The 144,179-nt window shown below is 41.3% G+C and overlaps 1 protein-coding gene across 1 annotated transcript; it reads left to right on the forward strand.

The window, feature by feature from the left end:
- Nucleotides 1-17,010: 17,010 nt before the first annotated feature.
- Nucleotides 17,011-110,149, forward strand: tmem9 (transmembrane protein 9). The gene is made up of 5 exons (XM_060845589.1): nt 17,011-17,133; nt 25,677-25,768; nt 67,551-67,659; nt 69,512-69,643; nt 105,244-110,149. The coding sequence occupies exons 1-5, from the start codon at nt 17,065-17,067 to the stop codon at nt 105,385-105,387; spliced, it is 546 nt and encodes a 181-aa protein (XP_060701572.1). The 5' UTR covers nt 17,011-17,064; the 3' UTR covers nt 105,388-110,149.
- The last annotated feature ends 34,030 nt before the right edge of the window (nt 110,150-144,179 follow it).

Here is a 144,179-nt window from a genome sequence, read left to right on the forward strand (position 1 = left end):
TAAGTCACCCCACCATGGCACCTATAATGACAGGAGTCATGATAAAATCACAAATTACAAAATTAGTTAAAATTAAGTAAATATAAGACAAAGTTCAACAAAGTCCACTTAAAGGCTCCTGGTCTCGAAAAAAGCAGGTCCACGATGAGAACGAAATGACAGGACACAAACTGAAACTCTGGGACGCCACATCACTGGGTCGAAAGCCTCCGAAGAAATACTACCGCCAAGAACGCAAGTCAAAAAAAACCACTGGGCCATCAGGTCGCTGGGCCACCACCCATGGACAAAACAATGAATGCGGATGCTGGAAACCAGAGTCTAGATTAGAGTGGAAAAGCACAGCAGTTCAGGCAGCATCCGAGGAGCAGTAAAATCGACGTTTCGGGCAAAATCCCTTCATCAGGAATACAGGCAGAGAGCCTGAAGGGTGGAGAGATAAATGAGAGGAGGGTGGGGGTGGGGGAAAAGTAGCAAAGGGTACAATAGGTGAATGGGGGTGGGGATGAAGGTGATAGGTCAGGGATGAGGGTGGAGTGAATAGGTGGAAAAGAAAATAGGCAGGTAGGACAAGTCATGGGGACAGTGCTGAGCTGAAAGTTTGGAACTGGGGTGAGATGGGGGGAAGGGAAAATGAGGAAACTGTTGAAGTCCACATTGATGCCCTGGGGTTGAAGTGTTCCGAGGTGGAAGATGAGATGTTCTTCCTCCAGGCGTCTGGACAAAACGAAATGGTGAGACATCAGAAATCCAAGCCAGAAGCACTCAGTGAAGATCTAGATTCAAGCTGGACGGCCACCAACATCACAAACTGGGACAACCACTCCAACAGAGACCTCACCACAGGCTGAGACCAATACGTCGAGAAAGACCACCAGAAGCAACAGCCACTCGGGAGAAACTCACGGCCGAAGCCTTCAAAATGAAGGCAAGTGAATTTGAAATTATCTATAGTATAGTATATATACTAACTGAAATACCTTAAAAACGGGAAATAAAGGGAAAGGAAATAGTAGATAAGCAATGTGCTCCTGAGCTGAGAAGCCCACACTATATGCTGCTACTCTGCTGCTGCCATTTTAGGTAGGTGTAGCAGCTGTGGCAGGCCATCCCATGGAGGGGTTCCTTCTCTCATGCTGTGGTCAAGCTGAGAAACCCATTTTTCTTGTGAGTGTTTAAAGGAATTGGAGCAAGTGCCTCTGCTTTGGAGTCCCCAGTCTTTCTCACTTCCTGGCTGCTGACCCCTTTAAGTTGGAAGACCTCTGACCAGCTGCCCAACTTCACAAGCTCACTGGTCTTCTTCAATGGAATGGTAGCTCCAACCTCTGGCTGTTATGGGAAATGACAATGAGTGAATGAGAACCAGGTCTGTGATTCAGGTTATTCAAGGATTTGAGTGTGGAGTCATAGAGATCCACAGCACAGAGAAAAGCTTTTCGGTCATCACATTGGTGCTAGTCAAAACCAACCACCTAATTATTCCAATCCCATTTTGCAGCATTTGACACCTTGACACTGCAAGTGCATATTATTCATTATTTGTTACCTCTCAGTTAAGGTTGAACTGGAATGTTCGGGTGAGTATTAGGACTGGCCTGTTGTACTGTGACACATTCCTTTTCAATCTATGATAATGGCCATTTAACACCAGTGTGTATTTCTATTTCATGACATCTAAGAAGAAATACATCCCCAAAGCCACAGGATAGTACAGAACAGGCAGCACATTTAGTCGAGAGCTTACAGCACATACACAAAAGTTCCAAGAATTAATGTTTAGCCAAATACCCTCAGCACTGGAGCACAATGTTTGAAATCTATATGGGAAAGGATTGATCTGCAGCTGCTGAGCATCACCAGCTCAGGAATTGTAGTTACTGCTGAAATTTAAGACAAATGAAACAAGGTTTCGAGCATATGCTATTTGTTAGCCCTGTGTTTTTTCATCTGTAATCAATCGTAGCTTATGAACTTGCTGTGATTATTTTCTATAAATTGAACAGAGATCTAGGTTATGTCTTCCATTGTCTGACAGAATTAGATAATACAGGTCATTTACTAAATTGAGCTGTTTCCATGAACCGCATGGTGTATGTCACAAGTACAAATCCATCAAAGGAGAGCCATTGAGAAACAGTAATCTTACAGCTGAAGGATTCTCCTGTCTTGAGAAAGGGCTGTTTTCCAAACACATAACTTCACCATTCCCCTGTGCTGTTTTACAAAGTAACAGCAATATCTTTCATTGCTCATACATCCTACATCTTTTCACTGGGGTCTTTGGGGGTGCATTTCATAAACATTCAACCAGATCCCAGAATTAAAGTGGAAAATGTTCCACAATCAATCACAGTGGAGTTCAGAACATGCCACAAAGCATGGAATACAGATATTTGGAAGCATCTATACTTCAGCAAGCATCAGAATCTCTCTGACTCAATCACCGTACACACATCAGAAACAAAGTTTGCCCAACGTGAAGTAAAACAGTGAGGATCTGGACCCTAAAGAGTAAAGCAGTGAATTGCAGGATCCTAAAGAGTTAAGCATCTGTTGCATTGGTGAACAATAGGAGAAATGGTGCATCTCCTTAACAAAGTGAAACTATTACAGTGAAAATGGTCAAAGAAGGCTGAATGAATTCAATGTCCAATCAGTTACAGAAAGAGAAATAAATAGAGGGAAGAAAATTAGGAGAAATAAGAGATATAAGTGGATTATCAGTGAACCAAACTAATGTGAGTATCACTGACTAAGCCATCCCTAAGTGTCCATCCCTAATTATCCTACAGAAGGTGATAGTGAGCTGCCTTCTTGAACCACTACTATTCAAGTGATGAATGTACATCCATAGTGCCGTACTGAAGACAATTCAGAACTTGAAGTACTGAGACTCAACACTCATAATAAAAACAGAACATACTGGAATACTCAGCAGATCAGGCAGCATCTGTGGATTGGGATCAACGGGCTGAAATATTAGCTTTATTTGTCTCTCCACAAATACTGCCAGACCACGTCGAGTATCTCCAGAAATTTCTAATTTTATTTCAAGTTCCAATGTCTCAATAATTTGCTTTTCCATGTAATCATTCATTTTCTTGGCAAGTGAAGTCAAATTCCAGTCACCACAAGCATCAGCACATTGTTAAAAGAGTACAGAACTTATTAATTATTAGACTCAAATCTTCGTGGTGAGTTTAATGAGCAATTGATGTGAAAATGCAACAACCTCTCTCTAAATCACAAATGACACTAGTTTTTGAGGCCAATGGAACAACACAAATCATCCAGCAACATATAGCAATTTAGTGTTCCTGGGCTATCCCCTTTACACTGCAGATTGCTGACCAACTTACACATTTATAACAGTGTGCATTGTACAGACAGTATTATTTATTCAGAAGAATCTAGCATGAAGCAGTAACGCACCAAAATTCCAGCAAACATTTCATATCGGGTTCTCTGTTGGCCTTTGAGGAACACAACTTGTGATCCTCCAGCTGTACATTAATATTATCACAGTAACAATGGGTTGATTTTAATTCTGAATTAATAGATGGGTTTATAAAATCTTAAGTCGAATCAGACAGAATCAGTTTCATAAAAGGGAAATTGTCGCTGACTAATTTATTAGGGTTTTTTGAGGAAGTTTCAAACAGAGTGATAAAGGGGAACTAGATGTATTGTAGTCTGGCTTCCAGGATGTGTTTGACAAGGCAGCTCACAATGGTTAAGTCACAGTGTTAAGTCAGCATAGTGTTGAAGGTAGTGAATTGGTATTGACAGAGAATTGGCTCATGGGCAAGAAACAGTGAGTGGAGATAAGGGTTTTGTTTTCAGGTTGGTGATCTGTGATTATTGGGTCCACAGGTGTCAGTACTGGGACTGCAACTATTCACAATGTATATTAATGACTTAGAGGGAGAAAGCAAATATACTGCACTGCTGATGATTGCAGACAAGATATAAATAGGTGGAAAATGTTGCGAGAAGAATACAAACAGGTTATAGAGAGATAATAGGTAAGTAAGTGGGCATAAAGTTTGTAAATGGAGTAAAATGAGAAAATGTGAGATTGTCCATTTTAGAAGGAAGAACAAAAGAACACAGTATTATTTAAGTGGAAAAAAACTGCAGAAAGCTACAACACAAAGGGACATGAAACACAGAAAGCTAGCACACAGGAGCAGCATGTGTGGCCCTATTGAAATGTTGGGGTAAAAAATGAGGTCTGCAGATGCTGGAGATCAGAGCTGAAAATGTGTTGCTGGTTAAAGCACAGCAGGTTAGGCAGCATCCAAGGAATAGGAAATTCGGCGTTTCCTGATGAAGGGCTTATGCCCGAAATGCCGAATTTCCTATTCCTTGGATGCTGCCTAACCTGCTGTGCTTTAACCAGCAACACATTTTCAACTATTGAAATGTTGGCCCTTAATTTCTAAAGGACTGGAATATAAACATACGCAATTCTTACTGCAACCATACAGGGTGCTGGTGAGTCCACATATGAAGTACAGTGAGCAGTTTTGGTTCCCTTATTTAATGGAAGATATTATTTCACTGGAGGCAGTTCAGAGAGTTTTTCCTCAGATGATCCTCAATACGGTGGGATTGTCTTATGAGTAAAGGGTAAACAGTTTAGGATTCTACTCACTGGAGTTTAAAAGAATGAGAGGTGATCTCATTGAAACATATTAGTTTCTAAAGGGGTTTCACAGGATAAATGCTGAGAAAGTGGTTCTACTTGGGAAGAATATAGGACCAGAGGCAATAGTCTTAGAATGAAGGGGTGTCAATTTAAAACTGAGATGAGGAGAATTTTTTTCTCTCAGTGGGTTGTAAGTCTTTGGAACTCCTTACCACAGGCAGTCATAGGGGCAGAGTCATTGTGTATATTTAAGGCTGAAATAAGTATATTCTTGATCAGCAGGGAAAAGGCTATAGGGAAAATGCAAGCAAGTGGACGTGGGGAACGTAGAATCAGCCATGATTCTATGGAATGGTGAAGCAGGCCCAAGGGGCTGAATGGCCTACTCCTGTTCTAATTTCTTCTGGTCTTATGGATCTGGAAGCACTACTGACAAAAAGGAAGTTAAAATATGAGGTGCACATAAGGCAGACAGTGAGTAAAGGAAGAGCTGGAGGGAGAAGGTTGTCAGCACGTTGAGTAAGAATGTGACAACTTGTTGGTGATTAATTAGGCTGGGAGAGTTGTTTGGTAAAGTTGGTTATTTTGGTTTATTTGTCACCATGAAGATCATAACACCCAACTCCTCATCACCTATTTGGGCTGTGAATGCAGTATTCGGCCACTAATAGGTTTCTCCCTGTAAATTGCAGAGGATGTCCGGCACAGACACAGATGAGGTCAGTCCCTGGAAATAAACATTACAAGTCTGACAGTGAGATGAACATCCGGCCCACCATCTCAAAAGAGCTCCAGTAGCTGCATGGTATGTGGGGATATCCTGAAATAATGAACAGTGATATGATGATGCTGTGGAGAAGTGATAAGTTCTTTGCCTGCTTTAGTAGAATGCTGTCATTACAACATAGTAGGTGGCCATTCAGTCCATCAAATCCCTGCTGGCTCATTGCAAGGCAACTGGCAATCAGTCCCATATCGTTCCCTGCTAACATAATTCACAATTCTAATATGCTTTGGGTTAACAACAAAATTCCAGCCTCCCTTCTTACTGCCAAATCTGTAATTTTAATGTTTTACCATAATGAACAATTTTCCCGGAACAATTCTGTTGAATGAGTCACGCTGAAGTCTGCTTTATCCAACAGAAAATGAAGCATGGCACATCAAAAAAATCTCTCTAAGCTTTCTTATTGATTTTAATTCATGTAACTCATTTCCAGTTTAGTCAATTGCTACTTTAACCTCCAAAGGACAATCATTCAATTCCCATGTGGTTTCTTATTCCTATCCTGTAATAAAGTGGTTAGCACTGCTGCCTCACAGCGCCAGGGACCTGGGTTCAATTCCCGCCTCAGGCGACTGACTGTGTGGAGTTTGCACATTCTCCCCGTGTCTGCGTGGGTTTCCTCCGGGTGCTCCAGTTTCCTCCCACAGTCCAAAGATGTGCGGGTCAGGTGAATTGACCATGCTAAATTGCCTGTAGTGTTAGGTAAGGGGTATATGTAGGGGTATGGGTGGGTTGCACTTCAGCGGGTCGGTGTGGACTTGTTGGGCCGAAGGGCCTGTTTCCACACTGTAAGTAATCTAATCTAAAAAAAAGTTAAGGAGACCCATTCTCAGCAACGTGAAGACAATAAAATGGAATTTTGGGAGTTGACCATTATCCATGTTGTGATCTTCGTTTAACACACTAATGTAGAGAGCTATCCCCTTCCACAAGGTCTTATTTCATGTTGCTTGTCAGAGAAATGCTAAACCTACTCCTAATTTATAATAACAATATCTTGCATTTGTAGGTAAACACACAAGGGCACTTCCTGAGAGTATCATCGGTGGTAAAAGTTGACACCTAATCAAAGGAGGAGATAACAGGACTGGGGACTAAATGCTTGGTCAGAAAGGTAGGTTTAAATGAGTCTCATAAGAGGACGAGACTCCAGGCTTTGTGACTTGACAACTCAAATACATTCCTGGCTTGCATTCCATGTTTGACTTTCCATAAACTTGAGGTCATGCAAAATGTGACTACCCACATCCTTATTCTTACTATGTCCCATTCACCCTTACTCACTCATCCATACCATCTCCCAGCCAAATGATGCTTTAGTTTTAAACTTCTGAAACTTGTTTTGAAATCCCTCCATGTCTCACTCCTCCCTATTTCATCCAGCCCCCACTATCCTCTGTGATATCTGCATTCATTGCAATTCTGGCCACTTGAGCATCCCTGTCTATAATCACTTCCCTATCAGTGACTGTGTCACTGCTATTCTGAGCTTTGGAATATCCTCCCTGCCTCACATTCCTATTTAAGGCATTCTTTAAAATTCTATTTCTTTGACCAAGGTTTTAACCATAAATCCAATTGCACTTCATTTGATGACCTTTGTCAAAGTTCTGATGAAAGTACATAATTCTGAAAGTTAACTTTATTTCTTTCTCCACAGTTGCTGCCAAACTATTGCTTATATCCAAGAATTATCTGTTTTTATCTTTGTTCATAGAATGGGTCCATAATGATCCCTATTATGGTCTCCTTAAGACAAGAAATTCACAGTATCCAAAGATACCACCAGATGGTAGAAACTTATTTACTGTGAGTTAAAGCAACTTCATATACATAGGAACAGGAGTAGGCCATTCAGCCCCTCAAGCCTGTTCCACCATTCAATAAGATCAGGGCTGATCTGTAGCCTAACGCCATATTTACAGAGAATAACTCAGGGGCTGCAAACATGATGAGGCCTTCCTTCAGGCTGAAACATCTACAGATTCCCTTTCTCCAATTTTGTGCTTCAGATAACATTGATGGCCTTTCTAAACTCCTTCAACAAACTTGATGGCAAGAGTACACCAATTAACATTGATATAACCATATTTGGTCCTTGCACTGATTAATTGGAATGTTTTAAACTAAAATTTATAAATCTTAGGGTAGCTTTTTCCACTAGAAACTCATTGGTATAGTCAGTTTCTAAGGATATTAGCAATAGATTTGCAACTATTGTTGAGAATCATATTTGTGAGTTACTCTTCATAAAGAATTAAGTTTAAAGCATTTTCCAAAAGATTTGCTTGGTTTAATTTGTGGTCAGCCACATTTGGAACATCTTTGCTAATAACAGTATTCCTTCAGTGTATTGTCTGAAAAGAAACTCTGATTTTGAATGTAATACAGAAAAGCTGCAGCTGCATGAATTCACTGGACCTCCAAGAAATCTCGCACATGAATTCTCATCCCTCATTGTCAAACCTGATGAAGCTAAATACCATTAATGTCCCTTCAGGTACACAATAAACTTGCCATACTTACCACTCCCTATGCACTACCAAAACAATTCGCAGGATTAGAATTCACCTGACAAAGGAGCAATGCTTCAAAAGCCTGGGACATCTGACAATCAAAGTGACAGTCTCAATTAGTACATACATTTTCAAATGTTACATAGTGTAACTAGGAGTGTTGTGGCATAGTGGTAGTGTTCCTATCTCTAGGCTAGAATTTCAGGTTCAAGTCCCACCTCCTTGAAAATGTGTCATAATTTTTCTGAACAGCCTGACTAACATAACTAAATTGTTCTTTCCAATTTTCTCTCTGGGGTCAATCTCATAGGGTGAAACCTCAAATGAGCCTAGTCAGACATTTGATTTCTGAGCTCCTTAAAACTGAATTAAAATTCTAAAAAAAGTCTAATTGCATGTGGGCTGTGAATTCACATTTTGTTACATTATGGAGTTCAAAACTAAGGAGCATATTTTTAAGGTGAGAAGAGAAAGATTTAAAAAGGACATGAGAGGCAACTTTTTACAGAGGATGGCATATGTGTGGAATGAAACATCAGAGGAAGTGATGGATGCAGGTACAGTTATATCATTTAAAAAGCATTTGAATAAACACCATGAAAAGGAAAAGTTTGGAGGAATTTCGTCAAATGCAGGCAGGTGGGACTAGTTTAGTTTGGGAACATAGTTGGCATGGACTAGTTGGACTTGAACGGTCTGTTTCCATGCTGTATGGCTCTATTTGTCCAGGCCTCTGGAGCCAATGAAAATAATTGCTAAACTGCAATGAGAGATAATAACGTGCTGTTGCTGCCAGATCAGCAGAGGTAAGCTGTTCCTAAGCCAGAAATTTTCTTTAATCCAGCTGGGAATGAATTTATGAAAGAATTCTATTGGCCGTTATCCCAGGCTATGCTGCTTCTGGGAATCTGAGACTACCAGGAAGTTATGACATCAGCTCCAACCACAGTGAAGGCCTTTCAGGTGCAGGAATGGCATTCTCACTGCAGTTCCATAGGGCCCCGATGGTGAAATGGGGAAGCAAGACCAAATAAACATTGAACATCAGCAAGAACTGGCGCCTGCTGCAAATATGACGGTATGTCTATTGAAAGCTGCCATTAAGTTGACACGGCCAACAACTTGAACAGTAATAGAGAGACAAATCAGCAGCGACAGGCAAAACGACAGGGTTTAATTCTCACAGAACACTGGTTTAATTTGATTTATTTATTATTGTCCCATGTACCTAGGTATAGTGAAATGTTGTGTTTTGCATGTAGTACAGGTAGATTATACCATACAAAGTGCATTAGGGTCATAGAACAGAGTGTGAAATGCAATGGCTGTAGAGAAGGTACACAAAGTGTGAGATCAACATGAAATTTGAAAGGTGCATTCATATGTCTAATGACAGCAGTGAAGAAGCTGTTCCTGAATCTGTTGGTCTGTGTGTTTAAGCTTTTGTATCTTCTGTCTGACAGAAGAGGTTGGAAGAAATTATAACCAGGGTGGGAGGAGTGTTTAATTATGTTGGCTGCCATCCTGAAGCAACAGGAAGTGTAGATGGAGTAAATGGTGGAAGGTTGGTTTGCATGATGGACTTGGCTGTGTTCACAACTCTCTGGTGTTTCTTATGGTCCTGTGCAGAGAGGTTACCATACCAAGCCATGATGCATTCAGATAGAATGCTTTCTATGATGCATCTATAAAAATTTGGTCAGAGTCTTTACAGAGCTGGGTAACCAACTCTTCATGAAATAAAACAAAGGGCACATGATCAGAGGAAGGAGTGAGGTGGGTGGGTGGGGAGGGCCAATGGGCATGAGCTTTGAGGGAGGTGGTTGTGGTGTTGGAGGCAGGAGTGGTGAGGTGAGATCGTAATTCCTCCTAGTGGTCAGGCTTAACTCCCTTCAGTTGCTTCATCAATACCCTCTCCCCCATCAAACAGTCAGAATGAAGGATGTTGACATTGTTCAGTATTCAGCAAATATCAAATCTCTCTCTGTTCATGTGCAGCAAGATTCAGGCAACCTTTGAGCTTGGACTAATAAGACGCAAGTGACTCAAGCCCCAGGCAATGACCATTCCCAGCAAGAGAAAATCTAATTATTTGCCCATGACATTTAATGGCATTACCATCACTTAATCCCCCACCAACAGTACCATGAGGGTTACCATTGATCAGAAACTGTACCAGGTATATATGAATCTATTAACATACAAAATAGGTGCAGGAGAAGGCCACACATCCCTTGTATCTGCCTGACTATTCAATAAGATAATGACTTGAGGTGAATGGATTCCACTTTCAGAACCCCCTGTTGCCACTCATGGAACTCGGAGGTCAATGTAACAACACAAACATTACAGGGAATGTTGGTCAGGATTGTGATGGAATCCTGTCCATTTGCCTGGATGAGTACAACTCTAACAACACTCAAGAAACTCAACACCATCCAGGACAAAGCAGTCGGCTTGTTTGACACCCCATCCGCATCATCACTGTCTGTGATTTTTGTGCGATTGCATCCAGGACTAGAAATGAAACAGGCTAAAAGGGACTTGATTGTCAGTAAACATTACTTTTTATTAAATGTTTTCTTCTATTATGGGACAGGACCTTACATGTGGCTTCTAAATAGACCTGTCTCCCAGTAGTTATGGTGAACACATGTAGTCATGAGTTCTTACATCAGTGATGGTGCAGCCTATCTTATTTTCATATTAACATTAACCTATTAAGCTGCACCATCCAATATCTTCAACATTCACTCTCTCCATCACTGACACACAGTGTGTGCCAGCTACAAGATGCACTGCAGAAACTCTCTAAGGCTTCTTCAACAGCACTTTCCAAACCTCAAGCCATTATTACCTAACAGGACAAGGGCAAAGCTTCATCTGAAAGTTCCCCTTTAAGCCACTCATCATCCTGACTTGGAAAGTTCCCCTTTAAGCCACTCATCATCCTGACTTGGAAATATATTGCTGTTCAGCTGGTGTCATTGGGTCAAAATCATAGAACTTCCTCCCTAACAGTATTGTGGGTGCATCTGGACTGGACCAGTTCAGAAGAGAGGTGAGCACCACCTTCTCAGGGGCCATGAGGGAAGTGGAATAACTGCTGGTCCAGCCAGGAGGCCTACATGCCTTGAATCTTTTTTTTTTAAATTTCTAAATGAGGAACAATTCCTTTAAAAACTGGGGCAGTTGGTCACTCTGTTACTGCACGTACTCCATTTCTCAGCAGACAGTGCCTTCAATGGAAGAAAATCCATTTGCCAGTGAAGAGGAAAGCTCACAGTAGAACTTCCTAATTACCTCTCCAAAAGCATGGCAAACCTATTCAGTGTGTTTGACATGTTGCCAGGGTTGGAGGGTTTGAGTAAAATGATAGAGGTGGATTAGGCTGAGGTTATTTCCTCTGAATTGTCAGGACTGAGGATTGACTTTCTAGAGGTTTATAAAATCATGAGGGGCATGGTTAGGATGAATGGCCAAGGTCTTTTTCGCAAGATAGGGAATCCAAAACTAAAGGGCATGGGTTTAAGGTGAGAGGGGAAAGATAAAAAAAAGGGACTGAAGAGGCAACTCTTTCATGCAGACAGTGGTACATGTATGGAATGAGTTGCCGGAGGAAGTGGTGGAGTCCGGTAAAATAACAACATTTAAAAGGCATTTGGATGGGTACATGAATAAGAAGGGTTTATAGGGACATGCTGACAAATGGGATTAGGATAATTTAGGATATCTGGTCAGCATGAATGAGTTGGTGATGGTCTGATTCTATGAATATAGTGATAGGAAAAATAAATATTAACTTAACAGAGGTGAGGGATGATCTACAGAAGAAAGTGGTTTTTGATATTGTCCAGTTTTGCTCATTTCTTGAAGAAACACATTTACTGTGTTTTGCACAGTAGCTCTGAGTTCAGAAACGGATCAGTTGCTGCGTCCAAAACTGCAGCATGACTGTGTGTGAAAGCACTGTCCTTATACTCACATGCCATCTACTGTTCAACAGCAGTCTGACACACAAACCTCACTGCATGGTTAGGAAGATTGATTTCCCAGTGCCAACACGGAGCTCTATTGACTGGTAATATCTACAAAGGCTCCCTTTTTATGTAAAACTCTTTTTCATATTCATCAAGGCAAAGGACCTTGAGCTGGAAAATTTCATTCAGCCATGGAGGTGGCCACAATAATAACCTGCATTTTTACGCAATAACCAAACCAAGAAAAGGATGTTCATCAAAACTGGTTCTGGTTCTGAGTAATGGTAACTGGACCTGAAAAGTTAACCCTGATTTCTCTTCACAGATGCTGCTAGACCTCCTGAGCTTTTACAGCAATTCCTGTTTTTGTTTCTGATTTCCAGCATCTGCATTTCTTTCAGTTCCTAATTGCTTCTTGAGTCCTGGAACTATTTCCAGACATAAAAGACCACGAGCGTCACATACAGGCCAGACCAGATAAGGTAAGGGATCTAGCAAACCAGATAACTGATAATATTCCTTAGTCACCATTGGACAAGTTTTTCTATTAATTGCATATTTTAGTGAACTCCAATTTCACTATACCCCTTGGTGGGATTCCAGCCCAGACCTAAGCCTAATGGTATGGATTATTAGCCTAATGATATTACTATTATTTTATCACCTTCCCAGCATGACCTTGCCACTCTCAGTGCTTCCTCCATGTGTTGCTGAACATGGAGGAATACTGCTTCATCCTCTGAGGGGAAGGGGGTGATGGTATTGACAGTGAGTTGCAATCAGCAGAATTGTGTAATGTGATACCATGAGGTTTCATGGGCAGCAGAGTGAATGTCCATGACTTCCAGGCAATTGCTTCCTGATTCTATACCACTATTCTGCTAACGCTGCGGGGTCTGTACTGTCAGTGGAACAGTCCGTACACAGGAATTGTGATGGTGGTGATTGGGACTTTGTCTGTAAGATATTATTCCATAAGTATGACTTTAGCGGGGGATAGGGGGGAGGGAGGGGATGGTATTGCTTGACTAGTTTGTCAGACAGCTGTCCCAATTTTGGCTTGCCCCTCCAGATGTTAACTAAGAGGACTTTGCAGGATTGACAGGCTGTTTCTGTCATTTTTTTTCTGATTCGATCACCCGCAGTTCTTTTGGTTTTTGTTTTCTGTTTCTGCTGTTGTCTTTTCTGTCAATGAGACGATGACAGCCATGTGGGCGGCACGATGGCACAGTGGTTAGCACTGCTGCCTCACAGCGCCAGAGACCCGGGTTCAATTCCAGCCTCAGGTGACTGACTGTGTGGAGTTTGCACGTTCTCCCCGTGTCTGCGTGGGTTTCCTCCGGGTGCTCCGGTTTCCTCCCAGAGTCCAAACATGTGCGGGTCAGGTGAATTGGCCATGCTAAATTGCCCGTACTGTTAGGTAAGGGGTAAATGTAGGGGTATAGGTGGGTTGCGCTTCGGCGGGTCGGTGTGGACTTGTTGGGCCGAAGGGCCTGTTTCCACACTATAAGTAATCTAATCTAATCTAATATGCCAGGTTGAACAATTAGAGTAAGAGAGAGCAGACTAACATCAGGGGAATGGATGATGCATGGGGGGGGGGGGGGGGAAGTAGAGAGGGTTCAGGATGGAATTGTACACAGCATGGGATAGCACTCACTGAAGATACCAGTTATTAATAGTTACCAGTTAGCTTACTTCTGTAAGATGCCGGTAGGATAGGACGCTCCAGCTGGAGCCCAGCCACTCCAACCATTTTTTTTCTTTTCCTCTCCCTCTTTTGTGGTTTTACTTCTCCTCTTCTGCCTTCTCTGACACTTGACCTGGGACACCTGGCCCTGACCTCCAACCCATGGCCTCCGAAGTAGGTTCAGCGGCCCAGAGGAGGGACGCCAATGACCAGTGGCCTGAAGCGGGGCAGCCAGCAACCAGCGACCTGATGCAGAGGGATAATGGCCTAGTGAGGAGCGTGGTGACATCCAATGGTCAGAACACGTGGAGGCCCCCTGCACTGGTCTGCTGTGGAGACCCCTTCTTGAGAGACTGCAATGTTTGTCTTTTTGACTTTGTTTCTTGTCTTTCTGACCTATAGGTATACTGTGTATAGCTTTAATGTAACTTGCTTTTTCACTTTTCTATTCTGTAACTAAGGACTGTATCTAAGTACCTTTGTACTTAAGATGACACCCTGTGTTGGTGTCATTGTTAAACTGTAACTAGCCTTGTAACTGAAGAATCTGTACCTCATTACCATTGTACCTAAGATGGCACTGTAAGTGGCAACTTATAAACTTTTCACTGTACTCAGTTGAGTACATGTGAACAATAATGCAAATTCAATTCAATTCAGTTATCTGCAATAAAATCATGACAAACAGGCAGCCAAAAGCTGTGCAGGTGGAGTGTGACAATCCAGTTGTAAGTGACATTGTGAAAGTTTACTTCACGTGTGGATGGAAGTGGGTAGTGAGTGGTGAGAAGATGGCTTTGTGTGGATCGTGGAATAGAGGGGCCATGTGAGATGGAAAACACCAGTGGAATTGCTGTGAACTGGTTAATATGACAGTGGGGGAAGGATAGAAGGTCACTTCAAGCAACTAAGAGAGGTAAGTTGAATTGAAATAGAGATGAAATCACCATGATTAGATGCGGAATCAGTCAGATCAAAAATACAAGAATGGGAACAATTCTATTATGGCAATTCACCATTATACCAATGTGGCAAATGGGCCATACCTCAGTATAATTCTCAGCATCCAGTCTCAAACAGTGTTGAAATCTGTGTGGGGGATATAGGTAAAGCAGTGTTACTTCTACAATCATAATTGCTTATGCAAGGTAAATGAACTCACACTAGTGTTTAATTGTTTCAGCCAAGAGCTGAGTTAACAAGAATGAAAACTATGTGAAGGAAATATATAATTGTTTTTGTATTAGCTAAAATGTGCATACAAGAATTAAATGTGCCTGCAAACAATGGTAGATGTTACAGACAAATAGATAAAGTGCTATAAGGGGAGGGGGTGTAGGTTAAGCTAGGTATGTTTGTACAAACAGTAGTTATAAACATCTGTTTCCCACTTCTGCAAAGACAAAAAAGACCATAATCAAGAGGTCATAAGGCTCAGTATGGGCAAAGAATGGAAGGAAATATTGCTTTAGCAAGCAAGGAAGCAGCTGGCAGTGGAGGAAGATATATAACAATGGACTACAGCAGGATGTGGTGAAATGGCCAAGTGGGACATACGTTTTGTTATGCACAAGGCCGGATGAGGCCAGAGATAAACAGCCAGACTTAGAGTAGTGGGAGATGTAAACAGGGGAGGAGCAAGGGGAGGAGGGAAAGAGAAATGAATTGTATATAAGATACGTACTTGCTAAACGCTGTATGTCTATTTTAGACACCACGCTTGCAAGCGTAAGATAAATGATACTGCTGCTTCAGATCTTGTCTCGGACTGAAATTATTGAAGTGAGTGGGTTCTATTTCTCACATGTGACACTTGGTCTTGGATTGCGGTTTCTTCTGGAAATATCACACTTAAAAGGGCACTTCTTACTAAACTGGTATTTCATCAATAAATATTTTCTACCTCAGTTATTGCTAAAATTCAGAAACATTGGCAACATATACAACAGTCCATATTCTCACAATAGTTCCTCTGATGTGTTAGCAGCACCAAGATAATGGGAAGTGTGAAAATTCTGAATATAAACATACTTTTCAAATGAAACAAGGATTGTTTGATTAAATCAAGCTGAGAATTTGTCCTCCTAGATGAAGGTTGGGGGTCAGCTCTGCAATTGGGCAGTTTCATGCACGTGTCGGTGTTGGACTGTGGTGGACACATTTTTTAAAAATCAGGTTACAGTCCAACAGGTTTATTTGGAAGCACTAGCATCCAGAGCGCTGCTTGTACATTAGGTGGTTGTGGAGTAAGATCATAAGACACAAAGACACAGAATTTATAGTAAAAGTTCATAGTATCATGCAACTGAAATGACATATTAAATAGACAGAGATCGCTGTTAAGTCTTTCATCTTTTAGAATGGGTTAAGAGTTTCAGTTCATTAATATGTGAATTCCAAAACTTCTTTCAAGTCACATTCTCAGATAACTTAAGGTTTTATTAAAAAAAGTGACATCTCAGCTCAGACAATGTATTAAAGGTGTGAGGCTAGAGTCTGTAACCCAATCTTCAGCCAGACTGGTTGATGATTCTACTCCGCAGCTACCTTATGAAGGAAAGCTAGTGCTTCCAAATCGATCTGTTGTACTATAACGTGGTGTTATGTGATTTTTAAGTTTCATTGGTAGACGGGGGCAGCATGATGGCTCAGTGGTTAGCACTGCTGCCTCGCAGCACTAGGGACTTGGGTTTGATTAGATTTCCTACAGTGCGGAAACAGGCCCTTCGGCCAAACAAGTCCACACTGACCCTCCGAAGAGTAACCCACCCAGACCCATTTCCCTCTGACTAATGCACCTAGCACTATGGGCAATTTAGCATGGCCAATTCACCTGACCTGCACATCTTTGGACTGTGGGAGGAAACCGGAGCACCCGGAGGAAACCCACACAGACACAGGGAGAATGGTTTGATTCCAGCCTTGAGCAACTGCCTGTGGGGCGTTTGCATATTCTGTGTCTGTGTGAGTTCCCTCTGGGTGCTCTAGTTTCCCCCCACAATGCAAAGATGTGCAGGTTAGGTGAATCAGCCATGCTAAGATGCCCATAGCGTTCAGGGTAAATATAGGGTAGGAGAATGCAACTAGGTGGGTTACTCTTCAGAGGGTCGGTGTGAATTTGTAGGGCTGAAGGGCCTGTTTCCATACTGTAGGGAATCTTGTCTAAGCTGAGTGTACCCAGATTGCACTCTGGGCGTTGTAGTTGTTTCCCTGTTGACTACAGCGCAGGCACAGAACTACAACTCCCATAAAGCATGGCGACAAGCCCGCCGAATGATCGATATTGCTGGAGGCCAATCAACGTGCGCAATTGCGAGGGGCGTGGTATGGTTCCACCAATGGAAAGAGGCTAAGGGCGGGCTTTGATGCTCGCTGCTGCGCCTGAGGCTGTTGGTTTCTCGAGTCCAGGGTTTGTCGTCGTCGATACCCGTCAGGAGATCATGAAGGGGAGTAACCTCCTCCTGTTAGTGTGTCTGCTGGTGCTCTTGGTGTTGTCTGAATCCTCCAAGGTAAGACCCTGATGCAGTCCAGGTTGTAGTCTCCATCTCCTTGAAGGTGGTGGTCAGAGAGAGAGAGGGCCTCCATTCCACAGGCTCAGGTACAATATACTTATTGTACATTATATACAATACACTAGGGCCGAGGGCAGCTATCCTACACTGTATCAGTACTGGGCCAGTATAGGCTTTCAGATTCTACCTGTACATTTACATTGTCAATACCTGTGTATGTGTTATATCTCCTCTGTGTGAGTGAGGTATCTAACTACAAGGCTCAGCTGAACATCAGAATCTGCATCACAGGCTACATCAGAGTTTGAAATCAAGACCATCTGAAAGCTGTTCTCAAATGCATGGCAAAATACAACCTTGGGCAGACCCAAATGGGCAATTCTCTGTCATCAACCAATTTGATAACAGCGTTAAATACTTTCAGGACAGGTGCATGTGGCACAAAGCCAATGCCAGCATCTTATTTATAGCTGAGTTGCACAACATGGAAACTGGCCCTTCAGTCCAACTTGTCCGTGCTGACCAGATATCCTAAATTAATCTAATCCCATTTGTCAGCACTTGGCCCATATCCCTGTAAACCCTTACTATTCACATACCCATCCAGATGCCTTTCAGATGTACCAGCCTGCTTCCTCTGGCAGCTCATTCCATACAAGCACCACTCTATGCATGAAAAAATTGCCCCTTAGATCCCTTTTATATCTTTTCTCTCTCAGGGGTCTAGGGTGTAGGTTTGATATCCAGACGTTTTATTACCTGGCTAGGTAACATCATCAGTGGTGACCTCCAAGTGAAGAAAGCTGTTGTCTCCTGCTTTCCATGTATATGTTTGTCCTGGATGGGGTTCCTGGGGTTTGGGGGTGATGTCATTTCCTGTTTGTTTTCTGAGGGGTTGATAAATGGTATGTAGATCTCTGTGTTTGTTTATGGCGTTGTGGTTGGAGTGCCAGGCCTCTAGGAATTCTCTGACATGTCTTTGCTTAGCCTGTCCCAGGATAGATGTGTTGTCCCAGTCGAAATGGTGGTTTTTTTCATCCGTGTGTAGGGCTACGAGGGAGAGAGGGTCGTGTCTTTTTTTATATATCTTTCCTCTCTCACTTTAAACCTATGCCTTCTAGTTTTGGAGTCCCTATCCTGGGGAAAATAACTCACCTTGGCTATTCACCCTATCATGTCTCTCATGATTTTATAAATCCCTATAAAATCAGCCCTCAGCGTCTCATGCTCCCAAAAAAAAGCAACCACAGCTCCCACTATGCTCAAAGCCGTTAACCCTGGCAGCATCCTTGTAAACCTTTTCTCAATTTTCTTCTCAAGTTTAACATCATCTTTCCTATGGGAGACCAGAATTCAATGTAGTATTCCAAAAGCAGCTTAACCAATGCCCTGTACAGCTGCAACCTGACATTACAATTCCTACAGAATCGAAGAGTGTGGTGCTGGAAAAGCACAGCCAGTCAGGCAGCATCCAAGGAGCAGAACACTCAACATTTTGAGCAACAGCCCTTCATCAGGAATGAGGCTTATGGCCCAAGGGGAAAGGTAAATGGGAGAGGGGTGGGCTATAGGGAAGATAGCTGGGAATACAACAGGTAGGTGATGGCAGATCGGTGGGAAGGAAGATGGACAGGTAGTACAGTTCAAGGGGGCGGTGCTGAGTTGGAAGGTTGGATTTGAGATAAAGTGGGGAGAGGGGAAACAAGGAAACTGGTGAAATCCACATTGATTCCATGTAGATGCAGGGTCTCACAGCAGAAGATGAGGTGTTCTTCCTCCAGGCATCTCGGGTGATTAAGGGTTGACCGTGGAGGAGGCCCAGGTCTTGCATGTCCTTGGTGGAGTGGGAGGGAGGGAGGGGTAGATAGTGTTCTGCCACCAGGTGGTGGGTTGTTTAGTGCATTCCAGATCCAGCCTTCCAATTCGGCACTGCCCTCTTGAACTGTTCTACCTGTCCATCTTCCTTTCCACCTATCTGGCCCCACTCTCCTCTCTGATCTATCTCCTTCACCCCCACCTTCATCTACCTATCTCATTCCCAACTCCCTTTCCTCCAGCCCCACCCTCACTCCCATTTACCTCTCGGTTCCTTTGGTCCACAAGCCTCATTCCTGATGAAGAGCTTCTGCTCGAAATGTCGACTCTCGTGCTCCTCGGATGCTTACTGACCTGCCGTGCTTTTCCAGCGTCGCACTCTTTGATTTTGGTCTCTAGCATCTACCATCCTCACTTTCTCCATCAAATTCCTATATTCAATACTCTGGCCAATGAAGGCAAGCATGCCAAATGCTGCCTTCGCAACCTTGTCTATTTGTGACTCCACCTTCAAGGACCTGTGAACCAGCACCCCCAAGGTCTCTTTGTTTGGCAACATTTCCTATGACTCTACCATTAAATGTATAAGTCATGCCTTAAAATTGCTTTATCAAAATACAATACCTAACATTTATCTAAATTAAGCTCCATCTGCCACTCCTCAGTCCATTGACCCATCTGAGTAAGGACCTGTTGTATTCTGAGGTGACCTCCTGTGCACTGTCCACTGCACTGTCACTCCCTCTACATCATCAATTTTGGTGTCTTCTCCAAACTTACTAATTATACCATTTATCGAAACGGCAAAAGCATTGGCTCCATACAAAGGATTTCCAAGCAGCACAGTGACTCAGAGTATATGATAGGAGGTACGCTGGCTCAGTGGTTAACACTGCTGCTTCACCACACCAAAAACCCATGTTTGATTCCACGTTCGGGTGACTGTAGCGTTTGCACATTCTCCCCATGTCTGCGTGGAAATGCTGCAGGTGCTCCAGTTTCCTCCCACAGTTCAAAGATATGCCAGTCAGATGAAGTGGCCATGCTAAACTGCCCATTGACCATAGGAAATGCAGGGTTACAGAGATGGAGTAGTGAGGTGGGTCTGGATGGGATGCTCTTCGGAAAATTGGTGTGGATTTGTTGGGCTGAATGGCCTGTTTCCACATTTAGTGATTCTATGATTTGCAGTCAGTTATGTAAATCAATACTGGGCTGAATGTCTCATGCACTGTCATAAAACTACACGTTTTTTTTCTTTTATTTGCTAAACTGTCATCCATAAATGTGGTGGGAGAATTTTTTTAAAAACTTGTAAATGTAATCTTGGTTCAATTTCATAACATTGTTGCCTTGGACTCCCAAGTTCCTTTCTCAGCCTTAAGTACAAAAATCAAGGCTGACATTCTGGTGCAGGACTGAGGGAATGCTGAGCTATTAGAGGTGCCTTATGTTAAACCAATTCCATTGCCTATTCAGTTGAATATAAAATATCCCATAGTACTGTTTTGTGGAAGAGCAGGAGAGTTAACCTTGGTGTCTTGGCCAATATTTGTTCCTGAATTAGCATCACAGAAACAGATTGTCTGACTGTTGTCATATTGATTTTGTTTTGAGTTTGTGTGTTGGACAGATCGTAAATTAGCTGTTAAGTTACCGACATTACAACATTTCAAAAGTTGCTTATAAGATGTTTAGGTATCCAGTGTTCATTGTGCATCTTATTCTATAAGACCATAAGACATAGGAGTGGAAGTAAGGCCATTGGGCCCATCGAGTCCAATCCACCATTCAATCATGGCTGATGGGCATTTCAACTCCACTTACCAGCATTCTCCCCGTAGCCCTTAATTCCTTGTGACACCAAGAATTTATCAATTTCGGTCTTGAAGACATTTAGCATCCCGGCCTCCACTGCACTCTGCGGCAATGAATTCCATAGGTCCACCACTCTCTGGCTGAAGAAATGTCTCTGCATTTCTGTTATGAATTGACCCCCTCTAATTCTAAGGCTGTGCCCACGGGTCCTAGTCTCCTCGCCTAACGGAAGCAATTTCTTAGCGTCCACCCTTGCCAAGCCATGTATTACTCGTAAGTTTCTATTAGATCTCCCCTTAACCTTCTAAACTCCAATGAATACAATCCCAGGATCCTCAGCTGTACCTTGTATGTTAGACCTGCCATTCCAGGGATCATCCGTGTGAATCTCCGCTGGACACGCTCCAGTGCCAATATGTCCCTCCTGAGGTGTGGGGTCCAAAACTGAACACAATACTCCAAATGGGGCCTAACCAGAGCTTTATAAAGGCCCAGTGACACATTGCTGCTTTTACATTCCAACCCTCTTGGGATAAATTGTGTATTGTATCATATGCCAGTTTGTGCACGTATATAAAGCAAGGTGTTTATGGCTCAGATTTTTAAGTTACTGGCAAAGTGATGGTACTAAGATACCATCAAAGGAAGGTGCCCAGAAAATCTACCAGGCTCTCCACCACAGACTTACACTTTTCTGGCATTGGTTACATTTTGGCACCAGCCACAGATAATCTCTATATTCCACTGGATTGATACCATCTAGCAGCCCAATTTCAGAAAGTAAACCAGGAAGTAACAATAAATTCTGCAGAATCTTTACCATGGGCAAGTGACTCTTCACAATCATTAAAATTAGTTTTTCAGGGCCAGTGAGGTTGTTTTAGATGTAATTACTGTTTTAATATTACACGTCTGTCAAAAAACAATTTTTTTCAAGCTTTCTACAATGGGATTGATAGCATAATATAAAGAAGTTCAAGCCAGGTCAATCATTTCTTACTGAGATCAAGTTGCAAGGGCTTAAACGGTGCACCATGCAAAGAATCACTGACAGCAGCTTCTGGATTTGTGTATTTACTTGTGCATGCATAGACAGCATAAATTACTCTGTGTTTCACAGGGTAAGTCTAGGTGTGTGCATGAACATAGGGGACCTTGAAATGAAATTAACACAAAATGCTAACAACACGTAGCTGATCCATCAACATCTTCTGAAAAATATAGTTTTAATAATTTTAGTGGGCAGCCTGTACATCTCATCACTGGACCTCTGGTTGCCCTGATTGTACTTCTGATATCAATTTTCTCATTCACATCCTCACCTCCAGCAGATAATGTTGATACCTTAAAACCAACACAATTCTCTCCTATGCTGGTCAATTTCCCACTCTCTCGCCTTATTCCTGGTAAATCCTCTCTTTCCTAGGTGATTGACCCCTTTATCATGAGATTGTCACCTCCCATTCTCGACCATGCTGCCAAGAGAAACACGTTTCTGAGCATTTACTTTCAAATCCTCCTAAGACTTTTCTGAATGTCAGTGTATTGGAACTGCAATAGCTAAGTCTCATTCTATTCAGTCTTTTCTCATCAAGTCAGTCCTGAAATGACAGATAGCAATCAAGTGAATCTTTGGCCCCTCTCTGACAAATAAATCTTTTCTTAGGCAAAAAAAACTCTACAGTGTTTCAGGTATGGTCTCACTGAAATTCTATATAAATGTACCAACACATCCTTACTCTTAACACATCAACTTATTTGCATTAAAGGCTAACTCATTATTTCCTTGTCTAAATGCTTTATCACATGATGTGCAAGAAAACCCAAATAATCATAAATACCAACAGTTATTTATGATTGCAGAAACCCATTTTGTATTAAATCTGCTTTTCTGTTCTTCCTATCAAGGCAGACAACTACATAATGTATAATTTCAATCCCTTTGTGTGGATAATCTTAAAAGAAAGTTGAACACCATCAATGGAATTCTAATATTTTCATATTTATACCCTAGTTGAATGGTAGTGGAATTCTCATCTGACCATTATCTCTCTGTAAGACTTTTATTGTGTTTAAATTTTGTGCGTCAGGCACAGTTCTAACACAGGAAAATATGTTTGAAAATACTTCATTGTCTGTTACATATGCTGGTGTACCCAAAGTGAAATGTTCCATACAAATGCAGTTGATTTTCCAGTATTCCTCCCTCTCTGATGTGTCATTCGTTTTAATTTTAGCCCCTAAAATACAGAGGGATAATAGACAGATTCATGTGCACAGCAGACAGGATTTTTTTTTCTCTCTGCATTCTCAAACTGATTGAATGAAATTAGCACAGAAGGCAGTGCAGACTATTGTGCCTCTGGTCCTCTGAAGGACCATTTCTCCTACTGTCTCTTTCCTGACTTCTCCCCATAGATCTGCAGTTTATTACTTTTCAGTGAATACCCTCTTGAAAGCTTTGATTGAATCTGCCTCCACCATGCAACCAGTTAATAAATTCCAGGTGTTGAGTACTTGCTCTGTAAAAAAAAATTTCTTTTTATCTCTGTCTCTTTTGCAGTTATATTCTAATAATGACCTCTAGTTCTCGATCCTTCAAGTCAATGAAAATAGCTTCTCCTTGTACCCTTTGTGCAGACCCCTCTATTTTAAACATCTCCTTTCAACCTTTGCTTCGAATTGAAAGGTCATATCTCTACAGGCTCCAGGGATGAGGAAATTTTGATTTTATTTTTGCACCTTCTCTCATACCTTTACATTCTTCCTGAAGTGTGGGGCCCCTATCTGATCAAATCCAGGATACCGTATGCTTTACTAACCACACACTCCTGGCACCTTCAGTGATTTATGTACATGCTTAGCTATGTCAGTCTGCTCTGGTTCACTCTTTAGATTAGTATGCCTCATTTAGTATTGATTTTGGTCATATCAAACTAGAAACACAATCATTTCACACTTGCATTTGGATGTGAAAATAGAAGACATGGTTAGTAAGTTTGCAGATACCACCAAAATTGGAGGTATAATTTTGTACATCAGTGTACAATGGGATCTTGATCAGATGGGCCGAAGGGCCAAGAAGTGGGAGATAGTTCTTAGTTTAGATAAATGTGAGGTGCTGCATTTTGGAAAGTCGAATCAGGGCAGGATGGAGGCTCAGCGATTAGTATTGTGGCCTGACAGCACCAGGGACTCGGGTTCGCTTCCAGCCTTGGACGATGTCTGTGTGAAATTTGCACATTTTCCCCTTATCTCCGTGGGTTTTTTCTGGGAGCTCTGTTTTCTTCCCACAGTCTAAAGATGTTCAGGGTACATGAATTGGCTGTGCTAAATTGCCCATAGTGTTCAGAGATGTGTAGGTTAGATGCATTAATCAGGGGTAAATTTAGGGTAGGAGCATTGGTCTACGTGGCTTACTCTTTGGAGGTTAGGTGTGGACTTGTTGAGCTGAAAGGCCTGTTTCCACACTGTAGGGATTCTAAATTCTAAATTGTTCCAGGACTTTTAATGGTAAGGTCCTGAGGAGTGTTGCTGAAGTTAGAGACCTTGGAGTGCAAGTTCATCCTGCCTCGAAAGTGGAATTGCAGGTAGCTACAATAGTGAAGGTGTATAGTGTGCTTGCCTTTACTGGTCGGTGCGTTGATTATAGGAGTTGGAAGGTCGTATTACAGCTGTACAGGTCATTAGTTACGCCACTTTTGAAATATTGCATGCACTTCCGGTCTCCTTGCTATAGCAATGCTGTTGTGAAACTTGAAAGGGTTCAGAAGAGATTCACAAGGGTGTTACCAGGATTGGAGGATTTGAGCGAGAGGGAGAAGCTGAATAGGTTGGGGCTAGTTTCCCTGGAGTGTCGGAGGCTGTGCGGTGACCTTCTAGAGGTTTATAAAATCATGAGGGACATGCTCAGGATGAACAGGCAATGTCTTTTCTCCAGGGTAGGCAAGCCCAAAACTAAAAGGCAGTGTTTAACGTAAGAGGGCAAGAATTTAAATGGGCAACTTTTTCACACAGAAGGTGGTGCAAGTGTGCAATGAGCTGCCAGAGGGAGTGGTGGAGGTGGGTACAATAATAACATTTTAAAATGCATCTAGATGGTATATGAATATGCAAGTTTAGAGGGAGAGGGGCCAAATGCTGGCAAATTGGACTAGATTAATATAGATATCTGGTCAGCTTGGGTGAGTTGGACAGAAGGGTCATCTGTTTTCATGTTGTACAACTCTGACTCTTATGACTGCATCAGTAATTTCCACTTCAACTCCGCTAAGAATTATGTGAATGAACCAAATTGCACCCATTCATACTATGTCAAAAATTTGACTGTTATTATGTTTGTCTTAATCATGACTTGAGTTATCCTCAACATATCTGATTTATAAGACTGATTTGACTGTTATTTATAAGGAGTAAGTGGTTAAGGAAGCAAGTAACTCACTAAAAAGAAAAAAAATGGGTTATTGGTTCTAAATTCTTCATCAGAACCATGTCCAATTTCAAAACACTTACTTTATTTATGTTTGAGTCCTCATCAAAAGTACTTATTTGTGTTAACCTCCATGCTGATGTTTCTCCCTATTTATGTATTTCAACATCTTGCCTTATTCTCTTTCTCTCTCTTCCCCTGTCACTCTGTAATGATGCACATTCTATTTTAAATATGCAACAAATTCTATTTATAATATCCAAATTTTGGACCTACGTGATTTTCTTTAAACTTCGGTTTTGGTCTTTGTGCTGCTTAGTTGCTTTGTCATCTTGCTTTAGAGTCAATAAGGGCGGGTTTACTCAAAGCACGTAATCCTTCGGACTTACTTTGTAGTATCAGAGAATGTAACCGTGTATCTTTAAACTCTATTGATAGAAAGAGGGGATTCTTAACTAATTTCTGACTGTTTCTCTAGAGCTCTGCAGATGTGCGATGCAAGTGCATCTGTCCACCATACAGAAACTTGACAGGCCACATTTACAACCAAAATGTCTCCCAGAAAGACTGGTAAGCTGTGATCCTAATATGTCAGTAGTTTTGTATTTCTAAGAGGAATAAGCTTTTTTTTTAAGTACAGCAACTTGCTGCAATGATGTTGGGTTATATTTTGCTTTGATTTCAAGGGATTTAGGGATTTTCACTGTTACTATGTGGGTTTGTTTCAATCCGTAAGAACTGAAAATTAGTTCTAAGCTGTTTATCAAAAATGCCCAGTAATACATGAGAGTTTTCATTAAGGTGTTCCTTTGAACAATGTAATCAGGAAATTGAAATTAACAACTGTTTAGTCCTCTTCTCTGATGGTCCAGATTGCTTTACCTGAAGTTCCAATCAATGCATAAGCTAGTCTGTTGGTCTCCCACCTGGACCTACTGATCAGACATTGCTGCAGACATCAAGTATGACTTCAGTGGCTAAAAATAGCCTCTAAAGTTGACTTCCATCCAATGAAAACTAAAATTGCTCCCACCTGCAAATGGAGACTGTGATCTGAACCGGGGGAGGAAGCAAGCAGGTGAAAGCTTTAAAGCTTCTGATAGGTTTGGAAAAGCATCAGTATAAAAACAAAATACTGCCTCTGCTGGAAATCTGAAACAAGAACTCCAAATTCGAGATACTCAGCAGGTCAAACATTGGGCCTCCGCCTGAAACACAAAAACAGATTCTGCCAGAACTTCCAAGTGTTTTTTCCCTTTTATTTGGGATGATATTTGATGAAGTGGAGCAAGACGTAGAATGAAAGGTTTAAACAAAAGCAGATTAAATAGAGAAGTCGAACAGGAGGGCCCATTCAATCAGTATTTTTGTTTCAAATTGAGTTTTGAGTGTTTATTCCCATTCAATGTATAGTACAGTACATGAAATTCTGCACTCTGGGAACCGTCCTTTTACAGCTGGGAAGACGATCCACTTATCAGTGTAAATAAACTTGTTGACTTCAGAATATCATTACAACCAGGTTCATGGTACAGGCTGAAACTTCAGATAATGTCATGGTATTAGTCTATTACTGAAGTAGCTTTTAAATGAATTATTGCAAAACAACTCATTAGATAAGGCATTGCAAAAGTATAGAAACTAATTTTATTGGTTCACTTTTATTTAAAACCCATCTTTCAAATATTTCCGATGAGTATTCCTGTCTGACCCAGTCTGGCTGTTTTTGTTTCTTCGGCCATACCTCTCCAAGATGCTGCTAGAACACAGTGGGGTTGTGGGTTTAGGCATCAATCTAAAACCAAAACTAATGTTATGGTTTGGAAAGCTTCAGGGACCTGCAGGGCTCATGAGACCATAAGACATAGGACCAGAAATTTAGCCATTCACCCCATTGAGTCTGCTCTGCCATTCAGTCAAGGCTGGTAAGTTTTTCAACCTTGTTCTCCTGCTTTCTCCCTGTAACCCTCGATCCCCTTGATACTCTTGAGTGTGTACCTACCTATCTATCTCCATCTTAAATATACTCAATGAGCTGGCCTCCACAACCTTCTGTGGCAATGAATTCTATAGATTCACCACTCTCTGGCTGAAGAAGTTTCTCCTTATCTCTGTTATAGAATCAGAGTTATAGAGATATACAGCATGAAAACAGACCCTTCGGTCCAATCCATCCATGCCAACCAGATATCCCAATCCATTCTAGTCCCACCTGCCAGCACCCGGCCCATATCCCTCTAAACCCTTCCTATTCATATACCCATCCAAATGCCTCTTAAATGTTGCAATTGTACCAGCCTCCACCACATCCTCTGGCAGCTCATTCCATACACGTACCACCCTCTGTGTGAATAAGTTGCCCCGTAGGTCTCTTTTATATCTTTCCCCTCTCGCCCTAAACCTATGCTCTCTAGTTCTGGTCGCCACCACCCCAGAGTAAAGACTTTGCCTATTTACCCTATCCATGCCCCTCATATCTTAAAAAATCTTCCCTTTACTCTAAAGCTGTGCCCTCGAGGCCTAGTCTCTTTTACAATGAATACATCTGACCAACATCTTCCCTGTCCAGGCCATTCAGAGCTGTTTCAGTTTGATCCCTCTTCACCCTTCTAATCGCCATCAAGTATAGACCCAAAGTCCTCAAATGTACCTATAAATTAACCTTTTCATTCCTGGGACCATTCTCATGAACCACCTCTGAACACCCTCCAGGTGCATCCTTCCTGAGATATGGGGACCAAAACTACACATGATACTCCAAATGTGATCTGACCAGAGCCTTATTGAGCCTCAGAAATACATCCCTGCTTTTATATTCAAGTCCTCTCAAAATAAATGCTATTATTGTATTTGCCTTCCTAACTAAGGACTCAACTTGCAAGTTTACCTTGAGGGAATCCTGGACTACAACTCCCAAGTCTCTTTGCAGTTTAGACTTCGAAATTCTCTCTACATTTAGAAAATAATCCATGCCTCAGTTCTTCTAACCAAAGTTCATGACCTTGCACTTTCCCATGTTGTTCTCCATCTCCCACTTCTTTGCCCACTCTCCTAACCTGTCCAAAGCCATCTGCATTCTCCCCACCTCTTGATACTATCCATCCCTCTACCTATCTTTGTATTGTCTGCAAACCTAGCCAGAATGACCTTAGTTTCTTCATCAAGATTGTTAATGTATAAAGTGAAAGATTGTGTCCCAACACTAATCACCAGCTGTCATCCTGAGATAGACCCTTGTATCTCCACTCTGTTTTCTGCCAGATAGCCAAGTTTCTACCCATGCTAGAACCTTGCTTTTAACACCATAGGCCCTTATCTTACTCAGTAGCCTCCTGTGCTGCACCTTGTCAAAGGCCTTCTTGAAGTCCAGGTAGATAAACGAACATTGGCTGTCCTTGGTCTAACCTGATCATTACTTCCTCAAAGAACTCTGGCAGATTTGTCAGGCATGACCTTCCCTTGATGAAACCATGCTGTCTTTGCCCTGTTTTACCATACAGTGCTTGTATTCAGAAATCTCCACTTTCACAATGGATTCCAGGATTTTACTCACAACCAAAGTTAGGCGAATTGGTCTGTAATTTTCCATCTTTTGCCTTACTCCCATTTTAAGCAGGGGTATCACGTTAGTGATTTTCCAGTCCTCTGGGACCCTCCCTGACTCTAGTGATTCCTCAAAGATCGCCACTTACACTTCCACTATCTCTTCAGCTATCTCACTTAGAATTCTGGTGTGTAGCCCATCTGGTCCAGGTGATTTATCCACCTTCCGGTCATTCAGTTTTTCTTACACCTTCTCCTTAGTGATGGCCACCATATTAACTCTGCCTCCTCAATCTCTTGAATTTTTGGGACATTACTCATGTCTTCCACCATGAAGACTGACGCAAAGTAATTATTCAGTCCCTCAGCCATTTCCTTTTTCCCGCTACTATCTTTCCAGCAGCCCAGTGTCCGCTTTTGCCTCTCTTATGTGCTTTATATATCTAAAGAAACTCTTACAGTCTTTCTTTATATTACTGGTTAGCTTCCCCTCCTGTTTAATTTCCTCCCACCTTATTTCTTTTTCTGTTGCCCTCTGTCAATCTTTGTAAGCTTCCCAATCCTCTGGTTTCTCACTGCCCTTTGCCACATTATATGCTTTCCATTTTGCTTTTATGATATCCCTGACTTCCCTACTCAGCCTTGGCTACCTCATCCTCCCTGTACCATGTTTCTTTTTCCTCAAGATGAATCTCTGCTGTCTCCCGAATTACTCCCAGAAACTTCTGTCATTGTTGTTCCACTGTCTTTCCTGCTAGGCTGTTCTCACAGTCAATTCTATCCAGTTCCTCCCTCATGCCTCTGTAGTTGCCTTTATTCAGCTGTAACACCGTTGCATCTGATTCCACTTTCTCCCCCTCAAATTGCAGAGTAAATTCAATTATATTATGATCACTGCCTCCTCAGGATTCCTTCACCTTAAGCTCCCTGACCAAGTCTGCCTCATTACACCACACTAAATCCAGTATTGCCTGTTTCCTAGTGGGCTTCACCACAAGCCGCTCCAAAAAGCCATCTTTCAAATATTCTTGCAGTCCACTACCAACCTGATTTTCCCAGTCCACCTGCATACTGAAATCCCCCATGATCACTGTAACTTTGCCTTTCCTGCACATCTTTTCTATTTCCTGATGTATCTTGTGACCCAGCTCTGACGACTGTTTGGAATCTTGTATGCAATTACAACTATGGTTTTGTTTTTACTTCTGCAGTTCCTCAATTCTACCCACACAGAATTCTACACCATTTGACCCTACTTTGTTTCTTACTAATGATTCAATTTCATTTCTTACTAATAGGGCAACCTCACCTCCTCTGCCCACCTGCCTTTCTTTTCAATAGGATGGATATCCTTGAATATTCAGCTCCCAATCCTGGTCCCCTTACAGCTACATCTCTGTGATGCCCACCACGTCATACCTGCCAATTTTAACCTGTACCACAAGCATTAGATATAACATCTTCAGTCCTGTACTAACCGTCCCTCTTCTCTTTGTCCAGTGTGCTTGAAGTTTGATTGCTAACCCTTTCCATACACTGCGCTATTTATGTACTGATGTAGGGCTTATGCCCGAAACATCGATTCTCCTGCTCCTTAGATACTGCCTGACCTGCTGTGCTTTTCCAGCACCACACTCTCGACTCTGATCTCCAGCATCTGCAGTCCTCACTTTTACCTATTTTAATAACCTTCCTGGGTCCTGCACTCTTATATCCTCCTTTTTTTAATTCAGGTTTTCTAATTTCTCCTAGAACTGAACCCCCTCCCTCCATAAGTTTAAAGCCCAGTTGACAGCCCTAGCTCTGTGATTCGCCAAGAATATGCTCCCAGAACAGTTCAGATGAAGACCATCCCATTGGAACAGGTCCCTTCTTCCCCAGTACTGGTGCCAGTGTTCCATAAATTCAAACCCCTTTCTCCCACACCAGTCTTTAAGTCACGCATGTACCTGCTAATGACTCTTTGCCAATTAGCCCATGGCTCAGGTAGTAATCCAGAGATTGTTACCTTGTTGGTTCTGCTTTTTAATTTAGCTCCTAGCTGTTCATACCCCTTAGCAGAACCTCTGCCCTCATTTTATCTATGTCATTGGTACCTACGTGGACAATGACCACTGGATCTTTTACCCGCCTAATTTCTCTGCAGCCCAGATATCCCAAACCTGAGCACCAGGAAGGCAACACAACCTTGGGAACTCTCAATCCTGATCCTGTGCCTCTAACTATACTATCCCAAATTAGTGATTTAAGTTGTTGTTGCTTGTTACATGATCAGAATAGTTAGAAACAGACAAACTTTATTGCGCAATAAAATTCAACAGCCTTGTTCTTCCAGGAAAGCATTTTATGTAGCTAATCAAAAAATAATGCACAGTTAAACAATGTAACACCATCAAGCTCATTGTATAAGCTGAAATGTCAAGGCGGTTGTGATGGGCAATATTTTAAGCCAGCTTAAAGAATCATATAGTGTGGAAGTAGACCCCTCAATCCAACCAGTCCATGCTGACATGTACCCAAACTAAAGTAGTCCCACCTGCCTACCTTTGGCTCAGATCCCTCCAAGCCTTTCCTATTCATATTCTTATCCAAACGTCTTTTAAACATTTATAATTATACCTACAGCCACCACTTTTGTTGGCAGTTCATTCCACATACTTTTATTTTACACTGATTTGTATCCTTCATGTCCCTTTTAAATCTCTCACCATTCACTTTAAAAATATTCCTGCTAGTTTTGAATCCCCCCCCCCCCCATCCTGGAGAAAAGACCCTTGTCATTCACCTTATCTATGCTCTTTGTGATTTCATAAGCCTCAATAAGGTTGTCCCTCCACCTCCTGTGCTCCAGTGAATAAATTCTCAGTCTTTCCAGTCTAATTTTGTATCTCAAACCCTTGCTCAGTGGGAATGAACAGGTTGGGCTGAATGTTCCTCTTTACACCCAGCACCTGATTTTTGTGCTGTTTTGCAGTTACTGGGCCTTAATACCAGAAAGAGTTTGAACCTATTATCTGACTTAGTTCCTGCTAGACAGGTCAGATTAGAATTACCCCCTAGTATACATTTGTGGTTACTACCTTCTAATCTCTTAAGAACTGTTCAGCATTCTGAGAATACCTTCAATTCTCAAGTTGAAAAAATCTGGTTCACCATCAAAGAATGGCCAGGAAGTGGAATGGAATCAGAACCAGGAAACATTTTTACATGGGTAGAATTAGAAGACAATTCCAAATATTTAATTGGCGAAGATTTTATTAGAGTTTGGACACTTGGTAAATCAGAGACAGTGGGCTCAGTGGTGAGGTTAGGCATCAAGATGTTGTTGAGGTATATATGGAATCTGTTGTCACTGAATATAAATGAGAATTATGAGGCAACCAAGGATCAATCTCAAGGAGAAATCCAGAGGTAACTGTAAATGAGACGAGAAGCCACTGCAAATTGATTTTTTAGGCTGTGACTGGATGGAAAGCAATATAGTCAATCAGGGCTGTCCCACCCAGTTCCGTGACTAATAGCAGGCATTGGGATTGTGTGGTAAGTCCTGTCAGGGGCTGCAGACAGGCTAAGATAGAAAATGAGGAATTGTCACCTGTCATTGTAAAACCGAATGTCATTTGTCATGACAAGGGTTGTTTCACTGATGTGGCAGACACAGGGAGTTAATAGGAGCTCAATGGTATTTGCCTAAACTGACTTGTTTATTTAGGAATGGAAACTGATGCATTCAGAATAATAAAGTACATTATTTTGTCATAAAAACATGAAGGAGACAGCATAGATACTTATACTTAACCCACAGCAGAGATGTTACCAGTGACATCATCCACAGAAGAGGCAGTAACTTTTAAATAAGGTTCACTTTAATTTTGGCAAAACATGAAATATCCTCAATTTGAAAATTTTGTTCACAAATCATTAAAGTAAACAGATTTCTAATATCAAATGTATATTTTGGTTCATTTAAAACAAAAATAAAATGTTAACTGGCAACATTTTAAAGAAACTTATTTCTCTATACAGAAATGGGAACTTCACGTCTTTATTGTTTTATTTTCCTATTATACTAATTCTTTGCCAAACCACAGTTCTTCCTTGTGGGAACTTGCAGTGAATGCAATAAGCCTGTTTTGGACAGGAATTGATTAATTTTGTAATTGAGTTCTGGATTTGACACTTGAGTTATTATTGCTTTAATGTAGAATAAGTAAAGAAGTGAATTCCAGTTTATTTGCCCCAGGACATAGCAATTCATTACAGCTGTGAACATTAACACATTTAAGCAATTTACAGAAAAGCAGGAAGCTATCTATTATATATTAAGGTTAGTGATTAGATCACCAAAGTTTAGGTGTACTTTTGAAAGATGACATGCAAAAGTTTCAACTATCTGCAATATTACATCCACGGTTATGTGCCTTAGTGACAAAACCTTTCCTGTACCAGAAAGACTGACTGCAAGTCTATGGGCTATGACTAGAGTGTATAATTAATGATGGGGTAACTGAACAACTGGAAAATGTTCACTGATTAGAGAGAGCAAGCTTGGATTTGTAAAGGATAGGCAAAGCCTAGAGAAAAAATTGAACCAAATAAAGTAATGAACCAAAATCACAAACAAGAAGATGTCTGAGTTTTGTTTCTGTGGACTCTGGCAAGCATTTAGTAAAGTCCCTCAGTGGAGACTGCTAACTGACTTTCTTACTAATTCCCTTTTTCATTTCTTAATTTTCACTATTCCTTTAATTTCAAATGTTGGAGACTTCTCATCTCTTCCTCATTGGAACAAAGCTACAATAATTATTTTGATTTTCTATTCTCTACTGAAACTTCTCCATTCATCGTAATCAAACTATTTTTTAGATACCCATAAAAACATTTTCAGAAATTTTTTTTGCTGTTTACAGTCCTATTCTAGTCTCCCTTTGTTTATCAATTTCTTGATCATTTTTTGCCTTATTGTAAAATCCTCCAACCCATGGATTTGTGACTATTCTTTGCAACTTTATAATCTTGTACATATTTTTGGATGTTAGTGTTTGAATATAATATATAACTATTCTAACCCAAGTATTAATTCTTTTAAAGACTATACAGCTTATGTTCCATAATCCCTTTTTAAAGTTTTCTTTTCCCTCCAGCCACCTCAGTGAATTTTCCCCTTATACCTTCATAAAATCCTTTGTTCAAACTGAACACCATGTCTTCAGTTTCAACTTCCTCATTTTTAGTATGTCTTATTTAACGCTGTTGACTGGATGGCTGGTTTGCATGCAGAGTGATAGCAACAGCACAGGGTCAATTTCTGCACCAACTGAGGTTACTTTGAAGGACTCTGCTTCTCAAACTATCCCCTCACCTGGGGTGTAGTGACCCTCCAATAAAACTACCATCAGTTATCTCTCTCTAAGTGCCATGGTGGCTCAGTGATTAACACTGTTGTGTCACAGGGCCAGGGACCCAGGGTTGAATCTTGCCTCAGGCGACTGTCTGGGTGGAGTTTGCGCATTCTCCCCATATCTGTGTGGGTTTCCTCCGGGTGCTCTAGTTTCCTCCCATTGTCCAAAGATGTGCAGGTCAGGTGAATTGGTCATGCTAAATTGCCCATAGTGTTCGGTGCATTAGTCAGAGGTAAATGGGTCTGGGTGGGTTACTCTTCAGAGGGTCAGTGTGGACTTGTTGGGCCAAATGGCCTGTTTCCACACTGTAGGTAATCTAATCTAATGGGTCCTATTGTCTGGTAACACTATAGCGACTTTACTTCCTGCTATTCTGTGCAAACAAACATTCCCCAAGCATATTAAAAAAGAAATGTATCTGAGTGCATTTGATGTTTTAAACCTGGCCTAGAAAATGCAGATAAAATAAGTCATTTTTTAAAAAAAATCATTGGTTGTCCAGATATTTGGTTCTCAGGTGGAGAAGTAATTTTCCATAGTAATAGTGAGTGAATTCTGTTTTCTCCCGGAGGTAGTGTTGCTGAGTTGCAATCTTCCTTTAAACTAATCTGTTTGCAGTGAGCAGGTTTTCTGGCTGGTGTTTTAACCTATAAACAGGGCTCAAAGTTTGAGAGAAGGGCAGGGGGTGTCTGGCTGGGGTTGGTGTGCTGGGGGGCTGTTGAGTGGTTGGCACCACTGTCCTCCATCCATCTGTTCGTATAAGATTGTTGGAGTTCAAATCATCAAAGAGCCGGGTCACATGATGTTCCTCCATACTCGGTGCCTACTCTTAAAAGCAAAAGCTAACCAGTTCCGCAACCGTTGTAATATTCATGGTGACTCATTTTAATATTCCAACCATTAACTCCTTGAATAACCAGTCCTGTATGATGAGATAGGAAGGAGTTATTTTTCATTGCCAGGAGGGTCATTGTATTTGTAGAAGTGTCTGACTTCATCTTGGACCTAACTTCCTAATAGCCCCATCTACTTGGCCACTGTTCTTGAGTACCTGGTCACTGATCTCCAGGTGTGACACAGGACAGCGAAGATGACTTGCAAGACCCCCACCTGCAGTTTAACCATCTGCAAAGACTAGTAACTCAACAGGCTGCTCTTAAGAGTTGCCATAGCCCAATACATGGTTCTGTCCAACGTCAAGAATGTGCTATTAGCTTCACCCAAGGAAGCCAGGTGTCCCAGCATTTTTGACACCTAAAAGAGCAGGATAAAAGAACTAAAAACATGTTATGAATAAAATATGCTAAAGAAAAGCCATACCATCCAATCTGTGACTCGGAACTACAATCCTGTGGTTCACCCCACCCTCTGTTCCCCACCAAATCCGCTTCACGTCGTGCTTGCAGTCCAGGCCAAGAGTAGTCTCATTAGACTTGCAGGTGACCTATCAAGTGGGGGCGATCTCTCACCCCTACATGATTGCTCAATTCCATCCCCAGCCTTGTTGACTTCCCTCCTGCTTCACCTTTGCACTGGCCACCAACATTGTTCCTATGTTAATCTAAATCAGAACTCTCTGTTAGTAATTTTTTTGCTTCTGCCTTCATTGCATCTAAATAGAGCTGGACTTGGGAGAAAACCAGTGTGGGAAAGGAGGATGGAAGAGTGTGAGAGTATAGAATGAGTTGGCAGTGGCTAGAGCATTGGTGGGGGGTGACATATAAGTAGAGGAGGGGAGAGGTGGGGTTCCCAATGGGTGGGTGAGAGACAGAACAGAATGGGAGGGGAAAATGAGTTATTGGGTTGGGAGAGGGAATAGAGTAAGGGAGTGATGTAGTACTGAGAGAAGAGAGGGGTAGTGAATCAGATGAAAGATTATAATCAAAACATAATTCCTATGCCAATTTATGTATTTCTAATTACAACAACCAACATTATTGCCAATAGCAATATAGTGATTTGTCTATGTTAAACAATCACACTTGTACTGTGACTTGGAGCAGAACCTTATCAATCTGAGCAATATCGGCTAACCCACAGTGAGTGATAGAATCAAAGTGAGACCGTCTCACTGTATCTTGTATGCTTTCCTCAGAAAGCATGGCGAGATTCTCGCTAAGTAATGGCAACTTCCCAATTGACACCTGTTGTTATTTGTTAAATGGCCTGTTAACTTTACAACTTGCCATCAGTTGCAATTTTATCAAGTTCTCCAAACAATCCAACCAACTGAAAAATTCAACCACTTGTTTCAGCTTGCTTTTCTTTTAACAATTTCCAACAATTTTAGTTGATCGCTGCCAAGCACTCCAAAAGAAAACGGATTGTTTGCAATTGATGTGTTTGGCGTACTTTCAGGGTCATTGAGTTCAACAGATCAATATTGTCAAAGCAATGGAACACAGAATGCTTTGGGTGGAGATCATCACAAATGTGTTGTTCAAATGCTGTTTAACATAGAAGGATGTCACTTTTTTTCTGGTAACAAATCTCTCAGCATTTACCATATCAAGTACTATCAGCATATTCTATGTTTCATATGATCACCACACAGTCTTCTAAATTCTGCAGAGATCAACCTTGCTTACTTAAACACTGTACCCTTCTGTCAGGAATCAATCTAGTGAACTTCCGTTGTATTGACTCAAGGCAAACATATCCATACATGCTTAACTAGTCCAAAACTGCACAGAATATTCCAGGTCTTTCTCCTCGATGTCTGTGCTATTGCAGTAAGGCATTTTGTGTTCCAATCCCTTTGTTATATTTTCCTAATTTATCATTCCTACTTGTCTGCAATACCTGCATATTAACGTGTTGTGGTTAGTGTATCATGATTATGTAATTTTATGGGAAGGTGGTGGTAGTGTGGTAATGTCACCACATTCGCACTCCAGAGGCCCGAGCTGAAGCCCTGGGATCATGGGTTCAAATCCCGTCATGCTGTCTGATAGAACATCAACTAATCTCAGTAATATTGACCGTAATATCCTTTCGGGAAAGAAATCTGTTGTCCTGACCTTGTCTGGCAAAATGTGACTCCAGGATTAGAGTGGTGCTGGAAAAGCACAGCAGATCACTCAGCATCCAAGAAGAAGGAAAATCAACATTTTCCTGCCCCTTGGATGCTGCCTGACCTGCTGTGTATTTCCAGCACCACTCTAATCCCCAGTATGTGAAGTTTGCACTTTCGCCAAAATGTGACTCCAAATCCAATATAGATGGCTCTAATCTTCCCTCTGCAATGTCCCAACTAGCTACTCAGTCAATTTTTAAAAAATTTAAAAAACCTTTAGAATATCAACATTTTCTCAATTTCTGTGATCCTTGATCCAGTGATTCAATCTCTCACTATTTAAAAAAACACTATTATGCATTAGCAGAGAAGGGGGGAATGATTCTCCATTTAATGGAAACGTAGGGGATGACTCTTGCTCCAACTAACTATGCTTGTGTGCATGCGTTAGACATTTTCATGGAAATGCTTACTCCTTCTTAAGTGTTGTACAGGTTGCTAGTTGATCTGCTGTGCATTGCCAGAACTTCCTGTTTTTGTTTTAGATTTCAAATATTTGCATTAGTTTTACCTCTACCGTACTCCAAAAGTAAATGTGTTACAGAATCATTAACACATCTAGCTTCAGCTTGTCATTATTATTTTCTGCTGTTTGGGTATGCATTGTCACCTAGAGATACTCCTTAAAAGGAACTCCTGTTGTGTTAAAGTCTGGGGATCGAGCAAATGTTAGCACATAACCCATCTTGAAACATTCTGGAAGATTTGCCCTACCAAAGTTGGGAGGAGAAATTATTAAAGAGGGCCTTCCACTGTGTAGACTCTTCAGGAATTCTTCAAAAACTGAAGGAATTGCCCTTCAGTGGTCAGTCAGCATTAAGATTTGGCAAAACAGGGAAACACAAACAGACTGGAAGATGGAAGTTACTGTAACCCATTTCCTACAAAGATCATCATACTGTGATGATCTTGCTGTAATACATATGCATAGCGAGTAGAATTATTGGGCATGTTAGAGCATCATTAAAGTTAATCTTTTCTGTAGTTTAGAGATCCGTTGCCCACTAAGTAATGTTTAGCCAGTGTTTTTCATTCATTTATTACAATAAAAATCTCAAAATTAGCAATCTTATGTAATTTTACAGTTTTTGAGACGATTTGTAGTTCAGGTTGAGGTTCAAGTTGTAAGTTTGCTCACTGTGCTGGCAGGTTTGTTTTCAGATATTTCGCCACCATGCTAGGTAACATCATCAGTGAGCCTCCGCTGAAGTGCTGGTGTACAGTGCCAATTTGTTTTCATGTCTCTTGGTCTCTTAATGTGAGTGATATCATTTCCAGTTCTTTTTCTCAGACGTTGGTAAATGGGGTCCAAATTGATGTGTTTATTGATGGAGTTCTGGTTTGAATGCCAGACCTCTAGGAATTCCCATGTGAGTCTCTTTAACCTGTCCCAGGATGGATGTGTTGCCCCAACTGAAGTGGTGTCCTTATTCGTCTGTATGTAAGGATGCTAGTGATAGTGGGTCGTGTCTTTTGGTGGCTAGTTGATGTTTGTGAATCCTGATGGCTAGTTTTCTGCCTGTCTGTCCGATGTAGTGTTTGTTACAGTCTTTGCATGGTATTTTGTAAATGACATACGTTTTGCTGGTTGTTGGTACAGGGTTCCTTAAGTTCATCAGTAGATGTTCGAGTGTGTTAGTAGGTTTGTAGGTTACCATGATGCCAAGGGGTCGCTGTAGTCTGGTAGTCATCTCCAAGATGTCTTTGTACGGTAGTGTGGCGAGAGTTTTCTGGGCATGTTATGTCTACTTATTTAGGTTTGATGTGTCAGAATCGGCCGACTGTGTTTATCGAGTATCTGTTCTTGTTGAATACGCCGTGCAGGTATTTTTCTTTTGCAGCTTGTAGTTCCTGGGTGCTGCAGTGTGTTGGGATGGTTGCTTCTGTAGTATCTGGTCTGTATATGTTGCTTTCCTGTAGATCCTGGTCTGCAGTTCTCCATTAACTGTTCATTCCACAGTGACATCTAGGAAGGGGAGCCTGTTATTGTTCTTCTCTTTTGTGAAATTTATGCCAGTGAGGAGGATGACCACAATGTTATACGTTTCCTCTAATTTGTTTCGTTTTGTGATGACACGTTGTCCACGTAGCAGACCCAAAGTTGGGCTGGATCCAACCAAAACTCTGGGTCTGCTACGTGTATGGGATAAGCAACGTTGGTCAGAGTGTTGAGTACAGGAGTTGAGAGGTCATGTTGTGGCTGTACAGGACATTGGTTAGGCCACTATAGGAATATTGCATGCAATTCTGGTCTCCTTCCTATCGGAAAGATGTTGTGAAACTTGAAAGGGTTCAGAAAAGATTTACAAGGATGTTGCCAGGGTTGGAGGATTTGAGCTATAGGGAGAGGCTGAACAAGCTGGGGCTATTTTCCCTGGAGCATCGGAGGCTGAGGGGTGACATTCTAGGGGTTTATAAAATTGAGGGGCCTGGATAGAGTAAATAGGCAAAGTCTTTTCCCTGGGGTCGGGGAGTCCAGAACTAGAGGACATAGGTCTAGGGTGAGAGGGGAAAGATATAAAAGGGACTTAAGGGACAACTCTTTCACGCAGAGGGTGGTACGTGTATGGAATGAGCTGCCAGAGGATGTGGTGGAGGCTGGTACAATTGCAACATTTATGAGGCATTTGAATGGGTATGTGAATAGGAAGGGTTTGGAGGGATATGGGTCGGGTGCTGGCAGGTGGGACTAGATTGGGTTGGAACATCTGGTCGGCATGGATGGGTTGGACCGAAGGGTCTGTTTCCATGCTGTACAGCTCTGTGACTCTATGACTGTAAGTCTGTAGTGTCATGACTGAAGCTGGGGGTCCCCTATACAATGGATTTCAAGATGCCCTCAATGTTGCCAGAGAGGTTCCCACACAGTCCTGTTACCTGATATGATGGGACAAAGAACAAAGAAAATTACAGCACAGGAACAGGCCCTTCAGCCCTCCAAGCCTGTGCCAATTCAGATGCTGTATCTAAACCAGTCGCCTTTCTCCAAGGATCTGTATCCCTCTGCACCCTGCCCATTCATGTATCTATCCAGATACATCTTAAATGACGCTATCATGCTCGCCTCGATCACCTCCACTGGTAACATGTTCCTGGCACCCACCACCCTCCGCATAAAGAGCTTCCTAGACATATCTCCCTTAAACTTTTCCCCTCTCATCTTGAACTCATGATCCCTAGTAATTGAGTTCCCCACTCTGGGGGGGGAAAAAGCTTCTTGCGATCCATCCTGTTTTGTACCTCTCCTGATTTTGTCGACCTCTATCAGGTCCCCCCTCAACCTCTGTCTTTCTAATGAAAATAATCCTAATTAACTTAACCTTTCTTCATAGCTAGCAACCTCCATACCAGGAGGTCCACATCCTGGTGAACCTCCACTGTGCCCTTTCCAGAACATCCACATCCTTCTGGTAATGTGACACCCAGAACTGTACGCAGTACCGAAATGGCTGAACCAAATTCCATACAATTGTAACATGACCTGCCAACTCTTGTACTTAGCACCCCATCTGATGAAGGAAAGCATGATGTATGTTTTTTCGACCACTCTATCGACCTGCAGTGCCATCTCTGGGAGCAATGGACTTGAACACCCAATTTTCCCCAGGTCTTTTCCATTTACCATATAGTTTGCTCTAGAATTGAATCTTCCAAATGCATCAGCCTGCATTTGCCCGGATTGAACTCCATCTGCTATTTCTCTGCCTAACTCTCCAATGTGTAGATACTCTGCCGCATTCTCTGACAGTCCTCTTCACTATCTGCTACTCCACCAACAAGTGATCCCAGCACGAATCCCTGTGGAACATCACTGGTCACAGTTCTCCATTTTGAGAAACTCCCTTCTACTACTCTCTGTCTGCTACTGCCCAGCCAGCTCTCTATCCATCTAGCTAGTACACCCTGGACCCAATGCGACTTCACTTTCTCTATCAGCCTACTATGGGGAATCTGATCAAATGCCTTACTGAAATCCATGTATATGACATGTACAGCCCTTCCCTCATCCAATCAATTTTGTCACTTACTCAAAGAGTTCTATTAAGTTGGTAAGACATGATCTTCCCTGCACAAAACCATGCTGCCTATCACTGATAAGCCCATTTTCTTCCAAATGTAAGTAGATCCTATCCCTCAGTATCTTCTCCAGCAGCTTCCCTACCACTGATGTTAGGCTCATTGGTCTATAATTACCTGGATTATCCTTGCTCCTCTCCTTTAACAAGGGGACAACATTAGCAAATCTCCAGTCCTCCGGGACCTTACTCATGTTCAAGCATGCTGCAAAGATAGCTGTTAAGGCCCCAGCTATTTCCTCTCTCACGTTTCTTAGTAACCTGGGATAGATCCCATCCGGACCTGGGGACTTGTTCACCTTAACGCCTTTAGAGTACCCAACACTTCCTCTCTCCTTGTGTCATCTCGAACTAGAGTAATCAAATATCTCTCCTGATCTGTTGGTTTTATGTATCCCCTACATGAGAAATATGTAAGTTGAGAGTGTGTAGGGTACTCTGAAGGACTGGATCAAAAGTCTCGATCAATGCTTAGTTCACAGATGTATTCTTTGGTCGGTAGTTGCCTGTAGTGTCACTGCTTGTTCAGTTGTCGGTCCACTTTCTCGCAATAATCTCTTCTATCCTGAACAACGATGGCTCTTCCTTTGTCCACTAGTTTGATGACAATGTTGCAATTAGTCTTGAGAGCATGGATAGCGTTGCATTGTGATCGGGTAATGTTTTGTTCTACCTTGTGGGTACGGCTGATGAAGCTGGCATTTACATGTTTCCTGACAGTTTGAGCGTACATGTCAAGCCCAGGGCAGCAGCCCTCCTGGCGAGATCCAAATCGACAACTCCTTTCATTGCTCCACCATGGGTCTCTCTGACGATTGTTCCAGATCATCAGTTGTCCCATTGGTCTCAGTGTTGGCATCTTGGAGGAATTCCCAGAGTCTCATTCATCTGATGAATTTCTCCGTGTCTGCAAGACCAATGGTGATGGGACTGAAATTGAGCCCCTGGCTGAGAACTTCAGTCTGTTCAGGTTGAAGGGTGTGGTCCATAAAGTTGACGATCGATTTCCCCATGGTGGTACCATTGTTGAATCAAAGAGAGAACCCTGAAACATAATTATCTGGAATATCCTAACATTCATAAGTATTTTGAAGATGGATTGCCTACCTAGACATACAATAAAATAAAAACTGAAATTGCTGAAAAGTCACCAGACTCAAACATTAACTCTGCTTTCTTCTCACAGATGACCCCAGACCTGCTGAGTTTCTCCAGCAATTTCTATTTTTGTTTCAAATCTCTGGCATTTGCAGTTCTTTGTTTTATGAAATATCTGGACTCTGAATGCAGCAAGTGGAATGAACAACAAAAGCTGTCTTCTGGTTGGCACTGTGAAATGTACAAATGTATACCTAAACACATTCATTTCCATCAAGTGAGTGATTAGTATACCATGTAGTTTCCTTTTAACTACACCCAGCAGAAACCAATCTATGTATTATCAATTTAAGAGCAATCTTAAACATTCAGATGCAGCAGGCAGTGAGAAAGGCAAACAATATTTGGCCTTTGTAGCAAGAGGATCTGAGCACGACAAAGGGTTTTGCTGCAGTTGTTGCAGGGTCTTGGTGAGACCACACCTGAATTATTTTGTGCAGTTTTGCTCGCCTTATCTGATGAAGGATATTTTGGCTATAGAGGGAGTGCAAAGGTTTACCATATTGGTTCCTGGGTGACAGGACTGATGCCTGAAGAGAGACTGAACTAATTAAGAATATAGTCGCTGGGGTTTAGATGAAAGAGGGGATGATCTCCGAAATATGTAAGATTCTAACAGAAGTAGACAAGATAGACGCAAGTGGAGGGGATGTTTCTGATGACCGGGGAGTGCATAGCTTGGGGGTCAGAGCCTAAGACCATTCAGGACTGAGATAAGGGGAAATCTCTTCACCCAGAGTGTTGGCCCTCTGGAATATTCTGCCACAGAAGGTAGTTGAGGTCGAAACATTGAACATCTTCAGAAAAAGGAGATAAATCTAGTTTTTGGGGCTAAAGACACCAAAGGGTATTGGGTGAAAATGGGAACGGGGTACTGAGTTTGGGTGATCAGCCATAACCATATTGCACAGCGGAGCAGGTTTGAAGGCCAAATAGTGTACTCCTTTTTCTCTATTTACTCTCCAAGCTGATCTATTCAATTGTATTTGCAAAGCAAGTGTTAGGAATTAAAAATGTCTCTGTATTTAAATTTGAGTGTTACTTCCATCTGCCTATTTTGTTTCTAATTTTATAAGTATTCAAACCCAAATCAAGGGCTCTAACTCCAGTGAAGTAACTGAGCTATCCAAACCAGAAAGACTTCAGATCTGACGCCTGGTCCATGCAAGCATGGTCTCTGCACACAATTGCTGACCACCATCTCTCGCTGAAATGACTTAGTCCAGAGTGTTAGCTACAAGACCAAGCTGATCTACAATGATGTAGATCATTGATGTACAAATCGCATGATCTTAAATCTCCTGGTTCGAACAATTTAATATGATTACATGCAACATTTACAGTATTTAATGGAAGTGGGTATTATATTTCTTTCCCTTTGGACAGAAAATCTAGACATAAAGAAGCTTACACTGTATATTCATTAAAGCAGTAGAAGATATGCCGCAAAAATGGTTGTAACTCGATCCTCTTTGATTGAAGTGCTTCAGACAGCAGCTGAAGTAAATCACACAAAGTTAATGATGATATTTTATCAGACATGTAAAAGCCTTTGAAAAAAAATAAAAGGGTCTCCTTATTTACAGTTTTGTATTTGTTTGCATTTAATTGATGTTTTCAAGTTTTAGTTTATTGCGTGTGGTCCAACAAGTGGTGGGGGAGCAGTGTACACACAAGTGTAAAAAGCATCTGGCCCCTGCTTCTTCCTGCCCTGCTCTCCATGTCTTCGAGGGAGACCGATTTTATTTTTATGAAATACAGTTCAGCAATCAACCCACAATTTCTCTTACATTCTTCCCTCTTTTCCCCCCCCCCCCCCCCCCCCCCCCCCCCCCCCCCCCCCCCCCCCCCCCCCCCCCGCCAAATGCCACTAGTGATGTGATCCTGGATTAATAGATCCTTGGTCCCTGGCTTCCAGCAGTTTATGTTCATATCTATTTGCCATGTTAGGCAAGTCGGAGCAAAGATGTGCTGGTTTATGTTCATTGCTTCGCCCAGCTAAAGTCACTTTTAATGGCTATGTTGCATTGATCAGGAAAGGAGTGAACCTGATCATGGATTTACTTATCGGCCAGCTCTTTGCACAATACTAACTTAGAGGGACCTAAAATTGCTGGAAATCTCAGCAGGTCAGGCAGCATCAGAACTGATGATTGAATTACCTAGACTCAAAATGTTGGTTCACTCTTTCTCCAAGGATGCTGCCTGATATGCAGTGATTTCCAGCTTTTTTTTCAGTACAGATTCCAGCATCTGCAGGAATTTGCTCCTGCTAATTTTATAGGATTTGGCATTTTTGAAATGCAGCAAGGAGGAAGTATGGGAGAAAGAAAATTTGTTGTACCTGAAATGTTCAAATCAGGCACATTAATAGGATTTGATTCCGAGCTTGCCTGTTGTCATAAAGCTCTGTTATACAAAGAGCCTGTTTTTCTCCAGCAGTATGTCTTAGCAAGATAGATGCAATAAATCACATGAGCATGCCATGAAATAATATTGAGTTTCACAGCTCATTTAAGCAGAGGACCTGCAATTCACTTTTAAGTGGAATTAGTTTTGCCATTTTGACAGGAAATTTCCGTTCTTATTTGTGTTTTTAAGAAGTAATAAGCAATGGCTACGCTGTAGATTTTAACTAATAGAAGTAGCAACATGTACATGGCAATATGACTGCCATCTCTGCTAAGGTACAAACCAGACAGGGTGTGGAAGACAAGGGTGTGTTTATGGCATGAGTTCTGAAGTTACTTTGCTTCTCCTGAAAAGTCATTGGATATCTTAATGAGGTAAATAATTAATACATCTGTATCAAGATGCAAGCGTAGAAAAATGCACTTTTGTTTTTTAAACATTTTTGTGTCTCATTCATATGCCAGATGTTCTTTTGGGAGCCTTCTGAAATGTGAATGACCTGGCTGGTTTTGAACAGATGAGACCCCCCTCTCTAACTCATACTCTTCAAGGCAGTTGTCTGCATCCATATGTGATTCCACGGTCCTCCTGATTCAACATTTGATGTGTACCCTACAATACAGTACCGCCTGTATATTGTGTAGCTTATACGCAGTATATCATTGTAGAAATTAGAAGCAGGAGTTGGCACTTATCACCTAAAGCCTGTTCTGCCATCCAATAAGAACATGACCGATCTGATTACTCCACTTTCCTACCTAACCATGATCATCTTTCACCCCTTTTATTATTAAGAATCTATCCACCTCTGCCATAAAATGATTCCAAAGCCTCTGTTTCCTTTGAAAAGATGATAAACTTCCAAGGACTCAGGACCCTCTGTGAGACAATGTTTTTCTGCATCACTGTTTCACATGGCACTTTTGTTTTGAACAACGATCCTGAGTTTTATATTCTCCCACAAGAGGAAGCGTCCTTTTCACATCTACCCTTATTAAGATGGATTTTCTCCATTTCAATCAAGTCACCTCGACTCTTCTAAACTTCAGTAGATACAAGCCTAGCCTGTTGATCTTTCCTCAAATGCCCAACTTACCCACTTACAGCTATTAGTCTGAATAACCTTCTCAGCGCAATTTCCAATGTATTTACATCATTCCTTAACTGAAGTAGGCTTTTTGGAGCAACTTTCACCTACGGCCCCTGTCTGTGCCCCAGGTGCCCTACATAAATTCTCCAGGACCTTTCAAAATTGTTCTGCCTTCCATGCGTTCTGTTGCTCCTTGATTGAACGGGCAAAACAATTTAAAACAGTAGAATAAAAACCAGCTCAAATTGTGTGAAATATGTGGATGAATAATATTTTAGATTGCACTCCCAACTCATCCAGAGAATGTGTAATTAGCAGTTGGAACTGGATAATTATTCAATATCCGCACATCCAGGTGTGTAAATTGCACACAACATGGGTAGGTGTGATTTATGAGAACACACTGTACATATTCAGGTTTTACTTCAGGAAAGACAGCTGTAACCTGTATTTATACTTCAATAATTGAGACACATTTGTTGATTTTTTTACAAGAAACAGGTAATATTGTAATTAAAAATCAGGAAATAGCGCATTTGCTAAATAATTACCTTGTGTGGCCTTCGCATTGAGACCGAGGGTGAACTACAATGTTAAATTGTGGAATGGTTACAGCACAGAAGGAGGCCATTGGCCCTGTGATAGCCCCGACATTCCTCATTGAGAATCACTAATTAATCTCCTCATTGAGGTGGTGGTCTGAGTTCACTTGGTAACAGGCAATGGCCTGCGCAGCTGGAACTCATCACTTGAGCCCTGCCCTTGTAGCACAGTGATAGTGTCCCTTCCTCTGAACCCAAAGGCCCAGGTTCAAGACCCAGAGGTGTGTAATAACATCTCTGAACAGGTTGATGAGAATACATCATAAAGCAGATCTGCCCCACAAACTCCAATTTGATTTAGCCCTTTCCCACTCTCCCTACCACTCTCTCCCACTTTAATCGTTTGCATTGCCTGTGATGGGATTAGTGTGTAAATGTCTAATTGGCTACACGGGTGGTTTACTGGTGCCAGTTAACCATTAAAAACAAACAACAAAAAAGCAGACTCGGGGAACAGTTCTTGCCGACTGGCACTAACCTATGTGTGGCAGAAGCATGGGCTCTGTTTTGGTTTTAAGCAAAAGACAGACAAAACAGACCCAGTCCCTCAGCAATAGGCTCTGCATGCAAATATTAATTTGGTTTTGGAGGTGTTTTACAAATGATGGCTAATAGTTTTTTAAAAACTATTTTTTTTAATAAAAAAGTTATGGTGATTTGCTGGTGGATTAAGAAAAAAAAACACTTCTAGATTTTAAGAAAGGCAGACCCAGAAGGCCTTTGCACTGTAGTGGCAGTAGTCCCTATGTCTGAACCAGGAGGTTCGTGTTCAAGTCCCACCTGTTCCAAACATGTATCATAGCTTCCATAGAGAGTTAATAGATGTGCAACAGGCTAAATTGTCCTCCCCTGTGCATGCGCTTCTATGGTGCTGTCAGTGTTTCTGAGCACGCACATGCTTATCAAGTGCATTTCTCCAGAAACCGTTCCCTATACAAGGATTGGTTCAGAGAGTGTAAATTATGATATGTTTACAGTTAATGTTCATTGTTTTTTTTTAAAAAAGGCATTTGTAGTGTGGTGTTGTGTCCCTACCTCTGAGCTAGGAGATCCAGGTTCAAGCCCCACCTGGTCCAAAGCTATGTCATAACAAGTCAGGATAGTTTGATTAGAAAATTTAAAGCAGACCTAGTGTTGCGTCTGTGGGCTGGGACTAGCCTCTGTACACTGAGTAATGGCTCTGTTGTGGTGTTCAACAATGCATGATATTCCTTTCCAAATGGGCTTTCGGACTCATAATGTCAGTGCTGGCTTAACTAAAAGAGCCACTTACCCAATTCCACTCCCTACCATTTTCTCTTTGGCCTTTCTTTTTTGCCAAAGCCTTGTTTGAACCTCTCTCCATCAAACTTCCAGCAAATGCTTTCCAGAACCAACTACTCATCACAAGAACAACTTCGCCTCCTGGCTTCATTGCTGCTTTTGCCCACTAGCTTTAAAGCTATGCCCTTGTGTTTTCCATCTTACCTTATTGAGATCAGTTTCTCATGATCTACCCTGTCCAGACTCCTTATGACGATGTCTATAAAATCTACTCAATCTTGCACCAAGGAAGACAGGCCCAACTACTCCAATTTTTCTGTAAAGCTGAAGTTCCTCCGCCTGGAACTATATTTTAAAATATTTTTGTATTTTCTCTGTAATGCCTTCACAGAACTTCTAAACTGTGGCACCAAGAACTGGACACAGTACTCAAGTTCACCTGAGTCAGTATTTTGTACAAGTTCAACATGACCTCCTTGCCCCTGTGTCCTGTGCCTCTAGTAATAAAGCATACCACGTCTTAGGCTTTTTCAGTCATTCTGTCAACTTGCCCTGCCGCCTTCATTCATTAATGCACCCACACATCCAGAACCCTTTGCTCCCTAACCATCTTTAGAAATGTAGTCTTTATTTTGTGGTTGTGACTTGTTAAATGCCACATTTGGCTTTTGCGAAGAGGAAGCTAATGTCATTCAGAAGTGATATAAATTTTTGTAATGCCTGTGGCCTGAGGAGAACAGTATCTTGAAGCTAAAGGGGTGAGCCTAGAGCTAAAAGGAAACAAAATTGACAGTATTTGGGACCAACCAGTGCTGCTCCCACCTCTTCACCCCCCCCCCACTTCACAGCTTGGATTGGCGTGAGCGGCCAGGAGGTCTAATTACCTTGAAATTAAGATGGTGTTGTCTGTTTATTCATTGGTGCTGTTGTCACTGCACACAGAATATGATGATGCAATATTATTAAATAGGAAAGGGTGCAGAAAAGATTTACAAGGATGTTACTCGGACTGAAGGTATTGAGTTATAAGGAGAGGCTAGGGCATTTTTCCTCGAGTGTAGAAGGTTGAGAGGTGACCTTGTGGAGGTTTGGAAAATCATAATGGGCAGAGAAAAAATGAATAGCAAAGGTCTTTTCCCTAGGCTAGGGGAGTTCTAAACTAGAGGACATAATTTTAAGGTGGGAGGGCAAAGATTTAAAAGGGACCCGAGGGGTAACTTTTTCACACAGAGGTTGTTTCTTATGTGGAACGTACTGCCTGAGGAGGTGGCAGAGGCAGGTGCAGTTACAGCGTTCAAAAGACATTTGGACAGGTACATGAATAGTAAAAGTTTGAGGGATTTGGGCCAAATACAGACAAATGGGACTGTTTAGTTTGGGAAATCTGGTGGGCACGGACAAATTGGACTGAAGGGTCTGTTTCTGTACTGTCTGACTCTTCCACTAGCCTTGTCTGCACATATGTAGGGGTAGTTTTATTGTCCATTTTGTGTTTGGAGTAATGACCCCATTACCTTATGTTGTTTTTACATGAATGTAGCAAAGTATATTACTTCACACTTCTCTATCCATTCCGCCAACCTGTATTTATCTTTTTGAACTTCTACACAGTTCTCCTCACAGTTTGCAATTCTTCAGAGTTTTGTGAGCTGCAAAATTGTGCTCTGTGCACAAAAAAGTCCAGGTAATTAAAATATATCAAGTGTAGCATTGGTGTAAACACCAATCTCTGGTGAACTCCATTACAAACCTTCCTGCAGTTTTAAAACAAAATCCATTAACCAATACTCTGTTTCTCAAATCCACATTACCACTGTCCTTTTTATTCCATGAAGTCTAATTATGCTCACTGTCTAGTATGTGGCACTGTATCAAAAAAATGCCTTCTGAAGTTCCTCATTCACTCTATCGACAGTATCAATGCTCTTTTCTAATCCATCAGAAAGCTTAGTTTAGTTCAGCACGACTTGCCTTTTGCCCATGCTGGCTCTTGTTAATTGACCCACTTTGGCTCAATGACATGGGGGAGCAAAGAAGCAAAATACACAGAGGAAGTTAATAGATTTTGTAGTGATTGCCATGAAGACAGTAAGATGGACCTCAGAGAACGAGATTCCTGATTGGACAAGATTGGGTCTGTTAATCGGGATCCTTGGCTGACAGATATAAACAGAAGTGCCATCAGGAGAAGGCGTTTGACAGGGTCGATCACGAGTACCTGCTCAGGACTCTGCGGGCATTCGGGTTAGGGACGCAGTTCGTTGCCCGGATCCGACTTCTGTACGCCGTCGCAGTGTGTCTGGTTAAAGTTAATGGGTCGCTGACGGCGCCCCTTCGCTTCGGGAGAGGAGTACGTCAAAGCTGCCCCCTGTCTGGCCAGCTGTATTCCCTGTGCGTGGAGCCTTTCCTGCGCCTCTTGCGGAGGAGGTTGTCGGGGCTGGTTCTGTGCAGCGCGGGCATGGGGGTGATCCTCCCAGCCTACGCCAACGACGTGCTCCTCACTTTCACCGACCCGGCTGACCTGGGGAGGATGCGCGAGTGCCAGGTCGTGTACTAGGCAGCGTCTTCCATCAGGATCAACTAGGCCAAATGTTCCGGGCTACTGGTGGGTCCGTGGCGGGTGGACTCCCTGCCGGAGGAGTTACGGGTGTTCACCTGGAGTACCACCCATCTCCTCTACCTGGGGGTCTACCTCAGCCGGCTGAGGAATCCTGACCGGCCAACTGGCAGGAGCTGGAATCCAAAGTCTCGGCTCGCCTAGGCCGCTGGACAGGACTGCTCCGAGTGCTATCTTACAGGAGTCGAGTGCTGGTCATAAATCAGCTGCTGGCCGCCATGCTGTGGTACCAGCTGGTCACTTTGGGCCCTCCTGGTTTTGTCGCTGACATCCAGAGAACGTTGGTCGACTTCTTCTGGGACAAAAAGATGCACTGGCTCGCTGTGCAGGTTCTGAATCTCCCTATTGAGGAGGGCAGTCAGTCGCTGGTGTGCGTCCACACCCAGGTCGCGACGTTCTGCCTTCAGACCTTGCAGGGATACCTTTATGTCAAGCCTTCTCCTACGTGGTGCACCCTGGCGACGTATTTTTTTCCGCCAGGTGCATAACCTCAACTACGACACGCAGCTCCTATTCATTGACCATGACGGTTTGGAGGTCGCCCTCAAGACGCTGCCTGTCTTTTACCAGGACCTGATCACTGTCTGCAACGTGGTTGAATCGCGCCGCGCCTACCCTCCAGTAGGAGTAGCGGCTGTCATCAGGGAGCCATTGCTCAGGAATCCGCACCTCCATACTCGCGGGTTCGAGTGGCTGTCGAAGGGGAGGGCCGTGGTGGCGAGGATGACCAGGGTTGGAGATGTGCTGGGTGCCGGGGGCCTGGGCTGGACACTGCCGCAGGACATAGCGAGCGGGGCAGCGGTAGACGTCTGGTATGTGGCCACTGCCATCCGATGCCTTAAAACGGCAGTGCTCAGAGTTGATGGAGTGCACCAGTTGGAGGACGCTCAGGTGTGTGGTAGGATCCCGTCTGCGCTCACCCCTGTCCGGACAGAATTTCACATTGGCCCCAAGATCCCGTACTTCCCGCGGGAACCTGAGCCGTCTCCAGATCTTTAATTTCGTCCCTTTTAAGGTGGGCCCTGTACAGACTGCTGCTGCACACCGTCCACCTCTTCTCCATCATCCACCGTCCAGACACGCCCTGGCGTGCCCATTTGCCACCGGGTGGTGGGGGATCCCCAGTGGAGGGCTCTCTACGCGGGAGTCCTCCCCCTTTCTCTCTGGGATCTGGGGTGGAGGGTGCTGCACGCAGCAGTCCCCTGCAACCGCAGATTGCGGTGGTTCACCAACTCCCAGCCCAACTGCTTGTTCTGTGGTGCTGTGGAGTCCGTGGACCATGTGTATATTGGGTGTGGGCGTTTGCACTCCCTTTTTGATTTTCTTAAAAACCTCCTCCTCTGCTTTTGGTTGCACTTCAACCCCACGCTCCTGACCTTCGGGCACCCGGTACGGAGGAGGGAACGTCTGAAGACCTCCTCGTGGGTCTGCTCCTGGACCTGGCCAAACTGGCCATAAACAGGTTCAGGCAATGGGCTGTGGAGGGAGTCATTAGGGCCAACTGCCTGCCCCTCTTCCTTAGTTATGTTAGAGCCCGGGTGTCTCTGGAAAAGGAGCACGCGGTGTCCACCAACACCCTGGAGTTGTTCAGGGAGAGGTGGGCTCTGCACGGAGTAGAGTGCATTATTTCCTCCTCTAACTCTAACTCTATTTTGATTTAATCAGGAAGGCCAGTCTTTACAGGTAACTCCAATTCAGGCCTTTTACATATTAATGGTTTTCTTCACTCCGTCATTGCAACTGCAGCAAACTGAGGAAGGCCAATAGAATGTTAACCCTATTGGGTTAACTAGGCCCTTAATTCTGGAAAACCTTCATGGATCTTTACTTCTGTCTCCCCTCCATTCAGCTTTTAAGATGGTCCTTGCAACCTATGTCTTTCTTAAAGTCTTTGGTCACCTCTCCCAGTGTCTCTTCACATGGCCAGTTGTAAACCTTTTGTTTAATAATTGTTGCTTTGATGGAGCTTGGGATATTTTACTTTGCCAAAAACACTATGCAAATGTAAGTTGTTATTGTTGATGTTATCTGGCAGTGGTACTGAATGATACTTGCATTATTGCTAAGGTAGGCAATTAGTATGGGCTTAAGCTGTAGTGTGAAGTTTTTCCATTCATATTTCAGAAAGTCGCTAAATTAAAACTGAGAGGCCTGTGTCAAAGGTTGACCCAACTAGTGAACATAGGGACAGGAGCGATCCATTCAGACTGTCCAGCCTGGTTGCCGTTCAGTATGATCATGGCTAATTGAATGATTTACTCACCCTATCCCCATACATCACCGGGAATCAGAAACTTGTTCATCTCCATCTTCAATTTGCTCTCCAATGGGCCTTCACATTCTTCAGTAGTAGAGAATTCCAAACATTCATACCTTCCAAGTAAAGGAACTTCACCTCCTCTTGAACCTAAGTGGCATCTCCTTTATACTTAAATTTTGTCCTTTGGTTCTAGACTCCCCATCCATGGGCAGCAACATATTTTGGAAATTTCAGTTAGATACCTCTCATTCTTTGAAAATCGAGAGAGTACAGGCCCAGATGCCTAATCTCTCTTGACAGGACAATCTCACTATGCCAAAGAATAAACTTTGTAAACCTTGCTTCACTCCCTCTATGACAATAAAACTTGCCTGAATTAAGGACACCAAAACCCCAACACTGCAATTAACCCAAGCTCCTATGCAATTGAAGCAAGAGTTCTCTTCTCTTACACTGAATTCTTCTGGCAATAAAGCTTAACATTCCATTGGCCTTCCTCATAGTTTGCTGCAACTGCATGTTAGCCTTCACTGACTTATCAACAAGGACTCTTAGGTCCATTTGTACACCTACACTTTTCACTTATTGAAAAATGCTGTGTGCATCTGTTGCTCCAACAAATGGATAATCTCACATATTTAATCTGCCATGTTCTGGCTTATTCACAAAATTTGTCAGTTATCCTCCTGAAGCCACTTTACCTCCTCAGAACACACATTCCCATTTAGTTTTGGATCATGCTAAGATTTGGAATCATTCCCTACCTACAAAACAAGTGACTGGGGTGATCATGAAGGAGCACTTTGGGGCAGGTGATCATAATTCTATTAGTTTTAGAACAGTTATGGAGAAGGCTAGAACTGATCAAAAAGTTAAAGGTCTTAATTGGAGTACCGCCCATTTTGATATTGGATAGGCACTTTCAAAGGTTGATTGGGGGAGGCTCTTCGCAGGTAAAGGCACTGTTGGAAGTGGGAGGCTTTTAAAAATTCGACGACGAGAGTTCAGAGATAGTATATTCGTGTTAGTGTGAAGATCATGGCTGGTAGATGTAAGGAGTCCTGGATAACTAGGGAAATTCAAATTCTGATCATTAATTGAGCTAGCCAGAGGTAGGAGACAGGGTGGTGGTGGAGGGATGTTTTTCAGAGTGGAGACCACAAGGATCACTTTTGCCTTTCATACAAATGATTTGGATGTGAATATAGGAGGTATGGTTAGTAGGTTTGCAGATGACACCAAAATAGATGGTAAAGTGAACAGTGAAGATGATGATCTCAGAGTCCAACAGGGTCTTAATCAGTTGGGTCAGTAGGCTGAGGATTAGCAGATTGAGTTTAATTCAGTTAAATGTGAGGTGTTGCATTTTGGTATGGCAAGCCAGAGTAGCACTTGTACAGTTAATGGTAGGGCCCTGGGTGTGGGTGCATATTTCCTTGGAGGTGAAGTTGCAGGTAGACATTGGTCATGACATTGAGTGTAGGAGTTGGGATGTGGAAAGTGAGGAAAGAGTTGAGTGTGTGGTGCTGGAAAAGCACAGCAGGTCAGGCAGCATCCGAAGAGCAGGAGAATCGACATTTCAGGCATAAGCCCTTCATCAGGGATGAGGCTTGTGGGCTGGGGGGCTGAGAGAGAAATGGGAGGAGAAGGTAGCTGAGAATGCAATAGGTAGGTGAAGATGAGGGAGAAGGTGATAGGTCGGAGGGAAGGCTGGAGTAGATAGATGGGAAAGGTGATGGACAGATCAGGGGGCAGTGCCGAGTTGGAGGCTTGGGACTGGGATAATGTGGGGGGAGGGTTAATAAGGAAACTGTTGACATCCATATTGATCCCGTGTGGTTGCAAGGTCCCAAGACAGACTGAGGCCTCTTTCCTCCAGGTTTCGGGTGGTAAGGGTTTGGCAATGGAGGCGGCCCAGGACCTGCATGTCCTTGATGGAGTGGGAAGGGGATTTGAAGTATTCAGCTACAGGGCGGTGGGTTGGTGGGTGTGGGTGTCCCAGAGATGTTCTCTGAAACGATCTGCAAGTCGGTGTCCTGTCTCCCCGATGTAAAGGAGACCACACCGGGTGCAGCGGATACAGTAGATGACATTGGTGGAGGTACAGGTAAATTCCTGTTAAATGTGGAAGGATTCTTTGGGGCCTTGAACGGAGTTAAAGGGAAAAATGTGGGCACAAGTTTTGCACTTTCTGCGGTGGCAGGAGTAGGTGCTGGGAATGAGGTATGGGCTGTTGGGGGGTCGTAGACTTGATGTGGGAGTTGCTGGTCTCTCCAGAACACTTATAGGGGTGGAGAGGGAAATATATCTCTGGTGGTGGGGTCCGTTTGTAGATGGCAGAAGTGGCAGAGGATGATGCGATGTATGCGGAGGTTGGTGGGGTAGAAGGTGAGAACCAGGGGAGTTCTGTCCTTGTTGCGTTGGAAGAAATGAGATTCAAGGGCGGTGGTGCAGGAAGTGTGGGAGATGTGCTGGAGGGTATTGTCGACCACGTAGGAAGGGAAATTGTGATCTTGGAAGAAGGAGGCCATCTAAGATTTTCTAAGGTGGAACTGGTCATCCTGGGAATGGATGTGGCCAAAGTGGAGGATTTGGGAATAAGGGATGGCATTTTTACATCAGTTGGATGGGAGAAGGTGTAGTCTAGATAGCTGTAGGAGTTGGTGAGCTTGTAATAGATGTTTGTGATTAGTTGGTTGCTGGAGATAGAGATGGAGAGGCCCAGGAAGGGGAGGGAGGTGTCTGAGGTGAATTTGAGGTCTGGGTGAAAGGTGTTGATGAAGTTCATGTACTACTCAACCTCCTCACGGGAGCACGAGGTTGCGCAGATACAGTCATCAATCTGGGATGGTGCCGGTGTAACAGCGGAAAATGAACTGTTCCACATATCCGGCAAAGAAGCAGGCATAGCTGGGGCCCATATGTGTGCCCATGGCTACCACTTTGGATTGGAGGAACTGGGAGGATTGGAAGGAGAAGTTAAGGGTGAGGACCAGTTCCGCCAGGCGGATGAGAGTGTCGGTGGAAGGGTACCAGTTGAGATGGTGTGACAGGAAGAAACTAAGGGCTTTGGAACCCTTCGTCGTGTATGATTGAGGTGTATAGGGACTGGATGAAGATGAGCTGTTGGGAGCCAGGGAAATGAAAATCTTGGAGGAGGTGAAGGGCATGGATGGTGTCCTGAACATAGGTGGGCAGTTCCTGGACTAAGGGGGACAGGATGGTGTCAAGGTATGAAAATGGATTGCTGGAAAAGGGCAGCAGGTCAGGCAGCATCCAAGGAGCAGGAGAATCTACGTTTCGGGCATGAGCCCTTCTTCAGGCTCGAGCCCTTCTTCACGCTCATGCCCGAAACGTCGACTCTCCTGCTCCTTGGATGCTGCCTGACCTGTTGAGCTTTTCCAGCAACACATTTTCAGCTCTGATCTCCAGCATCTGCAGTCCTCACTTTCCCCTGGTGTCAAGGTATACAGTGATGAGTTCTGTGGGACAGGAGCAGGCTGAGACATGGGTCGACTGGGGAAGTCAGGTTTGTGAATCTTTGGTAGGAGATAGAAACGGGCAGTGCAGGGTTCACGGACAGTGCGGTTGGAGGCTGTGGGTAGGAGGTCCCCAGAGGTGATGAGGTTGTGGATGGTCTGGGAGATGATGATGGTTTGGTGATGGCAGGTGAGGTCTTGGTCGAGGTTGCAGTAGGAGGAGGTGGCTGCGAGTTGGCGCCTGGCTTCAGCGGTGTAGAGGTCGGTGCAACACACTACTACTGCAACCCCCTTGTCTGAGGGTTTGATGGTGAGGTTGGGGTTGGAGCAGAGGACTGCAGGTTGTGAGGGTGAGAGATAAATGGAAGGAGGTGGGGTTGGGGGGTAGGTAGTTGTGAATGTGATAGGATGATGGTGAGGAAAAAGGTGATAGGTCAGAGAGGCGGGTGGAGCGGATAGATGGGAAAAGTGATAGGAGGGCAGGATCAATGTGGATTTCAAGCATTTCCTCATTTTCCCCTCCCCCACATTATCCCGGTCTCAAGTCTCCAACTCGACACCCCCTCCTGACTTGTCCATCACCTTTTCCATCTATCTGCTCACCCTCCCCTCTAACCTAGCACTTTCTTCCTCACCTTCACTTACCTATCGCTTTCTCTGCTCCCTCCCCCCTCCAACCCTACCACCTCCCATTTATCTCTCACCGCCAACCCCCCCCAGCCCACAAGCCTCATTCCTAATGAAGGGCTTATCTGAAACGTTGATTCTCCTGCTCCTCAGAAGCTGCCTGACCTGCTGTGCTTTTCCAGCACCACACTCTTGACTCTGTAGGAGTTGGGATGTCATGTTGTGCTTGACAAAGTCTTTGGTTAGGCTACCTTTGGAATACTGCATACAGTTCTGGTCGCTCTTCTCGAGGAAGGACAGTGTTAAACATGAGAGGGTGCATAAAAGAATTACAAGGACTTTGACAGGATTGGAGGGTTTGAGCTATGAGGTGAGGCTGAATAGGCTGGAGTGTCAAACGCTGAGGGGTGACTTACAGAAGTTTATAATATCATGAAGGACATGGATAGGGTGAATAGCCAAGGCCCTTTTCCTAGAGTAGGGGAGTCCAAACCTAGGGGAAAAAGGTATAAAGTGAGAGAAAAGACTTTAAAAAGGGCCTGAGAGTTAACGTCTTCACGCACAGGGTGGTGCATGTATGGAACAACAGAGGTGGAAATTACAACATTTAAAAGATACCAGGGTAGATACATGAAAAGAAAGGATTTAGAGGGATATGGGCCAAATGCTGGCAAATGGGTCTCAGTCAGATTGAGATGTCTTATTGATGCGTGCGAGTTGGTCCTTGGGTGTGTTTCATTTCTGTATGGCTCTGATTGTCCCTTGTCTGCCACGTTTGAGGCAAATCGAAAACCTGTGCAAGGCAGCTCCAAGAATGACAGAGTTTGTCCAGGTGCACAATGGCCTTTTAAAGATGGTGTCTACACCAGGGGTTTCTGGTCCATTCTGGGATATCCAGAGTTGTTCCAAGTACAGCAAATGATTAGAATAGTCTAGAATCAGACTCGTGGTGCAGCATAGGGCCGGATAGGTAATTAACAAGGCAAGTCTAGCAAGTTGCAGTGAGAAAACGTGCTAGGTCCCATGGAGGGAGAAAATCCATGATACTCGATGAAACCGGCACGACCACAAAACATCAGATTCAACTCTGTGTCTGTCCTTCTGTCTCCTACTTTTAAAGCCCTTCTTAAAACTGATTCCCTTGGCCAAGGTTTTAATCACATCCCTTAATGTCCCCTTCTGTTTCTCTTTTTGCTAAATCACTGCGTTGTTGGGACAGCCATCCAGAGCAGGTTTACATTTAATGGCCTCGAATAGATTCAAGCCCCTCTCCAGCACAAAAATCAGAACTGGAATCTTGTGCAGTAATGAGGAAGAGCTGTACTGTTGGAAATCAGATCCCATGGCACAACAGTGCTTAGAAGGACAGGGAAGTTCTCATTAGTGTCCCGGTCAATATTTATCCCCACAGTCAAAATTACAAAGGCTGATTGGTTGCTATCACAGTTTTTGTTGTGTTAAATTGGCAACCACATCTACATTATGACAATAACAGCACATCAAAACTGCTACAAAACACTTTAGAACATCTTTTGATCATGAAAGGTAAGGTGGAAATGTGGGTTACTCCCAAAGATGTTCCAAAGTGTTTTGTAGCAGTTTTGATGTGCTTTTATTGTCATAATGTAGATGTGGTTGCCAATTTAACACAACAAAAACTGTGATAGCAACCAATCAGCCTTTATAATTTTGACTGTGGGGATAAATATTGACCTCCTGATGCTGCCTGGCTCGCTGTGTTCTTCCAGCCTCCTGCCTGTCAGCCTAAGATAGAAATGCAAGCTGTATTTTAGTGTGTGTGTGTATGTATGTATGTATCTTTAAACAGTAGACTAATGTTTGTTTTCCAGGTAATCTTGATTCATCAGTTTGAAACTCTCCTATTGCCAGTGTCAGACCCTTGTGAAATGAGTTTGGAGGTGGGGGCAGTTAAGTTCACCTGACTACATTGGTCTGTTACTTCTCCTGACTGGGATTGGACAGACACCACTGATCCAGACTGAATGTGTGTCTAGTACTCAGGCTAGATGACTGGAACAAGGTTTTAGTCAGGGAATCTTTGGCATTACAGATTAAACTAGAGAATGTTGAAGCCTCCTGTGAGGGCACTAGTGGAAGATCTGCCAGGACCCCATGGCTTGTGTCTGAATAAAATGGAGAAGATTTATTCACATGGAGAGACTTTATTGTGAACAAGCAGATGTGATGTTGAAATCCCTGAAAGGAACATGCAAACCTCCAAACAACTTGTTTACGCTTGCTTCACCACGGTCTTACCGGACAATAGGGCTGCGCTCGCATTAGAGAGAGGCATTTAACCTGAAGGACGCCTTCAAGCAAGGGGAAAGGTTGAGAAGGAGAGTGCTTCACCATAACCTCAACCGGTGATGAGAATTGAATGTACACTGTTGGCATCTCACCATTTCACAAACCAACCATCCAGCCAATTGAGCTAGACTGACTACCTGATGGGTGGTGCTTAATCATTGTAGATCACACATCTGAGCCATTTGGGAACCCATTGAACTAGAGTGAAAGCAAGTGGTTCTCTATCTTAAAGGGTTCTCTAAGGGGAGTTTCTGTGGGAAACATTGTACCAAAACACATTAAAGTTTAGATTATCATTTAAAGAGAAGCAGGCAGCATACTGTAAAATGCCCAGTCAGTGTATTTTAATTTTATACAAACTAATCATGAGAAAGTTGATTGCAACTTATTTGCGACTGATTATTAATAATGCTGTTTGTCTTGGGGTCCACATCAACAAGTAGGGCTACACACCAATTTCAGATGTGTCCTTACCCGGTCTGGCATGCATGTGATTCTAGACCCACAGCAATGTGATTCATTCTTAAATACCCAATTAAGTGCATTTGTATCTGATTGATTGTTCTGAAGTCTAAGAAAAACGATTGTTAATTGAGAGAATTGCCATTGGTTCTTGCATTATTTTTCTTATGTTGTAACTGGCTCCAGTAAACGCTGTTAGCAACCACTAGGTGATGTGCAAGAGTAGTTTGTGACTTGTTGAATATGCCTGGCCTTAGACTGATGTGTCTGAGAAGAGCTCAACTTGAGAACCTTCATCTTTCAATTATGTCATGATGTGTTAAATTCCATTCTGATTGTCTAAATGTTTGGTTCTAAAAAAGACTTGTGTTGTGCAGATCTGTTTTGATCTTGAACAGTGTGCAAAGGTATCGGGCAACATTTGAGACCTCTTGGGCCACTGTAATCTGTCAATCTATCATCACGTTTCTGTATTTCCCAGGGTTTTCTTGGTTGATTTCCTGGCACTGTTGCTGGGTGTACACACTTGTAGCAATTTTAATGTTAGTACTTATTTTTGGGTTGCCTGCATTGTCAGGACCTGAGCCTGTCATATTTGTCCTGAGATTTTGATGCAGAAAATTATTGCCTTTCTACTTTTCCTTTTAGTCCTATTTCCTTTAAAAATAAAGATTTTCAGGGTGCTCACCTGTAACTAGTGGTGTGCCACAGGGTTCAGTGCTGGGCCACAATTATTAATGTATACAATAATGACTTGGATGAGAAGAAGGTAATGAATCTGTGGAATTCCTTACTACAGAGGGTTATCGAGGCTGGGACTTTATTTTTTCAAGACTGAGATAGACAAATGTTTAATAAGGGTCTTGAGGGTTATATGGAAAAATATAGGCAAGTGGAGTTGAGGATTATCATGTTAGCCATGATCTTGTTGAATGGTGGAATAGACTTAATTGGCTGAAAGGTCACCTTTTGCTCCTGCATGTTTTTGGGTGCATGGCGAAAGTGTCAACAAGAATATTATGTTAGTATGTTAAAACAGCATGGGGGAATGGTCAGGAGAGGACTGGATTCAGTGTGGTAAGGAAAATGTCTGACCAATTCAAGAATGTATCAGAAATTGAGCGTTCAAACATTGATCCTCCAGTCATCAGATTAAATAATAAAGTTGCTTAGAAAGTTAGATGTGATATTATGCTATTTCCCAGATGTTATGAAGTTGAAGACATGTACTGTGTCTTTGAGAGAGTGAAAGCTGGCAAGCATCTGGCATATGACTAACTAGCAGTCACAGAGAGTGCTGGAATATTGAAAGATGTAACATTTGGCTGTAAACTAGATACTTGAGTTTTTTTTTCACAGCAGTTCAAATTTAACCAATCAGTTTAAATTATGCCCCAAGATCCTGAAGTCCAATTGAATTTAATTTTTATTGTTTTAACAACATTGCGCCAATGAGTCATTCCAATGTTTGGGGTATATAAAAAAAAAAGTAGGCATTTTGGACAGTTAGCCAGAAAGCATACCGAATGTCATTGAAAGACTGCTCTTCATCACGCTTTCTGTCAAAGGTACCTTTTTCATGGGAAACATCTTTGCAGCAGAAGACAGAAGACAACCCAGGGAGATCGACACCGGAGACGACAGCCACTCTCTGCTTTTGAAAATTGAGTTGCTGTAAATTTAATATGGGCTTTATTGGATCAGTATATTATTATAGAGGTGGGAAGTAGACAACAAACTTTTAAAAGTAAGGAGGCTTAGATTTATAAATAGTTATGTTTAATGTTCATTTTAGAGTTAAAGAATAAAATTGTTTTTTTTCTTTAAATAGTGGAATTTAAGTAGTTCTCTGTCACTCATACTTTAACAGATTACAAGGCAAGATGAGCTTTTCTGTGTGTTTGGGTTAATTAGCAGAAGGGTTTACCACCGTGTCGTAACAGTCTGGGGGCTCGGGTCCATGACTTCGACAGGCTTAGACAGATCCAATTTGAGATTTAGACAGATCTATACAGATTTTGGTACGAAGGATCCCAACAGATTTAAACACTTGCCTATTAATGTCGTAGATCTTTAGATAAGGCAATTTAATTTTGATTACTTGTGGTTGGTTAAATTAAAAGTGAGAGAAACGGCTCTGAAGATTGCTAAAGAGGTTCTGCGGTTTGAAAATGATTCCCAAATTTGCCAAAAAAGTTTTAGAAAGAAAAGACCATACTTTTAGAAAAAGCAAAGAGGTCAGAATTGGGTTTAACCAAGGACAAAAATAAAGCCAAAGTTGCAAAGGAGTTACTCAAATGCTTAGTTATGTCAGAGAAATGGACAAGTGCAGTAGTGTTAGAAAAACTTCAATGACAATTGAGGAAAATGGAGTTAGAAGATAAAGGGAGAGAGAAAGCGAAAGAGAGACCGAACAAAGACATGAAGAAAGGGAGAGCGAAAGAGAAAGAGAGGAAAAACAAAAAAGAGAGAAAAGGTTCTTAGCTGAGCAAAGAGAGCGAGAAGAAAGGGAGAGAGAAAAAGTGAGAAAAGAAAGAGAAATGGAGAGAGTGTTTGAATTTTAGAAGTTGTGACTTAGTCAGCTAAGTCAACAGGATGGAGATGAAGAGAGAAGGTAGTGGTGTATACTGTTGAAATACTGCCACACTTTGAGGAGAAAGATGTCGAAGCCTTTTTTATTTCATTTGAAAAATGGCTGGTCAGATGGAGTGCTCCAAGCACTCGTGGGTAATGCTAGTTCAGACTAACCTGGTAGCCGGAGCTAGTGAGGTATTTGCCACACTGTCAGATGAGGGGTCAAGAGATTTTGAAGAGGTCAAACAGGCTATTTTGAGAGCTTATGAATTGGTACCAGAAGTATATAGATAGCAGCAGTTCAGAACCATAAAGAAGGAACCAGGTCAGACTTATGTTGAGTTTGAAAGAATTAAACATAGTCATTTTGATAGAAGAGTGTGATCCTTAAAGATAGATAAGACCCATGAGGCTCTGAGAGAGATTATTCTGCTGGAAGAGTTTAAAACTCACTTCCGGCGATGATAAGAATCCATGTGGATGAACAGAAAGTTCAAGAAGTGAGAAGAGCAGCAGAGATGGAGATGAACGTGCATGGGTGCATAAGGCAAAGTTTAGCTTCCATCATCCTGTGAGGGATAGAAATTTGGAGAAGGGGAGATCCTATACTACGAAACAAAGAAGAGAACAGTGGTAATTGTTTAGCACAGGTTAAAAAGGAATTCCAAGAGGGTGGAAAGGAGGTGAAAGGCCTCTGGAGTTTCCACTGTGTTAAAGTGGGATGAGTAAAGTCATAGTGCTGGTTGTTAAAGAAAGGCATTGTACGAAAAGATGTGGTAAAAGAAGCTAAGCCAGTGGCATTAGTGAAAATAATAAAGGAAACCCCAAGGAGCTGCAGGGGAGTGCACAGCCTAGGCACGGGCTGAGTATGGAGTTAGTGCCTGATCTCTATAAAGAATTTGCCTCTGTGAGTAAAGTTTATTGGAAAGAACAGGGGGAGAAAGGAAAGAAGTTATAATTTTGAGAGATACAGGATCTGACCAATCTGTAATACTAAGAGATAAACATATTTGCCCTCTTTCTGATCTGTTAACCGAGAGTGTGGTAATTTGAGATAGATGGACAGAAATTTAGAATTCCCCTGTATAAGATCAGGTTGGAGTGCCAACTCAAGGCTGGGGAAGTAACAGTAGGCATGATTGACAGAGTGTCAGTTCCAGGAATACAATTTGTTCTTGGGAACGATTTAGCAGGATTTAAGGTGGGAGTGCGACCCATTGTTGTGGAGAAGCCCATGGAAAACCAGGAACTGAGGAGTTAAAAGAAAAATACTCTGGAATTTTCCCCATCTCTGTAGTAACAAGATCCCACTGTCATCAGTCACAGCACGAAGCAAAAACTAAAGAGAAAAATTAAGGAGTTGAGGACACCCTGTTTGACGTAATGGTGCAGGGAAAACCTGAACACGCAGAGGGTCGGGCAGAAGTGTTTAGTCCTGAAAGGATAAAGGACTTAGAACAGAAAGAAGAAGCAATAAAGATACATATGTTGATTCATACGCAGAAAAGGAGGCAGAGAGTATTCCTGAGGGTTATTATCTTAAAGCTAGAATCCTAAAACGAAAATGGAGGCCACAGCAGGTTAGTGCAGAGGAGAAATGGGCAGAGTGCACCACATTGTGTTGCCAGTAGCATAAAGACAGGAAGTGTTATAGATAGCACACGAACTACCTGTAGGAGGTCAGCTACGTGTACAGAAGACTCAGACTAGGGCACAAAAGCTTTTCTATTGACCTGGAATGCTCAAGGATGTAGTTAACTTTTTCCATACATGTCATCATGCCAAATGGTAGGTAAGCCACAGGCAGTAATAAAACCAACACCTTTGTTGCCAATCTCTGCATTCGAAGAACCTTTCATGTGCATTTTGATTGATTTGGAACCAGTATTTACTAACTATAATAGATTTGTCTACCAGATTTCCGGAGGCAACTCCATTCCAGAGTATTAAAGGCAAAAAGGGTGGTAGAGGAGTTGGTAGCTTTCTTCACATGGTATGGGCTACGCAGAGAGATTCAATCAGACCAAGGGTCTAATTTTCCTGCTAGGCTGTTTTAAGCAAGTTATGGATAGCTTAGGCATACAGCACTTTAAATCCAGTGCGTATCATCCTGAATCCCATGGCACTTGACAAACACTCTGAAGACCATGTTATGAACATATTGTCAGAATTACCCAAATGATTGTGTTGTTTACCATTAGAGATGCTCCAAATAAATCTACTCCGTTTATTGCCTTTGGGTTAATATTCAGACATAGAGGCCCTTTGAAATTAATTGAAAAGAATTACGGGCGGCACGGTGGCACAGTGGTTAGCACTGCTGCCTCACAGCGCCAGGGACCTGGGTTCAATTCCCGCCTCAGGCAACTGACTGTGTGGAGTTTGCACGTTCTCCCCGTGTCTGCGTGGGTTTCCTCCGGGTGCTCTGGTTTCCTCCCACAGTCCAAAGATGTGCGGGTCAGGTGAATTGGCCATGCTAAATTGCCCATAGTGTTAGGTTAGGGGTATGGGTGGGTTGCGCTTCGGAGGGTCGGTGTGGACTTGTTGGGCCGAAGGGCCTGTTTCCACACTGTAAGTAATCTAAGTAATCTAATCTAATCTAATCTAAAGAAATCGACAGGGACCAAATTTGGTGATCTCACACTTGGATTATATATCGGAGTTGAAGGAGAGATTAAATTGGGTAGGTGAGTTAGCTAAACAGCACCTGAAGAGAGCACAGCATAGAATAAAGCAGGTGGCAGATTAGAAACTGAAATTCAGACATTTTCCCGTGGGAATGACTCATTAGTATTGTTACCAATTCCAGGAGATCAAAGCTAGGTTTAGTCCCTATCAAATTGAGAAAAAGTTGAGTCAAGTGAACTATCTAGTAAAGATGCCAGATAGGGAAAAAAACTGTATCGTGTATGTCATGTGAATATGTTAAAACCTTGTTATAATAGAGAGAAGGAACTGAAGAATCAGGTGGTAGTTACTGCCCTGCAGAGTGAGGAATCAAATCCAGATGTTGTGAAGTTTGATATGTCTCAAATACATCAAACAGTGAGGAAATCCTTGAGGAGTGGGATAGGTTAGTGAACTATCTGTGTCAGGAGCAAAGAACACCGTTGAAAGGTTCGTTGCAGCAGTATGAGGACATATGCAGGAATAAGATTGGGGTGGGGGGGGGTAACTAATAGTATTGTCCATGAGGTAGACGTCAGGAATGCTTTTCGATAAACAACACCCCGACAGGCTAAACCCTTTCAAAGCCACACAGGTCCAGAAGGAAGTGGGTGCGATGCTCAATGACGATATCATCGAGCAGAGTCCGAATGAGTGGAGTTCACTGTTCCTGTTAGTTCCCAAACCTGACGGGAGTCAACGATTTTGTGTGGACTATTGGAAGGTCAAGGCCATAACAAAATCAGACTCCTTTCCAATACTGAGATCGGAGGACAGTATAGAGAAAGTTGGACAAGCCAGTTACATCACAAAATAGGTCTTGCTGTGTGGTTATTGTCAGGTACCTATTTTGGAGAAAGCGAAAGAAATTTCTGGATTTGTAACCCCAACTGGGCTATATCAATTCAAACTGTGATACCCTTTGGAATAAGAATGCACCAGCTACATTCCAAAGACTCATGAACAGAGTTGTGGCTGGGTTAACAAACTGTGTCGGGGGCTTTTGCCCGAAGCGACAATTCTCCTGTTTCTTGGATGCAGCCTGACCTGCTGTGCCTTTCGAGCACCACACTCTCAATTCTAATCTCCACCCTCTGCAGTCCTCACTTTCATCATCAGACATGGAAGGTTGACCCCAAGGAATGCAAAAAGAAGGCCATGGAGGAATTTCCATGACCAACCTCTAAGAAAAAGATGCTTCGATTTTTGGGACTAGGTGGATTCTACCGGAGGTTTGTCCTGAAACGTCAGCAGCACAGTGGCACCGCTAATAGATTTGCTGAAGAAGAACACAAACTTTCAAGTGGACCGAACAATGCCAGGAGGCATTTGACAATTTAGAAACGGTGTTCACCACTGCACCAGTTTTAGCTACACCAAACCTTTTGAAACCCTTCAAAGTTGCAATCGATGCTCGCGACATAGGCTTTGGAACTGTACTGCTACAGGAAGATGATGGTGGAATTAAACTACCAGTTGGTTACCTTTCAAAGTAACTTTTCAAAGAGAAAATACTGTACAGTCGAAAAGGAATTATTGATTTTGGTACTGGCCTTACAACATTTTAATGTTTATGTCATGAACGATGTGTCTGAGACAGTTGTGTACACGGATCACAATCCTCTTACATTCTTGGAACGATTTAAAGACGTGAATGAGATTTTGTTGGAGTCTTATGTTAAAGAACTTACAAATCGCACATGTTGTGAGCCATCAGAATGTGATAGCAGATGTGTTATTGTGGATTTAATGGATAAAGTATAGATAAAATTGAACAGATACTGTGTGAGAGTGTGAGCGCACGCAGAAGTTAATATGAACTTGGATCACTGTCCTATGTACTACATAGTAATAGGGTTAAGAATTAGAAAAAAAGCCATCTTTTCATTATAATGGTTCATTTTTTCATTGGGGGAGGCTGTTATGAAGTTGAAGGCGTGTACTGTTTCTTTGAGAGAGTGAAGCTAGCAAGGACCTGTAATGTGACTGATTTAGCTGTCATAGTGTGCTGGAAAATTGGAAGATGTAACATTTGGCAGTAACCTGGATACCCAAGTTGTTTTCACAGCAGTTCGGATTTAACCAAAGGTACTAAAACCTAATCAACTTTGAATTTTTCTGTTTGGCAATGAGTCGATCTGATGTTTGGGATGTAAAAAATGCAGGTATTTTGGACAGTTGGCCAGAAAGAGTACTGTCTGCTATTGAAAGACTGCTCTTAACCACACTGTCCGTCAAAGGTACCTTTTTCATATGAAACATCTTTATAGCAGAAGACCAAAGACGACCCAGGGAGATCTACAATCAGAGGAAAACCGACATCGGAGACGACAGCCACTGTCTGCTTTTGAAAAATCCAGAGTTTTTCTTTTTATTCATCTGTTTATTACATGTCTCATTTGCATCTAGATATGTTTTGAACGATAGTGATGGATACATTGTAATTTTATTCCTTTACTCTACCCCAATCCCAAAACTCCTGCAACTCCTGGTAGCAGAAGTGTACACTCATGATTTATACATTTCTGAAAAGTTCGTAAACATTTCAAAGTGCCAGTTATGTTTAGGTTGTGTCACAGTCAGAAATATTTCCACTTGAGAAAAGAACTGCTGCTGCAGTTAAAAGAAAGGTTGCAAAAACGAAATATGTGTTAAAAGTTGTACATTTTTTTTGAAAGTCCTGTTCATTCAGTAAGGGGCTGTTTTGCATTTTCAGTAATTGCCTACATGTTGTGGAGCCTATGCCAGTGCCGGGCAGGGATGTGGAGGCTTACTGTTTGCTGTGTGAGTGTAAATATGAAGAAAGAAGCACCACTACGATCAAGGTACCAATAAACCTTCTTCATTACCTCTGATTAATTCAGCTTACCCAACTTGAAGCCCCATGATGAAGTGCTATTACCAAGATTATTCATCTAAATGACCCATTTTGTGTTGAGCTGCAGTTGATTTGTAAACACTGCTTTGGATTTATTTCATATTCCTATTTCATGCTTAGAATTGTACATCATAGAGAGAGGGAATTTGGCCTATTCTATCCATGCTACCAATTAATGGGCTGAGGACTGGCAGATGGAGTTCAGTTTAGATAAATGTGAGTTGCTGCATTTTGGAAAAGCAAATCCGAACAGAGCTTATATACTTAATGGTAAGGTCCTAGGGAGTGTTGCTGAACAAAGAGACCTTGGGAGTGAAGGTTCATAGTTCCTTGAAAGTGGAGTCACAGGTAGATAGGATAGTGAAGGAGGAGTTTAGTATGCTTTCCTTTATTGTTCTGAGTATTGAGTTTCAGAGTTGGGAGGTCATGTTGTGGCTGTACAGGACATTGGTTAGGCCACTTTGGAAATTGCATGCAACTCTGGTCTCCTTCCCATCGGAAGGATGTTGTGAAACTTGAAAGGGTTCAGAAAAGATTTTCGAGGATGTCGCCAGGGTTGGAGGATTTGAGCTATAGGATTTGAAGCGTGAGAGACTGAGGGCTGACTTTATAGAGGTTTACAAAATTATGAGGGCATAGATAGGATAAATAGACAAGGTCTTTTACCTGGGTGGGGGGGTCCAGAACTAACGGGCATAGGTTTAGGATGAGAACAGAACGATATAAAAGGGACCAAGGGGCAACTTTTTCATGCAGAGGGTGGTGCATGCATGGAATGAGCTGACAGAGGAAGTGGTGAAGGCTGGTACAATTGCAACATTTAAAAGGCATCTGGATGGGTATATGAATAGGAAGGGTTTAGAGGGATATGGGCCAAGTGCTGGCAAATAGTTGCATAGGTTAAGACGAAGGTCGGCATGAACGAGTTGGACAGAAGGGTCTATTTCCATGCTGTATATCTATATGACTCTACTACTCTGAATTGAAAAATACAATTTAACACTTTTGGGCAACATGTTTCAGCTCATCATAACTTGCTGCATAAAAACAAAAACAATTCCTGATTCTCCTTACAGTTTATTTTGGCAGTTCTTAGTTTGAAAGATAATAGTCTCCAAATTCTGTAGCAGTCCTTCATAGAATCATCATAGAGTCCCTACTGTCTGATAGCAAGCCATTCGGCCCAACAAGTCCGCACCAACCATCCGAAGAGCATCCACTCCCACCCAACTCCCCATCCTATCCTAGTCCTGTTACCCTGCATTTCCCATGGCTAATCCACCCAACTTGGACATCTTTGGACTGTCTAAGAAACCAGAGTACCCGGAGGAAACCCACGCAGTCACAAGGGTTTTGTGCACACTCCATACAGACAGTCACCCGAAGCGGAGTACCTGGTGCTGTGAAGCAACAATGCTAACCACTGTGCCACCCCTGGTTTTGGTTTGGTTAGTGAAAATGGGAAGAAAGAATTTAAGCTAACTCGGCCACTGCAGCCTGGTCACACCCAGTTCATTCGTATTGGGAATCATATGTACAGTCAACCATATCTGATACAGACGAATAGTACTCCAAAACACTACTACCTTCATTCTGAAGATTTGTTTTTGTTTATGAAAGGTCCAGAGTGGTCACAGGGCCAACAAAATGGAAACTAATGCTGAAAATATTATGCAATATTTGTTATGTTACAAATTGATTTCTTTAAATAAGATGTAATGGAAACAAAAGCAAATATGGAATTGTTGATTATGAAAAACTGAAGATACATTTATTCTTTGTAAATCTTGATTTGACAGGTAACAATCATCATTTACCTTACTGTTGTTGGAGCTCTACTGGTGTATATGGCATTCCTGATGATAGTGGATCCACTTATCCGAAAACCAGATTCATATATTCAACCTCTGCATAATGAGGAAGACACTGAGGTATGGAAAGTGAATTATAATTCCAGGTGGATTTTTACAATAAGTGGGAAGTACCTACAAGTCTGTGAATCGTTCACCTTTACGTGATTGATCAGTTCCAAATGTGAGAACTTTTTATATGGAGTTTAATTTGTGAACACAGGTTAATTTTATACTCTGCATTTAATACCAGTTAACGAACTTTTTAACATAGAATGAGATTTTTTTCTTTTAGTTCTCTCTTTCATGTTGTTCTTCATTGTTTCCCACTGGTTTTGAAACTGTTACAAATGATGACACTGCTTATGATCATGTTTATAATTCAATGTTCCTTCAATAAATAGGAATTCTACTTAAGAAGGTGTGCAAAAATTCATATCAAACATGGACTTGGCTTAAAGTACCAAACCAAAAGCTGGCTGCTCATGAGAGGTATATTCTAACAATGTGGGATGGATGAGCTCTGTCCAGAGCTATCAGCATTTTGGAAACTTTTGTTCCTAAATTTTATTGATCATCACTTAATAGATCAACAATCCACTTGTCTGGCCATGTAGCAAAAAAAATGCATTGTAGTAGCCAAGTACTTGTGCATTATAATTAAAAGTGAAAGGAATTGAATAGGAGAAGAGATACTTGGAAAGGGATTTGAGAGTGTCGAGACATCACACTGAGAATACAGCTAGAACCATGCAGTACCAATCTCCAGATATTACACTCCGGCTATGAATGTGCACACATTGGCTTTGCAATGTACTATTATTATTAATTGCTGTCTCACTGTCTGTTGAAATGTCATCATTAATTGCTCAATACATCACTCTCCAATGTAATGGTCGTTACTCAGTATTGTTCTCTGCAATGTAATGTTATGCTTCACTATCTCGGGCAACTTCTGAGGTTCGAAGTCAAAGGAAGAGAATATATTACGATATCTTACAAAAGTCTTGATGTACTGCTGTGGGCTTTAGGTTTGGCTTGTTGATTTGGAAATCTGTATACGACTTGATTAGCTTCGTGAGTAATGTACTGTAGAATCTAAATAGGCCTCATGTTTGATTCATGGCTTGTACTCAATTGACTAGGTAAACAGTTACAGAATTGTTAATAGTCACAGTGCCTCCAGGCTGAAAGTAACAAATGAGACATTTTTACACTCCTTGTCTGGTAGGTCCTACTAGAAAGTACAGATTTGCTTTTGATAGAATTTGAGATTACTTTACCAAGTCCCTGAGCATGATCACAGTAGATAAGTATTTTGCAGGGCTAATCACTTCCCAGTCGTCAGAATCCATAAGAAAATAAGGGAAAGACGTGATATTATGTTATTTGCAGTACAACTGGCAGAAGCATGGATTACTCGATGGAAAAGATTAGGTCACGTTATTGACTTTCCACTAGAAATGTTGCCCAAAAACATCCAATAGTAATAAGGAAAGAAAAAGAATCCCACTCACCTGCCATTAAGAAAGCTGAGATCAGTAATGTCGAAGGAATACCACCTCCTCCTGCCGGTTTCCCCACAGGTCATATGACATCCTGACCTTGTGCATTCCAGTTTGTTCATCTGGTGGTTAAGTGAACTGGAATGCTTATGAGGTATCATTGGCATTGCTGGAGTCATTAAAGTCCTTCAGCGAAAGACATCTGACATCCTTATCTGGTCTGGCATTTGTGTTTCCAGATTCACCTCCAAGTGTTTACTCTTAAATGGCTGAGCAAGCCACTCAGTTGTATCAAACTGCTAAGAAGTCTATGAAAAGGAATGGAACTGCACAGATCACCTGGCACTAGCATTGCCACTCGACAATAACAAACCCAGCCCTATCAATTTGCAGTGACCTACTTATTAACATCTAAGGGCTTGTACCAGAATTGGGAGAGCTGATATACTGATTTTGAGGAAGAGTCTGATATAATTGTCATCACAGAATTTTACCTTGCAGGCTACGTCACAGACACCACCATCATAATCCCTGCTTATCTGCTGTCTCGCCCACAAGACAGATTCAGCAGAAGTGGTGGCACGGTGGTATACAGTCAGGAGAGAGTTGTCCTGGGAGCCCTCAGCATTGACTCTGCACATTGGTTCAAATATTGGCAGGGAAACCTCCTTTCTGAGCCCACCTCCCAGACCCCTCAGCAGGTGAATCCATACTCCTCTATGTTAAACACCAATTTGGGAAAAAAAGCATTTGAGTATGGCAAGGATTTGAATGCACTCTGTCTGGGGGGACTTCACTGCCCTTCACCAAGAGGTGCTCAGCAGCATCACTAACCACCAAATTAGTCAAGTCCAAAAGGACATAGATACTAGACTGGGTCAGCTCATGGTGAAGACACCAACAAAAAGGAAAAATATATGTTTGACCTCATCCTCCCCAATCTACCTGTCCGAGATGCATCTGCCCATGACACTACTAGGAGGAGTTTTTACATGTTTTTTCTGTGATGTGGGTGTCACTGCAAGGCTAGAATTTGTTGTGCATCCCTAACTGTCCATGAACTGAGTGAATTACTAGACCTTTTGGAGGACAGTGAAGAGTCAACCACGTACTGTGGGTTTGGAATCACATCAAACCAGACCAGGTAAGCGAGACCGATCTTCCTTCCCAAAAAGACTCACCATCACTGAAACCCGTTTTATGTTTCTGATTTATTAACTAAATTTATGTTCCAGCACTACTATGGTAGGATTTGACCTTGTCCCCAGGGCATTAATCTGGCGCTGTGGATTACTAACCAGTCCAGTGGCATATCACTGTGTCACTGTTTGCAAAAACACAGTACTTGTGAAGATGAAGTGCCCTCCTTCCATTGAGGATACCCTCTGTCATGTTGTGTGACATTGCCACTGTGCTAAATGGAATAGGTTTTAGAACAGATCTAGCAATTCCACAAAATATCCATGATGCCCTGTGGGTCATGAGCAGCAGCAGAACTGTGTTCTTCAACCATCTGTAATCGCACAGCTTAGCACATTTTCTACCCCTACCATCGGCCAGGTGATCAGCCCTAGTTGAGTGAAGATCGCCAAGAACAGCACTGAACATACTTGAAATTGAGGTGTCCATCCAGTAAAGCCACAACACAGAACCACTAGCATGTCAAACAGCAAATGCAGTATGTACTAGACAGGAGTAAATGATCCCATAATAAATGGATCAGTATAAACTCTGCAGTCTGATGATATCCAGCTGTGAATGGTATTGGAAAGTTAAACCACTAACAGGAGCAGGAGGCCCATAACTATCCACATTCATAATGTTGGGGGACAGAGCACATCACTACAGAAAAAAAAACCAAGGGTGAAGCATTTGCAACCATCTTCATCCAGAGGTGTTGAATGGATGATCCCCAGCATTACCAATGTCACTCTTTAACCAATTTGATTTGATGTCAAGAATTAGCTGAAGGCACTGGATACCTCAGAAGCTATGAGCCGGACTACATTCAGCAACAGTACCATATAAAAAGGATTAGCTGCACGAAACTATTCCAATGTAGCTACAACACCGGGATCTACTCAGCAATGTGCAAAATTGCCCAAGTATGTCCTGTCCACAGTAAGGAGGGAAAATCCAACTTAGTCAATCAGTTCCTACTGGTTTGGTTTTGCAAAGTGAGGGAATAGTTTTTAACAGTGCTGCCAAGTGCTGCTTCCTCCTTAATAACCTTCTCATTGACACTCAGTCTGGGTTCTGCCAGGATCACTCAGCCCCTGATCTCACTAAAACATCTTCCAAATGTAGGCAAAAGAGCTGAATTCCAGAGATTAGGTGAGAACGACTGCCCTTGACATCAAGAAAACATTTGACTGAGTGTGGCACCATGGAGCTGGAATCCGAGCAAATCAGGGGGAAAACTCTCCAGTGGTTGGAGTCGTGCTTACAGCAAAGGAAGATAGTTGTTGGAGGTTATTCATCTTAATCCTGGGACATCTCTCTCTGCAAGAGTTCCTCAAGCAGTGTCCAAGGACCAACATTCTCAGCTGTTTCATCCGTGACCATCTCTCCACCCCCTGTCTCCTCCACCCCACCCCCAGCCAAATGCACAATAGAGAGTCATAGAGATGTACAGCATGGAAACAGACCCTTTGGTCGACACGGATGGGTTGGACTAGATATCCCAACCCAATCTAGTCCCACCTGCCAGCACCTGGCCCATATCCCACCACCCCCTTCCTATTCCTATACCCATCCAGATGCCTTTTAAATGTTGCCATTATACTAGCCTCCACCACTTCCTCTGGCAGCTCATTCCATACATGTACCACCCTCTGCATGAAAACATTTCTCCTTAAGTCTCTTTTATATCTTTCCCTTCTCACCCTAAACCTATGCCCTCTAGTTCTGGACTCCTCCACCCCAGGGTAAAAACTGTTTTATGATTTTATAAACCTCTATACGGTCACCCCCTCAGCTTCCTATGCTCCAGGGAAAACAGCCCCTCTCTCTAGCTCAAATTCTCCAACCTTGGCAACATCCTTGTAAATCTTTTCTGAACCCTCTCAAGCTTCAGAAAACCCTTCCGATAGGAAGGATATAATTGCACACAATATTCCAACAGTGGCTTAACCAATGCCCTCTACACTCGCAACATGACCTCCCAACTCCTGTACTCCGTACTCTGACCAATAAAGGAAAGCATACCAAATGTCGCCTTCACTATCCTATCTACCTGCGACTCCACTTTCAAGGAGCTATGAACCTGCACTCCAAGGTATCTTTGTTCAGCAACGTTCCCTAGGACCTTACCATTAAGTGTATAAGTCCCTCTAAGATTTGCTTTCCCAAAATGCAGCACTTCGCATTTGATTAAATTCCATCTGCCACCTTTCAGCACATTGTCCCATCTGATTAGCACTTCCATCCGTATTTCTAGTTCCTCAGATACAGTGAAATCTTTATTCATATGCAGCAAGTTCTGGACAGCTTCCAGACTTGGGCTGATAAATGGCAAGTGTTAGGACTTTGTACCACTTTTATAAGTTAAATCAATGGTTCAGTGTTTAGCACTGCTGCATTTCTACCCTCTGGTGATTGTCTGTGTGGAGTTTATGCATTCTTCCTATATCTGCATGGGTTTCCTGCAGGTGTTCTGGTTTCCAGTCCAGTGATGTGCAGGTTAGGTGGATTGGCCATGCAAATGTGCCCATAGTGTCCAGGAATGTGCAGGCTAAGTAGGTTAACAGCATTGTAGGGATAGGGTAGTGTGTCTGGGTAGGATGCTGTTCAGAGGGTTGGTGTGGATTCTATGGGCTTAATAGTCTGCCTCCACACTAAGTGTTCTGTGATTTTATGAAGCTTAACGTACAAAATACAAAATGCACGTTTGGTAGTGAAGGCCATAGAGTTTTGCTTTAGAGTTTTCGTGAGTGGCTTTGAGAATTCTGGAAGTATTTTGTTTCCATGCATTTTTAATGAGGTACTACAATCCTTGAAATGAAGAGACAGTAATTAGTAGCTGATTTATTTTTAACAACCTAGAAAAAGTGTGCTGTTCCAGATTGATAGGATGCAGGGACACCGAGTGAGAGACAAAACCTATATGTCAGTCAACCAATGGGGAAAAAAAACTGAGTGTAGGTAACTTGCGTTTTCTGTAACGTTAATGTAATGGTGAGCTTAGTTTACAGTTAGTTTTAGCTGACTCAGGGAGAACTTGCAGCTGAAGGCAAAACTATGAAGTAGAAGTACAGAAATTTACAGGAAGGAAGCCAGTTGAAGCTGGGTAGGAGGGTTTGTTGTGGAGATAGCGATGTCCCTTCACTGGAGTATTTGGTGTTGTAAGAATGTTTTGAGGTAAAGGTAATAGTGTGAATTTGAATTCTTTTCTGGGGTTTTTCACAATCTTTTCAGATTTCTTTTTTGCTTGGAGAAATGTAGTTCATGTTTTCATACAGTCAGTTCTTCCAAAACGCAATGGTTATGTTATTGTGCAACTCTGTGTTATAGAAAAGTCAAGCTTTATAAACAGTGCTTAAAGTGTTGGCAATGTAATCACGTTACAGCCAACACATGTTTTAAACATTTGCCCTTTAGAAACGGCATCACCAATTCATCAGTTGCATTACAGCCAATTCATATTGACGAAATGTACGTTATAGCGGAACGACCCGTATTTAAGTAATGTTTTGCACTTTACATTAAAAGTGTACAGACAGACATTTGTGAATGGGTTTAGTATCTGACCTCGAGTGTTTAAAAAAATTTTTCTCTGCAATCTAATTGGTCCAGCGTTTGCATCAGCGAAGCTCTTGATGCAAGTAACATACACAACGCAGTGCCTTCTCAAACAGAAGTGATTCTAACTTAGCTCCATGAGCTTCAATGGCATTACATCCTGGGGGTCCTACTGACCAGAAACTGAGCTAGAAAAGCCATATAGATTCAGTGCCTACAAAAGCAGGTCAGAGACTAGAATTTCTGGAGCAAATAACTCTCTTCTTGACTCCTAAAACCCTAGCCACAAGACCCAAGTAAAGAGTGCGATGAAATACTCTCTGTCTGCTTTAGTGCAGTTCCAGCAACACTCCAGTAGCGGGATAAAGCAGCCAACTTGTTTGGCACCCAAACCAACACCTTTTTAATGTATGATTCCTCCACGCCGATGAACAGTGGCAGCTGTCTGTACCATCTGCAAGATTTTGTGCAAAAACTCACCTAGGCTCCTTCAACAGCTTTTTTGAAATGCACAAGCTCCACAGTTTTGAAAAACAAAGGCAGCAGTTGCGTGGGAGCAACACCTGCAAGTTCCCCTCCATCTTGATTTAAAACTGTTACTTTTCCTTCATTGTCACTAGATCAAAATCCTGCAACTCCCATTCTAACAATACTGTAGGTGTACCTTCCTCCTGACTAAAGGTTGAAACTCAAGTGTTGGCTGGACAAAGAAGTCTAATGAAAAGCTATAACCTGACTTACATGGTAATGATGACTCAAAAGGTAAAACCAATAAAATTGGTTTGACTCATCTTTTTTATTCTTAGCAGAAACCCAGTGTGACTAGTTCATTCATTTCCAAGTATACTGATGTTTGTTACTGGACTTTCCTCAAGCTGGAACGTTTCTCTATTAACGTAGAAGCATTGTCTAGATATGATTTTAATTCCAATTGGACATTTTTTTAATTGCATCGAAAGGTTGTGGTCTCAGACTTATTCAAGGTTATGGTATTTAATACAGACTGACGTTCCTGTGCAGTACTGACAGACTGCTGCATTGTCAGTGATGCATTTCAGATATGACACTTAGCTTAAACACCTTTTCTGTTCAGGTGAATATCAACAATTCTGTGACAGTATTCAAAGCAGTGCATTCTCTTCCTTTATTTTTCCACCCCTGCCACTGCAAAGATGAACTACTTGTTCACCTTACTGATATTTTGTGAGAATGTTCTAGTTCAGAACGATGCCTGCATTGCTTACAAAGTATACTTATGTGCAGCACATGAGGATCCTGTAATGATCTTGCAGTAACAATAATAGCATGCTGTATAAATGTGAGCCTTGCATATGGTGCTAATGTTTCTACTTTCTGGTTAATATTCCAATCACTGAACCCGTTGCCCCAAACATTGCTTTCAGGATACATTTTGTTGAGTATTTCCCCCTTCTTGTTATTTTAGTGTTGGGTAACTATGTTTAATCTTTGAGTAAGTTTTTTGCTTTGAGAATTTCGTATTTAATGGTTCTAGCTTTTAAAATTACCTGTGTAATCTAAAAATAAAACGTATATTTAAGATCAAACAACCTGTTTTAAAAAAAGCTTACCACGCTTCCTGCCACTCCTGGTTTAATAGATTTATTGCAGTCATTTCCGACTTTGTTTACAGTGTAGTGATGCTTCTAATACTAGGTTGGGTAAAATTTATTCATGCCAGTCTGTGTGAGGGCTGATGAGAGCCAACGTAGGTGGTCTGATGATAACAAGAGGAAATGAATTTTACAAGTGCTTATTATGAGGTAAGAAATCACAATGTTAGGCTGGTCGAATGTCAGTGAGCAATGCACAGTCAGCCACTTCAGGATGTCATCAGCAGTTAAAAGCAATCTCCATTTATGTTTCAAGACGATATCTGGACAGAATAGAAATCTCAAGTAGTCACAGCTTTTACCTTATGTGGCTATGCCATGATGTTGAGTGGCGTCTGAAATCCGAGATTTCACTTTGTTGATAGTTCTCATTCTTTTTGAAGTGGATGTTATGAGCACCTAAAACTAATTTCCATACACCTGTGATGGGCCTGATTGAACATGAGCCTAGGCCTGGTCTCCTCGCATAGACAGTGCCACATAGACTAGAAACTCTGCTGAGTTGACCAGCACAACATTGGAGGCTTTGATGCTCCAGGATTGATTGGAATAACAACTAGGTTTTTTTTTGCTTGCAGTTGTTTCCTGCTGACCCTTGCTAGGAAACCTGTTGGTGAGGTTGGGATCAGGTTCCAGGGCACTGCTGTCCTAATCACCTGTCAGTACACTGTCAGGCGCACTCTCAAATAATAATTCAGATAAGTTACCAGAGAGCTTTTGAGACTCCGTTCTCACCCTTTGGAACATTTATGCCTTCAGGATGGGAGGAACTGGAAACGATAGTTATACATATAAAAACTGTACAATGTATACTCATTTTAACAGGTGAAAGTCATTAAGCGTGGATTTAATTTGATTTGATCTGAACAGTACAATTGTTAATCAGTCACAATTAATTAAAAACAAGCATTATGGTCCTTCAAAAAAGATGTACCCGTCTACCAGTAGTCACTGTCGATGGACTACATCCTTGACTTAACCAATCGTCATTTCTATGTTAGGATGAAAGAGTAAATTCTGACATTCCTTTTGCAGAGGAAAATATAAATTGAACTGCAAGGAAACAAAATGTCTGATTTCATTTCTGACAGAAATTATGATAACCATTTAACACTCAAGTGCTCCAAGCTGATGGAATAGCAATACCTCTCTAAGTGTCTCTCATCTGTATAATAATGTCCCTTAAATTCAATTTTTCATGCTTTTTTTTTCAAAGAAATAAAACAAATCTTATTGCCCAATGCTGCAACTTCTCCAGCGATAGGTACATGAATAATCTGATATAAGGGTAATCTCTTCCTCTGTGCAGAGCCAATACTGTTCGAATTACACTTCGAATTATGTGCTTTGGAGTCTTGATAACAATTAAAGAAAGGATTTGTTTTTTTCTAATTCATTTATGGGAAGCTGAGGCTGCAGTTATTGCTCATCTCTGAGAAAGTGGTGGTGAGCTGCCTTGAACTGCTGCAGTCCATTTGTTGTAGGTACACATAGTGCTGTTAGGGAAAGAATTCCGGGATCTCGACCCAGTGACGCTAAAGTAATATATTTACAAGTCAGAATGATGAGTGACTTGGAGGAGATTTTGCGATTAGTGGTGTTCCCATATATCTGTGGGTGCTGACATTCTAGATGGTGGTGATTGAGAGTTTGAATTCATCCTATCTATGCCCTTCATGACCTTGTATACCTCGATAAGGTCAACCCTCATTCTCCTACATTCCAAGGAATAAAATCCTATCCTGGCCAAGGTTCTTCCTATAACTCAGGCCTGCTAGTCCTGGCAAAATCCTTGTAAGTCTTTGCACTCTATCCAGTTTAATTATGTCTTTCCAATACCAGGGTGTCCAAAACTGTACACAATACTCTACCAAAGACTAACATAATGTCCCAACTCCTTTACTCAGTACCTCGACCAAAGAAGGTCTTCTTCACCACCCTATTTACCTGTGACACCACTTTCAAAGAACTATGTACTTGTACTCCTGGGTTCCTCTGTTTCACAACACTCTTCAGGACTTTACCATTAACTGTATAAGTCCTACCTTGGTTTGACTTTCCAAAGTGCAACACCTCACACTTAACTGTGAATTCCATTTGCCTTTCCTCAGCCCACATCTCCATCTGATCAAGATTCTTGTATAATTTTTTGATAACCTTCCTATCAGCGACATCTTCGAATTTTGTATTATTCAAAAAATTACTAATCGTACCTCATACATTCACATCCAGTCACCCAGTAAAGAAATTAAATGTGTCCTCAACTTTGCTATGAAATGGATGATTTGGTTCCAGCAATCATTACAGCCTTGGTCTAACTTGGACAGAGAGACTGAATTCCTGAGTTTCTTGAGTAGCATATGCTAAACATGTCACTACTACCCTTTTAGAAAGATAAAGGCAAACAGTGCATGGGAGTGTCATCTCTTCCAAATTCTCCTCCAAGCCACATGCTAACCTGACTTGGAAATATATCACTGTTCCTTCATCAAGTCAAAATCTGCAGAACTCCTTTGCTTAGCCAGACTAGGGGAATATTGGTTCAAGAAGCTGACTGACCACCACCTTTTCAAGAGTAAATATGGATACTCAATAAATGCTATCATTTATGCACACAAATTATATTTAAAGCTCTCAGTGGTTATATGATTGAGCTTTCAAATCAATGGAAAATTGTTGGCACAGTGGCTTGGTGGTTCCTGGCACTGCTGCCTTGCAGCACCAGGAACCTGAGTTTGATTCCTGCCTCAGGTGACTGTCTGTCTTTGTAGAGTTTATACATTCTCCCCGTGTCTGCATGGTTTCCTCCCACAATCCAAAGATCTGAAGGTTGGTGAACTGGCCATGCTAAATAGCCCATAGTATTCAGAGATGTGTACGTTAGTCAGGGGTAAATGTTGAATAATAGAGTTGGGGAATGGGTGTGGGTGGGTTGTTCTTTCGAGGGTCAATGTGGACTTGATGGGCCAAGTGGCCTGTTTCCACACTGTAGGGATTCTATGATATTCAAATGTTAGTACTGACCAGCTTCTCATCAATTCACATTCAGTACCATAAAATTGCAAACATAGCCTTGATGCACAGAAACTGTGGCTGTCTGGTAATGGGTGGCAGTGGGAAATTTCAGACAATGAACCAAAAATGTAACATTCAAGCAGTTTATTACCATTACTGATTCACTGGAGGAGTCCAGTGTATGGGTGGCCTGTGAGACATATCAAAACATTGTGTTCACGAAATGTATCTTCCTCACCCTTGCTATGTGAGCAACTCTTGGTTCTCACAAAGGTTTGTTACAGGCTGCTGCAATTAAGTATGATCTGCTAAGCAGCTCTAGCTGATAGCACTGCTTTTGTGTATTATGTGAATGGCAAAGGCTGAAGCGCCTCTCTTGTCGTTGCTTCCTGAGTTTGTGTCTCTGTATAGCTTTGCATCTTTATACATGAATTATATAAATAGTTGCTGAGAATTTGGTGTTTTGACATTTTACTTCCCTTTGGTATTTTTGAGCTTGGATTACTTTGTGTTTCTTTGCGTCTACGTTTGCTTGAGTAAAAGCTCAAACTGTCAGTTTGCAGGAAGTGTACTTGTTTTAGATTGTGCAATTGCATTCCTACTATAAGATGTGAATTAATCCTTTGAGTGCTGGGCGGAGATCTGAATCTGTCTGGCAGTTTATCTTGTCATGAGAGATTTGAGTTGCCCTTACAGCCATAGTTTTAATGCCTCACTGGTCAGTTTTTCTTTGTAGTCAGTGATTCTATTTGAGGAGACTCTTTGATCGTCACTTGTGCTATTTTCCAAATTATTTTCGTTGCAGAGGTAATGAAAGCCTACGGATTCTAGCCTGATTTTAAAAAGAGCTCCATTAAACCCACACAAAACAGTTTGTTGCCATTGGTAGGTTTGTTTTTCTGCAATGTTTCAATACTGTCAACAATTATTCATTGCGTAAACACACAGGAAAGTACCAGACTTTGCTCCGGTATCACGATCAGTGTGATGCAAAAAGTTATGTTTCTGATGAGCTGTTCAGTGGAGAGGTCAGAAAATAGAAGCTGTTAGGATATTTTGGCAATATCTGGAAGAGTTAAATACTTTGTTAGATAGTAAACCATGAGTGGGGTAGCCTTTACCAATTAGGGAATTAATTCATGTCGCTGCTCCTCCAGAATGTTCAGTTTTACTTGAGCTGATGGAGGTACAACGTTACTTTAGTGTCAACAGAAAAGAGGTTAAAGTTATGATATTCGATGAAATGCAATGTACCAAGAAACAAAAAATTTACAACACACCTCATTCACTTGTACACTGGCCGAAGAATAATTCCCAAACATCTGTTAGGATTGGGTCCACTCTGCTGAGAACGAAGCCAACATGGCACAAATTATGGCAGGGAGAAGGAGTGTTGTAAACAGAGGACAGATATTATGCCTGAATTTGTTTAACTTAACATTGTTATACTTCCAGCTTGCATTGAGCTTCATTGGAACCACCTCATTTTTTACTTAGGCACCTGGACAATGAACCCATTTTCTCTTTTCATACTTAACATTTACACATCTATCGCTCCTTTGGCACTATTAGCTCTCTCTGTTGTTGGCACCCTCATCTCTTCCACTCACTCCTCATCCCCAACAGCATAAAACAAGCTGTGGTGCTCACTGTTGGGTTCCTTGCTTTTTTGTAATCTATATCAATTTAGACATAAATGTAGGATGCATGATCACAAGGTTTGCAGATGGTACGATAATTGGCTGTGTGGGTGAAAGTGAGGAAGAGTACTGTAAATGGCAGGAAGATGTCAACTAGGTAGGCAGCATTTGGAATTTATCCAAGATAAGTAAAGATTTAGGGAGTATAAACAAAGTTAAGAAATGCACACTAATTATTCAGCTGCTGAGAAGTGTAGAGGAATAAGACACCTTGAAATCTATGTGTTGAGAGTGTGGTGCTGGAAAAGCACAGCAGGTTAGGCAGCATCCAAGGAGCAGGAAAATTGATGTTCCGGGCAAAAGCCCTTTGTTAGGAATGTGACAACGAAGGGTTTTTGCCCGAAACCTCGATTTTTCCTGCTGCTCGCTGCTACTGACCTGCTGTGCTTTTCCAGGCATCACTCTCGATTCTAATCTCCAACATCCACAGCCCTCACTTTCGCCACCTTTGAAATATATGCCCACGAATTCTTAAAGTCACAGGAGGTATATCCAAAATGATTAAGATGACATTCAGGAAACTTCCTTTTATTAGCCACAATATGGAATGTAAGAACCATGACATTGTGCTGGCATTGTATAAAAAAAGACTTGTTAAACTGCAGCTAAAGTACAACATACAATTCTGATCATTGCCTTATAGACAAGGAGCCCTGAATTCTTTCAGCCAGGAAGACAACGTGGGTCGCTGGAATTCATGTTACAATTTGCTTGCATTTGGGAGAGTTTTACAAGTGGGCAGAATAATCATTAAAGAGCACCAACATAGGCAATTAAGTGATAAAATTATAAGCTCAGAAGAGGCCTATGAAAGCTCAATGTGTGAAAAATCCAGTATATTACAATGCTTAACTGTTCTGTAGTTCAATTTGGAGTCTTCTTACTTATAGCAGTATTATTTTCCTGATCATCTGCCGTTTATTGAGTCAGCATTTTTTGTGCTCGTTAACTGTTTTATTGGCAGTGGTTCTATTGATAGTTGCATGATTGTCTAATGCAGAATGAGTCAGTTGTTTTTATGTTACCTAAAGCAAGCAATAACACTCTTTCCAATTCCTAATGTAGGTCCCCGTTCGGCTTTGTCATGACTTGTATTTAACAGGCTAGTTAGAACTTTCTCAGAAGTCCTATTTATCAAAATATTCAATGTTGCACTTCTTGTGAAGAATGTGTAAAACTTTATTATGCTGCATTTTGGCATAGTTTTGAACTCTGTAAGGGGAATTGTGTTCAGTGGAGCAGAGGAACAGGAGTAGGCCCCTGCAGCCCCTCAAGCCTGTTGTGCTACTAAATGAGATCTTGTCTGATCTCTGGCCTAACTCCATAAACTTGCCTTTGGTCGATAGATTTTTTTTTAAGGCAAGTTTTTATCTATCTCAGATTTATAACTAACAACTGGTCAAGCATCAACTACTGTTTATGGAAGAGAGTTCCAAAACTCTACTGCTCTTTTGTGTGTAGAAGAGCTTCCTAATATCTCTCCTGGACAGTCTGGTCCTAATTTTCAAACTGTTCCTCATTGTCCCAGTAGTAGGCATAAGGTGGAAAGTATGCGACTGTCTAAGTTAACAAGACTCTGTATGCATCCAATGCAGTTAACCTTTCTGATCTGAATGCTGCTTAGAAAGTTAACCATTGGTATGTTTATAATCCCGAAGAAATCTGCATTTATATGTGAATCTAGATTTCTCTTTCAGACTTGAAGCAATCTGCATGGTTTATAGTATAACACTGACAAGCTCTAATTACAGTGAAGTGGTACATAATATGAAGGTCAACATTATCCTTCATTTCCTTCTCCCTTATGATTTGAAAGGCTATTTTTAGGGTTACTCCCTCCCAGAACGCTGTAATGCTCTGGCTGTTCATGTTTAGAAAATAAAAAGAGCCAACAAAGCAATTCTATAAAAATGAAAACATGTTGTTCCACTGTGCTTCATATACAGTATTACTCTTTTCTGGTTCAGAAGAATTTCCAATAAATGAGGGCCAATTTTCAAAGCCCAAGTCACCATTCTTCAGAATTCCCTATATTTCAAAATACACCTTATGGATCAGAAGACAGCAAACATAATTTCATCAGGTGCTTCAGGAGGTTATTAGACAAACACGGGCACAATGAATTGGATAGTCAAAAGAAATTAGCAGGAATTGAGGATTACATAATAGATTATAAAAATACTGGAAATAAATTGGTCATTTTCATTGTCCGGCTGTAATAAGTTGGATAAGTACAAAGATCAGTGCTTGAGTTTCAGCTATTTGCGTTGTGCAGTTAGTTCTGCTATAACACACCTTGAATTGGCTGTAGCGCGATTGAAGAATTTAGGCCATTATTTGTAGAATGCCAATTTTCCTTGCCTCTTTTGGCTATAACGCTATTCCAGTCCCATTGGTTTAAATGGTGCTGCTATTATGCGATTTTCTTATAATGTGTATCGCACAGGAATGGAATATAGTGTTACATATGAACAGACTGTATAGCGAAGATCAAGTTGAGGGGATTGAGTGTAATGTATCCAATTGCTGATCATACAAATCTAGGTTGGAAATTAAACTGTGAGGAGATCACAAAGAGGCTACAAAAGGATTGTCATGCTAAATGAGTTGGTCAAAAATGTGCAGATGGCACAAGTCGAAGAAGTTTAACATGCAGTTACTCGAGCAATTATGCAGCAAACTGAAATGGGAGTTTTTATTGCTTAGAGATTTGGAGCATGAGAACAGTTATTTAGAGTCTTGCTGAGTGCAGGTATAGGTCTCCTTACCTAAAAGGAGAAAGTGAGGGCTGCAGATGCTGGAGATCAGAGCTGAAAATGTGTTGCTGGAAAAGCGCAACAGGTCAGGCAGCATCCAAGGAACAGGAGAATCGATGTTTCAGGCATGAGCCCTTCTTCAGGATTCCCGAAGAAGGGCTCATGCCCAAAACGTCGATTCTCCTGCTCCTTGGATGCTGCCTGACCTGCTGCGCTTTTCCAGCAACACATTTTCAGCTCCTTATCTAAAAATAAAACCATCAACTTGTATTAAGGAGAATGCAACAAGTCTCACTGGACTGATTTCTGGGACGATGGGTTTGTCCTGTGTCAAGATTAAAAATGTGAGCCTGTTATTTTCCAGAGTTTAAAGAATGAGTAGTGATCTAATTAAAACAGAAAAGATTTTTCAGGGACTTGACAAGGTAAGTGCTGGGAAGAACTAGGGATCAAAATCTCCAAAAAGAACCCTTTTATCCCAACTCTTTGCCTTCTGTCAGAAAGCTAATCCTCAATCCATGCCAATAGTCAGGTCGAACACTGTGGGCCCTCACCTTACTCAACAGCCTCCTGTGAGGTACCTTATCAGAGGCCTTTTGGAAGTCTTGATAGATAACATCCACTGGATTTCCTGTCTAACCTACTTGTTACCTCTTCAAAGATTTCTTGTGGGTTTGTCAGGTACGACCTCCTCTAACTGAATCCATGCTGACTTGTTCTAATCTGACCCTGCACTTCCAGGAATTTAGAAATCTCATCCTTAACGATGGATTCTAGAATTTTACCTACAACTGAGGTTAAGCTAATTGGCCTATAATTTTCCGTCTTTTATCTTAATCCTTTCTTGAACAAGGGGGTTACAACACTGATTTTCCAATCATCTGGGACTTTCCCTGACTCCAGTGATTTTTGAAAGATTACAACCAACGTCTCCACTATTTCTTCAGCCACCTCCCTCAGAACTCTAGGATTTATCAATTTTTAGAGCTTTTAGCTTTTCAAGTTCTTTCTCTTTTGGAATGGCTACCATACTCAGCTCTGCCCCTTGACTCTCCATAAAACCAAAGTACAAAGGGATCTCAGAGTGCTAGTACAGGATCCTCGAAACGTTGACTCGCAGGTTGAGTCTGTGGTTAAGAAAGCAAATGTAATGTTGTCGTTTATCTCAAGGAATGGAATGTAAAAGCAGTGATGTGCTACTGAGATTTTGTAAAGCTTTGATTAGGCCCCATTTAGAATACTGTGTCCAAGTTTGGGCCCACACCTCAGGAAGGACATACTGGCACTGCATTCACCATTGGATGTTCCAGATGTTGAATATATCCACTACTTTACCCTCCCCATTTGCCCAGTTTCTGTTTAACCTTTGATGTATAATTTGAATAATTATTTATTGAGATCTGCAGTTATCACGACTTGTTTACACAGTATTAATTTTTCACACCAAGTTGGAACTTCGATGTTAAATAAGAGATTTAGTGCTGTCGAAACTTAAGAGCAAACTATATGTTTTTGATCAGGACAGTTATTCAAAAGTAGTTTTAAAAAAAAAACATGAACAAACATTCCTTCTTAACATCTCAAGAATTAATTTGACAAAATCAACAGCCTAAAGCTAATAAAAGAAGTATTTGAGCTGATAATGAATAGAACTGATTATGAATAACTGACCAATGGGGCTCTGTATTTTCCACAGTGCTTCTATCGTCCTCTGCTTAAAACATTTTTCAGGTTTTCTTTACACATGCAATGATCATTGTTTCCACTGCTCCATATTCTATACCTTATGAATGCTCAATGTAAGCAAGACTGTCCTTTTGACTGCGTTAATGACTACTCATTACCAAGTTCCTACTGAAGGAATTCACAGTGTATAAGTAAATAGCATTATTTTTGAACACATTCTTGAATTTTCTCTTCCACTTCAATAGAAATTGTAAATAGTCCCAAAAACTAATTTGTCCCTTATAACTATAATTTGCCAACCTTGATTGAATCTCTGCTGTGCACTGTTCTGTTGTAAAGTCCCTCTTTAATGAAAACCAAGCTGTACCTTTTGTACTCTGTATGAAACTTATAAAATCCAAGCTTTTGTTGTGTTTTTGGTGCTTTTATTTACTTGCACTTGTACTTCTGTGAAGTTATGTGTTTAAACCCCAGGCTCTCCGTTCATGTATGCGTTTTCAATACCTTCATCCTCTTTAAGTGCTTACTCTGGTTTACCTAAACATTTTACAGCCTTCCATGTGTTTCAACACTCCTCCTTCGGTACATTTAAATATTTTATATTCTTTTCTCTTCATCTAGGTACCAGACAAAAATGGATCTATCCTTAAATTACACCTTTTCCAATCTGCACAATATTCATTTGTTCTGCTTCCTTATCTCCAGATATTAATCAGACTTCATATTCCTGCCACTACGTTTTCTTAGGAATGTTTGGTATAAACACCTTGTAAAGTTTTTTTCTTTATGGAATGTCTCTCTAAATCTGTGTTTTTTAAAAATTATTTAGAGGAATGTGGGCCAGTCTAGGAGAGTGGGAAAATATTAATAACAGTTATTTTACTGCCACATCATAATGCCAACTCTTTCAAAAGTTCCATTATTACATGTTCAGAAGTGATGATATGCCAGTGACTCATGAAGTTTGTTTATACATGTAGGAAGTTAGATGGCAGAGCCCAAACTCTTATCTGTTTTCTTAAGCATCAAGCTACTCTACCGTACATCAATTGTTACAGTACATGTATGATGATCGTTGTTGAAAGGTTGCTTTAAATCTAGCCTTTGATACTAATTTTCAGTGAAACCCCACCTTTGATACCACCTACTTCCTTTAAATGTTGCTGTTGACAGAACTGCAGCATTCTGATTTGCTTCATGTTTCTTGAGCTTTTTGAGATGAATTTTTCTCAACTCCAGCATGTAGGTGTTTGGTGTGAAATGTATTCTGTTGATTGATACGTCTCTGATCTTGCATAGTGGTGAGATCTGTAGATTCCTTTCCACTCTTAAGTCTCAACACTCCTTTAACCCTGCTACTCATAAGTCAGTATTTGTGTTAGTCACCTCCATAAGTAATAGAATTCACAAACAGCTAAATTAGCCCTGTGAGTTTTTATGGAATTGCCACAGACCTCTGCATCCCTTCTTTCATGTCAGCCTAGCTTTTCTTATTCTTCTATCGCTTTTCCAGCTCCCTCTGTGTTGACCCTGATGACAAGTGTGTGCTGGAACATGTTGCCCCAATATTCCTTAAAATTTAGAGTCATAGACATGTACAGCACGGAAACAGACCCTTTGGTCCAACCCGTCCATGCCGACCAGATATCCCAACCTAATCTAGTCCCATTTGCCAGTACTTGGCCCATATCCCTCTAAATCCTACCTAGATCCAAATGTTGCTATTGTACTGGCCTGCACCACTTCCTCTGACACCTCATTCCCTACAAGCACCACCCTCTGTGAAAACGTTGACCCTTAGGTCCCTTTTTAAGTTTTTCCCCTCTCACCCTAAACCTCTGCCCTCTAGTTCTGGACTCCCCCACCCCAGGGAAAATATTTTGTCTATTTATCCTATCCATGCCCCTCATGATTTTATAAACCTCTATAAGGTCACCCCTCAGCCTCTGATGCTCCAGGGTAAAAAGCTTAGTCTCCAGCTTCCCCCTATAGCTCATATCCTCCAACCCTGGCAACATCCTTGTAAATCTTTTCTGAACCCTTTCAAGTTTCACCACATCCTTCCCATAGGAAGGAGACCAGAATTGCACATAATATTCCAAAAGTGGCCTAACCAATGTCCTGTACAGCTGTAACGTGACCTCCCAACGCCTGTACTCAAAACTCTGACCAATAAAGGAAAGCCTACCAAACGCCGCCTTCACTATCCTATCTACCTGTGACTCCAGTTTCAAGGAACTATGAACCTGCACTCCAAGGTCTCTTTTTTTTTTCAGCAACACTCCTCTGGCCAATACTATTAAATCAGAGCAAGACTTATACATTTGCCTTTTCAAATGCAGCACCTCACATTTATCTAAATTAAACTCCATTTGCCACTCCTCAGCCCATTGACCCATTTGATCATGATCCCATTGTAATCTGAGGTAACCTCCTTCACTGTCCACTACACCTCCAATTTTGGTGTCATCTACTAACTGTACCTCCTATATTCACATCCATATCATTTATATAAATGATGAAAAATAGTAGACCTAGTACCAATCCTTGTGGCACTCCACTGGTCACAAGTCTCCAGTCTGAAAAACAACCTTCCACCACCACCCTCTGGTCTTCTACCTTTAAGTCAGTTCTGTATCCAAATGGCTTGTTCTTCCTGTATTCCATGAAATTTAACCTTGCTAGCCAGTCTGCCATGAGGAACCTTGTTGAACGCCTTACTGAAGTCCATATAGATCACGTTCACTGCTCTGCCCTCATCCATACTCTTCATTACCACTTCAAAAAAGACTCAATCAAGTTAATGAGACTTGATTTCCTATGCGCAAAACCATGTTGACCATCCCTAAGTAGTCCTTGCCTTTCCAAATACATGTAAATCCTGTCCCTCAGGATTCCCTCCAACAACTTGCCCACCACCGACGTCAGGCTCAACAATCATTGCTTTTCCTTACTACTTTGGCTAGCAAGGTGCCACTATTTCAGCAATCTCCAGTCTTCCGACACCTCACCTGTGACTGTCGATCCAGATATATCAGCAAGGGGCCCAGCAATCACTTCCCTAGTTTCCCACAGATTTCTAGGGTACACCAAATCAGGTCCTGGGTATTTATCCATCTTCATGTGTTTCAAGACATCCAGCACCACCAGCTCTGTAATATGGACAATTTTTTCATGATATCACCATCTATTTCCCTCTATCTATATCTGCCATGTCCTTCTCCACAGTAAACACTGATGTAAAATACTCATTTAGTATCTCCCCCATTCTTCTGCAGCTCCACACATAGGCTGCCTTGCTGATCTTTGGTGGGCCCTATTCTAACCCCAGTTACCCTTTTTGTCTTTAATGTATTTACAGAATCCCTTTGGATACTCCTTAACCCTATTTGCCTCTTTTGCCTTCCTGATTCTCTGTTAAGTATGTTCTTACTGCCTTTATACTTTATGGATTCACTCGATCTCTGCTGTCTATACCTGACATATTTTTCCTCCTTTTTCTTAATGAAAACTTCCATTTCTCTAGTCATCTTGCATTCCCTATACCTACCAGCTTTGCCTTTCACCCAAGCACGAATATCCTGTCTCTGGACTCTTGTTTTCTCATTTTTGGAGGCTTTCCATTTTCCAGCTGTCCCTTTACCTGGGAACATCTGCCCTCAATCAGTTTTTCAAAGTTCTTACCTAATACTATCAAAATTGGTCTTCCTCCAATTTAGAGCTTCAGCTTTTAGATCTGGTCTATCCTTTTCCATCACTATTTTAAAACAATAGAATTATGGTCGCTGGTCCCAAAGTGTTCCCCTACTGACACCTCAGTCACCTGCCCTGCCTTATTTCCCAAGAGTAGGTCAAGTTTTGCACCTTCTCTGGTAGGTGCATCCACATACTGAACCAGAACATTTTATTGTACACTCTTAACACATTCCTCTCCATCTAAACACTATGGCAGTCCCAGTCTATGTTTGGAAAGTTAAAATCCCCTACCATAACCGCCCAATTAATCTTGCAGATAACTGAGATCTCCTTACAAGTTTGGTTCTCATTTTCCTGCTGACTATTGGGGTGTCTATAATACAATCCCAATAAGGTGATCATTCCTTTCTTATTTCTCAGTTTCACCCAAATTAACTTCCCTAGATTTATTCCCAGGAATATCCTCCCTAAGTACAGCTGTAATTCTATCCCTTATCAAAAACACCACTCCCCTTCCTCTCTTGTCCCTTTCTATCCTCCTTGTAGAATTTGCATCCTGAAACATTGAGCTGCCAGTCCTGTCCGTCCCCGACCCACATCGCAGTAATTACTATAATATCCCAGTCCCATGTTCCTAATCAGGGCCTGAATTCATCTGCCTTCCCTGTTTCGGCCTCTTACATTGAAATAAATGCAGCTTAATTTATCAGTCCTACCTTGTTTTCTGCTTTTCTTCCTGCCTGTCCTAACTGTTCGTTCCATTTCCCGACTGCACCAATCTTTTTCTTCACTACTTTCCTGGGACAACACCCCAGCTTACTGGTTTAAATCCCCCCAGCAGCTGTAACAAATCTCCCTGCCAATATATTAATCCCCATCCAATTCCGGTGCAAACTATCCTCCTTGTGCAGGTCACTTCAACCCCAGAAGAGATTCCAATGATCCAAAAATGTGAACCCTTCTCCCCTGCACCAGCTCCACAGCCATGTATTCATCTGCTCTATCCTTCTATTCCTACCCTCACTATCTCACCGCACCCGGAGTAATCCAGACATTACTACCCTCGAGGACCTCCTTTTTAAATTCTTACCTAACTTTGTATATTCTCCCTTTAGAATCTCATCCTTTTTCCTTCCTATGTCATTAGTTCCAAGGTGTACAATGACCTCCAGATGGTTCATCTGTCCTTTGAGAAGATTCTGCACCCTCTCTGAGATATCCTTGATCCTAGTACCAGAGAGGCAACACCCCCTTCAGAGTTTTTGTTGTCAGCCGCAGAACTGTCTGTGCGTCTGACTAGAGAGTCCCCTATCATAATCAATCACTTGGAACCTGACGTACCCATCATTACATTAGAGCCATCCATGCTATATTTCCCCTGAGAGTCCATTACCCCCTATACATTTTCCAAAATACCATAACTGTTTGAGATCGAGATAACCGCAGGAGACTCCTGCACTACCTGCCTTCCTCTCCTACCTTTTCTGGAGGTAACCAGTCTACCTGACAGTGTCTGCGGCTTTTCTCCTTCCTATAACTGCCATCCATCACACCCCCGGCACCTGTAAATTCCTTATTGCCTCTAACTGCTGCTCAAGCCAATCCATGTGATCCGATTGGATTCACAACCAAAGGCACTTCCTGCAGACATAATCTCAGTAACATCAAATTCTCCATAATCTCTCACATCCAACAGGAAGAGCACATCACTCTATTAAACGCCATCTTTGCTCCTTCACAGTCTACAGACCTAGAAAATAGCACCATCTTATTGGTTTAAAAAAAACTCTTCCAGGCTAACTTAATACTTTTGGTTTATGTTTTTTAAATTTAATCAAAAGACCGATCTCAATAAAACAGATAATCAAGAGAGAACCCACTTTACTCACTATTGTAGACTTACAGCAAGATTATATGTTAAAAACCATGTTCTTATCTGTTCCTGTGAGCTCTCCCCCACAGGTTCCTCCCAAGGTCAGCTGGGAATTTCGCTGTTTGTTAATTTTTCCTAAACGCACTCTGATGCCAGAGATACTTGAACTCAACCAGCAAAGGCAGTAACTGTGCAGATTCACGGCTGTGTCAGACAGTAGCTGTTATTTCTTTCTCTGATCATGTAGTCACTGCCTTTGTATATCTTCCTCCTTTTTATAGTGCCATTGTTTTGAGCTTTTATCCCCCAATGTTCCAAAACAATGCAACAGCGTATAAAACAGTAATTGCTGCTCCTGGAATTCAAGTAAATCATCTTCAACACCTAAAATACCTCAAAAGGAGCAGCTCTTGCAGCCACAATTTTTTCCTGACCTTCATCTTACATTACCCAAAGTGTGAAGTATTACCAATTTAATCAGTCAGATCCTTAATTCCTGACTGTTACAGTAGATAAGATAACAAGAACTCATCCAAGTTTCATCAGTGACCAAAAAAAATAATAACTTCTTTATTTTAACAAACTTATCCTCTAACATGTGGCACAATGGATTATTAATCAGTAACGTGCAAGCTTAAAATATACCCCCTTTAAACCCAAACACATGCACATTTGTGTGTAAATAGAACAGACTAGATAAAGAATAGATCTTGAGTATTGTGGGTGGTAAATACTGACAAAAAACTGGCTGAAGGGAGTAAAGACCAAATATCTAAAGTCCAAATCAAAACAGTCGAATGAGGTGACTTCCTCTGAGTTCTTTTGGTTTTTGGTGATGATATTGCATTGTTATCGACCAGGCAGACCTCAATTTGGTCACCAATTAGTTGGATCTAGGTCTTGAGTTAGAAGTTTTTCTTTGCTAGTCAAAGACTTTATATTTATTTTTGGCTCACACTAGAAGAGTGTGTGTGAGATCAATCCAAAAGCCCCCAACTACCAACTCGCCCCTCAGTTCCTTGGAAAACTGCTCCTTAAACACAATCCAAATTTTGTTACTCGGTAGTTTCTTTTCAACCGAAAGATAATCTGGTGGCAACTAGATGTTCAAAACTATCAAATCCAAAGTCTTCCAAAAGTTACAAATGTTTATGTAACTAATGAATGAACATCATGCAGTTCTCCTTGTGCTTCAAGATATAAAAATGATGAATAACTAAAACCTTCATTTTCCAATTTGTGTCAAAGAAAATATGTAGTCCTTGCATCTGTGAAATTGAGGCGTGTATTTATGGAAGGCTATTACTGCTAAAGAATAGGTCATCACTGATGATCTTCAAACATACCAATTACATATTAGCCTTTTAGCATATAATGTCATTATGGTAATCATTGCATGGAGATCGTTCAGCGTGACATATTGGCAAGTAGCAAGGAGAAATATTGGACAAGATTGAAGAAGTAGCTTTTGTAGATATGTTTATGTTTTTGCATCTATATACTTTTAGTGTGTTTATCGATATAAAGGACTGAATTGTTCAGTACACAGAAGGAATGACACTTGCCCCGATCTCAAAAGACAGCTGAACAACGGTCATACAATCTGTGTCGCTGGATTTCCTGTCTACCAGTGGCAAGCCTATGGGATCTTCAATAGTGCTCTCAACAAGAAGCATAAGCAGCCAGTCAAATAGAATAGTTCCAACAGTCCACAAAACAGAAAGTTGAAAAAACTAGTTTATTCATCATCTTGCTGTGCCTCACTGGGGAAGCGTACTCGAAATCAAGTTCTGCTCTTCCCAGTGTCATTACAAAGATTAAGATATTCAGGTATGCAGAAGTTCCCTAATTTACCTGACTTTTAGATCCAAGTTGACACAGTGGTTAGCGCTGCTGCCTCAGCGCCAGAGACCTGGGTTCAATTCCCACCTCGGGCGACTGACTGTGTGGAGTTTGCACATTCTCCCCATGCCTGCGTGGGTTTCCTCCGGGTGCTCCGGTTTCCTCCCACAATCCAAAAATGTGCAGATTAGGTGAATTGGCCATGTTAAATTGCCCGTAGTGTTAGGTGAAGGGTAAATGTAGGGGAATGGGTCTGGGTGGGTTGCGTTTCGGTGGGTCGGTGTGGACTTGTTGGGCCTAAGGGCCTGTTTCCACGCTGTAACTAACGGAATTTAATCTGATCTAAATCAAAGACCAGGTTTCTGACATTAAACAATTGCTATTTTTTTCAAATAAATAGACTCAACCACAGTTAAACGGTTATGAACCATCAACGTATTGCAACTAGTTAAAACTCTAACCCTATTTAAAAACTTCCTCCCTACCTGCAGACAGTAGGTTAAAAACCAACATAGTTGTCATTGGTGGAGGGGAAGGCTGGGAAGGCAGCATACTTGCTCTTATTCACAGGGTTCACAGAGGTCGTCAGTTTTGGCTTGTCAGATTTGTTCCTTGATTGTCTTTGTCCAAATAGATTTTACTTGCAGAAAGTAGGGTTGAGGCTGGTTCACACTTACAAACTCTCTGCCTTACTCATTAGGAGTCCTAACTTATAACAATAGCTGAGGGAAAAGCAAATTGGCTTTCTTCGAACTTAAGATGGTTTAACAGCAGAGAAAAGAGATGGCTCTTGAAGATTCAGTGGCTTCTCCTGAACATTGGCACCCCCAGCTATTCAACTGCCTGGGAGCTAATCACATAATATTTGGTGGCAGGAGGCCTTTTGTTGTTGATTACTGGTCACTAGTCCATAAACCAACCATCTACTTCTTGCCAGTCAGATCTTTATTCTCGCACAGCCCCTGACTGTAGCTCATCTGTAACCAGACTTACACTGCTTCTCAAAGAAGCAGCTGTGTAAGCGGTACTTACAATGCTATGCCTCACTGGGGCTGCGTTGTTACTTGTTTTTAAAATAAACACAGCACTTCTTTGACACACCTTCATTTTTCATTCATTTACTTTCCGATTTCAGTCCATGATCAAAAATACAGACAAATAAAAAAGTTGAAGCAATACAACTTCTAGAAAAATTTTCTGAAGAATAAATGTCTGGATCAAGACAGAAATAGAAAATTTCAAAATATTTTGAAACTTTTTATATCTGAGGGATCTAACATATCACACAAACAAAATTAGCTTTTCAGGGCCAGTGAATATTGTGAATTTAGTACACATTTTTAAAATAATCCAGTTACACCCTCTCAACACAACTTTTTCAGGGGTTTTCGCAACAAGACTACCAATGTAAAAGTGAAATTTCTTACTAATTCACTGACTTTGTACTGTGGGAAAGCATCAGTAGTGCATCCAGTGAATGAACTTTGAGTTACAGTCTGTGCATTTGCCAATTCACAATTTCAGTGGAATGAACACTATGAATTCTCGACCATTTGATTTGGCTTGTTTATTGGCACGTGTTTAATACCATTGTGAAATCTAGGAGTTAATGCATATATGTATATTTAATACATATGTGCACATATATAGAGGAAATTGAATAGCGTAAAATTCCTGAAATTTCCCATTGTCCAAGATTAATGTATTTAATGTTAAACAATTTACCGTATTTCTAATAGATTTTTATGTTAGTGTTTCAGTGATCTTTTAAACCTAAAACGTTTAGTATGTATTTGTAAGAATGTCTTATTTTCCTAAGAGCCATATAAATAATTAAATGTCTACCAGCGTGTATCAAGTTGTTCCCATGACATGTGTATTTTGTAATCCAATTTAGACAGGCAGATTCTACAGTTGAGAATTTGCACGGTTCAAAAGAACTCTGCTAACATCTCATATGCTACTATTGCACTTTATCGGAACCTATGTGGTAATAAAGTTAACAATCACACAACACCAGGTTATGTTCCAACAGGTTTATTTGGAAGCACTAGCTTTCGGAGCACTGCTCCTGATGAAGGAGCTCTGAAAGCTAGTGCTTTCAAATAAACCTGTTGGACTATAACCTGGTGTTGTGTGATTTTTAACTATGTACACCCCAGTCTAATACCGGCGTCTTCAAATTATGTGGTAACACAAAGAGAAAATATAATTCTACTAATATAAAAAATGAACGAGCTTTCTTTGATTATGTTGCCATAATTAAGAGGTCAAAAGAGACTCCATCATTTGTACAGTTTGCATTCAGATCACAGCTCGAGTACTCTAGCCTTCTTTAGTTACAGTGCCCAAAGGGTGACAGTCAAATGTCTGTGTCATTGTAACGAAGGGCTGTAAGGTACAAGCTCATAAAAATAATAATTCAGGACAATAACAAGAATTCATCATGATAATACATCAAATGGATTCCCATATATCCTAGGAGAAACAAAAGGCATTGGATGCTGTAAGGAAGTAGGAGGTGGTGTGGAGGATTGCCGTTGGAATTAATGGTTATTACTGGCAATAAATCGAGTTGGATCATATGGTATCCCAGTCAATTATTTTGCCAGTATTAAGATTATATAAGCTAGAATAATTGGATTTTCATATCTGAAATAAAGCTTTTGTTCAGATAAGGGAATGAAGGGATATCAAGACATGGCAGATAAATGGAATTGGGGTACAGACAAGCCAGGCTGATTTTCAGCCAAGTTCCATGTACACTACTGGAGTTCAGTATGGGCTATTCATTTTTGTGTAACTTGTTCAAGGTATATAAACATTTTTGGCTAGACTTGCACTTACTGCCCATCCCTGAATGTGCTGGAGAGGCTGGTGGTGAGTTGCCATTTTACACCATATAGGGATGCCCAAGGTGCTGTTAGGAAAGGACTTCCATGATGTTGACCCAACAACAGTGAAGGAAAGGAGGTTTCATTCCAAATTAGAGTGGTATGGGGCTTGGGAGAAAACTTGGAGGTGCATTTATCTACTCCCCTTAGCCTTCCAAATAGCAGAGGTTTGAAAGGTTTTGTCAGTGGAGCACTGGTGACTGACTGCAGTACATCCTATAGATGCTGTATTCTGCTGCCTCTTTCCATTGCTGGTGAATGGGATGTCAGTAAAGCAGGCTGCTTCAGTGAAGTGTGCACAATACTCAGGGCATTTTTTTTTGTAATCATGACTGTCATTGACCCTGTGAACTTTAAATATAGTACCAACACTTAAAATAATCCAGGAAATGCATGGTGGCAATTCTGTGTGTAATTCACAGCTAATTAACCAGTGAGAATGGCGAACAAGGAATATGTTTCCTTTTCTGTGGTGAATTCTTTCGAATGCCCCAGGCTACTGAGATCTTAGCAGCGGAAACAGATGCAGGAGATAACTTTTTTGCCCACACCTAAGTCTGAGGAAAAGCTACTTGGTGAATGGCAGACATTTTACCCTGGCATTTTACATTAAGTATTTCCGATCAATCAGTGATGTTCCAGGTGCTTGACTGTGGAATAGTGGGATGTACAGTTTCCACAGAAGGATTGCCAGCCCAGCAGGGTTGTGATGCTTGCTGCAAATTTCTCTCATTAATATTGCAGGGTGGACTCAGCAGAACTGAAATCTGTACAAGATTTACTTATAAACTTTAAAAAGTATATAACCAGTGCACTGGTTACATGGTTCCGTTCACCATCGACAGACATTCTAAACATATTTTACAGCTAAGTAATACGTTTGAACTGTGGTCACTGTTATAGAGCAGCAAAGGTGGCAGCATGATTCCACATTATGATGATGACCAGCTAATCTGTTTTCATATACTGGTTAGAGTCATAGAGATGTACAGCATGGAAACAGACTCTTTGGTCCAACCTGTCCATGCCAACCAGATATCCAACCCAATCTAGTCCCACCGGCCCATATCCCTCCAAACCCTTCCTATTCATATACCCATCCAAATGCCTCTTAAATGTTGCAATTGTACCAGCCTCCACCACTTCGTCTGGCAGCTCATTCCATACATGTACCACCCTCTGCGTGAAAAGGTTGCCCCTTAGGTCTCTCTTACCTCTTTCTCTCTCACCCTAAACCTATGCCCTCTAATTCTGGTCTCCCTGACCCCAGGGAAAAGACTTTTTGCCTATTTACCCTATCCATGCCCCCTCATAATTTTGTAAACCTCTAAAAGGTCACTCCTCAGCCTCCAACGCTCCAGGGGAAAATTAGCCCAGCCTGTTCAGCCTCTCCCAATAGCTCAAATCCTCCAACCCTGGCAAAATCCTTGTAAATCTTTTCTGAACCCTTTCAAAGTTTCGCAACATCTTTCCAATAGGAAGGAGACCAGAATTGCGCACAATGTTCCAACAATGGCCTGTACAACCGCAACATGACCTCCCAACTCCTGTACTCAATACTCTGACCAGTAAAGGAAAGCATACCAAATGCTGCTTTCACTATCCTATCTACCTGCAACTCCATTTTCAAGGAGCTATAAACCTGCGCTCCAAGGTCTCTTTGTTCAGCAACACTCCCTAGGATGTTACCATTAAACGTATAAGTCCTGCAAAGATTTGCTTTTTCAAAATGCAGCACCTCGCATTTATCTGAATTAAACTCCATCTGCCACTTCTCAGCCCATTGGCCCATCCTGTTGTAATCTGAGGTAACCCTCTTCGCTGTCCATACACCTCCAATTTTGGTGTCATCTGCAAACTTACTAACTGTACCTCTTATGCTCACATCCAAATCATTTATGTAAATGACAAAAAGTAGAGGTCCCAGCACCGATCCTTGTGGCACTCCACTGGTCACAGCCCTCCAGTCTGAACAACAACCCTCCACCACCACCCTCTGTCTTCTACCTTTGAGCTGGTTCTGTATCCAAATGGCTAGTTCTCCCTGTATTCTGTGAGATCTAACCTTGCTAATCAGTCTCCCATGGGGAACCTTGGCAAATGCCTTACTGAAGTCCATATAGATCACATCTACTGCTCTGCCCCTCATCAATCATCTTTGTTACTTCCTCAAAAAACTCAATCAAGTTTGTGAGACATGATTTCCCACGCACAAAGCCATGTTGACTATCTCTAATCAGTCCTTGCCTTTCCAAATACATGTACATCCTATTCCTCAGGATTCACTCCAACAACTTGCCCACCACCAACGTCAGGCTCACTGGTCTATAGTTCCCTTGTCCTTACCACCCTTCTTAAACAGTGGTACCACGTTAGCCAACCTCCAGTCTTCTGGCACCTCACCTGTGACTATAAATAATACAATATCTCAGCAAGAGGCCCAGCAATCACTTCCGTCGCTTCCCACAGAGTTCTCGGGTACACCTGATCAGGTCCTGGGAATTTATCCACCTTTACCCATTTCAAGACATCCAGCACTTCCTCCTGTGTAATTTGGACATTTTGCAAGATGTCACCATCTATTTCCCTACAGTCTATATCTTCCATATCCTTTTCCACAGTAAATACTGATGCAAAATACTCATTTAGTATCTCCCCCATTTTCTGCAGCTCCACACAAAGGCAACCTTGCTGATCTTTGAGGGGCCCTATTCTCTCCCTAGTTACCCTTTTATCTTTAATGTATTTGCGAAAACCCTTTTCATTCTCCTTAACTTTATTTGCCAAAGCTATCTCATGTCCCCTTTTTGCCCTCCTGACTTCCCTCTTAAGTATACTCCTACTTCCTTTGAGTGAATCCTTAGAAGAGTACAATCTATCCTGTCTATACCTTACATATGCTTCCTTCTTTTTCTTAACCAAACCCTCAGTTTCTTGAGACATCCAGCATTCCCTATTCCTGCCAGCCTTCCCTTTCACCCTGACAGGAATATACTTTCTCCGGATTCTTGTTATCTCATTTCTGAAAGCATCCCATTTTCCACCCGTCCCTTTACCTGCGAACATCTGCCACCAATCAGCTTTTGAAAGTTCTTGCCTAATACCGTCAAAATTGGCCTTTCTCCAATTCAAGTCTGGTTGTGGGATAAATGTTGACAGCACATCAGGAAGAATCCCCTGCACTACTTCAACATATTGGTACAGGATATTTTCCAAACACCTGGAAGAGGAAGCATTATCTCAGTTTTACATTTCAACTGAAAGCATCTCAGATGGTACTGCATCCTTCAGTTCCTTCTCTGGAATATCAGCAGATTATGTATTCGAGTCTCTAGATTGGAACTCTTAACCTCCTGGTACAAAGTGCTTATCATTGAGCTCGAGCTGACAGTAAATAGTCATTCATCTCCTTATATTTCCTAAATACTTTAATTCCTGCACCCATTCTAATTCTTTTCCTACTATGAACATATGAATGTGTCCTGATGATTTTAGTCAGTGTACACTTCCATTCCAGGGTTTCTGTTACTGGTCTATTTACTCATCCTTGGAATCCCCCTGCTGTTCTTACAACAAATGTTTTGCATTGAAGTGTGGTTCAATTGTTGATTCTGCTCAATTCTACTTGAGACAATTTTTACAGGTACATTAAATATTTAACCTAAGTGGCACTTTTACCTCAATCTCAGTTTCTAGACTTGAATTGCGGTCCTATGCCCCCAAACACTTTGCAGTAACAAACGTCTGGTATTCTTGTTGGAAGTTGACACACCTAAGATTTAAGATGGGTTATGAACTATAATCCGGGCGGCACGGTGGCACAGTGGTTAGCACTGCTGCCTCACAGCGCCAGGGACCTGGGTTCAATTCCCGACTCAGGCGACTGTCTGTGTGGAGTTTGCATGTTCTCCCCGTGTCTGTGTGGGTTTCCTCCGGGTGCTCCAGTTTCCTCCCACAGTCCAAAGATGTGCGGGTCAGGTGAATTGGCTATGCTAAATTGCCCGTAGTGTTAGGTAAGGGGTAAATGTAGGGGTATGGGTGGGTTGCGCTTCGGCGGGTCGGTGTGGACTTGTTGGGCCGAAGGGCCTGTTTCCACACTGTAAGTAATCTCATCTCAATCCACCCTTTGCACAGAGTGAAGGACTTCTCCTCTCAGTTCCCAATCAGATAGGATGAGTAAATTAACTAAGGATTGCTATTAAATTAACTAAAGCAGTTTTTTTTAGAAGATATTACCAAAGTTAAGCAACTTCCTCTTTTGTTAAAGATTATTCTGTTTGCAGTTGCTGCGCTTGATTAAAGACACTATTGACGAACAGAAATAGTAAGGTTAACAGACAAAAGTATGGGACAGTTAATAGTTGAATCCTAGTGAACTTCATTCTGTAGCTTCTGCTGCATTTAAGACGCAAGTTATACATCAGATCAATACCTCTGATATTTTCACAATTGTTGGTGAGACTTTTGAGCAATATTGGTAAGTTTGAAGAAAGTAAATCCAGGTGTATTTCAGTGGCTGAGTTGTTGATTGATCATTGGAAAGTATAACATTGGAATACAGCAAAGCTGAAGGACATGTATGTTGTTGAGTCTGCTCTCATGGAAGTGGAAACTGGTGTGGGTTAATGGTTGATCATTCATGAAGGCTTTCCAAATGGTCACTGGATTGTATTTCAATGTGGCTTCTTTTAACTAGGTTCATTCAATGCTCAGATGGCACAAAGGTCCAATCACTACCAGGGTTGGAGGGTTTGACCTATAGAGAGAGAGGCTGAATAGGCTGCGGTTATTTTCCCTGGAGCATTGGAGACTGAAGCATGAATTTGGAGGTTTATAAAATCATGAGGGACATGGATAGGGTAAATAGTGAACTGATTGAGCTCACTGCTACAATCCTGAAACCTGCAAGTTAGCACAGGTTTCGCCACAAGTCCCACAACTGGCTGAGAGTAATGCAGCATCCTTAAAAGCTGTTGAAATTTGAGCACTACATTATTAAACTGTGGTGAGTAATGTAATGAAAGATAAAACATTCCCCATCTTGTAGATGCACCAGCTGGCTTTCCACTTCGTTGAAAGATTAAAAATTACATTAGAAAATATAAGGAGGATTTTGAAGATCTTAAACCTGAAACAGAATATTTATTTCCCAGTAATCCACAGTTAAATAGCACTTAGTACATTTATAGCAGTTACATACAAACCTTTGATCCTTCAGTGTGGATCTTTCTGCAGCAAACTGTACATCAGTGTTTCTACATTTTATACCACAGTCCCATATATCAATGAAGCTTAGAACAGGGAGATGAGTTCACTTTTTGTGTAGGGACCAGCTTTATTTAAAAGAAGCTCTGTTGAGCAAATCACATTGCCTTGCTCTTGCCCTATAGTCTTGAGAATGTTTCATTTTTAAGCATGTATCCAGTTTCCTTTTTAATATTGCTAGTGAATTATCTTCTACTGTGCTTTTTCATACAGTACATTCAGGGATTGACTGAGGTGTAATGGGAATGGCAGTCGACTATAGCTGCAGAGCACCATGCTCATGTACTGGGGACGGAATTTCAAGTATCACAATGGCAGCTCGTAAAACCTAGTTCAGCAAATATATTCTGAAAATAATCCCAGCAATGGTGACCTTGACAGCTATCATCAATTGTTGTGAAAACTGACCCAACTCCTTAGTGTCCTTTCAAGAGGAATATCTGTTAACATAGAATCATAGAGATGTCCAGTATAGAAACACACCCTTCAGTCCAACCCGTCCATGCCGACCAGATATACCAAACTAATCTAATCCCTCTTGCCAGTACCCAGCCCATATCCCTCCAAACCCTTCCTATTCACATACCCATCCAGGTGTCCTTACCTAGTTGAGACTTGATTTGACTCCAGACCCACAGCAATGTCGTTGACCTTTACCTGCTGCCTGAACTAACCTGGCAAACCATTCCAATCAAGAATAATTAGGGATGGCACGGGTGGCACGGTGGCACAGTGGTTAGCACTGCTGCCTCACAGCGCCAGGGACCTGGGTTCAATTCCCGCCTCAGGCGACTGACTGTGTGGAGTTTGCACGTTCTCCCCGTGTCTGCGTGGGTTTCCTCCGGGTGCTCCGGTTTCCTCCCACAGTCCAAAGATGTGCGGGTCAGGTGAATTGGCCATGCTAAATTGCCCGTAGTGTTAGGTAAGGGGTATATGTAGGGGTATGGGTGGGTTGCACTTCGGCTGGTCGGTGTGGACTTGTTGGGCCGAAGGGCCTGTTTCCACACTGTAAGTAATCTAATCTATGTGCAATAAACACTGACCTTGCCAGTCCGTGACATCTCATGAAAGAATAAAAAATCGAGTTCATAATAATTCACCTTTCAAAAACCTATTCCTCTCAATTCTTTTGTCAGTTTTCTGTTGTCTATGAAGTTTGCTGACCCTACTGCCAGTAAAAAAAAAGTTTCTCTTTCCTTACTGTTTTAAAATCCTTTTTTGAAATTGAACTCCCCTATCTCCCAGCCTTTTTCTGATCTGCAGAGAACAGTCTCAGCTTCTGTAGTCTCTCAGATCTTTGTCATTCTGAACATTACCTATGGTAGATATTTTTAATTTGTAGATAAACAGAAGTAACTTTAAAGCTGTAACCGCATCTTGGGATTGGGAGCAAGAGTTGAAAAGTGTGACGCTGGAAAAACACAGCAGGCCAGGCAGCATCCGAGGAGCATGAGAATCGACATTTCAGGCATAAGCCCTTCTTCAGGAAGCAAGAGCTCTGGTTTTCCCATCTTTTATCAGACATTTAGTGAGGTTACTGCAAATAATCAGTCTATTATTTCCTCTGTATATTGCTGTGCACTAATGAGATCTGTAGCATGGTTCCCAGAAACTCAGTCTTTAAGTCGTAGGAGAAGTCCTTCCACAAATGGCTACACAATGGGAAGACCAATAGTGGGGTAAAGTGTAAACACAATAAAGAATGTGTGGTGTGAAAGAAGGTACTTACTAACTAAAGGCACTATGATTTGACATGCTAGTAATCCTCAACTGAATCATGACTGTGAAACAAAACAGATTTTCTGACTTGGCAGCTCAATGGGTTTTGTAGTGATGCAAATTGAAATGTTGTTGTGGTCAGTTTTCTGCTGAGCTATCTTATTGTCACAATTGTGCAGAGCTCCTCTGTTTGGTTTGCGTGGAATCACAAGACTGATGGGAGCAGAAACTTGAGTATAGCCTGGTGGAGAATAATTTTGACAATCTTTAGGAAAGTTCAGAATGTATCTTGGTCCATTTAGCCTTTGCAAAAACTAAAAGAGATGAGATGAGAGCAAAAAAAAACAAACCGAAATAGCTGGAACAATTTGAGGCGGTGCCAATATGTTCAGCAGTGGCTTTAGCAGCATAGACTCTGTGTGTTATTTGTAACTTTTAGCTGTGAATGTTTTGCAAGTATCAGATTTTAATGAACCCTAGAAATATGGTGCAAGGTGTTTGGTGCCTTCCTTATATACTTGTCCTCTGGTATTCAGACTACTCTTCCAATTCTCTTTCTCTAGAATTACATTGAATAATCAAACTGGGTGGAATGTTAGTATGATTAACGTGCCATCAGGTTTACTCTACACTTAACTAAATGCCAATTTTCGTTGAGACATTATGATGTCTTTCATACAGCCTACTCTCCATCACTTCACCATTATCAACTGCACGTTCAGCTACCTTGGGTCTAATCATGGAAATTCCCTCTTTAAACATATATTATGTTTCCTAAAAGAGGAAAAAGAGCAATTAATTTTCTCTATTACTTAGCTCTTTGTCCAAAATTATCATGGTGTCTCCTTACATGGCTTAATGTCAGATTTGGTTTGAGAATGCTCCTGTGAAGTACCTTGGAACGTTTAACTGTGTTAAATATAATTGCAAGCTATGCATTTGTTGACATTGGCATGGTTTGCCTTAGAAACATGTACAATTGTTTTGTTTTATATAATAATAGAGAAACCAAGTAAGGGACTAGTTAGGGAAGAGCAGTAAATAAATGTGAGAGATTGTAACATATGCTTAGGAAATGAGAAGTTTGAGATTGAAAGGAATGAAGATAATAGGAATAATGAAAGATGGAAGAAGGTATGGTGTGTGTTGAGATCTGAGCTGAAGAGTATTGAATTGCAATTATGCGGCCTTGAACAGGAAGAGTGTGATGGACGCCATGCCTGTTATTCCAGAAGGGACAAAACAAGGCCAGTCCAGATAAGATTGACCATGGTAATATGATCGAATGAGACTTGGATAAAGACTATTCATAATGCTATGAGAGTTAATCATCGACTTCAATTCTTATCTTTACTCCAGGACACTCGTCCATTTGCTCCATCCCATGGACAAGTTCGTGCCAATACTGTTCTGGAGAGAGTGGAGGGAGCCCAGCAAAGGTGGAAGCGTCAAGTACAGGAGCAGCGTAAAACTGTCTTTGACCGACACAAAATGCTCAGCTAAACATCACTGCTTTCAACTTGCTGTAGTTCAGGCCTAGTCATGTTTTCACTTTGAAGCATGAAGGTTGGTTTTAAATCTGAAGACTTAATGCTGTCTCCCAGCTTTATTTTAACCAGTCCGGTTAAATGCATCACACATCAATGTGAAGCATTAAACAGTTTGCTTGGTATTCCCTTTTGAGGATGTGTCTCTGTAAAGTGAATCCCTAATGTCCCCTTTAAGTGTGGCTCCCTAATTAAATGTTCAAAAGATTAAAATTCTGCACGTGTGAGGAAGCCTCAGCAGTAGGAGATATATTAGAGCTTCATTGCCAAAACATGATTCAAGTTCTGCCTGCTTTGTTTGTTCAAGGGATGTGGTGCTCAATGCAATCCCCTCCTCTACTGGTGTGAATTAAGGTGCTGCCCACAGTCTTCTACCCCATTCACACTGTAACTAAAGGGGAATTGCTTGCTCACATGCTCCAGGCGCCTTGAGATTGCACTTCAGAATAATCAAGCACGTGGAAAGCTGGTCTGAGAGACAGCAGTAAGTGTACAGATTCTTTCTCTTTTGCTTTCATTGTCCTCCCCCTGTGTGTAACTCTCTCTTTCTCTATGACTTTCATGTGTAGAAAGGTGTGGTAGTCTTGTATTTTGCTCAGTTAAAATGCTATGAAATTTTGTGAATGAAACAGTTTTTTTTTCTTTTCACTCCAAAGTAGCTGTGGTTTGCAATTAGACCTTTTACTCCAATGAGGTAAATTAAAGTCACTTGTGTTATAAATGCAAAATAAGATTGGGCATTGCAAAGCATGGACTTCTGGCTTACATTTACTGGAAGTGATGGATATTAACTCAAAAGGCATAAAACCCTGGTCCTTTTGCAGAGCCTGGTGAAGTTTCTGGTTTGTCAGCTGCCATATAGCTAGAAACACAGAGAATGCTGGAAAAACTCAGCAGGCCTGGCAGCACTTATCAAGAGAGAAAAACAGTGTTAGCTTTTCAAGTCCAGTATGACTGTTCTTCAAAACATTGTTTCCAGGTTCCATAGTATTTTCACACAAAGGTATGTTCCTCCTGTCCTGACTATCCTTTAATGTTAGTTTTATTACAATTGAACTTCCTTCTCAGCATTTTGAAATATTTGTTGCTTTGCAAATTTGCTTTAAAGGAATATTCTCAGGCAATATCTTTTATGTCCTAGTATTGACTATGTTGTTGAATAAAAACCCTGAAAATTCCCTTTGAAGTGGCTGGCTCATTGGTTAAAGAGCTGCTCCCTTTCAGAGTGAGTAGAGTAATGCTGTGAGGACAGCTCCCAGTGGCCCAGGCTTCTCCAGTGACTTGCCTAGAGCCCAGACCGGAATACGCTTAAGCACAGGTTTGTTGGCCATCTTACGCAGCTGTATGGTTTTAACATCTGTGTTTCTGATGGTGTGGTGACAGATTGCTCCTTTTGGAAGGAATTTCCTAATGTACATTCACTTCCTTTGTCTCACTCACATCTAAATCAGTTGCTGCTGTGGCAACGTTTTGCAGCCCAAAAGTGTACATAAAGCCGGAAAGCACAGCACCTCTTTATTCAAAGGCGATGTGAAATTGGACAGCAGGTTTATGTCAGAGTTCGACTCCTTTCTACACTGTGACCTGCAGTGATGCCAACGTGTTACTGTCTCAGTGAGCCCATGATGCAAGTTATCATTCCCTTACTCCATACGGCCCCTCGCACTGTTGATCAATTGAAGTTGTTACTTTGCTCTTAGGAATTTGTCTTGAAATCTCTCAACACTCCTTCCAAACAGCAACTGTTGAATGTAAATATAATACTTGAACAGAAGCTAAAATAACCTAGCTCTATATGGGGATTTTGTCAGAAATCAATCAGTTTTAATCTGTGATATGTTCAACTTGTATTAAAATAAATGATCACCGTGTTGTAATAATCTACGTCATTATACCACATAATAGGTTTCTGGGCTCAGCTAGTTTATTTAGGAGGACTGGGAGTACAGTAATGAACATCAAGGTCTGAGGAGCAGTTTACCTATCCACTTTCTGTGATGTACTGTAGCACCAGGTACAGGCTGGTTTGTGATGCTGAATAACACCAACAGCATGGACTCAAGCCCTGCACCACTGAGGGTACCGTGAAGGATTCGTGTTCTCAACCTTTTCCCTCTCCTGAGGCATGGTGACCCTCAGGATAAACCATCAACAGTTAGCTCTATCTAATGAGAGAGCAGCCATATGGTCTGATGACTTTACCTTTTGCCTTTACATTGGAAAGTATCTGCAGTTTGAGTTGTCCCTGTCATACATCTGTTGGAGCTGACCAAATGGAATATGTTTGATTCAGACAATTTACTGATCATATTTGAACAAGTTATATTCCAATTGAACAGGTCTTTATCCTATAACTTGGTGTAATAGAGTGCCTTCCTGTGTCAATTAAAACAACCCCTTATAAGGAAAGAGTGCTAGTATGTTTAATGAGTTGCTTAAAAGAGATCCAGCAGGTTGATCCCCTTGTTAATCAGGAATTTTGCAAGAATTCATCAAAAACAGCTTCATAAATTTTAAATAAAGGAACACTGTCTGACAGAGGAAGAAAGTATTGGGAAGTGGCAGAGTGAAGCAAAAAAGCAGAAGCTGAAATATTAAGTATTAAAGGATGTTTATGGTGCTTGCAAGCTGGTGAGTTCATGTGTTTCGACCTTTTCAAAGTTTGTGGGTAACTCGCCTTAAGGAATTTGGCAAGAGGCATTCTGCAGCTATTAGCCAAAGGCTTTGATGTGTTAAATCCTTTAGTCTAGCCTCTGTTTGGCATGGCTGTGCCCTTGAAATCTTCCTGTTCTTTGATCACACCTGAACACTGTCAGTGCAGTTGCTAGTCCTGTGGTAATCCGTGGACTCACTAATATCTGAACCTTAATTTGTCTCTGTGATCAGTTCTCAATTGATTTCAAGTATCTAAGCATTTTACCTTTTTGAATAAGAGAAGGGAAAGAAAATAAAAAGTATTATCGCTCATCCCTCTCTCTCCAGACTAGACTTCCATGGCCAGTCACATTACTGTACACCCCTGTTCTTTCAGGGAAAGTCTTTGAATCTGTTTGAAGATCATTGGTTGCTGAAACATTTTGAGGGGACTGTCTATTTGAATCAAAACCGCTAACATGACACTGGAATCTCCTTGGTTTTGGTAGGGTGAGAGTGACTAGACAGTATTGATGTGTGTGTTACTTGTGTTGGAAATTTCTGTGTTGCATTGTAAAAGAACTACAACTTTTTTTGTTATTATACCTCATGAGCGCACAATGCTTTGGACTGTAATGTGTGAGTATTAATTTTTGGTTTTTTTAAACTGGTAAATTATCAACTTGCGATTTGCAGGAGTTTCCACTTCTTTGCCTAGTGAAGTTGGAGGTCAAGCCCAATGAATAAATCATCTGAAGAGTGAAGTTTATTATACTCATGGGCTGACAATATTTTAAAACAAATCGTAGACTGTGTTTGCGTGTGCGTGCGCGTGCGTGTATATTCCGTATTTAACATCGGACAGTCCTAATGTCTGGGACATCAGATCATCGCCTGCAGACATTAGTAAACAAATCTAGTGGCTGCCCTTGCAATCAGCTAGTCTGGACTTTGAGGACTGTTTAATTTGTGGACCATCTCTTATTTTTCTGAAATGTTCAGATTTGTCAACTCTGGCTTAATTCCTCTTGGTTTATTTTCCTGTGAAAATGAAATTAGCCACCAGCTGTAAGGTAACCTCTTGCTGTAAAACTGGGCAGCACTTCATAGCACTCTGATCTGTAAAGCAGCATAATGCACACAGTGTAAACGCTGAGAGGTTCACTGTTAGGGGTTTCCATAATGGTATGACTCGATACAGTAAGTCTGTTAATTATTATCTACATAATCACTGCACTTCAAATGTAATTCATTTTATGAAGTGTGTTCAGATGTTTCAATGTGATGTATGAATATGCAAATTAATATATACCCTAGTCATTGCACTGTAACTTCTACAAATTTGCTGCAAAATAATTATTTGAGGTTGTAGATTTATTTGTTAATCAAATTATCTTATTTCTGAACTGAGATCCACACTTCTTTGTTTCGAATAGGAAGCTTCAGTTTACTTCCTGAGATTTGTATTCATATAATGCTGTCTGATTATTCAAAGAATCAAAAACTTTCTACAGTACAAATGGTTTATTCCTTGAATGATTTTTGGTTTATAGTAAACTCAATGTGGATTCTACCCCAGAATGAAATCTCTGACTGGAGACTGATACAACAGAGCATATCCTTCTGGTGATTGGGGTGGACGGTATTGTGAGATCTGAGCATGGCAGTTCACCTGTGCTGTTTATAACAGGAAGAAGGAAGCGCATCCACTTTGATTTTGTCATGTCACTGCATATAATTTGGGGCAAGAACCTACACATGAAGTAGGAATCTTTTGGGGCTGTTCTGTTGGCTGAGCAAGTTAACCTCGGTGCAGCTTTTTCATCTGCAGAAAAAATGTGTTTATTCCTGCGGGAATATGTGTGTGTGTAAAAGCACTGCACTATTGTGAAAAATTTATCATCTTTTTCTCTACGTTGCAGAATCTAATGGTCTCGCTGGTACCTGTGAGTTTAATGTCTCACTTTTTTTCTATGTGAATAATTGATTTGAAGTGGAAATCATTTTCTTGTTTAATTTAATTCCAATTTTTTTTGTCACTGTAAAAATGACTTGTTTAATTCTGAATTTTATGAACTGCAAGAGGAGTCAAACATCTAAATAAAAATTGCAAAAAGCATCGTGCTTGTAATTCATTCTGGAAGACGTTTTGTTTCTATTTAACAGTTCAAACATTTGTATTGTACCCACAGCTCCCACTGTCACCACATAACAGACTGCCACTCCCTCCTCTTAACTATAACAGACTCTTTTAAGAGTTGCCATGCAGGTATCATGTTGGTCACTAATGGGGTCCACCTTGTGAAGAACACTCTCGACTTTGCTTTGTGAAATGGGTGGGGCTAGTCTACCTGGTTTGTAAACCGGATCCTCTAGTATGCTATGTCTAGCTCAGACCATGGGTTCAGATGATAACAAGCAACAATCTGTTGTCACATGGGTAAAATATGGTTAACATGAAACAGTAATTATTGTGTTTGTTATTACATTGCAATCGTATAATTAACATAATTTGAAAAGAAAATTAATCAGCAGGTTGACTCCCTGTTCTTGATTTGCAAAGCTGATTTTAAGGCCTGCTTAGTAACCCCAGATCTAAAATCTTTAATATTAAAGTCTTGGTATGCAAAACAATCACAGCTTTGTCGGTGCTCAATGTGATATGTTTGGACTTTCCAATTTCCTTTCCCAAAACTATCAGTTCTTTATTAGGTTCTGGTTCTGTTTCTGCCGATTACCCTCTGGGGCCTGAAATCTCATGTCAACCCTTTAGCTGGCACATTCACATAGTGAGTTAGATGGCATGTAAGAGGGAAACTGTAGTCAAATTGGGCTTGCATTTAAGGAGTGGGAGAAGAGCAGCAGACAGGAGCAATGAAATCCTCTTTTGATACAAAGCTGTGTTTGTCTTTGGAATTTCTTACTCCGGCCTCACATTCTGACATCATCAGTGATGGGGCAACTAGGAAGAGCTGCAATCTGTTTGGAAGAAGTGTATTCACTTTTTGCTTTTTTTAAAGAAGGGGTGTTTAATGTTTCACAAGAATATAACTTCTACGGTTCTCAAAAGCCTGGTCTGACTGCAGCAATTTAGTGTATTGCATACAGTTCTGGGGGAACCCTGACTTACAAAAAGTAGACTGACCTTGGATAGAGAGCAATGTACTTTTACCAGAGTGGCCCTTGGACTCCAAGGGTTAGGTTACAACACCAAATTATACAAATGAGGGTTAAAAGTGATATGGTCGAAGTTTACATTAATGGAGTTAATATAGAGAAATCATTTCAGTTGGGAGGGTCAATATCTAAAGTTAGAGCTAGACCACATGAAATGAAATTAGGAAACCAAACTTCTCTCTAAGCCTGGTTGAAGTTTGAAACAACCATTGATTTCAGTTCAGTTGTCACCTTTTAAACTAAGATTGCTAGAGGATATCTAGACGTATGGAACAAAGGTAGGTGGATGGAGGTAGGATGCAGATCAGCCATGATCTTGTTAAAGGGTGGCAGAACAGGTGTTGGAGGGAGAGTTAGATAATCCACTTTAATACTATATTTCTACTCTTGGGCTTGCCAACCATCAGGCTCAACTAAATAAATTTCTTCCAAGATGCAAACACTGGCTAAATAGTCCTAGGCAGCAGAACAGTTTTATCCTGTTTGGAGTCTGTGCATTCAATGAATGACCACCTTCACCATTGAATGATGGAGCTATGTTTGCAATGAGTGGGATGCACATTGAAACACTCCATCTCCTGACTGATGGCTGGAATGTCGGCACTAAACAAATACCAGTAAAATCAGCATGTATGCCAATTATGGACATAGGTCACCTAACTGGAAAGAAGGAGCTAAGTAGATGTTTTCTGTATTTCTTTGATGATTTGTTTGTAGGCTGTGGGTATCAAAAGGCTAGCCCAGCATTTATTGTCCATCCATCCATAACTTCCCTGGAGAAAATGGTGGAAAGCTACCTTCTCGAACCACTGCAGTCCTGTAGGGACAACCACAATGCTATTGCAGAGGGATTTCAAGGATTTAAACCTAGCAACACTGAGGAAACAACATATAGCTCAAGTCAGGATGGTGTGTGGCTTGAAGGGGAACTTTCAGATGGTGTTCCCATATATCTGCTGCTCTTGGTAAAGGTTGCAGGTTTGGAAGGAGCCGTGGTGTGTTACTGCAGAGCATCTTGTAGATGGTACAAACCACTGCCACAATGCATCATGGTGAAGGTAGTGGATGTGGTTCCCATCAGCTAGCTGCTTTGTATTAGATGGTGTCAAGCGTCTTGAGTGTTGTTGGAGATGCACTCATCCAGGTAGCTATTCCATCATACACTGGACTTGAACCATGTAGATGGCAAGCAGGCACTTGGAAGGTGGAAGACGACGGAATACCTAGCTGCTGACCTGATCTTGTAGCCACAATATTTACATGTTTAGTTTAGTTTCTGGTCAGTGGTACCACTAGGATTTTGATTATAGGGAATTCAGTGATGGTAATGCCATTTAAGGTGCAATGGTTAGATTTCCTCTTGTTGAAGATGACAATTGCCTGGCAATTGTGTGTCACTTGTAACAAAGGTTACTTGGCACATATCAGTCCAAGCCTAGATGTTGTTCAGGTCTTGGCTGCATGGACTGCTTCAGTACCTGAGGAGTCACAAATGATGCTGAATATTGTGCGATCAACAGTGAACATCTTAATTTCTGTCCTTATGATGGAATGAAGTTCATTGGTGAATGAAGCAGCTGAAGAAGGTTGGGCCTTGGACACTAACCTGAGAAAGCCCTGCAGAGATGTCCTGGGACTGATTGACGGTCTTCTGACTATAAAGATTAGCAGGTTTTTTTTTAAACGCTGAAAAGCTTGAAAGTCCTTGGAATTCCCTTCCCCAAAGACAGTGGGTGCAGAATCTTTAAATATTTTAAAGACACAGTTAGATGGGGACTGAAAAATTATTGGAAATATGCAGGAATGTAGAGTTGCGATTAAAATCAGGTCAGCCATGATCATATTGAATGGCAGAACAGGCTCAAAACCCTAAGTAGCCTACTCTTGTATGTTCATATGGCCGCTTCAATGTTCTTTGTTCTGGGTATGATTCCAAACAGCAGGCAGATTTCCCCCCGACAACCACTGAGTCCAGTTCTGCTAGGTCACCATTATACCAAAGGAGAAAGTGAGGACTGCAGACGCTGGAGATCAGAGTCGAGAGTATGATGCTGGAAAAGCCCAGCAGGTGAGGCAGCATCCGAGGAGCAGAAGAATCAAAGTTTCAGGCATAAGCCCTTCATCAGGATCCTGACCCGCTTTGCTTTTCCAGTGCCACATGTTTCGAGTCTTAATGCCATACTCAGTCAAATGCTGCTTTAATGCCAAGGGCATTCAGTCTTACTCTGGAGTTTAGCTGTTTTGCCCAGGTTTAGAACAAGACTATATTGAGGTCATGAACCGAGAGGCCTTGGCAGAACTGTGAACTGCTATAAATATCCTCCAATATTTATTTGAAAAGGTGTAAACTGCATATTTGTACTGACAAAATGAGTCGGCGAAAGTGAGGACTGCAGATGCTGGAGATCAGAGTCTAGATTAGAGGAATCTTGAAGTGCTTTTGCCTGAAATGTCAATTTTCCTGTTCCTCGGATGCTGCCTGACAAAATAAGTCCTCTATTAATCGCACGAGTGAGGATCACTGATATTTGACTTGTTGAATGTGTTGACAAGGAAACCAATTGCACATCAGTTGTGACAAATGCAGCACTACCAGTGATTTGAAAAGGCGCCTTTCCCCTCATTATTATGCCCATTGGCTGTTTTCAGTTGTTACAGTATTAAATATACAAGCATGTAGTTACCATACTCCAATATGGGACTCCAGAGACCTGGATCAATCCCCATCACACCAGCTGGGGAATTTGAGTTTGGCATCCGATATAAAAAGCTGGTAATGGTCAGGAACCTGCTGGATTTTTATAAAAGTTTCACTGGTTCAGTAATGTCTTTACCCTTTCTGGTCTATCGTGACTCCAGCATCGTAACCAATGAGGTTAATACTCCCCTCCAGCCAGCTCCTCAAATTGACCAAACTGCGACACTTGCAATGGTCGAAGAAGGTGGCCTAGCAATTCTTTCCCCAGTGTATTTAGAATGGGCGATGAATAGCCAGCAACATCCATGCACTGTGCATGAGTTTTAAAACAATGGCGCAAACGATTTCCGTGGAAAGTCAGTCAGTAATCGAGTTAACTAGAGTTTAACTTAGAGTTAAAACAATTGGTAGAAGTGCTGGAGCAGAAACGAGCACGTTATTTTCACTTATTAAGATTGGACTGTCTGAAAACAGATTGTATCTGAACTTTTGTGTGGTAATTAGGTATGTACATGAAGACTAATTTTGCAGGCTTATGGGGACAAGTAGGTACCTGAAAAGTAAATATTTTCCAAGATCTGGTGAGGGTTGAATGATCTCCAGTACAGAAATATTCTCTGACACTTGTCTCAAACAAGTGAGAAATATATTGACCAGTTATGTTCACCTCACCTTCCCATTGAATATACAACAAAACTGCAATTTGCAGAATGAGAGGGACTTCTGCCACAAATGTAACCTGAAACACTCCAGATTCTCTATGCTGCTTTGTTTTCTGTATGGCTCTCACTATTCCCTCCATTTCATTCCTCCTGTTTTGCTCTTCCTTTCAATGTTATCTGTAATTTATTCATAACGCTGTCTGCTCTCTGTTTCACTCTCTGTTCTGTATTGCTGGTGCTGTTGGGAGGGCTTTAAGCTAACTTGTAGGAGTGTGGGAACCAAGAGAGAGTAGGAGAGGAGACTACCAGGGGTACACAAAACACTTGGGGATGCAGAATAGAGAATACCAAGTTAATAGGGAAGTCAATGTAAGGGGGAAAGGAAGGAAGGCCAAAGCAGGTTAATGTGCATTATTGTAAACGTACAGCATGTAGTAAATAAGGGACTTACTGACACACATTGCTGTGTGGAAATATGATGTTGTGCTCAAGGGAGGCCAGAACTGTGTATTAAATATTCCCTGAGTTTAAGCTGTTCAGGAAAGACTGGAAACGAGGAGGGGTGACAGGATTGGTTAAGAAGGACATTCCAGTGCTGGAGAGAACAGATGTCTCAAAACGTTCAAGGACAGAGCTGAAAAATGTGTTGCTGGAAAAGTGCAGCAGGTCAGGCAGCATCAAAGGAGCAGGAGAATCGACGTTTCGGGCATAAGCCCTTCTTCCTGAAGGGCTTATGCCCGAAACATCGATTCTCCTGCTCCTTTGATGCTGCCTGACCTGCTGCGCTTTTCCAGCAACACATTTTTCAGCTCTGATCTCCAGCATCTGCAGTCCTCACTTTCTCCTACTTGGTTCAAGGACGGAGTCAATTTGGATAGAGCTAAGGAGTAAAAGGGGTACAATTCCATTGCTCAGTGTAACCTGTTGACCACCAGTGAAAAGGATGTAGAGCAACACATCTGCAAGGAAATTACCGAGAAATGCCAACATTGTAGAGTCATTGTATTGAGGGTCTTCAATTGCTCAAATATACACCAGGAAGCTCTAACAGTGAGGGGCACATGTTCCTAGTGGCCAGTCTGACAGGAAAGAATCATTGTAGGACCAGATCATTGGCAATGAAGTGGACCAAAGGATGATGAGTCAGTGGGGGAAGATTTTAGGACAGTGACCAATGAGATTCAGGATGGTATTGGAGAATGACATGCAAGAATCCAGTTAAGAAAAATCAATCAGCAGAGACCTGACTTTGATGGGGCTAGAACAGGACTGAGCAGGATTGATTGAAATAAGAAGCTGTTTGGGGGAAAAAAATATAACAGTACAATGGGCCATGTTCAAAGGGCAGATGGTCCAGATACAGTTGAGGTATATTTCCTCTAGTGGAAAAGACCAGACAAATCCAGAGTTCCTTGCAAGACAAAAGAGATAGAAATTAACATTACAAAGAAAAATGTTGTTTATTTCAGGTTTAAGGCAGAAAATACAATTCTAAAGGGAGCTGAGGGACCTGGCTGTGTATGTGCACTGAAGGTAGAAACAGCTATCAATACAACACACAGTTGTCTTTGGTTTCATTAATAGCAGCATAGAGCACAAGAGCAAAGAGATGATGTTAAACTTGTACAAGACCCTTGTTAGACCTCAGCTGGAGTATTGTGTACAGTTGTGGATATCACATTATAGGGGAAGATGTAATTGTATTGGAGAGAGTGGAATTTACCAGAATGCTTCCAGGAATGAGAAACTCCAGTTATGAGGATGGATTGAAGATATTGAGACTGAGAGGAGATTTGATAGAAATTTTCAAAATTATAGCGGGGCTGGAGAGGATGTATAGGGTTAAGCCTTTCCTGTTTGTAAAAGGGAAAAGAATGAGTGGACATAGATTTAAAGTCATGTGCAAGCAGAGCAAGGGTGATGCCAGGGAAACCTTTTCACAAAGTGAACAGCGAGGGTATTGCCTGGAAATGTAATAGAGGCACATACAATTGAGACATTTAAGAGAGCATTGGATGATTATTTGAAAAGAAAAGGTGTGGGAATGAAAACAGGATATTGCCACGAGGTAATGCTGTTTGTTTGAAGAGCCTATGGGACACGATGGGCTGAATGATCACCCTCTGCATCATAACACTTTTGAGATTCCGTATTTGTATCACAGGTCACCATATTTTTCTCTCTCTCACTCTGTCCCCTGTGTATTCTATGTTCCTCCAAAAAGGACAATGCATCCAGGAAGCACCAAACACATTGAAAGGCTTTGCTAGGGTTGTGTAAGGGTGAAGTCCTGGCATTGAAAGAGATGCACAAATCTCCAAACAACCCGTTTATCCAATTGTTAAAGCACAGTCTGATGGCAGATGTGACAGATCAGCCACCTCCAAACAGATTGAACTGCAATGAAAATGAATCACCCTTGATTCCAAGGACTGCCTAAAAAGAAACGTTCCTCCTTTGTTTTCTTTATTATTCTGTTCTGTGTTCTCCCTATTTTCATTCCTGTTGCTATTTTCTGTCTGTTTCCATATTGTTCTGCCTGCTCTCCTCATTAGTTTATCCATTGTCTCTTATCTGTGCTCTCTTCTCTAGGTTGGTGATTATTCTCTTTACCTCTGTTTTAAAAGTTCTCACATTATGCATTAATTTTAAAGATTTCAGTGTGTTCCTTTAGTTTCCCTTTAACTTTCTACGGCTGTCGCTGATTCCCATTTCGGTGTTATGGCCATCCCTGTTACTTTACGTTGATATCAGTATTGGATACACTATTTCATTTCTCAAGCAGTTCTCTCATGTACCACCATTTGGGCTCTGCAGGAAAATCAGTAGCGAGACCCAGGTATAATGAGAAAAGACCAAGGCATGTTTTATGTGCAGACTTTAAAGTTTATTAGATCAATAGAAGTCTGGTACAAGTTGGTAGAAATATTAACCAACCTATCTGTGGAGGCAGGTCCAATTTGCTGCCCCGTGAGTCATAGAATCATCATAGCATAGATAAAGGCCATTTGGCCCATCTAGTCAATGTCAGAGAAGCAAGAACAGATTTTTTTTACCATCTTCGCAAAACTTGCTATCTCAAATTTTAAAAGTGAATTATTAGATTTGTTTTATACATTTGTAGTCATAAATGTCTTGTATACATTTATACCCCGATTCACAACTCATTGTATTTTAATGTTACATATATTTTCCTCTCATGTATTTCACTATTTGTCATCTTTTTGTTTCATTCATTTGACCAAATCTCTATATAACATATCTGTTTGTACCTTGCTCTTATACATCAGTTTCTTTCTAACTTACATATCTCCCTATCTTACGCTTCTCCCTATGCATTTTATACATCTGGTTTTCTGCAACATTTGCATATATTTATGTACCAGCATCATTAAAAACAGTTCAGCTGGCAACTTATCTCACTGCTGTTTGAGGGAACTTGTCAAGAAAGTGACTATCACATTCACTGGTCTAAGATGAGCCATCTGAGTTCAAAATGAGTAACTTATTGATTGTGGTACAATGTGGAGACATGAAAGGTGTATGAAGAAAACACGTTGTTTCTTTGTGCTTATTGGTTTTGTCTGATTCCACCAGTCTGTGTTGCTCCTGTTAATGTTACCTGTATAACTGTTCTACTCTGTACATCATCCTCACTTGAAGTCTATTTGTTATCAAACTATTAGTCCATCCATCAGTCTATTTTTTTTACAATCTCTATCCAGCAATTTTATGCTATTTCTCTCCTTGTCCGTCTCTCTCTCTCTCTCTCTTTAGTTGCCTGACTGCGATATCTCTTTCTTTTCGTCCTGTATTGTGCAGCAGACACTGATTTTGGGTTCTTCCTATAGCTCAGTATGACTCAGACAGAAGCCCTGCCCTCGGGCTGTAAAAGTGTTTGAAGTGAGATCAGGTATGTGATTGTTGTCTGTCAGGAGACCCAACTGACAACAGGATATTAATGAGAACCACAGCAAGTCTTCTACCAATGTGCACAACTTCCATACGTATACGCACGCACACCTTTACAACCTGTAAGGCAGAATATACTGACACCAGCAGGGTCTGGCTACACTGCAACACGACCTCACTTTGCCTTTCCACAGCTGGGATTATAGAGTTACATGAATTCACCAAAAATACCACAGGATGTTGGATCTTTGAGACTGAGAAAAATAGGAATATCCATGAGGTAAGTCAGGCACACTTGTCTTAAACTGGGAATGAGAAGTGCTAAATTAACCTGACTGGCATTTATTTCATTGAAATTTTTTTTAAATGTTGAATTATGTTGATCTTTGTCTCAGATCAGTAATGTGAAGAATAAACAGGAGCTGGAAATGCTCATCTGTGTCCTTTATAATGAAGACAAAATTGTTCCCTTTCCCTCTCTCTGGAAATTTTGTTTTGAGAGTGTGGTTCTGGACAAAGGTCTAGAGATACAAGCTGAAATAGAATAAATAACTACAGGTTCAAATTTGATGAGATTGTCACAGTTCTGGAGATCTGAACACAGTCAATTCAAAAAGGGCTGAATCCAGTCTTTATTATGTTATATTCAAAGAGAACAGTGTATATAATTCATCCCTACACGGCATATCAGATTTCACCGGGATCAGTGTTGGTTACTATTAAGGAATGTCTGATATTCAATCAAAGTTTTGAATAATTGATCCCTCTTACATGATCAATTGGTCATCGACAGTCTTTTTTATAATTGTTCACTTCTTCAGTCAGTCACTTGACTCATTGTTTTCTATAAACAGTCAATCTCTAACTCCTTATTCCTTGTAAGTCCATTTTTAGTCCTTTGTTCTATGGATCTGGTCATTCTTCAACCCATTTTTCTATACAATCAGTTGGGCTCAAATGCTGTATATACTTCATCTCTAACATCTCATTTTATATGTTTAACTTGTCTGTCGACATTAAGTTAATTGTTTGGTCAGTTCATAGACCTCTAATCTATTTATTTGGTCTGTCTGTTGATTCTTATTCTATATTTTGGTTTGTGCTGTAGACTTTTGTTCTATGGGTTTGGTTTGTCTGTACACCTTTATTCTATATGTTTAGTCAGTCTGTAGACCCTAAAGTCCTGATGAAGGGTTTATGCCTGAAACGTTGATTCTCCTGCTTCTCAGATGCTGCCTGACCTTCTGTGCTTTTCCAGCACAACACTTTTTGACCTTAATCTATACATTTGATCAGACTGTAAAGCCTTATTCTATATATTTGGTTTGTCTGAAGACCTTTATTCTATTGGTTTGGTCGGTCTGTAGACCCTGATTCAACCTGTAACCCCTTAATCTACATGTTTGGACAAGCTATAGAGCCCTATTTTATGTAATTGGTTTGTCTGTAGCCCTTATTCTATAGGATTGGTCAGTCTATAGACATTTATTTTACATGTTTGGTCAGTCTATAGATGTTTGTCTTTTATGTTTGGTCTGTCTGTAGACCCTTATTCAACAGGTTTGGTAAACAAAAACTGAGATTAACACACCAAGTTTATCAAATGATTGACTGAGCCACAGAGACTAGGAAAACGGGTGGGTCTATCTGTGAGTCTGTGGTTGATAGTTTGCCTGGGGCTCAGATAGAGCTGCTGTCCCTGCCTTTATGTTAAGTAACATTGGCCAGCTCCACATTTCAGAGCCATACTGAGGGAATGGAGTGCTGGAGGATATGGTTTACTGTGGCTGAGAAGAACAAGAGATTTCCCCTGTTACCTCGCTCAATCTTTATATCTCAGCCAACACATAAAATAGTCAGTTGTCAGTTTCCACATGGGAGCTTGCTGTGCTCACATTGGCTGCCATTTTCCCTACATCACGAGAGGGACCATACCTCACAAGTGTTGCACTGGCTAGAAAGCTGTTTGAATGCCCTGAAAGGCTGTGTGGAAACTCCACACGTATATTTACTTTTCTGGCTGCAGATTACCATACCATGGATGTGTATGTGTGGGTGGAAGATGTGCATTGGCTGAATTAATCTGGGCTCTGGGGTGGGAGGGAATGAGAAACCCCTACTGGATTATATAGGATCAATGTCTTCAGATGAGACATGAGGAGAAAGTGATCAAAACCTATTTAATTCTTGAAAGGAAAATGGCGATAGGCTCGGACAAGCAGATGTTACAGTTTAACAAATTTTCAAATCCACTTTTCCCAGTCTGCTGAGGAAGTATTTGTAATTCCAGAAGCCAGACATACTCTCCCAGCAAGCCAGTTGGAAACACTGGGGACAACTTGTTCAGTTTGGCTTCCAACATAGTGGCAGAAGGCAACCTCTCTCAAATCCAGCCAGAGTAATTTCAAGTTGCCTGACCTGGAACATTTATTCTTGTAGCTATATCTTTGATATGAGGTAAAGAAAGTGCTCCAATAGCCATCTTTCAAACTGGAAACATTCACAAGATGGTGAGAAGTGAGTGAGTGAGAAACAGTGTCAGTGAAGCTCTCACTGAGGGGTCTGCACTCTTTGGAGGATATGGCTTGCCGTATTTGGGGGTGGGGGGGTGCGGTTGATGGGCTCACTAACTGGGAATATGGAGCTGTTAATGAAAGTAGTGATGCATTATAAGACTTCAAATCTCAAGTTGTTCATATCTGAAAGGAGAGCTGATATCTTCGTTCACTGAAACAGATTGAAACATTCTGATACTTCACACTATAAGCCGCCTACTAGAAATACCTTTGATTAAATGTTAAAAATCACACAACATGAGGTTATTGTCCAACAGATTTATTTGGAAGCACTGGCTTTCAGAGCGTTGCCTCTTCATCAGGTGGTTGTGGAGTATTCGATTGTAAGACAGAATTTATAGCAAAAGTTTACAGTAGGATGCAACTGAACTGACATATTGAAAAAGACCTGGATTGTTTGTAAAGTTGCTCCTCTTTTAGAATGACCATGTTGGTTTCAGTTCTTATGTAAATCCCAGAACTTTTTTAAAGTTACATTCTCAAGAGAACTTTAACAATAGGTGCCATGTCAGCTCGGATATTGCATTGAAGGTGGAAGGTTAAAGTCTGTCTCTGTCCCAATGTTCAGACTGATTCTATTTCTAGAAAAGGATTTACAGAATCTTACATGGATTCATGCAATTTTTGAGCAAAATAAAATGTAATTCTGCAAGTACAAATTTACTCCACAAACCTATATGTGTGTGTGCGTTGGGGGGGTGGGGGGAGGTGTGAGTGTCTATGAGAAAGTATATATGTATGTGAGTGTAAAGGGGTATAAGTCTGTGAGAGGGTGCATGTGTGGGTGTGGGAGTGTATGAGAGAGAGCCTGTGTATGAGAGAGGGTCTGCGTGAGTGTATGAGTCTATAGGAGTATCTGTATGTGTTTGTGTGTGTAGTGCAGTGGAGTCACCTGTAGTGTGACATGAACCCAAGGTCCCAATTGAGGCCAGCCCCACGGGTACTGAATTTGGCTATCAGCCTCTGCTCGGCCACTTTGATTTGTTGTCTGTCAATAGCCTGCTTTAGAGGATGGTCACCCAAAGGTCCGAGATTGAATGTTCCAGACCACTGGTATGTTCCTCAACTGGGAGGGAACCCTCCTGTCTGTTGATTGTTGTGCGTTGCCTATTCGTCCATTGCCGTAGCCACTGCTCGGTTTCCCCAATGTACCATGTCTCCACAACGTTGGCTGAGTCACAAAAGTATCTGCCACATACATGGTGGGAGGTGTCCCCACTTGTAATGGTGGTATCCGTGTCCACACTCTGACACGTCTTGCAGTACTTACCCTGCTGGGGTTGTATGGAGTTGTCCTGAGAGCTGGGCAGTTTGCTGCGAACAATGATCTGTTTGAGGTTTAGTGGTTAAAAGGCGAGCCGTGGAGGTGTGGGGAAGGTCTTGGCGAGGTGCTCATACTCATTGATAATGGGTTGCAGGTCATGAAAAACATGGTGTTTTCCAGCTCCTGGGAAGTACTGAACAACGAAGGGTACTCTGTCGGTTGCAGTACGTGTCTGTCTCCTGAGGAGATCATTATGGTTTTTAGTTGTGGCATGATGTAACTGGCGGTCAATGAGTTGAGCATCGTACCCCGTTCTCATGAGGGCATCCCCGAGTACTTCCAAGTCACATTCCTCCTCATCCGAATAGATCCTATGTATGCGTAAGGCTTGTCCATCGGGGATGGCTGTTTTAGTATGTTTAGGGTGGAAGCTGGAGAAGTGTAGCATTGTGAAGTTATCCATGGGTTTGTGGTAGAGTGTGGAGCTGAGGTGCCCATCCTTGATGGAGATGCATGTGTCCAAGAATGAGACAGATACTAAAGAGTAGTCCCTAGTGAGTTTGGTGGGATGAAACAGGTTGATATCACTGTCTAGTTGTTTCAGTGACTCCTTGTCCTGGGTCCAGAGGAAGAAAATGTCATCAATGTACCTGGTATATGGTGTTGGTTGGAGGTCCTCCATATAGAAGAAGTCTTGTTCAAACCTGCGCATGCAAATGTTGACATATTGAGGTGCAAATCTGGTCCCCATAGCTGTTCCGTGTGTCTGAATGAAGAACTGGTTGTCAAAGGTGAATAGGTTATGATCGAGGAATGAAGCAGGTGAGTGTAGGGCAATACAGTTGTTGGTGTTGAGTACGGAGGCTGTTGCTGCAATTCCGTCATTGTGGGGGATGCTGGAGTAAGGTGCTGAAACATCCATTGTGATGAGGAATGTTCCTAGTTCGACTAGTCTGTGGACGCTGAGTTTCTGTAGAAACTAGGGGTCCCCTGTGCAATGGGTTTCAAGATGCCTTCAACATAGCCAGAGAGGTTCTCATATGGAGTCCCATTGCCTGATATGATTGGATGTCCTGATGTGTTGGCTTTGTGTATCTTCAGAAGGCAGTAGAAGTCCTCTATGTAAGAAATACATGGGATAAGAGTGTGTAGGTTACTCTGAAGGACTGGATCAAAGTCCTGATCAGTATTTTTAGTTCACAGGTGTGTTCGTTGGTCATATCGGCTGGTAGTTGCCCCTAGTGTTCCTGGTTGTTCAGTTGTTGGTACCCTTCCTTGCAGTATTGTGTTCTGAGAGAACGTGAGGTCTGCACATGCTGTAGATCAGAGTTGAGAGTGTGGTGCTGGAAAAGCACAGCAGATCAGGCAGTATTCGAGGAACAGGAGAATTGACATTTCGGGCAAAAGTAATTTGTAATCTTCAGTAATCTATTCTATTCTGAATGACAATGGCTCCTCCTTTATCTGCTGGTTTAATGACAATGTTGCAATTAGTTTTGAGAGCATGGATGGTGTTGCGTTTTGATGGTGACATTTTCCTCCACCTTATGGGTGCAGCTGATCAATCTGGCATTTATATATTTCCTGATGGTTTGAGCATACATATCAACCCCAGGCCAAGCCCTCCCCATACACCGGATCTGTTCAGATGAGGAGGAACATGACGGGCACTTTGAAGTACTCAAGGATGCCCTCATGAGAACAGAGTATGATGCTCAACTCATCAACTGCGAGTTCCATCGTGCCACAATGAGAAACCATAATGACCTCCTCAGGAGGCAGGCAAGAGCTGCAATAGACAGGGTACCCTTCATTGTCTAGTACTTTCTGGGAGCCGAATAACTACGCCTTGTTCTTCGCAGCCTGCAACACATTATCAATGACCTTCTCAACACCTCCACTTCTCACCTTTAAACAACTGCCAAACCTCAAACAGATCATTGTTCGCAGCAAACTGCCCGGATTTCAGGACAACTCCATACAACTCTGTCATGGAAGACACTGCAAGACTTGTCAGAGTCTCTCTCACACACACACACACACACACACACACACACACTCCTACAGACCCATACACCCATCAGACTGTCTCTCATACACAAGCTCTCTTTCATAAGCTCACCCATACACAACTCCCACACTCACACTCCCCACACACACTCACCACATGCACACATGCATGTAAGTTTGTGGGATGATTTTGTACTTGCAGAATTCCATTTTATTTTGCTCAGAAGCTGCATGAATCCATGTAAGATTCTGTAAATCCGTTTTTTAAAAATAGAATCAGTCTGAACATTGTTACAGTGACAGCCTCACACAGAGCACCTCACACCTTCAATACATCATCTGGGCCAACATGGCATCTATTGTTAAAGTTCAATTGAGAATGTAACTTTTTAAAAAAATTATGGGATTTACATTTGCCACAAGGATCAGGGCTGGGTCCTCTACTTTTTGTCATTTATATAAATGATTTGGATGCGAGCATAAGAGGTACAGTTAGTAAGTTTGCAGATGACACCAAAATTGGAGGTATGGTGGACAGCAAAAAGGGTTACCTCAGATTACAACAGGATCTTGATCAGATGGGCCAATGGGCTGAGAAGTGGCAGATGGAGTTTAATTCTGATAAGTGCAAGGTGCTGCATTTTGGGAAAGCAAATCTTTGGAGGACTTATACACTTCATGGTAAGGTCCTAGGGAGTGTTGCTGAACAGAGACCTTGAAGTGCAGGTTCATAGCTCCTTGAAAGTGGAGTCGCAGGTAGATAGGATAGTGAAAAAGGCGTTTGGTATGCTTTCCTTATTGGTCAGAGGATTGAGTACAGGAATTGGGACGTCATGTTGCGGCTGTACAGGACATTGGTTAGGCCACTGTTGGAATATTGCATGCAATTCTGGTCTCCTTCCTATCGGAAAGATGTTGTGAAACTTGAAAGTGTTCAGAAAAGATTTACAAGGATGTTGCCAGGGTTGGAGGATTTGAGCTATAGGGAGAGGCTGAACAGGCTGGGGCTGTTTTCCCTGGAGCGTAGGAGGCTGAGGGGTGACCTTATAGAGAGGTTTACAAAATTATGAGGGCATGGATTGGATAAATAGACAAAGTCTTTTCCCTGAGGTCGGGGTGTCCAGAACTAGAGGGCATAGGTTTAGGATGAGAAGGGAAAAATCTAAAAGAGACCTAAGGGGCAACCTTTTCACAAAGAGGGTGGTACGTGTATGGAATGAGCTGCCAGAGGAAGTGGTGGAGGCTGGTACAATTGCAACATTTAAAAGGTATTTGGATGGGTATATGAATAGGAAGGGTTTGGAGGGATATGGGCCGGGTGCTGGCAAATGGGACTAGATTAGGTTGGGATATCTGGTCGGCATGGACAGTTTGGACCGAAGGGTCTGTTTCCATGCTGTACATCTCTATGATTCTATGACTGTATATGAAAGAACTAAAACCAACATGGTCATTCAAAAAAGATGAGAAACGTAACAAACAATCCAGGTCTTTTTCAATATATCATTTCAAATGCATCACGCTGCAAACTTCTGTTGTCAATTCTGTCTTACGATCTTACAGTGCATAACCACCTGATGAAGGAGGGTCCCTCCGAAAGCTAGTGCTTCCAAATAAACCTGTTGGACTATAACCTGGTGTTGTGTGATTTTCAATTTTGTACACCCCAGTCCAACACTGGCACCTCTACATTTTGATTAAACAAGATGTATTTTTTTATTTAGTCTGTGACATGCATTGCTTTGTGCTTTTCCCTGATTAACTACTATCCCTCAAGCTGACTCTTTCTTGGAGTTCAAGTCCATTCGGCCTTCTCACACAACACTGCCTCTTGTTTAACATCTGAGCTGCTCCTGAGAACCCTCCAAATCCTTCTCATCACATCAGTTGCACCTCCCTCCCAATCTTCAGACACCGCTAGCTAGGTTGTCTACCCAGCAGCTTGTCTTCTGAAAACTCACCTACATTTTAGAATATGATAATATTGCCCGAAGGACCTTTTGAATAAAATAGTAGAATGGAATAGATAGAGGCTGTTTGCCTGCTTGTGTCCATGCTAACCCACTGGATTCCCAATCCTCTGCTGTTTACCTGCCTGTTTAAAAGCTCAAATGGCCCCAGAGATCAAATGATTATAATGTCTGCACCAGAATATGAAATGTCCAAAATGAGAATAATATTTTTAACAGTTATAGCCACTAAGAGGATTAACAACTGTCCAATCAGAACATAGGTTGAATAACTTGAATATGAGAATAAGATTGCTAACTGTTCAATTTGAGAACAGGACTAACAACTGAAAATAGGAGTAATACCTGTTCAGTCATTAATAGGAATATTAAACTATTCAATCAAAAAATACAATTACTAACTGCATAATCTGAAAAGGTTCATGATTAGTAAGAATAAGATTAATGACTGCTCCATATAAGAACTCTGCGATTAGGTTAATAACCGTTCAATCTAAGAATAGGATTAATAACTACTCAATCTCAAAATAGGATTCGTACTGTTCAAACTCAGAATATGATAAATAAATGTTCAATCTGCAATTGGACTAATTGTTCTTCAATCAGAGAATAAAGTTGATAACTGTTCATCAGACAATAGGATGAATGTTTCAATACAACCATAAAATTAATAACTGTTGAATCAGAGAATAGGATCAGTCCTGAACAATCTGTGAATGTGATTAATAACTGTTCAAGTTCAGAATGTGAATAATAATTGTTCAAACAGAGAATATTATTAATAACTATTCAATTAGAGGGTAGGATTAATAACTGTTCAGTCTGACAACAAGATAGTTAACTGTTCAATCCGCGAATAAGTTCTTAAACAGTTCAAAATGAGAATAGGATAATTAACTGTCCAATCCAAGAATTGGATTAATAACTGTTTGATATGAGAATGGGATTACCAATGGTTCTCTATAAGAATAGCATTCACGAATAGGTTAATAACCGTTCAATCAAAGAATGTCATTAATAATTGTACCCTATAAGAATAGGATAAGCACCTTAGATTAGATTAGTTACAGTGTGGAAATAGGCCCTTCGGCCCAACATGTCCACACCGACCCGCTGAAGCGCAACCCACCCATACCCCTACATTTACCCCTTACCTAACACTACGGGCAATTTAGCATGGCCAATTCACCTGACCCGCACATCTTTGGACCGTGGGAGGAAACCGGAGCACCCGGAGGAAACCCACGCAGACACTGGGAGAACGTGCAAACTCCATACAGTCAGTCGCCTGAGTCAGGAATTGAACCCAGGTCTCAGGCGCTGTGAGGCAGCAGTGCTAACTGCTGTGCCACCAGGATTCTAACATAGAAGAGGAAGAATAACTGTTCAACCACAGAATATGATTAAAATGATTCAATTAGAGAATGTTATTGATAACTGTTCAAACTGAGAATACAATTAATAACTGTTCAATCCAAGAATATGATTAATAACTGGACATAGGATTAATAACTTTTAAATCTGGCAATAGGACTAATAACTGCTCAATATGAGAATATGATGAATAAGTGTTCAATCAGAGAATAGGATTAGTCACTGATCAATATGTGACTAGAACTAATTCAACCTGAGATAGGATCAATAACTGTTCATTCAGTGAATTTTATTAACAACTGTTCAATCCAAAAATGCAATTATTGAACTATTCAATCAGAAAAATGTATTAATAGCTGTTCAAACGGTTGGAAAGTGAGGACTGCCGATGCTGGAGTACCAGAGTTGAAAAATGTGGTGCTGGAAAAACACAGCAGGCCAGGCAGCATCCGAGGAGCAGGCAAATCGATGTTTCGGGCATAAGCCCTTCTTCAGGAATGGGGCTGGTGTGCCAAGCGGGCTGAGCTAAAAGGTAGGGGGGAGGGAATTTGGGGGAGGGGGACTGGGAATACAATAGGTGGAAGGAGGTGAGAGTGATAGGCCGGAGAATCTGAGGGTTGATACTGAGATAAGGTGGGGGGGAGGGGAAATGAGGAAGCTGGAGCAATCTGCATTCATCCCTTGTGGTTGGAGGGTACCTAGGTGGAAGATGAGGCGCTCTTCCTCCAGGCGTCGTGTTGCCGTGGTCTGGCGATGGAGGAGGCCAAGGACCTGCATGTCATTGGCGGAATGGGAAGAGCGCCTCATCTTCCGCCTAGGAACCCTCCAACCACACGGGATGAATGCAGATTTCTCCAGCATCCTCATTTCCCCTCCCCCCACCTTATCTCAGTCCCAACCCCCGGATTCAGCACCGTCCTCCTGATCTGCAATCTTCTTCCCAACCTCTCCGCCCCTGCCCCCACCCCCTCTCTGACCTATCACCCTCACCCTCACCCTCACCTCCTTCCACCTATCGTATTCCCAATACCCCTCCCCTAAATTCCCTCCTCCCTACCTTTTATCTCAGCCCGCTTGACCCACCAGCCTCATTCCTGAAGAAGGGCTTATGCCCGAAACGTCGATTCTCCTGCTCCTCGGATGCTGCCTGACCTGCTGTGTTTTTCCAGCACCACATTTTTCAACTCTGTCCAAACTATGAGTAGGATTACAAAGTGTTTAATCAAGAATATTATCAATATCTGTTCAAACCGAGAATATGATGAAAAACTGTTCAAAATGAGAATAGGAACAATAACTATTCAATCAGCAAATAAGGTTAATAGATGTTCAATCTGAACACAGGATTAATGTGTTCAATCAAAGAATCAGATTACTAATTGTTCAATCTGAGACAAGGATTTATAACTATTCAATCAGAGGATATGACTGGAATAATAAATATGCAACCTGCAAATACAATTAAAAACTGTTCAAACAAGGATTGGATAAATAACAGTTCATTCAGAGAATTTTATAGAGATGCTCAGAGAATGAGAGTAATAAATGTTGAATCAGAGAATGGGTTTATAATTTTACAGAAAGTGATAGGATCAATAAATGCCCAATCAGGGAATAAGGGCATGTGTTCAATATGAGAATAGTAAGAAAATCTTCAGACAATGGGAATGATAATTTCAGAGAATAGGAATAAAAACTGTTTAGACAGTAGGATTAACAATTTTTCAATCCATGAGTAGGAATAATAACTGCTGATGAATAACTGTTCAATCAGAGAGTTTTATTATTAACTGTTCAATCTGAGGATAGGATTATGAACTTTTCAGTCAAAGAATTTTAATACTTACTATTCAATCCATGAATTAGTATTCTAACTCCACAAAAGCAAGAGTTCAATCAGGTAATTATATTAATATTTGTTCAAATTGAGAATAGGGCTAACTCTTCAAAATGAGAATAGGTTTAATAACTGTTCAAACAGAGAATATAATTAAAAACTGTTCAGAGAGTAAGATTATTAACTGTTCAATATGAGAATAGAATTATTAACTGTTCAATGTGAGAGTAGGATCAATAACTGGTCAATGTGAGAATCGGATTATTAACTGTTTAATGTGAGAACAGGATTATTAACTGTTCAATATGAGAAAAGGATTATTAACTGTTCAATGTGAGAAAAGGATTATTAACTGTTCAATATGAGAGTACGATTATTAACTGTTCAATGTGAGAATAGCATTACTAACTGTTCAATGTGAGAGTAGGATTGTTAACTGTTCAATGTGAGAATAGGATTATTAACTGTTCAAGGTAAGAATAGGATTATTAACTGTTCAAGATGAGAATAGGATTAGTAGCTGTGCAATCGAAGAATAGGATTAATGACTGCTCACTCTCAAAATAGGATTAATACTGTTCAATCTGAGCAAAGGTTTAATCTGTAATAGAACACATAACTGTTCATAAGTGAATCTAGTTAGTAAATACTGAATAAGAGAATAAAATTAACAACTGTTCATTCTGAGAATATGATAAATAACTGTCCAATCAGAGAATGCTAACAACAATTGTTGATTGCAAAAATATAATTAATGACTGTCCAATAAGTTATTAATAACAATCCAATCCAAGGGTATTATTAATGTTTGATCAGAGAATATTATAAATAAAGGCTCACACAGAAAATTCCATTAAAAACTAGTCAGTCAGAGAATTGGATAAATACCTTTTCAATCTGAGAGTAGGATTAATAACTGCTAAATCTGACAATACAATCAGTAACTATTCGATTAGAGAAATTAAGTAATAACTACAATCTGAAAATAGAATTACAAACTTTTAGCCAGAGATTTTTTGTTAATAATTATTCAATCCGTTAAGTTTACTAATCAACCTTCAAGTTCAGTGAGCTAACGTACATACTTTTCATCAACCTGAGCTATGAATCTTCTCAAAAAACACTTACTAACTAACTGTTCAATCACAGAATAGCATTAAAAACTGCTCAATCAGAGAATAGGTTTAACAACTGTTCAAAATGAGAATAGGATCAAAAAGTGTATAACCCACAAATAAGATAAATAACCGTTCCATCAGAGAATAAGATTAATAACTGTTTAAAATGAGAATATGTTTGGTAACTGTTCAAACACAGAAAATGATTAGAAACTGTTCAGTCAGAGAATGGGATTAATAATTGATCAATCTGACAACAGGATTAATAACTGTTCAATCAGAGATTATGATCAATGATTCATCAATCTCAAAGTAGGCTTAATACTATTCAATCCAAGAAATATCAGACATATCTAATAGAAATAATAACTTCAAACATAGAACAGGTTTAACATTTGTTCATCAGAAGTTAGGATTAATAATTGTACGATCCAAGAGTAGGATTACTCATTGTTAAATATTACAATAGGAATATTTACAGTTCAAACATAGAATTGGAGTAATAATTGTTCAAACAGACAGAATAATTAATAACTATTCACTGTGAGAATAGAAATAATAAATGATCAAGCAGACAATAGGATTTACTAACTGTTCAATCAGAAATTAGCAGGACTAATATCTGTTCAGTCTGGGAATAGGATGAATAAGTGTTCAAACAGCGAGTAAGATTAATAACTGTTCAAACTGAGTATAGGATTAATAACTGTTCAATATGTGAATAGCATTGATAATTATTCAGTCAGAGAATAGCATTAATAACTGTTCAATCTGGGAATAGAATGAATATCAGTTTAAAATGAGAATAGGACAAATAATTGTTTAATCATGAAGAGGATTAGTAACAGTTGAATGACAGATTTTTATTAAAAACTGTTCAAACACAGAATATTATTACAAATTGTTCAATCAGAAAATGTTATTAATATCTATTCAAACTGAGAATGGGATTAATAGCTGTTTAATCTGAGAGTAGGATCAATAATTGTTCCATTAGAGAATAAGTTTAGTAACTATTCGATCTGAGTATCAGACTAATGACTGTTCAATCAGACAGTAGGATTGGTAGTTGTTGAATCAAAGAATATAATAATTCCTCAATCTGAAAATAGGACTGATTACTGCAAATTCAGAGAATTTTATTAAAAACTGTTCAATCTAAAAATGGCATTAATAGCTGTTAACTCTGAGAATAGGAATAAAAACATTTCAATCAAAGAATATGTTTAATAACTACTTAGTCTGAACATTGGATTAATATGTTTCAATCCAAGAATCGGATTAATAGTTATTTAATCTCGGAATAGGATTAATAACTGTTCCATTAGAGAATATGATTAATAACTATTCAATTCGTGACCAGGATCAATAATTGTTCAGCCTGAGAATAGGATTAATAACTGGTCAATCAAGAATAGGGTAAATAGCAGCTGGTTTGGATAATTTTATTAACAAATGTTCATCCAAAATAGTACTAATAACTGTTCAATTAGAGAATGGGATTAATATCTGTTCAGTGTGAGATGGAATCAACAAATACTCAGTCAGAGAATAGGAGTATGTGTTCAAAATGAGAAAAGAAGTAATAACTCTTCAAACAGAGAAGATGATTAATAACTCTTCAGGGAGTAGGATAAACATTTTTTCAATCCAAGAGTAGGAATAATAACTGCTGAATCTCAGAATATGATCAACAACTGTTCAATCAGAGAGTTTTATTAATAACTGTTCAATTCACAATTAAGTTTACTAACTCTTTAGTCGTAGAGTAGAATTAAAACCTGTTCAATCAGAGAATTATGTTAAAAATGGTTCAATGAGAGAGAAGAAACAATAACTGTTTAATTAGCAAGTAGGATTAATATCTGTTCAGTCTGGGAATAGGACTAACTGGTGTTCCAACAAAGATGAATAACTGTTCAGTATGAGAATAGAATTAGTTCATGTTCTTCAAAGAGAAGAATTAGTATCTGTTCAGGTCTAAGGGAGAATTCATAATTGCACTATGAGAGAAGTGGATTAATAACTGTTCAATACACAGACAGCGTTAATAACTGTTTAATATGTGAATATGATTAATAACTGTTTAATATGAGAATAGCGTGACGAACTGTTCTATCTGAGAATAGAAATGTTCAGTCTGAGAATTGGTTTACCCTGAACTATCAGAGAATACAATTAAACCTTTTAAATATGCAAATAGGATTAATAACTGTCCAGTCCAAAGTAAGATTACTAAAATGTAAAATATGACAATAGGACAAATCACAGTTCAATTATAGAATATGAATAAAAGCTGTTCAATATGAGAACAGGTTTAATCATTGTTCAACCTGAGAATCAGTTTAACAATGTTACACTCACAGAATGGAATTAATAATTAATACATGCTATTCCCATATTTAGCAGTTATTAACATATTCACATATTGAATAGTTATTAATCCTGTTTGTGGATTGAATAGTTATTAAATATAAGAATACCATTAATAACTATGCAGTATAAAATTGGATTAATAAGTGTTCAATAGGACTAATAACAGTTCAATTATAGAATAGGTTTAATAACTGTTCAATATGAGAATAGGATTTATAACTGCTGAAAATAAAAATAGAATTTGTGATATTTTATTCTGAGAGCTAGATTAATAACTGTTCAATATGAGAATAGGATTAATACGTTTTCAAACAAAGAATGCAATTACCAACTGTTCTATCAAAGAGTAGTGTTAATAGCTGGTCAACCTCAGAGTAAGATTAGAATATGAGAATAGGATTAGAACTGTTCCCCAAAAATAGGATTAATAAGTGTTAAATTCAAACAGAAGAATGATCATAGACTAGATTAATATCTGTTCAAACAGAGAATACAATAAACAACTGTTCAATCAGAGTAGAATTAGCAACTGTTCAACTTAAGTGTAAGATTGATAACTGTTTAATGTGAGAATAGGTGTTCAATAAGGGAGTAGCATTAATAACTGTGCAGTCTGATATTAGGATTAATAAGTATTCAATCAGAGACTGAGGCACATAACTGTTAGATCTGAGAATAGGATTAAGAACTATTCAATATGCAAATAGCATTTATAACTCTTCAAATGGAGAATTAGATTAATAACGACATGATCTGAGAACAGGAATAATAATTGTTCAATGTAAAAATGGGATTAATAAGTGTTAAATCTGACAATAAGACTTTAGTTAATCTGGGACTACAGTTAAGAACAAGATTAATAACTAATTACAATGAGAATAGGATTAATAGCTGTTCAAACTGAGAGCAGGATTAATCAGTGTTAAATCTGACAATAGGATTAATAACTGTTCAATATGTGAATAGCATTAATTACTGTTCAGTGTCAGAATAACTGTTCAATCACCGAACAGGATTAATAACTGTTTACGATGAGAATAGGATTATTAGCTGTGCAATCTGAGACTAGGTTTTTCATTGTTCTGTGAAAGAACAAGATTAATAACTGTTCAGTATGAGAATTGGATGAATAGCCGCTCAGTCAGAAAATCACTTTAAAGCTGCTCAATCTGAGAATAGAATTAATAATTGTCAAGTCAGAGAATTTGATTAATAACCGTTCAATAGGAGTATAGGATTAATATGTTTCAATCTGAGAATAGGATGAACAATTGTTCAATCACAGAATAGAATTAATAACTTTTCAATATTCAAAAAGCATTAATAACTGTTAAATCAGACAATTGGAGAATAACTGTTCAATCCAAGACTACACTTAATAAATGTTCAATCAAAGAATTTTAATAATGGCTGTTCAGTCTGACACTAGAATTAATTACTGTTCAAACTGAAAATAGGATTAACACTATTTTATTCAAAGAGCTACATTAGTAACTGTTCATTCCGAGACCTCGGTTAATAAATGTTCCATCTGAAATCAGATTAAAAACGCTTTAATTATAGAATATGCTTTGATTACTCTTCAGTCTTAGAATTAATCCAAAACAGCAACCTGGATAATATCAATGTCTTTGTTTTACTGGAACATTCAGGTGATTGGCCAAATGTCTGAAGGACAAATGAGTAGCAGGAATCAGGAATTTGTTGGTGATCAGAAAATGCCCAGATTAGAATTTAAAATACTCGAGGTCAGTGTTTTAGGCGGAAACTCTGCACTGGGCAACTTCAGCGCAGTTAGAAATATTGCACTCCATCCATTCTGGTTCCAAACCTTTCAGCGAACAGGTGTGTGACTCCGACTCCATTTGTCTGACATTCTGATTGTGTTTGTGATTCTGTGTGACAGTATATTTGTCTATGTGTTTCTCTGTCTGCCTACATGTGCTTGTCTGTATCTGTGTGGTTTCAGTGCCTGTATCTATGTGTTTGAGAGTCTGGATAGATTTAGTTGTTTGTATCTATGTTTGGATTTTTGTGTCATTATCTGAGTGTGTATGTGCGTGTAGATACGCATGTTTGTATCTGTGGGTGAATGTGTCAGGTTGTTTGTATCTGTGTGTAAGTTTCTATGTGTGCGAATATGTATGGTTCTATACATGTGCATTGATTTCTGAATCTGTATATGAGTGTGTGTGTGTGTGTGGCTAGACAACCTTGCTTGTGTTGGCTTCTGTGTATATGCTACTATATATTTACGATCACTTGTATATATGGCTGTAGGTCTCTGGGTTGACTCTATATGTGCATGTGGTTGTTTTGATCTTTGTGTAGGTTTCCACATTTGTACCAGTCTGTTTGTGTGGACATGTATGACTGTTTATTTTCATGTCTGTAGATATGCATGGTTGTTTGTATATATTTGTGTTTCTACATGTGTGTCTTTCTGTGTTTTTATTTGTTTATGCAAGTTTCCATGTCATTATCTGCATGTATTAATTTCTATGTCTGTATCAAAGAGTCCACACCAACTCTTTGAAGAACATCCCATCCAGACTATGTCTCTGTGTAGTGTAGCTGTGGATATATAAGTTTATTTGTATCCAAGTGTTTAGGTTTCTGTGTGTGTGTGTGCGTGTGGGTATTTATGAGTCTTTGCATTTGTGTGTGTAGATTTCGGTGTGAGTGCTGGATATGAATGCTGTTTGTGTATGTCAGTGTCAGTGTCTGCATGTGTATGGATATGTATGGGTGTTTGTATCTGCGTTTGTTGTTTTCCATGCCTGTGTTTGTGTGCGCATACATTTTGTTATTTGTATCTCTGTGTGTACGTTACTGTGTCTGTAACTCTATGTATGCGGACATGTATGGTTCTTCCACCCATTTGTATAAGTTTCTGCATCATTGTATGTGTGTGTGTGCATGGACATGCAAACTTGTTTGCATCGATTTGTGGAGGTGTGTGTGTGTGTGTGTGTGTGTGTGTGTGTGTGTATATACAATTGGGTATGTAAGGTTTCTGTGTGTAGGTTTCTGTGTCTGTACTTATGTTTGTGTGTGCACATACATGTTTGTTTGTATCCATGTGTAGGTTTCTGTTTCTGTGTGTTCATGTATGGTAATGTATGGTTGTTTGTATCTGTGTGTAGGTTTCTATGTCTGTGTCTGTGTTTGTGTGTGTTAGTATAGTTGTGTATGTTTTTGTATCTGTGTTTGTGTGTGGTTATGTATGGTTGTTTGTATCTGTGTATAGATTTCTGTGTCTGTGTTTGTGTGTGTTATGTATAGTTGTATCTGTGTGTATGTTTCTGTGCCTGTATTTGTGTGTGGTTATGTATGGTTGTTTGTGTATAGATTTCTTTATCTGTGTGAAGGGTTTTCATAAAATTGGGAGTGTGTGCTTGAGAATCTGGGCTCCATCTTGACTCGTTACAATAGTGTACAAGGGGTAATTATGGCTCAGATGCCAGTTATTAAGACCAATAACCTCAACAGAATTATAAAGATGTGGAGTTGTGATGTTGATTGTCAACTCACTATGTCCTGCTATATATATATCAACTGATTCAAGTTACAGTTTGGATCCAGTTTCTGACTGTTAACATCATCTATAAAATTATTATGATGGCATTGAAGTTTTACTTAAGAAATGGGTCAGAATGATTATAAAATGTATTTGGTTTTGTTATCACCTCTAGTGTTCGACTTGCATCTGGCTGACTGAAACGTATCTGTAATATCGGTATGGGACAAAGATTTATTCCTCGGTTTATCCTCTCAGCCATTAAAATTCCAGCTGGTTTCTTTTTCCCTCCTTGATATTTTAATTTCATTCAGTGAAAGTCATATGACTGAGTTAGATCACATGACATTCTATTGTTTTTTTGGACAAATAAGTACAGTAAACACTGACATCATTCTGTGCCTGTAAACTCCACATTATACAACGGAGATGACCATCCAGCAAGTGATGCCCACTCTCAGTTGTACACCTACTCAATGGCACTCCTCTCAGTTCTCATTCTTCTCCGCTAATTTATTCCTTTATTCAATTAATTCTACCTGATACAAAGTGCTGAAAAATAGCTATTTGCACTTAGTGCATTTTTTTAACTAACTCAGGGGATGTGAGCATCATTGTCTAGGCCAATATTTACTGCTCATCCCTAAAACGTAAGGGGAAGTCTGTGGCCTGTCTTTAAGCCAGCGACTGCAATCTCAAATCCCACTCTGATGGAAAAGGAAGTTGTGGTCACGGTGTGGCCAAACCCATTAGCTACGATTCCAATATACCAATGGTGGGCAGTAAGAGAGATTCCTGGTCAGCCACGCTTGCTGTGCACTGGCACCTCTCACTTGTGAGCGACTAGTTCCAGGAAAACTCTAGCCACCAAAACAGACAGAAGCATGTGGTTTGTCATTAGAAATAGGAAGCATCTAATTCTAAGAACAAGTGGGTACCAAATCACAGGTTTTCATCTCACCATCATTGTCAATTAATTGACCTTACCTAACAATCTTGTAAAAGTAGAAGAGATTATAGAGTTGGATCAGATCAGCTGTACTGCCTTTCAATGAGGTCAGGCTGATCTGATGATCCTCAACTCCATGTTTCGGCCTTTTCCCCTTTACTCTTGATTCCCTTCTTGATTAAAAACCTAGCTCAGGGGGATCCAAAATGGCGGCAATCTAGGAAGATGGTGCTGCAGATCTCCAGCACCACATCACAAGCGGGACAAAGTCCTAACCAGCGATATCCTGGGACTCTGGAAAGGTCGTAGAGTCCCAGGAAACTGTCATGGAGCAACCTACCCCAGTTTTCGCCGGCCAGGGATGTCGAAGAAGGGAGCAGGTACATCCGAGACCAGGCCCATGGCTGAGCCTGCGGGATCCTTGGACTCGATTACCTACCAGGCCCTGCTAAAGGAGCTCACGAAATCTCACGAGATATTGGACAAGCAGATAGAGGAGAAGCTGGCCCCGATCTCTATCATGCTGCAGAAGCATGAACAGCGGCTGGGAGACCTGGAAAAGAGGATGGATGAAGTAGAACACAGAGTCACAGTGGTGGAAGCTGATACCGGTTCCTCCAAGGATAAGATCCAGACCCTGGAGACGCAGGTCTGTCATTTGCTTGACCAGGTTGATAACCTTGAGAACAGGGGCTAGAGAAAAAAATCTTCGGATCGTTGGTTTGTCAGAGGGTAAGGAAGGCAAGAGGCCTGTGGAATTTATTGAGCACTGGCTGCTGACATTCCTTAACTTTGGAGGCTGGAATAAGAAGCTTGAAGATCAAGAGGGCTCACCAGGACACGGCAGGGAGATTGGGTCTGGGTCGATGTCCTCGTCCTATCTTGGTGTGGTTTCATCACTATAGCAATACGGAGAGAGTCGTGGAAGGTTCCAGAGTCTGGGGGAAGGATCCGAAGGCCCTAATTTATGAGGGCTCTAAGATCATGTTCTTCCAGGATTTCTCAGCTGTGGTGATCTGGAAAAGAAAATTCTGTGGTGGCATCAAGAAAAGACTGAGGGAATCGGGACCCAGTACTCTCTGAAGTATCCAGCGGTGCTACGGATCACTTTAGATGAAGCTGTACATCTCTTTGACACATCAGAGAAGGCAAGAGACTTTGTGGACAAATTAACTTAATCTGAACAATCTAGTACATACAAATAGTAGAGTTGTTTGGGTGTGTCTCTTCTTTAAAAAATAGGAGGAAGTCCATTCAGGGCTTTCTTTTCCTTTTTATTGGTAATAATCTGGTCTAAGCTATGCTCGCGGGTGGTTGGGGTGTGTACTTTCAGTTTCTAAGTTAAACTATACCAAAGGATGGGTGGGGTACTCACCTTTCTTTTCTTTCTTTTCTGCTTGTGTTTGTGGCTCTAGCTAGAAGGAGAGAAAATGGTTGGGATGGCCAGATGCCCTCTTATGGGGAGTTTTTGCCCCAGGTCAGGAATTTAGGTGCCCTGGCTGCAGTATTGGCAGTGGAATGGGAAGTTGGGTTTTGAAATGTGTGGATGGCCCCTTTGGGCAGGGGGTGAGTTCCCCGAATCAGCACCATTGGTGCTTTATATGTTGGTTTGTTTATTGATTTTTACTGTATATAATCTTTAATAGCTTTGTAGGTTTGTTAACTATAGTGGTTTTAGTTTATGTAGTTGTTATGTTCGATGGATCTTGCGACACTAAGACTCAGTGATTTGTGGTTTGAGTTCCTCCTCTCTGGAATCTAAATGTTTTGGCAAAAGGTTGTGGCAAATGACTTGATTAAATGGTATACCTGGAACGTCAAGGGAAGTGACTCCCCAATTAAGAGGAAAAAGAAAGGAGTCTTAGAAAGGAAAAGGTGGATATTGCTTTATTACAGGAGACACACTTGGATGATAGGAAGCATTTGAAACTACAGCAGAATGGCTTTGATTGGGTTTACTTTTCATATTTTAATACTAGAATTAGGGGAATGGCTGTATTGGTTAAGAGGAATCTCCCATTTAAGTCACTAGAGTGCATTAAAGACACACATGGGAGGTTTGTAATCCTCAAAGCCCTAATAATGGGGGAAGGATATGGTGTTTTAAATGTTTACTGCCCTCCAGCCCATCCCCTTAAATTTCTGGTAAATGTGTTCTCTAAACTGATTAGTCTTAAGTTGTGGCATATCGTTATAGTGGGAGATTTTAGTAGTCTTTTGGATCCCACAGTAGACAGGTTGCCCAAAGCCACCTACCCCACCCCACCCCCCAACCAGGATTTTTTTTCTGACCCCCCAAGACAACCTTGACATCTTGTATGATTGGTAATATTATCATCTCTGAGCATGCTCCAGTGTACCTGTTGGTTAAGATTAAGGACGCTAGAGTGGGCCCAAGGTGAATGGATCCCTTTATCCTTAAGGATACTAGGTTTGTGGAGTACTTCTCTAAGGAATTCAGGGCGTTCCTAGACATTAATTCAGGCTTGGTTAGTAGCCCGTTTGCCCTTTGAGAAACTGCCAAAGCCTATGCCAGGGGGTTAGTTATCTCCTCCTCTGCGATTAGGAAGCAGCAGAAGGATGAGCAGTGGCGTCTCCTCGCAGCACGGTTGAAGGCAGCCGAGAAGACTTACTTTAACAGGCCCTCATTGGCCATGCTACAGAAGATAACGGCACTGCGGTCTGCATTGAATTCCGTGGTCACATAGTCAGCCAAGAAAAAGCTTACTTTTGCAAAACACAGCTTGTATGAGCATGGTGACAAGCCTATTGTATCTCGCCAGGAAAAGGAGCGTTCCTCAAGCCATTACGTCAATTCGGGAAGAGTCTAACGCGATTCCAAAAAGATTAATGCAGCATTCCAGAGATTTCACACTGAATTATACCAATCTGAGGGTTGTGAGGAGGAGTGGGCCAAGATGGAATCCTTTTTCAAGGATCTGGAGCTCCACGGTGTGACCCCCTGAACAAGAGTCTTTTCGCAATACCCCCTTACCAGAGCAAGAGATGCAGGAGGCTGTGAAGCTGCTTCAGAGTGGAAAGGCACCCAGTCCTGATGGACTTCCCAGTGAATTCTATAAGGAATTTGTAAGCATATTGTCAGACCTGATGCTCAACATGTTCAATGATTCATACAGTCATGATTAATCCCGCCATCTCTAAGAGAGACCAATACTTCACTTATTATTAAAATAGGGAAGGTCCTGGAGGACTGTGCTTCTTATAGGTCCATTTCACTCTTAAATGTGGACTTTAAAATCCTCTCTAAGTCTCCAGCCTTAATGCAAGAGAGTATGTTACCTTCTATTGTTAAAGAGGACCAAATGGGCTTCATAAAGGACCGCAGATCCTCCGGTATTGTTAGGAGGCTGTTTAATGTAGCCTCAATTCAAGTGTGTCAACAACAGTCAACACAGGGATTGTGATTTCTCTAAATGCAGAGAAAGCATTTGACCAAGTTGAGTGGCCATGCCCTTTTTATACTTTAGAGCAGTTTGGCTTGAGTAAAGTCAATACAAGATGGGTAAAGGTTCTCTACAGTGACCCTCTCGCTGTGGACATCACCAATGGGGTACAATCAAGCAATTTTAAAGTTTTGGGGCAGCTGGGAACATCAAGGGAAGTCACTCAATTAAGAAGACACCTTTCACTATTGCTTTTTACATTGGGGATTGAACCATTGGCGGAGGCATTCGTAGGGATCCCACTATATCGGCTCCAGAAGTGGGGTCAAAATTACATAAGATTTCGTTGTACGTGGACAATGTCCCCATTTTTTTGTCAAATCTAGCAGTTTTGGTGCCTCGCCTCTTAGAATGTATCAGCTCGTTTGGCCCCTTTTCGAGGTACAAGATTAATTTTGCTAAATCAGAGGCTATGCCTATGGGTGGTCTTACAAAGGTGCTAGGTCTTGAGAGTGAATTTCAATTCCCATTTAAGTGATCATGGTGGGGTTTAAGTGTTTGGGCATATTCATCACTTCAGTCCTTGATCAGTTGTTTAAAGCTAATCTTGTTCAATTATTTGACAAAATCAAATAAGACCTTCAAAGATGAGAGGTGCTTCCGGTCTCATGTTTAGGTCGGATAGCTCTTATTAAGATAAATATTCTACCCCATTTGTTGTACCCTATGCGGATGCTCCCCCTGATTTTTGGTCAGAAGACTGAACAGCTGGTTCATCTCTTTTATTTGGCATTGTAAGTGGCCCCTTATTAAATTAGCCAAACTGCAATTGCCTCACAGATTGGGTGGAATGGACCTTCTGGACATTAAAAACTACCAACTAAGCTTGCTTTTATCTTACTTGAGTAATTAGGCTTGTGGGGACCCTTTGTCAATATGGTTTGATATTGAAACCTCTCAGACAAAGCGCCCCCTTACTAGTTTACTGTTTTTGGACAAAATGAGGACAGTTAAGGAATATTACCATAACCCAGTAATTATCAATACTGTTAAAACATGGAGGGCAATTCGGCAGAGGAAAGGCAATATTGGCAAAACATCTTTTCTTACACCTATAGTGGATATGCCAGGTTTTTAACGGAGGATGATAGATTCAGGATTCAAACATTGGGCAGCTAGGGGTGTGTCTTGCATGGGTGATTTATTTGAGGGAGACACAAAGATATCTTTTGATCAGTTAGCATGGAAATACGAAATACTATCTAGCAGGGACCGCTTCCATTTTTGTACGTTAGGGATTTTATTCAAAAAAAGACTATACTTTTGACTGATCCCTACAAATCTGACATTGAGAGGAGGGTTCTCAGTGCAAAGAGTACACTTTCTGTCAGCACTTTATGTCATCAACTGGGGGTTCCCCCTCAGATGAGTTCGATCGACTCTGCAGGGTGTGGGGGAGAGAGCTACGCATTGAGATCTCCTCAGAGGCATGGGAAGATATTTGGGAAAACACAAGAAAGATATCAATTTGCAATAGTACCCACGCTTTACAGTTGAAGATTCTCCACAGGGTCCATTTGGTTCCGGATTGTTTGTCAAAATTTAAACCAGGAGTATCTTCAACATGTCCCAAGTGCAAGGTCTGTATGGGCACACTTACCCATTGTCTCTGGACCTGTGGTGGTCTTCAAACATACTGGAGTGCTATGGCAGGTGCAATGGAGAGAGTCATACAGCACAGAAATAGACCCTTCAGTCCGACATGTCTGTGCTGACCAGTCATCCCAATCTGAAATGGTCGAGTAAAAAATGAGGTCTGCAGATGCTGGAGATCACAGCTGCAAATGTGTTGCTGGTCAAAGCACAGCAGGCCAGGCAGCATCTCAGGAATAGAGAATTCGACGTTTCGAGCATAAGCCCTTCATCAGGAATAAGAGAGAGAGCCAAGCAGGCTAAGATAAAAGGTAGGGAGGAGGGACTAGGGGGAGGGGCGATGGAGGTGGGATAGGTGGAAGGAGGTCAAGGTGAGGGTGATAGGCCGGAGTGGGGTGGGGGCGGAGAGGTCAGGAAGAGGATTGCAGGTTAGGAGGGCGGTGCTGAGTTGAGGGAACCGACTGAGACAAGGTGGGGGGGGTGGGGAAATGAGGAAACTGGAGAAATCTGAATTCATACCTTGTGGTTGGAGGGTTCCCAGGCGGAAGATGAGGCGCTCCTCCTCCAGCCGTCGTGTTGTTGTGTTCTGCCGGTGGAGGAGTCCAAGGACCTGCATGTCCTCGGTGGAGTGGGAGGGAGAGTTAAAGTGTTGAGCCACGGGGTGATTGGGTTGGTTGGTTCGTTCGGGCGGCCCAGAGGTGTTCTCTGAAGCGTTCCGCAAGTAAGCGGCCTGTCTCACCAATATAGAGGAGGCCACATCGGGTGCAGCGGATGCAATAGATGATGTGTGTGGAGGTACAGGTGAACTTGTGGCGGATATGGAAGGATCCCTTGGGGCCTTGGAGGGAAGTGAGTGTGGAGGTGTGGGCGCAAGTTTTACATTTCCTGCGGTTGCAGGGGAAGGTGCCGGAGGTGGAGGTTGGGTTGGTGGGGGGTGTGGATCTGACGAGGGAGTCACGAAGGGAGTGGTCCTTGCGGAACGCTGATAGGGGAGGGGAGGGAAATATATCCTTGGTGGTGGGGTCCGTTTGGAGGTGGCGGAAATGGCGGCGGATGATACGTTGTATGCGGAGGTTGGTGGGGTGGTAGGTGAGAACCAGTGGGGTTCTGTCTTGGTGGCAGTTGGAGGAGCGGGGCTCAAGGGCGGAGGAGCGGGAAGTGGAGGAGATGCGGTGGAGGGCATCGTCGATCACGTCTGGGGGGAATCTGCGGTCCTTGAAGAAGGAGGCCATCTGGGCTGTGCGGTGTTGGAATTGGTCCTCCTGGGAGCAGATGCGGCGGAGACGAAGGAATTGGGAATATGGGATGGCGTTTTTACAGGGGGCAGGGTGGGAGGAGGTGTAGTCCAGGTAGCTGTGGGAGTCAGTCGGTTTATAATAGATGTCTGTGTTGAGTCGGTCGCCCGAGATAGAAATGGAAAGGTCTAGGAAGGGGAGGGAGGAGTCCGAGACAGTCCAGGTGAATTTCAGGTCGGGATGGAAGGTGTTAGTAAAGTTGATGAACTGTTCAACCTCCTCGATGGTCCCATTTAACAACATTTAGGCCATATCTCACTTAAAAGCTTCCTAATCATGTACCTGTCCAGATGCCTTTTTAAAATAGTAATCATACCAG

Source organism: Hemiscyllium ocellatum, chromosome 26 (genome assembly GCF_020745735.1).
Source record: "Hemiscyllium ocellatum isolate sHemOce1 chromosome 26, sHemOce1.pat.X.cur, whole genome shotgun sequence".
Lineage (NCBI taxonomy): Eukaryota > Metazoa > Chordata > Chondrichthyes > Orectolobiformes > Hemiscylliidae > Hemiscyllium > Hemiscyllium ocellatum.

Excerpts from the sequence above, each read along its gene's own strand:
- tmem9 (XM_060845589.1), top strand. The coding sequence starts at position 17,065 with ATGAAGGGGAGTAACCTCCTCCTGTTAGTGTGTCTGCTGGTGCTCTTG. Across the intron at positions 25,769-67,550 it reads AATGTCTCCCAGAAAGACTG|TAATTGCCTACATGTTGTGG; the intron begins GTAAGCTGTGAT and ends TTGCATTTTCAG. Across the intron at positions 67,660-69,511 it reads GAAGCACCACTACGATCAAG|GTAACAATCATCATTTACCT; the intron begins GTACCAATAAAC and ends TTGATTTGACAG.